Source organism: Balaenoptera physalus, assembly GCF_965194825.1.
Source record: "Balaenoptera physalus genome assembly, chromosome: 7".
Classification (NCBI taxonomy): domain Eukaryota; kingdom Metazoa; phylum Chordata; class Mammalia; order Artiodactyla; family Balaenopteridae; genus Balaenoptera; species Balaenoptera physalus.
The window spans coordinates 89,929,445-90,051,340 of NC_138886.1; the positions used below are offsets into that span (position 1 = coordinate 89,929,445).

A 121,896-nucleotide genomic window follows, 5' to 3' on the forward strand; every position below is an offset into this window, starting at 1 on the left:
GAAATATATAGTTCTGTATACAATCAATGATTGTAATAGTGTAACTCTAGATATGGGAAGATGCAACAAGAGGGAAATCTTTCCTGGACCATAACAGGCTAGTAAGACAAGTGGTCCAGAGATCTTTGACTATTGTTTGTAAGACCGAGCCCAGTAATAGCACACTGAGTGGCCTATCAGCAAAATCTTCGCCAAACCTGGGAATGAGCCTTCTTAGCACCATGGGACTAAATGGTCATGAAATGCCTCCCAAAGCATGGTCGAATTTATGAGCATGAAGGGGCCCTGTCAACTACAAATTGGCACTTGCCATCTACCTCTACAAGGATTAAATCATGTGCTGCTGCAGCTGCTGATTTTCAACACCCCCTGAAAGGAGTTCAGGGTGGAGAGCAGAAATGAGGCACTCTGTGCTCTGGGAAAAACTGGCAGAACAGGTCTTCAGATAGTTAGATATTTTCAGGAGCTGATTTTATTAACCCAGTTCTTGTATCTCCTTATATCTAGAAAAGCACTAAAATCCTTCATGGTGATGTCTGCTCCTCGTGACTAGCAGTAACCTTCACTATACTGGCAGAAACCTTCTGCAAAAAATATGTGCTGGATTGCATGTACTCCCCCTTCACCAAAATCACATAGATACTGACCTTCCCCCCTACCTCTTTGGAGCAATTTCTCAGAACTATCTGAAATGCTGTCTCCTGGGATATAGCCCTCATTTTGCACATTGTGCACTTTTTTAAGTTGACAATGCTCTGCTGTCACCATCTGTGATCTTAATACATTCACCTTTAACCTTGTGTTTTGTAAGTGAAGGCGGACATGACAATGGTTCTGATGTGGATGCCCTGCTGAGAAACCCACATACACTTCCAAGTCCACCGGCTGGGTCCTGGACACCTGCCTTATGTTTGCTACCTCACTTGTGGGGCTGCACCTGCCCAGCAAACCCAGCACTGCCTGTACTTTCCAAACACAGAGCCTTGGTCAAGGGTCTCATTTTCCTCATCTGTAATGTGAAGATGATCATTTATACCTTACCAGAGCCTAAATGGGGTCTTCAGGCCCCAGCATTGCTCCACACTGCTGGCCCGGTGTTCATGCTTGGGAACAAACCCTGCTCAAGGCCCTGAGCCGGGACAGGGACAGCCAGCCACTTCCCCGGACCCAGGCCCATGTCCTGGTTAGTGTTCTCAGCACAGGGTCTCCTGCTCCCCACCCCCAGACTCCAGGCTACAGCGAGTGCCCACATGCCTCTGTGTCCAGCCCCTCTGAAATGCAAGCCACATAAAGCCCAGCTGAAGAGACTAGGGAGCACACAGTCACTTCCAAATACCAAAAAGATGTCAGGCCAGACTGTGGCCACCTCCTTCTCCAGTGAATCAAAATACTCTCTGCTTAGTGCTTTTCCCAACAGGTAAGAGCAAATGTTAAAGCTGGCTCACACCTAGATAACACTCAAGCTGCACCTGCCTTGCACTTGGTGCTTTAAAACCGAAACTTGGGCGCCTTCCCCAAAGCCAGGGAGGCACCTGTTCTCAGGGTTGTGGAGGCTCAGAAAGGTGAAGCAGAGCACCCAGGTCACACAGCCAGGAAGCAGAGTACCAAGGCAGCTGGCCTCCCCTCTGTGCCTCAATCACTCAGCTGTGATGCCTCCTGGAAGGGAGAAAGCAAACATCCTCTCTTCAAAGTGGAGAAGTTCCAACTCTTGCAGCGAAGTTGTGTGGTCAAAGGATGGGAGTGGTCATGGTTAAGGGGTACTGAGCTCTCCACCTGCACTGTCTCATTGGAACCCCACAACCCTGCTCTTTGAGATGGGTTCCATTATTAACCCATTTGAGTTGGAGAAACTGAGGATTAAAGAGCTTAAACAACTTCCCTAGGTCACGCAGCTAAGAAATACTGTTTGTGACTTCTAGGGTTATAGTATTAACCACAAGATGAGTTCCTGAGATGGGCCCTGTGAGCAGAGGACGTTAGCTAGACATCAGCCCAGAACTGAAGTGTTAATTACAGCTGAGTGACAAGGTTAGCCTTAGTAATAAGCCTGAGATCCTGGCAGCATTTAATACCTAACCTTTCTCCCTGGTCAGGTCCTCAGCATTAGAAACCTGAAACACTTCTAATATTAATACATCAAAATAGTGTCTTTCAAAGAGATTCCTTCTGCCAAGTATAAATAAGCCCCATACCCCACACCATATGCAAAAGCTTGGGAGAACTGGGTTTTGCAAGGCTTGTCAGGCCTTTACTATGCAAATGTCTCCAATAAGGAGAATCACCAAGTAGCTGCTCCCAAAATTTTGTGACTAGTCCCTTTTACCCAGGAGCGGCTGAGGGAATGAGTGCCACATGGAACAGTTTAGGAGAGCATTTAAGACTGACATGTGTTTATACCTGTGAGTGTGGGGAGAGAGGGAGGAAAACATGCCAAGATAGATTCTGAATCTAAGAAATAACTCATACCAACCTGGAGTCGTCAAGCCCTCAGGTCTGCAGACAGTCATTTTCAGTCATCTCTGACATTCCAGACATACTCGAGGGAATGGCTCTGGGCTGTGGTTGGCTCAGCTTGGAAGGTCAGCAAGTAAAAGGTGCTTATTAACAGTTGGTTGATAAATGCAGTTGGTAAGTAATTAGACCAGGTCCCTCCTGTCTAATTCTATTTAAGTCAAACTGATCTATGCTAATGGAGGTCAATATATTGGATGAATCCAATATAGTACCTCCTGAAGAGATTTACGACAGTCAGCTATTTCTACACACAATTGTGACCTGATTCTCTCAGAATTAAACCTTTCAGTGTTTCAGGATGCATTCCTCCTATGGCCTGGGAATTGCAAATCAAAACAACAAAATACTATTTTCACATCAGATTGGCAAAACTTAAAAAGACCAATACTCCATGTTGGCAAAGATGTAGGGAAACAGCAACTTGCGTCTATTGATGATGATGAGAAATGGAATATTGCCTGCTGTATCAGTAAACAAAGAATGTCACAGTCCTCAGCGATTGCAGCCACTGCCGAAGGTGAGCGGTGAGCCCTGAGGGAACTCAGGAAGGAAAAGAACACCTGCCATCTAGCAGCCATCAGACTGCAGCCACTCCCTGTGGTGAGCCCTGAGGAAACTCAGGATAGGAAAACATAGGATGCTGGCCCCAGATAGCTGAGGTGCATATCAAAGGAACTGTTTCAGTGAGCCCAGACTCTTGCATCTTCCTATACATAGAAAAGCACGAAATTCCTTAACTTGAGATATCTGGTTTTCTTTCATTAATAATAATCTTTTGATGGTCAGACTACCTGTCCTTTGTTGCAAAATTCCTGTATATCCTGGCTCCCTCCTCGCCTCCTTGGAGCAGTTCTCTCAGGGTTACATGAGATGCTGCCTCCCGGGCTTGAAGTCTTAAAACTTTCCACTGAGTAAAACATAACTCTCAACTTTTAGGTTGTGAATATTTTTTTAGTCAACAATGGGAAACAAAGGTCTACAGGCTTTTTCTGTATCTGCTTGTGATTAGAAGACACTAAGGAGCATGTTTATGTGGCCCATTTGAAAAGTAAAAGCAAAAACTAAAATAAATTTAAGAAATAAAATATTTAGGTTTATTGTAAATTAAACTAAAAAATTTTATGAGTTGATTTTTTTTTTTTAGTTGAAAACTTTGTTTTAAACCTCAGTTTATCAACTCAGATATTCATGAGTTAAGAATCTCTGTGCTATCCTGATGGAGCTTTTTCTGTAGACCCACATCATTGTGATCTCGGGTGGCATCAGCCTGCAGCGGCTTGAAGCAGGATTTCTGGTTCCTGGCCAGAGATTGAAGTCAGGCCAAGGCAGTGAGAGCGCTGAATCCTAGCCACTAGACAGTGGCCAGTGACAAGGCCCTGGCCCATATGGCTTTGCAGAAAATGAATTTCCACAAAGAAACAGAAAGTAGTGAAACAAGTAAAGTGTTTATTAGGAGGAAAAAGGGTACGTGTGGATAGACATACGGGCAGACTCAGAGAGAGAGTCCCGCCCTTGTGGTAGTTTGAATCACTTACTTGGGATATTTATTTCTTCCAGGTTTCCTTTGGCCAAACATCTTGTTTTGCTTGGTTCTGAGTCCATATTTGGTTTATCTCAGGGTCCTCCCATGTGTGCATGTGCACCTCTTAGCCAAGATTGGATTCTAGCAAAGAGGCTTATGGGTAGGTTGACATCACTCCCTTTTTGACCTCCAAGGAGCCTTTCTGTGCGTGTGCAGTTGGGAAGGTCTCCTTGACCTTGAGAATGAGAAATATGTGGTCTCTTTCTTTTATCTGGGCAAGACTCAGCTCCTCTCTCACTCCCGCTATTTTGGAGTATCTGTCCATAGGGGACAAACTCCAGCTGCTCACACTGAGGCCCATCTATCTCCTGCCTCAGTTGGACACTTCATAGAGTCACTATGTGGTTCCTTTACTCAAAGAACCATGTGTTAGATTTGTGGGGATGAACTACAAGACAGAGCTACTAAACTATTAAAGACCTAACAGTCAAACTTTTTTATTCTTAGGTATTGTTATACTCCAACTATCTATACTATGGTGTGATAGCTTAGGAGTGAATATAATTTGAATTTATGCATGGTAAGAGGGTGTCTAAAATTCAGAATGAGGCAGATCCATCAACTCTGACCCTAAGCATGGCCCTAAAGAAAATTACTTGAAGAAATTGAATTCAAAGATTACAGGTGGGGAATTTTTACAGTATGTCCATATTCAAGTGGAGATCAAAGAAGCATTGACTGACATGACAACTATGGGCTGAGCAAAAATTCTTTTTAAAAGGGCTATCTTGAAGATTAGGATTCAACCATTGGAGGAACTACAGTGATTTACAGTGGAAGAAATCATAACATGTGAATTCCTTAAATAAAAATGTATTGACAAAAAACTCTGCATTTCAACAGTGCCAACTCTAAATCTGGACTATTCTTTACCAAAATATATGGTTCACACATACCTCTTTTAATTTTTTTCCTATGGCCCATTATTTCTTTTCTATATGTTTTTAAGAGAGCTTCCTTATTTAATGTCTTACTGACATGAGTATTGAAGTACACTATATACACTATGTGTACACTATATGTACACATAGTCTACACACATAGCATATGTATAATGTATACAGTACACCTCATACATAGTACATGAAGTAGTTTTCATATATTTAGCAACACAGGAAAACTGGGGAAAAAGACAAGAATGTTAAGTGCTGTAGATTAAAGATAATCCTATTTTTATTAGTAATGTTTGGCTTGCTTGAAATTCAATTTCTTTAAAAATATGCTGGACATCCTATCTGGTATCTAAAGGCTGCTGGAACAGAAGCCTCCATCTCAGGTGCCTGCTCTTCTCAGAAAGGAATTTATCCCCTGATCCACCTATGTATCTCCTCCAGCCTCAGTTGTGTTTGATTGTCTAGCCTTGTTGAAATGGTAGTTTAGGCCTGGGCATGTGTCCAGCTTTGGCCAGCAAAGTTTCCTTTGGGTTGCTGAGAAGTTTTCTGTGAATTTAAGAAGAGACAAAGAGGAGTTTCTCCTCAAAAGTAATGCAGAAAAATCCATGATGAGCAAAATATCCAAATCTTAAATAAAGGCAGTATACATCAGTGCTGGGATGAGGATGTGGCAGTGAGGGGAGCAGCTCAGTGGCAGTCTGTCCTCACTGCACTTCTGTGACAAGTCTTAGTGGTAAGCACAAGCAGATACTGAGTGCTTGAGTCCTTCCAGTGAAGCTCAGCTAGAGAGATTCTAGGAGTGGAGTTGATCTCAAGGACCCCTGAAACATTTGACAAACCTCAAAGGATAAGCCCAAAGAAATCCATGCCTAGACTCATAATCAATCTGCTAAACATTAAAGACAAAGAAAAAATCTTGAAAGCAGTCAGAGAAAAACAATATGTTACCTACAAAAGAACAAAGATGCAAATGATAGGATTTCTCATCAGAAATCATGGAGACCAGATGGAACTGGTGTAATATATTTAAAGTGATGAAAGAAAAGAACTTTTACCCAAGAATTCTATAACTACTAGCAGAAAATATCCTTCAGGAATGGAGATGAAATAAAGACATTCTCCCATGAAGGAAAACTAAGATAATTTATATCTAGTACACCTGCTCTAAAAGGCTTACTAAAGAAAGGTTTACAGACAGAAGGGATACGATATCAGAAAGAACCTGGGGACATCAGGGCTAAAGGAAGAGCAACAGAAATGGGTGAAAATAATAGACTATTCCTCTCCTATTGGATTCTTTAAAACATGTTTAATAACTGAAAAAAAAACATTGTCTGATGGGATTTTTCAAAATATGTAGATGTAAAATATAGGACAACTATAACATAAAGAGTAGAGGGTAAAAGGGATTGATGTGGTGGTAAAGTTTCTATTCTCCTCTTGAAGTGGTAAAATTCTGAATTTAAATAGACTGAGAAGTTAAGTGTGCATATTACAATTAGTGTTAAAATGTAACACTAAAGAGTGCTCAAATTACCCAAAAGAAAGTAGGAAAGAGGAAAAGATGAAATAAAAGCAGGTATAAGTAGAAAGCAAATAATATATAATGTATATATAATAATATAAAACTAAACTTAAATACAAACATATCAATAATTACAGAAAATGTAAATGGTATAAACACACCATTTAAAAGACACATTATCAGAATGGTTTTTTAAAATGACCCAACTATATACTGTCTACAAGAAACTCCCTTCAAGAATATGTGATTTAGGGGGGACTTCCCTGGTGGTCCAGTGGTAAAGAATCTGTCTTCCTATGCAGGGGATGCGGGTTCGATCCCTGGGTGGGGAACTAAGATCCCACATGTTGCAGGGCAACTAAGCCCGTGTGCCACAACTACTGAGCTCATGTGCCTCAAATAGAAAACCCACATGCCGCAAACTACAGAGCCCACGTGCTCTGGAGCCCGCACACCATAATTAGAGAAGAGAAAACACACATGCCACAAGTAGAGAGAAGCCCGCACACCACAACGAAGAGCCCGCATGTCCCAGTGAAAGATCCCACATGCCTCAACGAAGGTCCCACTTGCCACAATTAAGACCTGACACAACCATAAAAATAAAATAAATAAATAAAATAAACATTAAAATATGTGATTTAGGAAGACTAAAAGTAAGATTATGGAAAAAGATTTATCATATAAAGAAAAACTGGAGTAGCTATATTAATACCAGATAAAACAGACTTCAGGGAAAACAGAGTTATCAGGAAAAAGAGGGACATTACCTAATGATAAAAGTGTCATTTTATCAATACATAACAATCCTAAATGTATACACAATTAAAAATAGTGTCAAAATACAGAAGCAACATTTGACAAAATTGAAAGGAGAAATAGACAAATCCGGGATTATAGTTGGAAATTTCAGTATTTCTTATTTAGTAATAGATAGAACTAGTATCAGAAAATCAGCAAGGACAGGAAGGAGGTCAAGATGGAGGATTAAGAGAAAAAAAAGATGGAGGATTAGGAGGAAAAGGAACTCACCTCCCACCATGAACACATCAAAAATACACCTACATGTGGCACAATACTCACTGAAAACTAGCTGGAGACTGGCAGAAAGACTGTTGTACAACCAAGGCTGTAAGAAAGATCCACACAGAATTGGGTAGGAAGGGAAAATAAATGATCAGGTCAGGACTTGTGCCCCTGGGAGGAGATAAAGAAAAGGATGGGATTACACAGGTGGGGATCCTCCATTAGGGAGTGAGCAGTTGGAGCCATATAGACACCCCAGACCTGGGGTCTGACACTAGGAAGACTAGTCCCTTTAGCTGTTTAGAAAACCAGTGGGACTAAGAAGAGGGCTGTAAGAAACCTAGACTCCATTCAAGAGGAGTGCACACACACTTGCTTACTCCTGAAACAAGGTGGAGAAAGCTGACTGAAACTGCATAGGACTCTGGGTGGTTTCCTGCAACCACCCTGGCATGTACCCTAGCCAGAGCTGAGCACCAATCGAGCCCCACTTGCTCTTTGGCACAGCTCCACACTAGGGCAAGGGCTGCAGTGGCCAAGAGGTGTGCTCAATTGTGAAGGATGGAGCCAACTCTAACCCAGAACAACATCTGAATGGGGAACAGACATTTATTACTGGCACCTATGGAGGCAGTGCATCAGAAGTGACCTGAGACTCTAACTGGAGCTGAGGCTGACACAGCCCATGCCCAGATCCACACCAAGCACTCACTGCAGCACTTCTCCTATCTGCATGAGAGTGCCAGTGCTGGGAGGTGGAGGAGCACACACTTACGGAACAGAGCCAGCTTGGACCCGACCCTCAGGGCTTCTGCTCCAGCAACTTGGGACCCACCCCCACCCCCAATAGGTGATGTGGGCCACTGAGCAGAGGAAAAGCCCCTGCTCACACCTGGCTCTGGCTTTAGCCCCTCCATCTCCAGCCTCACCTCACCAAGGTGATAGCTATCAGGACACTCTGGAGAAAGACATAACTCATGCTCACATCAGATACAGCTCTCTCACACAGAAGCCACTGGTAAAGTGCAGGCTGTATAGGGATACTCTCACACAAGGATAGATAACTGTGTCACCTAATTTCATAGAGAAGAGAAAGTCAAACAAAATGAAAAAAAACCAGGAATTTGTTTGAATTGAAAGAGAAAGAGAAAACCCTTAAAAAACAACTAATGACACAGAAATAAATAATTTATCAGATAAAAAGTTCAAAGCATTAGTAATGAGAATGCAAACTGAATTAGGGAAAAGAATAGATTAACAGAGTGAGAATTTTAAGAAGGAACAAGAAAATATAAAAAAATAACCAGTCGGGGGCTTCCCTCATGGCACAGTGGTTAAGAATCCACCTGCCAATACAGGGGACACGGGTTCGAGACCTGGTCCAGGAAGTTCCCACATACCATGGAGCAAATAAGCCCGTGTGCCACAACTACTAAGCCTGCATGCCACAATTACTGAAGCCCGCGTGCCAAGAGCCCATGCTCCACAACAAGAGAAGCCACCATGATGAGAAGCCCACGCACCACAATGAAGAGTAGCCTCCGCTCGCCACAACTAGAGAAAGCCCACACATAGCAACAAAGACCCAACACAGCCAAAAATAAATAAATAAATAAATTTATTTAAAAAAAAAATAACCAGTCGGAACAGAAGAATACAATGATTGGAATGAAAAACATACTACAAGGAATTAGCAGCAAACTAGGTGATACAGAAGAATGCTTAAATGATCTGAAAGATAGAATAATGGAAATCACCTAATCAGAACAACAAAAAGAAAAACAAAATTTAAAAATGAGAACAGTTCACAGGACCTCTGAGACAACATCAAGCGCACCAACATTTGCACTGTAGGGGTCCCAGAAAGAGAAGAGAGAAAGGGGTTAAAATGTAGTTAATGAAATTATGGCTGAGAACAGCATGAACCTGAAAAAGGAAACAGATATCCAGATATAGGAAACAGGGTCCCAAACAAGATGAACCCAAACAAACCCACACCAAGACTTATAATAATTAAAATGGCAAAAATTAAAGAGATTTCTAAAGGCAGCAAGAGAAAAATAAAGCGTCATATGCGAGGGAACCCCATAAGGTTATTAGCTGATTTTTCTGCAGAAACTTTACAGGCCAGAAGAAAGTGGCATGATATATATAAAGCACTGAAAGAGAAAAATCTGCAACTTAGGATACTCTACCCAGAAAGATTATCATTTAGAATCAAAGGAGAGATAAAGAACATCCCAGACAAGCAAAAACTAAGAGTTCATCAATACTAAATTTACCTTAAAAAATGTTAAAGAGTCTTACCTAAGCAGAAAAGAAAAGGCTTTAGCACGAAGTGTCTATAAGAAGGGGAAAATCCCACTAGTAAAGGCAAACATATAGTAAAGGCTGAGACTCGAACACTTAAAAAAGCAAGTTTGAAGACTAAAGACAAAAAAAATGTAAAATCAACTGTAACTAAAATGAACAGTAAAGGGATAAATATGAAGATGTAAAATGACATCAAAAACACAAAATGTGGGGGAGGGAAGTAAAAATATGTAGATTTTTTAGCATGCATCTGAACTTAAATCACTACCAGTTTAAAACAAATGGATATAGTTATAGATCAACATACATAAACCGCATGGTAGCCATAAATCAAAAACCTACAATAAGCACACAAAAACTAGAGAGAAAGGAACACAAGCATACGACTAAAGAGAATCATCAAACCACAAGGGAAGAAACTAAAAGATGAACAGAGAAGAGTGACAAAAACAACCAGAAAATAAGTAGCAAAATGGCAATAAGTACGTACCTATCAACAATCACTTTAAATGTCAGTGGACTAAATGCTCCAATCAAAAGACATAAGGTGGCCGATTGGATAAAAAACAGGACCCACCTATATGCTGCTTACAAGAGACTTACTTCAGAGCTAAAGACACACACAGACTGAAAGTGAGGGGATGGTAAAAGATATTTCATGCAGATGAAAACAACAGAAAGCAGGGGTAGCAATATTCATATCAGACAAAATAGACTTTAAAACAAAATCTATAACAAAAGACAAAGAAGGGCATTATATAATGATAAAGGGATCAATAAAAGAAGAGGTTATAACACTCATTAACATATATGCCCCAATACAGGAGCACCTAAATATATAAGGCAAATATTAACAGACATAAAGGGAGAAATTGACAATAATACTATAACAGTAGGGGACTTTAACACTCCACTTACATCAATGGGCAGATCATCCAGGCAGAAAGTCAATAAGGAAACAATGGCCTTAAATGACATATTAGGCAAGTTGGAATTAATAAGTATGTATAAGACATTCATCCAAAAACAGCAGAAAATACATTCTTTGCAAATGCACATGGAATATTCTCCAGGACAGATCACATGCTAGGCCGAAAAACAGGTCTCAACAAATTTGAGAGGATAGAAATTGTATCAAGCATTTTTTTCCAACCACAATGGTATAAAACTAGAAATCAATTACAGGAAGAAAAATGGGAAAAACACAAACACGTGGTGACTCAACAGAATGATACTTAAAAACCAATGGGTCAATGGAGAAATCAAAGAGGAAATCAAAAAATACCTCAAAACAAATGAAAATGGAAACACGACTTTCCAAAATCTATGGGATGCAACAAAAGCAGTTCAAAGAGTTTATAACAATACAAGCCTACCTCAAAATACAAGAAAATATCAAATAAACAACCTAACCTACCATCTAAAGGAATTAGAATAAAAATAAACAAATTCTAATGTCAGCAGAAGGAAGGAAATAATAAAGATCAGAGAGGAAATCAATAAAATAGAGACACCTCCCCCCAAAAAAACAATAGAAAAAATCAGTGAAACCAAGAGCTGGTTTTTTGAAAAGATAAACAAAGTTGATAAACCTTTAGCCAGGCTTATCAAGAAAAAAAGAGAGAGGACTCAAATAAACAAAATAAGAAAAGAAAGAGGAGAAATAGCAACTGATATACCAAAAAATCATAAGATGATACTATGAACAGTTACATGCCAAAAAACTTGACAACCTAAAAGAAATGAACAAATTTTAGAAACATACAACCTTCCAAGACTGAATCAGGAAGAAATAGACATTTTTTAATAGACTGATCACTAGTAGTGAAATTGAATTAGTAATCAAAAAACTCTCAGGAAACAAAAGTCCAAGACCAGATAGCTTCACAGGGAAATTCTACCAAACACAAAAAGAAGTGCTAATACCTATCTTTCTCAAAGTATTCTAAGTAATTGTGGAGGAGGGGATACTCCCAAATTCATTCTATGAGGCCATCATTACCCTGATATAAAAACCAGACAAACACACTACAAAAAAAGAAAGTTACATACCAATATTGCTGATAAATATAGATGCAAAAATCCTTAACAAAATATTAGCAAAACAACTTCAACACTATATAAAAAGGATCATATACCATGATCAAGTGAGAATTATTCCAGGGATGCAGATTTGGATCAATATCCATAAATTAATCAGCATGATACACCACATTAACAAATTGAAGAATAAAAACCACATGATCATCAATAGACGCAAAAAAACCATTTGACAAAATTCAACATCCATTTACAATAAAAACTCTTATCAAACTTGGTATAGAGGGAACATATTTCAGTATAATAAAGGTCATTTATGACAAACCCACAGCTAACATCATACTCAATGGTGAAAAGCTAAAAGCTTTTCCTCTGAAATCAGAAACAAGAAAAGGATGCCACTCTTGCAACTTCTATTTAACATAGTATTGGAAGTCCTAGCCACAGCAATCAGACAAGAAAAAGAAGTTAAAAAAATGCAAATTGGAGGGAAAGTAAAACTGTCATTATTTACAGATGACATGATACTATATATAAACCCTAGAGTCTCCACCAAAAAACTATTAGAACTAAAATGAATCCAAACTACTGAGCCTGCGCGTCTGGAGCCTGAGCTCAGCAACAAGAGAGGCCGCGATAGTGAGAGGCCCGCGCACCGCGATGAAGAGTGGCCCCCACTTGCCGCAACTGGAGAAAGCCCTTGCACAGAAACGAAGACCCAACACAGCCAAAAATTTAAAAAATAAATAAAGAATTATTTTAAAAAATCATTAAAATGAATCCAGTAAAGTTGCAAGATACAAGATTAATATACAGAAATCTGTTGGTTTTCTGTATACTAATAGTGAACTATCAGAAAGGGAAAGCAAGAAAACAATCCTATTTAAAATTGGGGGCTTCCCTGGTGGCACAGTGGTTGAGAATCTGCCTGCCAATGCAGGCGACACGGGTTCGAGCCCTAGTCTGGGAAGATCCCACATGCCGCAGAGCGGCTAGGACCGTGCGCCACAACTACTGAGCCTGCGCGACTGGAGCCTGTGCTCCTCAACAAGAGAGGCCGCGATAGTGAGAGGCCCGTGCACCGCGATGAAGAGTGGCCCCCGCTTGCCACAACTAGAGAAAGCCCTCGCACAGAAACGAAGACCCAACACAGCCAAAAATAAATAAATAAAATTTAAAATGTTACTTACCTTAAAAAAATAAAAAAATAAAAAAATAAAATAAAATAAAATTGGGATAATTTTAAACCCCTCAAAATAAAATATCTAGGAATAAACTTAACCAAGGAGGTGAAAGACCTGTACTCTGAAAACTATAAAACATTGATGAAGGAAATTGAAGGTGATACAAAGAAACATATATGTATCCAGTATTCACGAATTAGAAGAATTAATATTGTAAAAATGTCCATACTACCCAAAACAATCTACAAATTTAATGCAATCTCTATCAAAATACCCATGATATTTTTCACAGAACTAGAACAAATAATCTTAAAATTTATATGGAACCACAAAAGACCCTAAGTTGTCAAAGGAATCTTGAGAAAAAGAACAAAGCTTGAGGTATCATGCTACCTGACTTCAGACTATACTACAAAGCTACAGTAATTAAAACAGTATGATACTGGCATGAAAAAACACACATAGATCAATGAAATAAAATAGATAGCCCAGAAATGAACCCACACTTATATGATCAATTAATCTGTGACAGAGGATGCAAGAATATACAATGGAGAAAAGACCATCTCTTCAGCAAGTGGTGTTGGGAAAGCTGGACAGCCTCATGTAAATGAATGAAATTAGAACTCTCCCTCACACCATATTTTAAAATAACTCAAGGTGGTTTAAAGACCTAAATATAAGACATGGCACCATAAAACTTCTGGAAGAAAATATAGACAGAACACTCTTTTGACATAAATCATAGCAAAATTTATTTTGGATCTGTATCCTAAGGCAAAGGAATCATAAGCAAAAAAATAAATAAATGGAAACTATTTAAACTTAAAAGCATTTGCACAGCAAAGGAAACCAGGAAAATGAAAAGACAATTAACTGAATGAGAGAAAATATTTGCAAATGATATGACCGATAAGGGGTTAATATCTATCTATCTATCTATCTATCTATCTATCTATATATATATAGATATCTATATCTCTATATATATATAAACAGCTCATACAACTCAATATCAAAACAAAACAAAACAACAACAACATTAAAAAATGAGCAGAAGATCTGAATAGACATTTTTCCGAAGAACATATACAGATGGTCAACAAGCACATGATAAGATGCTCAACATTGCTAATTATCAGAGAAATGGAAATCAAAACCACAACAAGATACCACTGTACACCTGTCAGAATGGCTACCATCAAAAAGTTTGCAAATAACAAGCATTGGAGAGTATGTGGAGAAAAGGGAACCTTTGTACACTGTTGGTGGGATTGTAAATTGGTGCAGCCACTGTGGAAAACAGTATGAAGGTTTCTCAAAAAAACTAAAAATAGAATTACCATATGATCAAGCAGTTCCACTCCTGTGTATATATCTGGGAGAATGAAAACACTAATTCAAAAAAGATACATGTTCGTTGCAGCATTATTTACAGCAGCCAAGATATAGAAACAACATAAGTGTACATCAACAGATGAATGGGTAACGAAGATATGGAGTGTATATATAAACAATGGAATATTACTCAGTCATAAAAAGGAATGAAATTCTGCCTTTTGAAACAACATGGATGGATTTGGAGAGTATTATGCTTAGTGAAATAAGTCAGACAGAGAAAGACTAATACTCTATGTTATCACTTGTACATGGAATCTAAATAATAAAACAAACCAGTGAAGATAACAAAAAAAGAAATAGATTCACAGATATAGAGAACAAACTAGTGGTTATCAGTGGGTTGAGGGTAGTGGGGAGGGGCAAGAGAGGGGTAGGGGATTAAGAGATACAAACTACAATGTATAAAATAAATAAGCAACAAGGATATATTGTACAGCACATGGAAGTAGAACCATTATTTTGCAATGACGTTAAGTGGAGTATAATCACTATAATCACTATGCTGTACACCTGAAACTAATATAATATTGTAAATCAACTATACTTCCATTAAAAAAAAAAGAAAATCAGGAAGGATATAGAGTAAATGAATGACACCATCAACCAAATAGAACTGACATTATTGAAAAATCCTCTCAACAGCTGAAAAATGTACATTCTTTTCAAGTGCATATGGAACATTCACAAAGATAAATCTTACCCTCAGTCACAAAGCAAGGATTATTTTTTTTTTTTAAATTTGAAATAACACAAAGTGTCTTCTCAGACCATATGGAATTAAGCTAGAAATCAATAAAAGAAACACAATAGGGAAATTTCCAAACACTTGAAAATTAAACTATGCACCTTTCAAATAATCCATGGGTCAAAGAAGATATTTCAAAGGGAATTAGAAATATTTTGAACTGAAAGAAAATACAAATATTGATACATCTCAAAATGTGTTGGGGGGGACCTTCCACATGGTGGAGGAGTAAGATGTGGAGATCACATTCCTCCCCGCAAATACATCAAAAATACATCTACAGGGCTTCCCTAGTGATGCAGTGGTTAAGAATCCACCTGCCAATGCAGGGGACAAGGGTTCAAGCCCTGGTCCAGGAAGATCCTACATGCCACGGAGCAACTAAGCCCATGCGCCACAACTGCTAAGCCTGCGCTCTAGAGTCCATGAGCCACAACTACTGAGCCTGTGTGCCACAACTACTGAAACCCACCTGTGCTCCACAACAAGGGACGCCACTGCAATGAGAAGTCCGTGCACCACAAGGAAGAGTAGCCTCTGCTACCTGCAACTAGAGAAAGCCCTGCACAGCAACAAAGACCCAATGCAGCCAAAAATAAATAAATAAAATAAATAAATTTATTTTAAAAAATACATCTACATGTGGAACAACTCCTACAGAACACCTACTGAAAGCTGGCAGAAGACCTCAGACTTCCCAAAAGGCAAGAAAATCCCCATGTACCTGGGTAGGGCAAAAGAAAAAAGAAAAAACAGAGACAAAAGAATAGGACAGGACCTGCACCTCTGGGAAGGAGCTGTGAAGGAGGAAAAGTTTCCACACATTAGGAAGCCCCTTCACTGGCAGAGAGGAGTGGGGGTGGGGGGGAAGCTTCAGAGCCATGGAGGAGAGTGCAGCAACAGGGGTGCAGAGGGCAAAGCGGAGAGATTCCTGCACAGAGGATCAGTGCTAACCACCACTCACCAGCCTCAGAGGCTTGCCTGCTCAACCACTGGGGCAGGGAGCTGAGGCTCAGGCTTCAGAGGTCAGATCCCAGGGAGAGGACTGGTGATGGCTGCATGAACACAGCCTCAAGGGGGCTAGTGAGCCACAGCTAGCCAGGAGAGAGTCTGGGAGAAACTCTGGACCTGCTTAAGAGGCAAGAGACTATTGTTTCAGGGTGTGTGAGGAGAGGGGATTCCTTCCCTGTCTACCCACAGAAGGCAGAGCACGGCCTAAACGAGCTCCAGAGACAGGTGTGAGCCACAGCTATCAGCACGGACACCAGAGATGGGCATGAAATCCTAAGGGTGCTGCTGCAGCCACCAAGAACCCTGTGTGCAAGCACAGGTCACTATCAACATGCCCTGGGAGCCTGTGCAGCACACCACTGCCGGGGTCCTGTGAACCAGGGACAAATTCCGCGGGAGAACACACAGTGCACCTCAGGCTGTTGCAATGTCATGCTGGTCACTGCCAATGCAGGCTTACCCCGCATTTCAATGATAACTACTGTACCCCACCCCCTGCCCTGCCCGCACCCCAAGGCATGAGTGAGCCAGAGCCCCCTAATCAGCTGCTGCTTTAACCTCATCCTGTCTGGGCAGGAACAGAAGCCTGAGGGCAACCTACAAGCAGAGGTGGGGCTAAAACCAAAGCTGAACCCCAGGAGCTGTGTGAACAAAGAAGAGAAAGGGAAATTTCTCCGTGCAGCTTCAGGTGCAGCGGATTAAATCCCCACAATCAACTTGAGGTACCCTGCATCTGCGGAATACCTGAATAGACAATGAATCAACCCAAAATTGAGGCAGTGGACGTTGGGAGCAACTGTAGACTTGGAGTTTGCTGTCTGCGACTCTCTGATTTTTATGTTTATCTTAGTATAGTTTTTAGTGCTTGGTGGATCTGTTTATTGGTTTGGTTGCTCTCTTGGTTTTTTTTTATTACTTTATTTGAATAAATTTTTATTTTTTTACTTTATTTTATTTTATATTATTTTATTTTTAATTATATTTTTCTTCCCTTTTTTTCCCTCCTTTTTCTTCTGAGCTGTGTGGCTGACAGGGTCTTGGTGCTCTGGCCTGGTGTCAGGCCTGAGTCTCTGAGGTGGGAGAGCTGAGTTCAGGACATTGGACCACTAGAGACCTCCTAGCCCCACATAATATCAATCAACGAGAGCTCTCCCAGAGATCTCCTTCTCAACGCTAAGACCCAGCTCTGCTCAACAGCCAGAAAGCTCCGGTGCTGGATGCCCCATGCCAAACAACTAACAAGACAGGAACACAACCCCACCCATTAGCAGAGAGGCTGCCTAAAATCATACTAAGCTCACAGACACCCCAAAACACACCACCAGATGCAGCCCTGTCCACCAGAAAGACAAGATCCAGCCCCACCCACCGGAACACAGGCACCAGTCCCTTCCACCAGGAAGCCTACACAACCCACTGAACCAACCTTACCCACTGGGGGCAGACACCAAAAACAACGGGAACTACGAACCTGCAACCTGCAAAAAGGAGACCCGAAACACAATAAGTTAAGCAAAATGAGAAGACAGAGAAATATGCAGGAGATAAAGGAGCAAGATAAAAACCCACCAGACCAAAAAAATGAAGAGGAAATAGGCAGTCTACTTGAAAAAGAGTTCAGAGTAATGATAGTAAAGGTGATCCAAAATCTTGCAAATAGAATGGAGAAAATACAAGAAACATTTAATGAGGACCTGCAGAACTGAAGAGCACACAAACAATGATGAACAACACAATAAATGAAATTAAAAATTCTTTAGAAGGAATCAATAGCAGAATAACTGAGGCAGAAGGACGGATAAGTGACCTGGAAGATAAAATACTGGAAATAACTACCACAGAGCAGAGAAAAGAAAAAAGAATGAAAAGAATTGAGGACAGTCTCAGAGACCTCTGGGACAACATTAAATGCACCAACATTCGAATTATAGGGGTACCAAAGAAGAGAAAAAGAAAGGGACTGAGAAAATATTTGAAGAGATTATAGTTGAAAACTTCCCTAACATGGGAAAGGAAATAGTCAATCAAGTCCAGGAAGTGCAGAGACTCCCACAAGGATAAATCCAAGGAGAAACACACAAAGATACCTATTGATAAAACTATCAAAAATTAAATACAAAGAAAAAATATTAAAAGCAGCAAGGGAAAAACAACAAATATTATACAAGGGAATCCCATAAGGTTAACAGCTGATCTTTCAGCAGAAACTCTGCAAGCCAGAAGGGAGTGGCAGGACATATTTAAAGTGATGGAAGGGAAAAACCTACAACCAAGATTACTCCACCCAAAAGGATCTCATTCAGATTTGATGGAGAAATTAAAACCTTTACAGGCAAGCAAAAGTTAAGAGAATTCAGTACCACAAAACCAGCTTTACAACAAATGCTAAAGGAACGTCTCTAGGCAGGAAATACAAGAGAAGGAAAAGACCTACAATAACAAGCCCAAAACAATTGAGAAAATGATAATAGGAACATACATATCAAGAACTACCTTAAATGTAAATGGATTAAATGCTCCAACCAAAAGACATAGACTGGCTGAATGGATACAAAAACAAGAACCATATATATGCTGTCTACAAGAGACCCACTTCAGACCTAGGGACACATACAGACTGAAAGTGAGGGGATAGAAAAAGATATTCCATGCCAATGGAAATTAAAAAAAAAGCTGGATTAGCAATTCTCATATCAGACAAAATAGACTTTTAAAAAAAGACGATTACAAGAGACAAAGAAGGACACTACATAATGATCAAGGGATCAATCCAAGAAGAAGATATAACAATTGCAAATATTTATGCACCCAACATAGGAGCATCTCAATACATAAGGCAAATGCTAACAGCCATAAAAGGGGAAATCGACAGTAACACAATCATAGTAGGGGACTTTAACACCCCACTTTCACCAATGGACAGATCATCCAAAATGAAAATAAATAAGGAAACACAAGCTTTAAATGACACATTAAAAAAGATGGACTTAATTGATATTTATAGGACTTTCCATCCAAAAACAACAGAATACACTTTCTTCTCAAGTGCTCATGGAACATTCTCCAGGATAGATCATATCTTGGGTCACAAATCAAGCCTTGGTAAATTTAGAAAATTGAAATCATATCAAGTATCTTTTCTGACACCAATGCTATGAGACTAGATATCAATTACAGAAAAAAAATCTGTAAAAAATACAAATACATGGAGGCTAAACAATACCTACTAAATAACCAAGAAATCACTGAAGAAATCAAAGAGGAAATCAAAAACACCTAGAAACAAATGACAATGAAAACATGATGACCCAAAACTTATGGGATGCAGCAAAAGCAGTTCTAAGTGGGAAGTTTATAGCAACACAATCCTACCTCAAGAAACAAGGAACATCTCAAATAAACAACCTAACCTAAAGCAATTAGAGGAAGAACAAAAAAACCCCAAAGTTAGCAGAAGGAAATAAATCATAAGGATCAGAACAGAAATAAATGAAAAAGAAATGAAGGAAACAATAGCAAAGATCAATAAAACTGAAAGCTGGTTCTTTGAAAAGATAAACAAAATTGATAAACCATTAGCCAGACTAATCAAGAAAAAAGGGAGAAGACTCAAATCAATAGAATTAGAAATGAAAAAGGAGAATTAACAACAGACACTGCAGAACTCATTCTGCGAGGCCACCATCACCCTAATACCAAAACCAGACAAAGATGTCAGAAAAAAAGAAAACTACTGGCTAATATCGCTGATGAACATAGATGCAAAAATCTTCAACAAAGTACTAGCAAACAGAATCCAACAGCACATTAAAAGGATCATAAACCAGGATCAAGTGGGGTTTATCGCAGAAATGCATGGATTCTTCAATATACACAAGTCAATCAATGTGATAAACCATATTTACAAACTGAAGGATAAAAACCATATGATCATCTCAATAGATGCCGAAAAAGCTTTTGACAAAATTCAACACCCATTTATGATAAAAAACCTTCCAGAAAGTAGACATAGAGAAAACTTATCTCAACATAATAAAGGTATATATGACAAACCCAGAGACAACATTGTTCTCAATGGTGAAAAACTGAAACCATTTCCTGTAAGATCAGGAACAAGACAAGGTTGTCCACTCTCACCACTATTATTCAACATAGTTTTGGAAGTTTTAGCCACAGCAATCAGAGAAGAAAAAGAAATAAAAGGAATTCAAATTGGAAAAGAAGAACTAAAGCTGTCACTTTTTGCAGATGACATGATACTATACAGAGAGAACCCTAAAGATGCTACCAGAAAATTACTAGAGCTAATCAATGAATTTGGAAAAGTAGCAGGATACAAAATTAATGCACAGAAATCTCTTGCATTCCTATACACTAATGATGGAAAATCTGAAAGAGGAATTAAGGAAACACTCCCATTTACCACTGCAACAAAAAGAATAAAATACCTAGGAATAAACCTACCTAGGGAGACAAAAGATCTGTATGCAGAAAAGTATAAGACACTGTTGAAAGAAATTAAAGATGATACCAAAAGACGGAGAGATATATCATGTTCTTGGATTGGAAGAATCAATATTGTGAAAATGACTATACTACCCAAAGCAATCTACAGATTCAATGCAATCCCTTTCAAACTACCAATAGCATTTTTCACAGAACTAGAACAAGAAATTTCACAATTTGTATGGAAACACAGAAGACCCTAAATAGCCAAAGCAATCTTGAGAAGGAAAACGGAGCTGGAGGAATCAGGTGCCCTGATTTCAGACTATGCTACAAAGCTACAGTAATCAAGACAGTATGGTACTGGTACAGAAATAGAAATATAGATCAATGGAACAGGATAGAAAGCCCAGAGATAAACCCAGGCACATGTGGTCACCTTATCTTTGATAAATGAGGCAAGAATATACAATGGAGAAAAGACAGCGTCTTCAATAAGTGGTGCTGGGAAAACCAGAGAGCTACATGTAAAAGAATGAAATTAGAATACTCCCTAACACCATGCACAAAAATAAACTAAAAATGGATTAAAGACCTAAATGTAAGGCCAGACACTATAAAACTCTTAGAGGAAAACATAGGCAGAACACACTGTGACATAAATCACAGCAAGATCCTTTTTGACCCACCTCCTAGAGTAATGGAAATAAAAACAAAAATAAACAAATGGGACCTAATGGAACTTCAAAGCTTTTGCACAGCAAAGGAAACCATAAACAAGATGAAAAGACAACCCTCAGAATGGGAGAAAATATTCGCAAATGAATCAACGGACAAAGGATTAATCTCCAAAATATATAAACAGCTCATGCAGCTCAATATTAAAGAAACAAACACCCCAATCCAAAAATGGGCAGAAGACCTAAATAGACATTTCTCCAAAGGAGACATACAGATGGCCAAGAAGCACATGAAAAGCTGCTCAACATCACTAATTATTAGAGAAATGCAAATCAAAACTACAATGAGGTATCACCTCACACCAGTTAGAATGGGCATCATCAGAAAATCTACAAATGACAAATGCTGGAGAGGGTGTGGAGAAAAGGGAACCCTCTTGTACTGTTGGTGGGAATGAAAATTGATACAGCCACTATGGAGAACAGTATGGAGGTTCCTTAAAAAACTAACAATAGAATTACCATATGATCCAGCAATCCCACTACTGGGCAGATACCCAGAGAAAACCATAATTCAAAAAGACACATGCACCCCAATGTTCATTGCAGCACTGTTTACAATAGCCAGGTCATGGAAGCAACCTAAATGCCCATTGACAGACAAATGGATAAAGAAGTTGTGGTACATATATACAATGTAATATTACTCAGCCATAAAAAGGAACGAAATTGGGTCATTTGTTGAGACGTGGATGGATCTAGAGACTGTCATACAGAGTGAAGTAAGTCAGAAAGAGAAAAACAAATATCGTATATCAACGCATCTATGTGGAACCTAGAAAAATGGAAAGATGAACCGGTTTGCAGGGCAGAAGTTGAGACAGATGTAGAGAACAAACGTATGGACACCAAGGGGGGAAAACCACGGTGGGGTGGGGATGGTGGTGTGCTGAATTGGGTGATTGGGATTGACATGTATACACTGATGTGTATAAAATTGATGACTAATAAGAACCTGCAGTATAAAAAGCAAACAAACAAACTAAAAAACAACTAATACTAAACTTTCTTTGGGTTATTTGTATGGAAATATGTTAATATAAATGTTTCAGACATTACATGAAATTTCTAAAAATTTTATATGTTCTGGTATAATGTTATAAGTCATAATTCTAATTATTACTTTAAAATGTATATCTCAGCAATAACTAAATTTCCTTGTCAATTGCATTATTATGAACTTTCATCAAATCTTTAACTGTGGTCATTTTTAAGTCTTTTGTCATTTACAGACAGTTCTGGGTGTACTCTGATGCTTTTGCAAAAATGTTCCTATAAAAAGGTTTCATCTTCAAGGAATTCATGGAAAAGACTGACAAGTACAGGTTTCTGGTAACTGACTATACTGCTAAACTGAATGAATAAGTATTTTCAGAATTCTAATGGAAAACTGATGAATTCATAAAAGTGCTAACAAAAGATCAAGATGAAAAAAAATTAATTACATGGGACTGAGTGAACTGATGAGGATGATAATAATTTTTGTGACTTTCTGTTTGAATAAAAAAAAAATCCCACAGGGACTCAGAGGCAAAAAATATACAAATCAATTTTCACTGCAAAGAAAAGGAGCTGTTACAGTGGAGGATTACTGGACTGAATGTCAATATTATGACATAGTATGAGTGTGTTTTGTGTTTGGTAATTGCAATCATTATTGCTTTTGTTGTGATCATCCATTTACAGTGCTTGGTGTCAGTTTATTTATCTCTTGTAAAAATAAAATACAGGGCTTCCCTGGTGGCGCAGTGGTTGAGAATCTGCCTGCTAATGCAGGGGACACGGGTTCAAGCCCTGGTCTGGGAAGATCCCACATGCCGCGGAGCAACTGGGCCCGTGAGCCATAACTACTGAGCCTGCACGTCTGGAGCCTGTGCTCCGCAACAAGAGAGGCCGCGATAGTGAGAGGCCCGCGCACCGCGATGAAGAGTGGCCCCCGCACCATGATGAAGAGTGGCCCCCGCTTGCTGCAACTAGAGAAAGCCCTCGCATGAAACAAAGACCCAACACAGCTAAAAATAAATAAATAAATAAATAAATAAATAGAGTAGCTATTAATTTTAAAAAAAATAAAAATAAAAATAAAATAAAATACAGTGTGTGTGTGAAAAAAAATAAAAATAAAGCCAAAAAAAAAAAAGAAAAAAGAAACAAAAGCCACCCAAATTGGAAAGGAAGAAGTAAAATGATCTCTGTTGATGATATGATCTTATATGTAGAAAACCCCAAAAATTAAATAAATAAATAAATTCAGAAGTTTTAAGAATCAAAACCAGGAGTGAATCAGGGCTGATCTTTTCTCTGGAATGTACAGAGTTTGAATATCCCAACCCCACTGAGTTAATCCTTTACTGCACAGGCCATCCCCTGACATTTAGCCTAGATTCTCTTATAACAAAATGATCATATTTGTCTGAGCATCTGTATCTAGTATAGCATTTACGAACCAGATAGCAATAGTCTCAATACAAATATGCCTAACATTTGGGGGAGTCAGTGTTGCGTAGGGATAGATTGAAAGAACAACTAACTCATTCTATAAAGCCATTACATACATTTTCAAATTTCTGTACTAATTTACTGACTCATTTCTCCCCTTGATCCAACACTATTTGCACCTTAAAATAATATGAAATAGACATTTAGCATAGAAATTAGCTTGTAGTTAACTAAATCCAGTTCTTCCTCAAGTCCATCATTTTTCATTGGTATTACATCTTGAGAAGGCTTTAACTCAATTTCCCAATACATTTGATCATCAATATGAGTATTATCACATGATTTATCTGAGTACGGTTGTTGAATCTTACCAACAATGCCAGTGTGACACCTTATCGCAGTGTGGATGTAGTACCATTCAGTTTCACTAAAGAACAAATAGAGTAAGAATTTCAGTGTCATTTACTAAGCCTTCTCAACAGAATAGGCCCATGCCCACATACCAGATAACATTATGGACAGGCATCATTACAATTGGCCATGACTCAATTATTTCTGGGTCCCAAATCAATGAGGATGTTGTGGGTCACTCTGCCTCAGTTGACAGACTATACTGAGACTGGTTTCCATTGTGTGCTTTTATTACTTCTTTTCTTCTTTTGAGACTAGTGTGATCTTTTTCTTCTGACTGAGGTATACCTAATTTACAATATTATTATTATTATTATTATATTATTCAGGTGTACAACAAAATGATTCACAATTTTTAAAGGTTATACTCTAAGTTTTTGTAAAATATCGGTTATATTCTCTGAGCTGTACAATATATCCTTGTAGCATATTTATTTTATACATAGTAGTTTGTATCTCTTAATTCCCTACACCTATCTTGCCCCTCCCCCTTCCTTCTCCCCACTGGTGACCACTACTTTGTTCTCTATATCTGTGCTTATTGTGGATGAAGATGGTTTTACTACTTTTTCTTTTAATCTTCCTACTATCTTTGTGCATAGATGGTTGACTACATTTTACTGTATATTTGCCTTTACCAATGAGCTTTTTCCCTTTCATAATTTTCATGTTTCTGGTTGTGGCCTTTCCTTTTTCACTTAGAGAACTCCCTTTAACATTTCTTGCAAAGCTGATTTAGTGATGTTGAATTCTTTTAGCTTTTGCTTGCCTATAAAACTTTTGATCTGGGGCTTCCCTGGTGGCGCAGTGGTTGAGAATCTGCCTGCTAATGCAGGGGACACGGGTTCGAGCCCTGGTCTGGGAAGATCCCACATGCCGCGGAGCAACTGGGCCCATGAGCCACAACTACTGAGCCTGCGCGTCTGGAGCCTGTGCTCCGCAATAAGAGAGGCTGCGATAGTGAGAGGCCCACGCACCGCGATGAAGAGTGGCCCCCGCTTGCTGCAACTAGAGAAAAGCCCTCGCGCAGAAACGAAGACCCAACACAGCCAAAAAAAATAAAATAAATTAATTAATTAATTAAATTTTAAAAAAAAACAAAAAACTTTTGATCTCTCCATCAGATCTAAACAAGAGCCTTGCCAAGTAGAGTATTCTTGATGGTAGGTTCTTCCCTTTCATCACTTTAAATATATCATGCCACTCCCTTCTGGCCTGTTGAATTTCTGCTGAAAAGTCAGCTGAGAGCTTATGGGAATTCCATTGTATGTAACTTATTGCTTTTCCCTTGCTGCTTTTAAAATTGTCTCTTTAGCTTTAATTTTTGCCATTTTAGTTACAATGTGTCTTGGTATGTTCCTCTTTGGGTTAATCCTATATGGGACTCTCTGTCCTTCCTGGACTTGGATGTCTGTTTCCTGTCCCTGGTTAGGGAAGTTTTCAGCTATTATGTCTTCAGATATGTTCTCAGCACCTTGCCCTCTCTCTTTTCATTCTGGGACCTCCATAATGTGAATATTAGTGTGCTTGATCTTGTCCCAAAAGTCTCTTAAACTGTCCTCATTTCTTTTTCTGTTCAGTGTCAGTGATTTCTACTACTCTGTCTTCCAGCTCAGTGGTCTGTTGCTCTGTATCATTTCATCTACTGTTAACTCCTTCTACTGTATTTTTTATTTCAGTTATTGTATTCTTCATCTCTGTTTGACTGTTCTTTATATTTTCTAACTCTTTGTTTAAAACTTCTAACTTCTTGCTCTGTGTATCCATTCTTCTCCTGAGTTCTTTGATTATCTTTGTGATTATTACCCTGAACTCTTTCTTGGGTAGATTGCCTATCTCCACTTCACTTCTTCTTCTGTGATTTTATCTTGCTCCTTTGTTTAGAGCATGTTCCTCTGTCACCACATTTTGCCTAACTTGCTGTTTTTATTTCTATATATCTGGAAGGATCGGTTATGTTTCCTGACCTTGGAGAAATAGCCTCTTGTAGGGGACATCCTATGCATCCCAGCAGCACACTCCCCTCTCATCACCAGAGCCATATGTTCTAGAGGTGCCCCTTATGTGGGCTGCATGGGTCCTTTTGTTGTGGTGGGCTGACTACTGTGGGCAGTTTGGTAGGCTTTTTTGGCCCTTGGTCTAGTTGGTTGCCAGGCCTTGCCTTATGTGGAGGCTGCCAGCTGCTGCTTGGCAGGGGCAGGTCACAAGGCAGCTGACTGCAGAACCTCAGGGGAGCCTGGGGCTAGTGCTGACTCACTGGTGGGTGGAGTTGGGATCCAGGAGATCCTGGTGCTGGTTCCCACCCACTGGTGGATGAAGCCAGATCCTGGAGCTAGTGCCTGCCAACTGGCAGGCAGAGCCAAGTCCTGGGATCTGGCTGCAAGGCCCAGGGGTCCCAGAGCTGGTGTCACGCTGCTGTGGGTGGGGCTGGTTTCTGACACAGCTGGTTGTGGGGTCCAGTGTGTCCTGAAGCTTGTGTTGGCCTGCTAGTGGGCAGGGCCAGGGCTCAGCCAGTCCCAGGGCTGGTGCTGGCCTGCTGGTGAGTACTCTGGGTCCATAGGTTGTGGGGCCATGTTTGTCCTGTGGCTGGTGTCTGCCTGATGGTGGGTGAGGCTGGCCCTGAGACTAGAACAGGCTTGCTTATTGGGTGGAGTCTGTGCCCAGCTGGTCCCAGAACAGTCCCAGAGCAGGATTTGGCGTGCTGGTGGGTGGGCTTGGTCCACAGGTTATAGGGCCGTGTTTATCCTGCAGTGAGTGTCTGCCCACTGATAAATGAGGCTGGTTCAGAGGCTAGAACAGGCTCATTGGTGGGGGCAGGGATCTGGAGCTGGTACCTGCCCAGCTGGGTCCTAAGGTCTCTGGCTGCAGGTCCCTGAAGGTCCCAGTTCTAATGCCTGTGCACTGGTGTGTGGGGCCAGATCCTGGGCCCTCTGGTGGCCAAGGCTGTGTCCAGGGACAGCTGTGGGCTCAGAGAGTCTTAAGTCAGCCTGTTTGCTGGTTGATGGAGCTGTGTCCCCACCCAGTTAGTTGCTTGTCCTGAGGCATCCTGGTACTGGTGCCTACAGGCTGTAGGGCAGGGGTGGGGCTGGGTCTGAGGCTGCTATGCCAGAGGGAAGATCCAAAATGGCACTTGCCAGCAGCAGTGTCCCAACAGAATAAGCTCCAAAAAATGGCTTCCACTAGTGTCTATGTCCTCAGGGTGAGCTGCAGTTGCCTCCTGCCTCTCTAAAAGACTCTCCAGATCAGCAGGTAGGTCTGGCCCAGGCTCCTTTCAAATTACTGCGTCTGCCCTGTGTCCTGGGGCATATGAGATTTTGTGTGCACCCTTTAAGTGTGGAGTCTCTATTTCCCCCAACCCTCTGGGACTCTTGAAAGTAATCTCCACTGGTCTTCAAAGCCAAACATTCTGGGGGCTCATCTTCCCAGTGCAGGACCCCCAGGCTGGCCCCTCTCACTCTTTTGGGAGAACGTTTGCAATTGTAATCATTCTCCTGTTTGTGAGTCACCCACCAAGGGGTATGGGACCTGACTATATAGCAACTCTGCCCCTCCTACTTGTCTTGTTGTGGTTCCTTCTTTATATCTTATATCTTCTTTATATATTATCTGATAAGTTTTGGTCTTTTTCATCAATGGTTTTTCTATAAATAGTTGTAATTTTGGTGTGCCCATGAGAGGAGGTAAGCTCAACATCTTTCTATTCTGCCATCTTGGCCAATCCTTCTTGTGTGTTTTTACACACCAGGGCTCTTCCCTCCTACAGGAACAAAGGTAGTATTCAGACTAGTTCTTTTCCATGCTAATTGTACTATAGCATATGTCTTATTCTGGTCTATTCCATGGTCAAGGGCAGTCATGGTGCATCAATGTAAGTTACAAGTACCCCAGTGAACTTCCTCAAGTTTGAGGGTCCAAAAGCTTCCCCTAAGTATGCCCCTGGAGCCTCAGCAGCCAGGATGGAGGGTCACTGCTCCATGGACACTTTAGCCTCCATCTGTAATAAAATAGTCAAGAGGCCATGTTGAATCCAGTTACAGCCTTTTTCCAAAGCTGGCTCCTAGCATTATCCAGTATTATTATCCAGTATTATTTGTTGACTCTGCCTAGCCCACTTCACTAAAGCCTCATCACCTTTCCAGACTGAATTCCATCACTTACCTTTCTCCCTTTTCTGTCTGTGGGCCACTGTTGGTCAATCCACCATGCATGTTTTTGCCATTGTGGACTAATAGTCTGAGTGCAATTAGGATACATGTTTTGTACCCCAAAATGTTGGGTTCCCATACTAGCATTAGATGAGCAGTGGTCACATTTATATGTAATTTATTCTGAGTATGCCACAAGGCCTCCCGCAGTCTTCCTTGTTCACAGTGTGTCTGTTCCCCAGGGAAATTTGAACCACCACGTGATCCCCACTGCTTTAATACCATCAGGAACCCATTGGTTTCTACTATTCTGTCTTGTAGCTTTTCATCCACAGAAAAAGGATGAAATGTACTTGTGCATTGAACACTGTGTTATGTCAGTATGCTGCTGCTGTATTTTGTTCATGATAACCAGGGACATTTCTAAGCATTTGATCACTAAGGTTTGTAGTTACACAGTAATTAGTCTGCTGGGAGCCATATGCCACATGGTCTGAAGGCCTTGTAGGGAGTAGTCTCCAAAAATTCCTTCCCCAATGATATCCCCTGTAGTAGATATAACCTGAAAAACAGGAGTTAAGATACTGGCATGTCACTGGAATTTCACGGGACCATCAAGAATCGGTCCTGTTCACCAACACATCATATGACTACAATGTCTCCCAGAGTGATGTCAACTAGGTTTGCAGACTGCCATGTGACCTTGTCAAGTTCCTAGAGCAAACATATGAGTTTACCTTTCTGGATGTCTGGTATAATTGTGCTAAAAGACACTATCACACTCTTGCCCTGAGATTATCTCAAGGCACCAATGTAATGTTGGATTTCCCTCATTGCATAACCTGTTTATTTATTCCTTTGAGCTCAACTACTATTTCACCTTCTCTCCATTTGACATTGGTTTTAATCCAAACTTTCCACCACTGCATTGGCCCAAATTGCAGCAGCAATATGAGTCCAGCAAGTGCCTCCCCCTCAGTCCACTCCCTTTCACCTTCATAGAGAGATGGCTTACATAGGTGCAGAACTATCAATTCTCTATTAAACCGCTGCTCTGAGGATTGTATGCAACATTACATGTCCACTTATTGAGGTGTCTCTTTGCTTAGATGGGTTGTAAAGTGAGTTCCTTGGTCTGAAAAATGTGACTTGGCAGTCAAAATGGGTACAGTATCTTCTGTTTGGTCCCTTTATGGTATTTTGAATGCTTGCATCTACCAAAAGGTAAGCAAACCCCAGTCCAGAGTCAGTGTCTATTCCTGCCTGGACCCATTTATACCCCCTGAGAATACTGGCAGGGATCTCATATAGTCTACTTACAGCTGCATGTAGGATCTCCAAATGGGCATCGACACGTTCTACTTTAATGTGCCCCTTTAGTTCCTAGAGTGGTTTCATAGGGCCATGCCCTACATTAACATCAATTTAATAGTCCAGTTTTCCATGGCCCTTCTGCCTAGTTATATGGCAAGTTTATTGGCCACTGCCCATGAATCAGTGATAAAAGCCCTTCAGTAAAAACCCATACTGAAGGGCTTTTATCATTTGTGTTTCAATTATTTCATTACAACAAGAGAAGAGCATGCAATTCAGCCCATTGAGCTGATTTGTTCTTCAACTAGAGTTTTTCCATCAGTCAATTGTAGTGCAATGACCTTCCAGCCACTATGTTGTCTGTCTACCTTGGCACTACCATTTGTAAACTAAATGACTCTTTATTAGTCAATAGAGAGCTGTGGACCCAGCAGGTCCTCAGGTGGTTCCAAAGCTGCCTTACAGGAAAGAAGGCCACCTGCCCATGAATATGATGAGTACTTCCTTCCCTTCCCCCACAGCACATTCCTGTATAAACCATTTCCATATTATTATGGAACTCTTCTGGGCACTGCCTTTCTTGTATTAGAGTGTGTCTCTAATATCACCCAACATATTATGGGTATTTCAGGTTTCAAAATTATTTTATACCTTCACTCATAGGGGTAGTGTCAATTAATAACAAATCGCAAGCTAGTAATTTTGTCTCAAACAGAATACATGGTACCACCATGTCTGGAAATTTTCCAGTCCAAAATCCCAGTGGTTACCACTGGGTGGCACTCATGGGCTTTTGCCATGAGCTCCAGTCTGTGTAAATGCTCCATGAGCAAGCAAGCCATCCTCCTTCCCCATGGGCCACACAGGGCTATTGTACAGAGAATTTTTAAGTACCAGGACTCCAACTTCTAATACGTCATTAAAGTGGTTATCTCTTTGTCCACCAGACATCCAATACTGTTTCAAATTAACAGCCTGTATGGGCTCAGGCAATTCCATATTTCTCATTAATACAGTTTTATGTCTTCTGTTTTACAATACTAGGTAGGGGAAATGACTCCCAGTCAGACATACTATCCATTGATTAATGCATTTAGGTAAAAGAGATGCAACCACGTCACATAAATTCCATTCAAACATTCCAATTTTCCTCCATATTTTCATCTATCAAACTATCAAACATTTCTTCCTCTATCCTCCCAATCTAACTGTAGCCCCCATCAGGACCTCACCACCAAGTTTTGAATCACAGTGCATAGGGGTCCCAATGTCAGGATGTCCCAGAAAAGTTTCTTCTCCAGTGCCTGGCCAATTTCCCCCCATATATCTGCATGGCCTTGAGACCCTAAGTGGGGACTGGGTCAAAAGACACTGATCAATACTGATCCAGAATAATTTGCTGGACCATCACCTCCAGTGACTCAAGATTAGATTTCTCATAGTCATCTTTGCCTTCTGGTTTTTAATTCCTTGAAAGTAGAGTAAATAGAGCATATTTGTTTATGTCTCTTCAATGTTGGAGGAGTAGCAGGGGTTCCTGTTGGTCCATCCAACCTCCATTAGTGTTTCATTAAGACTTTTGTTTCAACTCCATCAATGTCCATTTTATTCATTCTATTTCTTAACTGTTTAAATATTTCCATGCTTCTGGGAAAAGTCCCTTGACTATCCCCAAATTACTGGTTTCAATAATTTCTTTGTGTTGTCTCCCTGCCACTTGGACTACCTTCTTGGTGATCAGGAGTCTTAGAAGTGCTTGTTATTTGTTGTTCCAAAATAATTTTTCCCCTTGGTCATGTCCCTGAGGCTAGTAGCCATAGCTCAGATCAGCTGAAATACAAGCTTGACAAACAGCATCAGCTTCCCCATTCAACACTCTCCTTTACTTTCATTTTAGCTATTCAGACAATAATAACCAAGGAATTGTATAATTAACTTGTTTTTCTCATTATTTTGCATTTTCTTATGTATTTAGTAAGCCAACTTCTCAGGCATTGGGTCTATAAATTCTAAATTCCATTGGTAACTTTTACCTCTAGTAATTGATCACAGCACAGCTACTGTTTCATACCATGGGTATCAAAGTTTCATCAACACCACCCCTTCAGCCTTCCTCTTCCAAAAGGATGCTTTCATAGTGTTTCAGTAAGTCAGGATCACTACAGCCCAAATCCCACTTCTGACACCAAGTGTGTCAGGGATTCCCCAAGGCCACCCTCATGTTTGGTGATTTGCTAGATGATCTTACAGGACACAGAAAAGTTGATATACTCACAGTTATAAATTATTATAGCAAATAGATACAGATTAAAATCAGCAAAGGAATTAGGTACATAGGTGGAGTCCAGGAGAAACCAGGTGCAAGTTTCCAGTTGTCCTCTCTCAGAGGAGCTGCACAGACAGCACTTAATTATTCCTGCAATAATGAGTGACAACATGTGTGAAGTGTTACTAATCAGGGAAGTTCACCAGAGCCTTGGTGTCCAGGAATTTTATTGAATGTCTGTCATGTAAGCATGGAGCACCTTAGTCTTCAGCCCATCCAGATATCAGACTGACATAGCATAACCCAGAGCCCCAGGCAAACAAAAATAGGCATTCACTATAAACCACATTGTTAGCATAAATTATCTAGCATGGCCCAAGACCCTGGGTAAACAAAGACATTCTTATCAGACAGGATAGTCCAAGGGCTTAGAAGTTATCTGCCAAGATCCAGTCAAGGGCTACTCATTTCCTTGGAATGTGCCAAGTTTAAGCATCCCAAGACTTCTGAGTTAACCCCTTACTACACAGTCTTGAATACTTTTGGTTGGCTTCCTACTAGGTATTATATATTTTTATTTGCTAATTCTATTACTTATATTATGAAAGCTATTTGTGCATATATATTAGTATACCACACTACTTGCTGAATTCCCTTACTAGTTGTTAAATCTGGTTTTCATGGGTTTTCCAGGTACACAATTCTGTCACTTCCAAACACTTATAGTTCCAGCAAAGTATAGTTCCTGATATTTATGTTACAAATTCTTATCATAAGATTATTTTATAATCATTGATATTCTATTAATTTCTAGAATGCCAGATATCACTTTCATTCTTTAAAAGTACAGGAAAGCATTAAGACCAACACAGTTCATGAGTGTTCACTACCTTTAGCTCCTATGTGAGTAACATTTTTGCTGCTTTCAAGTTCAACCAGAGTCTGTATATTTAATGTTAGATGGATAAAAACAAGCCTTTAGAAAGGTTACCTTGAAAATAATAAAATCTAAACCTACAGAAGAACAATTAAAATACACAGATGATTTGACCATGCCATCTGCATCCTTGTCTCCTTCTCCAATGTCTTGGCTCACCCCTTTCCAGGAAATCAAATCATAGCCTTAGCTGGCCTCTATTTCTCTGGGCCTTTACATCTAAATAATACTCCTTTATGCTGTATCCTACATGTATTGCCAGAGCATCATTCTAAAACACAAGTCTGATTATGCTCCAAATTCTCTATTTCCTATGTAAAATTTAAATCTTAGCACAGTCCAGAAGAACTTTACAACATGACACTAGCTTTGTCCTATCCAGTACCTACTCTTATCATACAAACCTACTTGATATTCCCCAAACATTTCATGCATGTTGCTATGGACTGGATTGTGCCCTCCCCCATATTCATATATTGAAACCCTAACCTCCAAAGTGATGTTTTTGGAGATGGGGCCTTTGGGAGATAATTAAATTTAGATGAGGTCATAAGTGTGACCCTCACAATGGGATTAGTGCTTTTACAAGAAGAGACACCAGAGCATTCTCTCTCTCTCTTCCATGTGAGGACACAGTGAAAAGACAGCCATCTATAAGCCAGGAACAAAGGCTTCACCAGAGAGTAACCATGCTGGTATTTTGATCTTGGGCTTCTAGCCTTCAGAACTGTGAAGAAATAAATTTCTGCTGTTTAAGTCACCTAGTCTATGGTATTTTTTTATGACAGCCTAACAATTCTCTACCAATTCCAATGTGTGTGTGTGTGTGTGTGTGTGGAGGGAGAAGAGTGGTTTCACCACCAACAAGCAAATCTTGGACACCAGCTGAAAGTCCTACAGTTTAACCCAATTCTGACACTATTTACTTGGAGATAGCATCAGATTCCACAGGGTAAGAGCTCAGTCCCACATGACCGCCCTCTAGTTCAGCTGTCAATTGCAAGCCCGTGTTGTCACCTGCACTTCTGACCATCTGGCTACAGAATGGAGGTTCCCATGACTCCCTCCTAAGATTTGATTAACTTGCTAGAGTGGCTCACAGAGCTCAAAAAACCTGCTTACTCACTGGATTACCAGTCTATTACAAAGGCTATAAATCAACAGCCAAATGAAGAGATACATAATGTGAGGTCCTGAACAAGGAAGCTTCTGTCCCCGTGGAGTTTGGGATCCAGCATGGTGGCATGTGGAACCATTCTGGTTGTCCAACCCAGTTCTCCAAAGCCCCTCCTTTTGGGTTTATATGGAGTCTTCATTATATAGGCATGATTGATTAAATTGTTGGCCATTGGTTTTTTCTTATAAATCACAATATTGCACAGCTGAAGCTGACCAAGAAACATGTTTATATCCCCCAGAAGTAGTGTTTTCTGTTCCTTCTGTTTATTTCTGCCTGGAGGTCCCTACAGGACCTCCAGCATACAGGACCTGCAACTTAACTGTGGCCCAGTACAAATGAAAATTCATGACCTCTTATTCAGCAAGCAGCAAAAAAGTGCTGTGAAAGGTACCAATACAGAAAGTGCTTTTCTTTCTTCTGCTTTCTCTCGCTTGTTTTTATTTGCTACCTAATGTCATTCTAAGTAAAGAAAAAATAAATTTTAAAATTGTAGTATGAATTTTACCACTTATCTTTATATTATGTGATGCCAGTTTTAAATGCAAATATAAGAACATTCAGCTCATATGTAGAATCACTGAAATTACACAATCCATTGCTCATATGTGCATACAGATTCCATTCTTACCTGGGCAGAGGAAATGCTGCACAAATCTAGGTCAACTGTTTTTATTTCACTTCTTGATACACTCACATTCTGCCAACACTTTCATCTTTCTAGTGAGCGAGGGAAAACTAAAAGAAAAGTGTCTGTGAGCAGCCCTGTCTTCCCCTTTCCTTCCATGTCATCATTTTCAGCTAAGTGGTTGGCCAACGTGGGGGAAGTAGCACAGATAAGAAAGAATAATGATAGGTCATTGGTGTTTCCTTGAAGCCACTGTCTTCTTTCTGTGTTTGAAGCAAGTTCTGTGTTTAAAGCAAGTCCTGCTTGAAGTGGCTTTCAGGCAGTCCCCCCAAAGCCCAGTTCACCCAGCTGTAGCCATCACAGGCTTACTTCATACCTCTCCACTTGGCTCCTTTGGCTGTACACCCAAGCCCTCTCCATGCACGACTACACCAGACTTGTTCTGTTGGGCAAGAGATGTGTCTCAAACTGGGCTTCTCTGAGGGCCTGGCCCTGTCTTTCCCTTCATGTGCTAGGCACTGCGCTAGGTATGGGCAGGCAGCTGTCAGCAACATGACCAAGGCCCTGCTCTCATGGGACTTGTGTTCTATAGGGACAACCTGGAGGTCGATGAAAAGGAGAAGAGAGATAAAATAGATAAACAAAAAAGCATGGTAAGTGCAGTGCCACTGCTCCCCAAACCATGCAGGGTGAGGGGAGGACAAGGCAGCAGCAAGAGGTCCCATGAAGCTGGGACAGGAGGGCAGAGAGGAGGAGCCATCAGAAAGGTTGGGATGAACATCCTGCTGGAGGAATGCAGCACCCGTATGCCTAAGTGAGTGGCAGCTGGTGAAGTGGAGCATGCAGGAGGAGAGGGGTCCATCCAGGCCAGGCAGGACCTCTGAATAAGGATAGGACCCTCGAGCTCCTTCTCAGAGCAGTGAGGGCACTGAGGGATGTAAGACTTCAGGCCTTCCACTTGCCTTACTTTTTGTGGATCACGGTAACTCCTGGTGGGGAAAGCATGGAGAGGCAGAGCAGGAGATCTTGATGGTGAGTTGGCTGAGGAGGTGGCAGTGGAGATTAGAGAAGGGGAAGGAATCCTGTAGTCAGCACACTGTGGGCACCACAAATACTCTGAATGCATTGCAGTAAGGTCAGAGCTGTCAAGTATTTCTCTCTGGGTAGACTTTCTTTCTAAGTTGGGCAGGTTGTTATATACTCCTGTCTTCAGTCCTCCCTCAGATGCTTCTTCCTCCAAAATAGGGGTTGACAAATCACAGCCCAGGGCCAGAGCCAGCCTGCCACCTGTTTTGGTTCTACCTGTGATATAAAATGATTTTTACATTTTAAAATGGTTGAAAAAAATTAAAAGAAGAATATTTCATGAGGTGGAAATTATATGAAATTTAAATTTCAGTGCCTTTAAACAGTTTTATTGGAACACAGTCACACCCATTCATGGACGTGTTGCCTATGCCGCTTCGTGCTAAAAGGATAAGTTGAGTAGTTTGTGGTCCACAAGGCCTAAATATTTACTACCTGGCTCTTTACAGAAAGTTTGTCAATGCCGCTCTAAAACCCTGGGAGAAGGCAAATCTTTCCTTCTCACTTAGTAACGACCAGAGATGAACATAAGGAAAGAACACAGTGGTGCAGAGGACAGCATGCACTAAGGCATGGAGATAGGAATGAGGTCAGCATCCACACACAACAAGAGCCCACTCTGTAAGAAAGACCCTGTGGGGACTTCCCTGGCAGTCCAGTGGTTAAGACTCCATGTTTCCAATGCAGGGGGCACAGGTTCAATCCCTGGTCAGAAAACTAAGATCCCACACACCACAGGGCATGGCAAAAAAAAAAAAGAAAGAAAGAAAAGAAAGAAAAAAAAGATAGGCCTTGTGGAGGAGAGAATGAGAGTAGATGGGGTGAGTAGGCCATGTCTTGTCAGGAAGTGGCAGAAGAAGGCGGTGTTGTGGTACCATCTGCAACCTGAACCATGGGCTTAATGTGGAAGCCAAGCCACAGAAGGTCTCAGGAGGCCACTATGTCATTCCAGCAAGATGTGAGATCCTAAAGGGACAGATGAAAGATGTGTCCAAAAGTGGAAGCAATAAGAATTGGTTCATCTTCAAGGAATTCATGGAAAAGACTCTGACAAGTACAGGTTTCTGGTAACTGACTATACTGCTGAACTGAATGAATAAGCATTTTCAGAACTCTAATGGAAAACTGATGAATTCATAAAAGTGCTAACAAACAAAAGATCAAGATAAAAAAAATTAATTACATGGGACTGAGTGAACTGATGAGGATGAGTATAATTTTTATGACTTTCTGTTTGAATTAAAAAAAAAATCCCACAAGGACTCAGAGGCAAAAAATACACAAATCAATTTTCACTGCAAAGTAAAGGGGCTGTTACAGTGGAGGATTACTGGACTGAATGTCAATATTATGACATAGTATGAGTGTGTTTCGTGTTTGGTAATTGCAATCATTGTTGCTTTTGTTGTGGTCATCCATTTACAATGTTTGGTGTCAGTTTATTTATCTCTTGTAAAAATAAAATACAGTGTGTGTGTGTGAGTTGTGGGAAAAAATTTTAAAAAGGTTAAAAAAAAAAAAAGAATTGGTAACTGACTGCTTAAAGGGAAAGAGAAAGAATTGAGTCAAAACTGACTCCAGTTTCTAGCCAAGTTTGAACTGGGGAAAAAGGATTCACCACAGAGAGAAGAAATAAAACTGATGCTATACAATGGAGGTGAGGTAACAGCGAGACAGTTAAAAATATCCTTTAAGCAGACATGAACTAGAAGTCAGGACACAGAGTCTAGATAAAATGCTAGGCAGCCATCAATTCAGAAACAAATGCAGTCTCCAGGGCAAGAACTTGAAGCAAGGAAAGCCACAGAACAAGCCCTGGTTTCTATTAGGAGGTTAGAGGGGAAATCCATAGGAGGAAAGAGAAGAAGCAGAGACCAGAGAATCTGGATATTATTACACCACATAGGCAGAGGGAAAAGACCCTCAAGAAAGGGCCACCACTGTAGGGGCCAGAAGGCATCCTGCAAGGAAGACTTCCTGTCAACACCTTGCAGTTAAGTGTGAGAAGGAAGGTAGAGCAGACAATATGGAGGTAGATAGTCGTGACCAATGATGGCACATTGAGGAGAATAAGGGGGAAATCACCAACATGAATGCATGTGTGTGAAAAGAATATTAAAGTTAAATTACTAAGTGAAAAGTTAAAATTTTAGTCTAATATCTCACAGTAGAGGAGAAAAGCAAAACAGAGATTAGAGTTTTTGTTTTTTGTTACTAAGAAGATGATTAAAGTCACACTATAACAAATTTTAGACTTCCATAAGAAAATAACTGACAGAGATGAAGGTTGAATTGAACATTACATAATTAAGAATCCAATTTTACTGGACCTGAGATGAATAAATAAAACATATACCAGGTTTATTACTTTTTTCCCTTAAGTTTTCAAATTGAACAGGATAATCTTAAATTATATCCCACATTAAACTAAAGAATTTAGGTTTAAAAGCTGGAAAATAAATTAACAAGTGATAAGGGATAGGACAGAGGTCAAAGACAAAGAGAGAACACTGATATCACATAGACAGATGGAGAGGGATCACTCACATGGAAAGCAGAGTATCTGCATAATGCTTACTTGCTCTCAACACACATTCACTGAATGTGAACTACACACAATGTACAAAGTAAATGAGATATTGCTCTTCCTTCAATAGATTTACTGTCTAAAATGCTGCATTTATAAAATAGAACCTATTTTCTTAGTGAATCTGAGAAAGAACTCTAGTAACCTGATTTACTTTATAATCATTCAACCTAGGTTTTTGTTGACTCCATAATAGCAAATCTATTGGTTGGAACTAAGGGGGTAAAAAAAGCACGTCTAAAATGTAAATTCCATAATGACTTTAACTCTCAGCAGTGTACGAAAAAAAATCTTCATTGTGTGTCAGGAAAAGCCTAAACTCCTAAAGTTCTTACATCTGAATTGTGGAAGACAGAAGCCCTGATGTTATCCATATTCAGCAAGTGGAACATCTTGAGAGCTCCTTCCCAATTAGAAGCTTTGCTCTTCTCTCTACTTCTCAAATACAGGTAGAAAAGATAACTTGTAAAATGCAAAAACTAAGTAAGAGAGAGAGAGAGAGAGGAAGGGAAATAGGAAAGAAGGGGGAGGAGGAAGAGAAGGAGAAAAGAAAAGAGAGAACACTACTGAACATCCTAAAATGATCTGACAAGGACTTTTCCTTAGATTTATTTTTGTTTCCTTACCATTTCTGTGGTCTTCAAAAATGAGTCATAATTCAGCTGCACATATTAAAACCCCCCAAAAAGCAGTACATTTTATTTCAGCTTGAAAGTAGACATGTGGTTTGGAGTTTTAAAGTAATATAGAACCAAGTCATACTTTCTCCCTTCATGATCCACTTCAAAGCTATTTATGATGTGTCAGCTCTGGTGTGAGGTCAGCCATTTGCACATCATATGAAACAAGTTTAATTATGGGAATGTTAGAGAAATATAAGTAAATTAAAAGTGTGCATCTCAGAAAGAAGGTGCACATTCCCACAGAATTCATTTATGATTCTTTTATGGAAGTTATGTCACTGAGTCCAAGCTCGCTCTGCACGTCGCATGACAGGCCAATAAATCGGGAGATGAGGTGTTGAGGCAAGGAATACGACTTTATTCAGAAAGCCAGGAGACCGAAAAGAAGGCAGACTAGGGTCCCCCCTAAAAAATCTTATGGGGTCTGGATGCCAGTTTATTTTATAGAATCAGAGAGAGAGAGGGGGTGAAGAAGTAAAGTAAAAAGGGCCATCAGTCTTGCAAAACATCTCCTGGAATGGCCAGCCTTGGGGAGGGCATGTGTTAATTTCTTCCTTTCCGCAGCCATTCACAGGTGGGCAGGGTCAGATTGTCTCCCTGTGAGCTGAACAAAGGCACTTTAGTTTCATATTCAGGCAGAGGGGCAGGGTTCCCTGAGGTAGACCATTATGTATGATTATAATAACAAAAGCAATGAAAAGCAAAGGTTAAAGTCAAAGAAACAGATCCAACATGGGGTCGAAATTGGCTCTTCCCTGTTACAGTTAGACATTGAAAATGGGATATATTAATCTGTAGAAAGATAATTGTCCAATCTATGAATAGTCACAATTTATTTCCTATACTAAGGAATGCCAAATCCTAATTAGATGCTCCCCTCTTGCTGTTTTTAGGCATTTATACAAAAATACTAAAACTGTCAGATTTTTTAAAGTGGAACATAATTTTTAAACTGTGCTTAGCAGCTAGATCTCTGAAAACACCTTTCAAAATAGAAATAGGAAATTTTTGAAAAGTGATATAGAAATTAAAATTAGGTGTTTAAAGAATTATTTCTGCTTCTAAGATGAAGTAACAAAAACAGATGAAGTATATGAGACAATTATTTTTCTGACATTGGCTCTTAAAGGTGAAGGAAAATGACCCTGAAAGAGGGGAAGCAAATAAGGAGAGACCTAGGACTGTCCACAGTTCACTGCCTGGAGAGAGCATCCAGGGTGCAACAGGAGGAGGTGACTCCAGGGGGAACAGGTGGTCCACCTGAGTTGAGGAGAAGGAACTGAGAGTCTGGGGAGAACCAAGCCACTAAAGTTTACAGAGCAGAGTGCACAAGAGGAGAGAACTACATGGAGAAAGAGCTCTGAAGATTTCCAGAAGGTCCCCTTAGAATACTGAGTACTGAGCAGTGTGTGAGTGTGGGGATGCCACCCAAGGCTAGGGAAAGAACCACGAGTGAGGAGTGAGAGAACAATCACCAGAGATTTGCAAGGCTGGGAATAGTTCCTGCTCCACCAGTCAGAAGAGAAAACATTGCAATTCTCAGGCTATTAGATAGGGTACTCAGGAGGGTACTTCCTTGGTGGTATAGTGTAATCAGCCCTAGAACAAAGGTTGCTCTGGTTGTTACCAAATGCAATTCATGTGCCTGACTCACAGTGAGGCTAAATATACCAAAACATCAGCATTTAGAGCAGAGAAAAGTTTATTGCAAGGCCAAGCAAGAAGAATGGGTGGCTCATGCTCAAAATCCCTGAACTCTCTGATGGTTTTTAGGGAGAAGTTTTTATAGGCAAAATTTGGAGTGAGGGCTGCAGGGTATGTGACTTTCTTCTGACTGGCTGGTGGTGAGGTAACAGGGCAGTGTTCCAGGAATCTTATGTTTAGCCTGAAGTTACCATCCTCTACCTGGGTGAGGACCTTAGTTCCTACAGAAGAACTCAAAGATATTGTTATGTATATTCCTTGAGGAGGAACCAGGACACTTCCCCAAGGTTACACTATTGTTTCTTGACTGCTCCTCCTTTCTTTCTGCATTCCCTCCCTTCCTTAATTAGCAACTATTTGAATCTGCCCTTTGGAACTCAGGGAAGGTCCAGGAGGCTGAAGCCTTTTGCCTGCAAATAAGGAACGGGGGACACAGAAGGGATTTGTACCAGGGAAGGTCCCACAGGGTCTTGCTCCATTTCATGGTCTTACATAACATCTCTCAAGAGCAAACCTTGAAAGATCAAACTGTTACCAAGTGACTTAGCTGCGTCTCTAAACAATGTTCACTAATGTTCACAGGAACCCAAAATTAGCCAGCATTCAGCAAGGTAAAACTCACAGTGTCTGGCATGCAAAGAGTTAGGAAAATATGACCCATAATGAGAAGAAAAAATCAATTAATAAAAATAAGCCCAGAGATGATACAGTTATTAGGATTAGTAGATAAGGACATTGAAATAATTATCATAGCTGTATTCCATGTTCAATGTTCAAGAAAGATTGCACAGGTTATTAGGGATAGGAAAAATATGAAAAATACCCAAATCAAGCTACCTAAAATGAAAATACAATCTCTGAGATAAAAAATACTGGATGGGACTAACAGCAGATTAGACAATAAAGAAGAAAAAATGGGTAAACTTGAAGAAATAGCAGCAGAAACTATCCAAAGTGAAACACAAAGAAAAAAGATTGAAAAAAATTAATGGAGCATCAGTGAGCTGTGGGACAAATTCAGTCAGATTAATACACATATAATCGGAATGAAACAGGAAGGAAGGGGGCAGGGCACAAACTTTAAAGGAATGACATGGCCCAAGGACATGACATAAACTGATTAGAACAAAATGGGTCCAAGATGGCCGACAAGTTGACTTCCATTAGACCTTGAGCCTCAGTACATGCTCACTGTAACACATCAGCAAGCTAAATGACACACCCACAGGCGCCATGACAGTTCCAAGGCCGACCATAAGGATAAAAAAGTGGGCAGTGCCCCATTTCCTGGAAATTCCCACCCCTTCCCAAAATAGCTGGAATACTCCTCCCATTTATTAGCCTATGAAACTACCCACCCCTATAAAAACTGACAACCCCATACCCTGGTGCCTTTCTCACCTTCTGAGATGGCCCACACTCTGTCTGTGGAGTGTGTTCCTCTCTAAATAAATCCACTTCTAAACTATCACTTTGTCTCTCACTGAATTCTTTCTGAGATGAGACATCAAGAACCTGAGCTTCATTAACTCCTGAAACCAGGTGTGTGATCTCAGTTGGAAGACTGTGGGTTTTGGCCAGGTTCGAGTCCCGGCCATGTGGGTTAGAGTCCCAGTCAGGGTTTTGGCCAGGTTCGAGTCCTGGCTGCATGGGTTCAAGTCCCATTCAGGGTTCTGGCCAGGTTAGAGTCCTGGCCTCATGGGTTCAAGTCCCAATCTGAGGTGCATGGTTTCAGGAGTCCCTGTAGGAGAAAAGAGGGAAAGGGAACATTATTGAAAAAAATAACATCCCCCAAATTTCCAAATCTGATAAAAAACTCTAAACCAGTGGTGCTCAACTGGGGGTGACTTTGCCCTTGAGGACATTGGCAATGTCTGGAGTCATTTTTGGTTGTCACAGAGGAGAATAATACTGGAATCTAGTGGGTAGAAGCCAGGAATGCCAAACATCCTATAATGCATAGACAGCCTCCACCAGGCCCCATAGTGCTGAGACTGAGAAACTCGGCTCTAAATCTGCAGGTCCAAGAAGCCCAATCAGCCCCCAGCACAGAGGGGGGGGGGGAGAGAGAGAGAAGAGAACAACACGAAGGCATGTCATAATTGGATTGCCTTAATCTGTGATAGAGAAATCTTAAAAGTAGCCAGGACAAAAAGGCATATTATGTCACAAAATCAAAGATAAGAATGATAATGAACTTCTCTTCAGAAGCAATGAAAGCCAGAAGATAGTGCAGCAAGATATTTATAGGACTGGGGTCTAAGTGTGGGGCTGTAAACCTACATTTCTATAATCAGCAAAAATATTTAGAAAACTAAGGCAAAACAAAGACTTTTTCAGATATAGTGAAACTGAAAGAATTCATCTCCAGCAGATTTGTAGTATAGGACATAATTTTTAAAGTTCTTCAGGAAGAAGAAAATCATACCAGGTTGAAATCTGTGAGGAGAAATAGACAAATCACAATTGTAACAAGAGATTCCAACACCCCTCTCTGAACAACTGAAAGAATGAGTAGGCAGAAAATCAGGAAAGGCATAGAAGACTTGAACAAGACTTGAACAATATTATCAATCAGCTTGACCTAATTGACATTTATAAAATACTCCACCCAACAACAGCAGAATATGTATTTTTCCAAGTGCACATGGGATGCTTACCAAGACAGACTACATCTGGGCTATAAAACAAGTCTTGATAAATTTAAAATAATTTAAATCATACAAAGTATGTTCTCTGATCACAATAGAATTACCTTAGAAATAAATATTAGAAAGATATCTAGAAAATCACCAAATACTTGTGAAACCAAGCAGGACCCTGTGGGATTCCTGGGCACAAAAGACTTTCTGTGTCCCCCGTTTCTTGTAGGGAATAGACTCCAGCCTCCATGACATTCCCTGAGTTCCAAAGGGCAGATTCGAACAGTTGCTAATCTGGGAAGGGAGGGGATGCAAAGACAAGGGAGGAGCAGCCAAGAAACAATAGTGCAGCCTTGGGGCAGGGTCCTGGTTCTGCCTAAAGGGACACACATAACAATATCTTTGAGCTCTTTACAGAACTAAAACCCCCAACAAGTAAAAGATGTTAGCATTCTTCATTCCTGAGAAGACCACCTGAGGCCAGATTAAAGGAACCAGAGAAGTTCATCAGGAGACTACCTGAGACCAGATTAAAGGAGTGCAGGCCCTGCACACACCCTAATCCTTATCAGCAACCCTGCCCTTGAACCATTACTACAAAACTCCTCACCAAATCCTCCTGGGTTGGGACACACAGTTTTGAGAGGCATGAACCCACTGTGTCCCCCTTTTCCTGGCAAAGCAATAAAGCCATTCTTTTCTACTTCACCCAAAACTCTGTCTCTGAGATTTGATTTGGCACTGGTGCACAGATGCTGAGTTTTCAGCAGCAGTTTTAAGTCAGGGTTAACTTTTTTCCTATGGATATCTGATTGCTCTAACACCATTTGTTGGAAAGACCATTTTTCCTTCATTGAATTGCCTTTGAATCTATATTAAGAATCAGCTATCCATACTTGTGGGGTTATTTCTGGAGAATCTCTTCTGTTCCATTGACCTATGTGTTTATTCTTGCACCAGTACCACACAGTCTTGATTACCATAGCTATGTAAAAAGCCTTAAGATTGCTTCCCAATTTATTCTCCTTTTTCAAAATTTTATTAGATATTCTAGTTCCTTTGACTTTCCAAATACATTTAGAATAATATCATCTATATTGACAAAAAAATCTTGCTGGGATTTTGATAGAAATTGCCATAAATCTGTATATCACTTTAGAGGCAATTGATATCTTTATAATGTTGAGTCTTCCAAACATGAACATATTATATCTCCATTTATTTAGATGTTGTTTGATTTCTTTCTTCAGAATTTTGTAGTTTTGAGCATTGAAGTTCTGTGAATATTTTCTTATATTTACACCTAAATATTTCACCTCATCTTGAGCTATTGTAAATGCATCCTTAAGTATGATGCTGTCTGTAAGTTTTGTAGACACCTTTTTGAGGTTGAAGAAGTTCCTTTTACTCCTACATTGCTGAAAGTTTTATCATGAATCTGTATTGGGTTTTCCCAAATGTTTTATTTTTTTGCATGAATTGAGATGAACTTATGATTATATATTATTCTATTACTATGTATTACATGAATTGATTTTTAGATATTAAAATCACTTTAGAATAAATCTCACTTGGTCATGGTGTATAATCCTTTTTATGTATTGCTGAATTTGACTTGGGGATATTTTGTAAAGAAATCTTGTGACTGTGATAAGACTGGATATTGTACTAAAATTTTTTTCTTATGATGTCTTTGTCTGGCTTTGGTATCAGGGTAATAATGGCCTCATTGAAGAAGTAGGGAGTCTCCCTCCTCCTCAACTCTCTGAAGAATTTGTGATATATTATTATTATTTCTTCTTTAAATATTTGATAAAATTCATCAGTGATGCCATCTGGGCCATGCTTTTCTTTGTGGAATTTTTTTATTCCTAATTAAACTACTTGCCTTGTTATAGGTCTATTCAGATATTCTATTTGCTCTTTTTTAAAAAATATTTTTCACCTCCTTTATTTTAGCATTGGTGTTTTGACTATAGATTTTTTTCTTTTTTTAAGAATTGGGGACTTCCCTGGTGGACCATTGGTTAAGAATCTGCCTTCCAATGCAGGGGACGTGGGTGCAATACCTGGTCGAGGAACTAAGATTCCACATGCCATGGGGCAACTAAGCCCATGCACCACAACTAGAGAGCCTGCATGCCACAACTACTGAGTCCATGCACTCTGGAACCTGTGAGCCACAACTAGAGAGAAGCCCATGAGCCACAATGAAGAGCCCACATGCCACAGAGAAGAGCCTGTGTGCCACAATGAAAGATCCCGCACACCACAACTAAGACCCAATGCAGCCAAATAAATAAATAAATAATTGAAGTATAGTTGAATTACAATGTTGTGTTAATTTCTGCTGTACAGCAAAGTGATTCAGTCATATATATATATTCTTTTTCATATTCTTTTCCATTATGGTTTATCACAGGATATTGACTATAGTTCCCTGTGCTATACAGTAGGACCTTGTTGTTTATCCATCCTATATATAATGGTTTGCATCTACTAACCCCAACCTCCCCCTCCATCCCCCCAACTGCCATTGGCAACCACAGGTCTGTTCTCTATGTCTGTGAGTCTGTTTCTGTTCCGTAGGTAGGTTCATTTGTGTCATATTTTAGATTCCACATATAAGTGATATCATATGGTATTTATCTCTCTCTTTCTGACTTACTTCACTTAGTATGATAATCTCTAGTTCCATCCATGTTGCTGCAAATGGCATTATTTCATTTCTTTTTAATGGCTGAGTAGTATTGCATTGTATATATGTACACATTTTCTTTATCCATTCTTCTGTCAATGGACATTTAGGTTTTTCAGATATTCTATTTCTTCTTGACTCAATTTTGGTTATTTGCATCTTTCTAGGAATTTGTCTATTTTAACAAAGTTGTCTATTTGTTGCTATAATTAGTTCAGAATATTCTCTTATAATCATTTTGATTTCTGTAAGGTCAGTTGTGAAGTCCACGCTTTCATTTCTGGTTTTGGTAATTTATGTCTTGTCTCTAATTTTTTTGGTTAATATAGCTAAGTTTTGTCAATTTTGTTGGCCTTTTCCTAGAATCAAATTTGGTTTCATTGATTATCTCTATTAATTTTTTTCTATGTCATTGATTTCTGCTTTTAATATTTATCATCTCTTTCCTTCTATTTGCTTTATAATTGTTTGCTCATTTTTTCAAGTTTCCTATGGTGAATGCTTGAGTTGTTGGGTTGAGATACCTTTTTTCTTTTTTGACTTAAGGCAATAAATTCTCCTCTAAGCACTGCTTTCACTGAATCCCCTATATTTTGATTTGTTGTGTTTCTGTTTTGATTGAGTTAAATCTTTAAATTTTAATCTTCTGCTATCTTTTGGGGGCCATGGATTATTTAGAAGTTTAATTTCCAAATACTTGAAGTTTTCCCAGATTCTTTCAGTTATTGATCTCCATTTTAATCCCATTGTGTTCAGAGAACACACTTTGCATAATCTTTATCTTTTTCAACTTAGTGAGGCTTGTTTTGTGTCTCAACATATGACCTATGCTGGAGAATGTTCCATGAATTCTTGAAAAGAATATGTATTCAGCAGTCATTGGTGTATGTTCTGTAAATGCTACTTAAGTCAAGTTGGTTGATAATGTTGTTAAAGTCTTCTTCATCCTTTCTGATTTGCTGCCTGATTGTTCTTTCAATTACTGAGAGTAGAGTACTGAAATTTCCAACTTTTTTTTTTTTTAGATTTATTTTTTTATTGATTAATTGATTGATTGATTGATTGCTATGTTGGGTCTTCGTTTCCGTGCTAGGGCCCTCTCCAGTTGCGGCAAGCGGGGGCCACCCCCCATCACGGTGTGCGGGCCTCCCACCATCGCGGCCTCTCCCGTTGCGGAGCACAGGCTCCAGACGCGCAGGCTCAGCAACCGTGGCCCACAGGCCCAGCCGCTCTGCGGCACGTGGGATCCTCCCAGACCAGGGCCCGAACCCATGCCCCCCGCATTAGCAGGCAGACTCTCAACCACTGCGCCACCAGGGAAGCCCCCAACTATTATTTTTGAAATGTGTATTTCTTCTTTCAGTTCTGTCGAGATTTGCTTCATGTAATTGGGGACTCTGTCATTAGGTGTGTGTATTTTAAAATTTTTATATGTTCCTTGTGTATTGATAATGAATTGCCTCTCTTTGTCTCTAGTATTATTTGTTTCCTCAAAGTCTACCTTGTCTGATTTCAAGACAAACTACAATATAGCCCTTCCAGTTCTCTTGTGGTTATTATATGCCTACTATATGTTTTCCACACAAATTTGTTTGAATCTAAGATGCGTCTCTTGTAGAAAACAAAGTTATATCTTGATTCTTCATCCAGTCTCACTATCTGTGCCTTTTAAGTGGGATGTTTAACACATTCACATTTAATGTAATTATTGATATGCTTGGACTTAATCTACCAATTTGCTACCTTTTTCCTATATGTCTCATATCTCTTTTCTTCCTCCATTCCTCCTTTACTATCTTCTTTTGTTCTAAATGAAATTTTTAGAGAGCACTCTTTATTCCTCTATTGACATTTTAACTGTTTTTTTAGTTATTTTATTAATGATTGCTCTAGGGATTACAATATGCATCTTACCTTATCACAGTTTACTTTAGAATAATACTAACTGAAATTCGGCCAAATAGAGAACAGCTGCTCAAATTTATCATTTCTTTCCCTGGCCTTTATATTATTATTGTGACATCTATTGCATTTATATATATTATAAATCCAATAATATAGCTTTAATATGTTATGCATTTTAATTAAGAGAAGAAATGAGAAAAAATACATATAGAGCCTTTGATATTTACTTATGTATTCCTTCATTTCCTCCTGTGTATTTCAAGTTACTATCTGGTATCATTTTCTTTCAGTCTGAAGGACTGTTTTTGTATTTCTTGTTAGGCCAATATGCTAGCACCTCTTGATCTTTATTTGTCTGGAAAAAGCTTTTACCATCTTCATTTTTAAAGGATAGTTTTGCTGGATATAGAATTCTTGTTTGGCAATCTTTCCTTTGGCACTTTAAATATGTCATTCTACACTTTTATGTTTTCCATTGTTTTTGATAAGTCATTTTATCATTCAAGTGTATATCATTTTCCTCTTGCTTTCAAGATTTTCATTTTGTATTTGGCTTTCAACAGTTTGGCTATGAAGTGCATGGTGTGGATCTCTTTGTGTTTATCCTTCTTGGATCTGTAGGTTAATGTTTTTCGTCAAATTTTTGAAATTTGGCCCATTATATCTTCAAATATTTTTCTCTCCCTTTCCCTTTCTCCTCTCCTCTGAGACTCCCATTACAATTATGTTGGTACACTTGATGTTGTCTCACAGATGCCTGTGGCTGTCTTTAACTTTCTTCAATCTTTTTTTCTCTTTGTTTTCAGATTAGACAATTTTTATTGATCTATTATGCTTGCTATTTCTTCTTTTAGGCATCTTAATTCTGCTTTTGAGCCCCTTTAGTAAAAGTTTCATTTCAGTTATTGTAATTTTCCATTCAAGAATTTCCATTTGAGGGCTTCCCTGGTGGCGCAGTGGTTGAGAATCTGCCTGCCAATGCAGGGGACACGGGTTTGAGCCCTGGTCTGGGAAGATCCCACATGCCACGGAGCAACTGGGCCCGTGAGCCACAATTGCTGAGCCTGCGCGTCTGGAGCCTGTGCTCCCCAACAAGAGAGGCCGTGATAGTGAGAGGCCCGCGCACCGCGATGAAGAGTGGCCCCCGCTTGCCGCAACTGGAGAAAGCCCTCGCACAGAAACGAAGACCCAACACAGCCATAAATAAATAAATAAATAAAAATTAAAAAAAAAAAAAGAATTTCCATTTGGTTCTTTTGTATAACAACATCTTTATTGAGAGTCTCTATTTGTTGAGTGATTGCTGTAATGCATTGCTTTAATTATTTAAATATGGGTTCCTTTAACTGTTTGAATTTATTTACAATAGCTGTTTTGAAGGCTTTGTCTGCTATATCCAATATCTGGGGATAACCAGAGCCAATAGCTATTGACTCCCTTTTTTCTGAGTATGGGCCACACTTTGTTGTGCCTTTGCCTGTCTTATGATGTTTTATTGAAAATATAATGTATTGTAGCAACTCTGGATTCCAATTCCCTTCTCTCATGTATTATTGTTGTTGTTTTGTTTGTGTACTCTGTCTCCCCAACAGTGTATGGCTGCTGATGTATCTGCTCAGTTGTTTGCTCTTATTTTTGTGTTTAAGCCCTCTTTCCCAGGTTTTGTCCTGGTGATTGCATAGCTTAGCATTCAGGTAAAGGTTAATCAGATTGTTCTCAGAGCTAATGAGGTTTCCACCTTCTGCTGATGGGTCTGTGTGTGGGCAGGGGAGCACCTTCTAAGCTCAAGTGACTTTCAAGTCTACCCTGGCTTTCACATTCCACTGAAATCTCTTGCATCTTTGCTCCATAAAAAGGATACTGTGGTGGCTGGAGATGTGCAAATGTCTTCAGTCTGCTCTAGTCTTTCTCATACATGTGCACACACTCTGGGATATGTTGCGAATTTATCAAGTCCCCATTGCTGTCTCACCTCCTGCAGCTCCCTAGTAAATCCTCAGCTTTCCTTCTGGTCCATTGCTTGCTTAAAACGGTCCTGAACTGTTAGCAGAGCTTCAGGTCTTCCCTGATCACTTGCCAATGAGATCTACTTTAACTGAAATAACTCCAAATCAAGTGAGATCTCTCTAGCAGTGGAATCAAAGGTGATAGTTTTCTTGCCCTGCCTCCACATTTTTTTAAATAAATTTATTTATTTTATTTATTTTTGGCTACATTGGGTCTTCGTTGTTGTGCGTGGGGTTTCTCTAGTTGCGGCAAGCGGGGGCTACTCTTTGTTGCAGTGCACGGTCTTCTCATTGCAGTGGCTTCTCTTGTTGTGGAGCACGGGCTCTAGGCACGTGGGCTTCAGTAGTTGTGGCTTGTGGGCTCTAGAGCGCAGGCTCAGTAGTTGTGGCCCATGGGCTTAGTTGCTCCGTGGCATGTGGGATTTTCCCAGACCAGGGCTCAAACCCGTGTCCCCCGCATTGGCAGGTGGATTCTTAACCACTGCACCACCAGGGAAGCCCCTGCCTCCACATTTATTGAATTATGGTGATGGGAGGTGATAGCAGTTTCCCCAAGAAAGAACATCACATGCTTTTGCTGTTTGTAACTGAATTTCAGTAGTTTTCATGAATAAAATTTTCTCAGTTTGATGTGTGCACTTGGTGAATTTCCAAGCACTGAAATAGTTGTTTGACAGTTTTGATCGCTTTCTCCAGCTTTGATAAATGATTTTTGGGAAGAGGATGTGTGGACTTGCTAACATGATCATGTCAAAAATCCAAATAGCAAGCGTGCAGGCCTATCCCAGCGGTCAGGGGGCAGGCAGGGCGTGGGCGTCATGTGGCTCGTGTACCTGCTGAGCTGGCTGTTGCTCTTCATCCAGGTGGTCTTCATCCTGCTGGCCATCGTAGCCGGACTCTATTACCTGGCAGAATTGATAGAAGAATACACAGTGGCCACTAGTAGGATCATAAAATACATGACCTGATTCTCCACAGCTATATCAATTGGCCTCTACATTTTTGATTGCTTCCCCACCTGCATGATTGGCATGGGTCTCTGCACCAACCTTGTCTACTTTGGCCTCCTCCAGACCTTCCCCTTAGTCATGCTGACCTCGCTTAACTTCATCCTGTTGTGTGGGCTAGTGGTGGTGAATCATGACCTAGAGTTTCAAGTTTTTGCAGAGGAATATTATCCTTTCTCAGAGGTCCTGGCTTATTTCACTTTCTGCCTGTGGATAATCCTATTTGCATTCTTTGTGTCACTGTCGGCTGGGGAGAACGTCCTAACCTCCACCATGCAGCCAGGAGATGACGTGGTCTCCAATTACTTCACCAAAGGCAAGCGGGGCAAATGCTTAGTGATCCTGGTTGTCTTCTCCTTCATCAAAGAAGCCATTCTACACAGTCAGCAGAAGATATACTGACCCACTGGGGAGGGGATGCTGGGGCAAGATCAGGAGAGTCAGGCCCCTGGGCCTCTGCACTAGGTGGGGGCCAGTAGCTAGAAGGCACCTTCCCCCAGCCCTGGCCCTCCTTCCCTGACTCCCCCAGATGCCCCCATCCCCACCCTCCTCAGGAGGTTCAGCTTGGCTCAGATCTGATGCTGCCAGAGGCTGAGACTTCAGAGGGCACCAGGGAGGATGCTGTGCCTGCTTAGCCAAGAGGCCGTGGTCCACCTTTGTGGGGCAAAGGCTGAGCTCCTGTGGCCCTCCTGCCCCCTCCCGTGATGGGCCAGGAGTTCTGGCTCAGCCAGGGCAGGCAGGGCAGGGGCTGTGAAGCTGGAGAGCAGATGGTGATAATGGCTGTGGCAGATTGCCGTAGGGATGGGCCGTGGCTTAGCACTTGCAAGAGAAAGTTTTTGCTGCTGAACTGTGATTTCTGTCCAAGTGCTGATTGCTATTTGAATAAAGATGCTAGGTGGCACTGTTTGCCTTAATACCCTGAAAAAAAAATCCAGAGTATTTTTGTTGCAAGAATTCTCTTGCAGTGCTAGACATTGTTTATCTTTACTCACCATCCATTTCTACATTTATTCTTCTACTCCTTGTGAAGGGTGGGAAGGTTAAAAACTACATTTCCCAGAGACTTTTGCTCTTAGGGGTCTGGATTGATTGACTTGGGTTCTGCCAATGAGATGTGATTGCATGAGATATGGAAGGCAGAAGGGAGGAGGGTGCCATTCTCTTGGTAGAGATGGCACTGATGTGTAGGTTCTGGCAGATGTGAACTTTTGCAATGGCCCAAATCCATGTCCCACTCACTTTCACCCAGTTTCATGGGTGTGGCAGCTGTGACCTTGGCAATGGTTTTGTGCAGCTTCTTGATCTCTGGATTACAGCCGCTATGGCATGACTTTGAGGTCTAGTCATAGCCCCACTGACTTCAAATCTTAAAGTCCTTTCCATGATTTTGCAAGCAACTGATTCCCTGTATTAAATCCTTATCTGTTTGAAACATCTAGAGTGATTTCTATCTCCTGAACTACAACTTCATCTATACAATTATACTTTGGAGACTTTGGGATGATTAAACTCTTCTTTTAGGCAATGGTTACTGTCCCTTGAGGGGCTATTACCCAGGCCTGACTGAGAAAATCACAAATCACCCATAGTTCCTGGACTGGGATGTGGCAATCGTATGAGACTTGGATTATCTTCATTGGGCAGGATTGATATGTATTTTATGTAGGTGTGGGCATTATTTAAAGTGTGTATATGGGAAAGGGGTTGTGAGAAGAGTTGTTTGTTGGTGAAATCTCAAACATTTCAGCTCAGATGCCCAGATCCCAGCTGCATGGAGCCTGGGAGGTGAGGATCAGCCCCTTCTTTGAGCTTCAATACTGGGAGGTTGGCTTGTCTCCCATCAAAACTCACATGATGGGGGAATTCTCCCAACACAGGAAAGGGTTCTGATCCTAGGGGCCCAGAAATAACACAGATTTGTCACAGCGGTAGTTGGATGAGAGCCTGGAAAGATGGGGAGCCCACATGGGGGAGCTAGGTTTAACACAGCCTTGGAAATTCATCTGGAAATGCCATGTTGGCTGGGGATCCAGGAGGACCCAGAGGTGGAGTAAGACATGAAGAACAGTTTAGGTGGCAGTGGGGTGATGATGATGAGTGAGAGTGTAGAGTCCCCTCCCCATCTCCCAGAGCTCAGGGGTTCAAACCCATGGCCATATCATTCTCTGTTCCTCAATTTCCTCATCTGAAAAATGGGGATAATAGCTAGGCCATTAGGCTTTTGTAAGGATTAAATAAGATAAAGCAGGCACATGAGAGCAACCAATGCATTCATTTAAAACAAGAAGTTGGTCGAAGCAGGAGGTCAGAATTCATGTCCACTAGCAGGGACAGCCACCTAGAAGTCAAGTGGCACTCAGATGATAGCCATTCAGAGACAGGAAAATGACTTTTTTTTTTTTGTCTTCTCATGCTTTATGAAGATAATATCATTACAACATTAAAACACTTGAAATTTTTTATCTTAAAAATTTCAAAATAGACCCAAAAATCAAGAGCATAATGTAGCACCCACCCAGCTTCAACTACCATCAACAACTTCTGCAATTTCATTATCCTCATCTCCCCTTTTTTCTGGAGTATTTCAAAACAAATGCTAAACATCATGTTCTCCACTTGTACATACTTGCAGGTGTATTTACATCCAAACAGTCATTTTCCTACATAATCACACTTTCCTTTATCAAAAAATGTTTAAAGAAAAATAATTCCCCATACTCCCATTACTATTTAAACCACAGTGATTCCACTTCTCTTCCAGTTCTGCAGGAAGTGTGCAAGGCCCAGCTCCAAAGTTCCAAGCACAGGAACTCTCTCTTCTGTTTCTTCCCCCTCTTAACATTGTATCATGTTCAGTTCCATGTAGCCCCATTATCTTAACCAGGGGAGCTGGGTGAGTTAATATACCTTTAAAAATACCTTACAGACCATTTAGCTCTTATGAATATTGATGCAAAAATCTTCAACGAAATACTAGCCAACCAAATTCTGCTGCATATTAAAAGGATTACACCATGACCAAATGGAATTTATTCCCAGAATGCAAGGATGATTCAACATATGAAAATCAACCAATATATCACATTAACAGAATGAACAGGAAAAAAAAAACACACATGATCATTTCAATTGATGCAGAAAACCTTTTGACAAAGTCCAACACCCTTTCATGATAAAAACACTCAACAAACTAGGATAGAAGGGAACTTCCCCAACATGATAAAGGCTATATATGAAAAAATCTACAGTGGACATCATACTCAATGATGAAAGAACTAAAGCTTTCCCCCTAAGATCAGGAATAAGACAAGGATGCCTGCTTTTGCTACTTCTTTTCAACATAGTACTGGAAGTTCTGGCCAGAGCAATTAGGCAAGAAAAAGAAATAAAAGGCATCCAAACTGGAAAGGAACAAGTAAAATTATCTTTGTCCATATCTTATACACAGAAAATGCTAAAGATTCCACACCAAATAAACACACCCCAAAACCTATTAGTGCTAATAAGCAAATTCAGAAAAGTTATAGGGTATGAAATCAACACACAAAAATCAGTTGCATACACTAACAATGAACAATCTGAAAAAAATACTTAGAAATTAACTTAACCACAGGGGGTAAAAATTTGCAGACCGAAAATTATAAAACACTGCTAAAAGAAATTAAAGAAGATGTAAATATGGAAAGACATTCTGTGTTCATGGACTGGAAGACAATATTGTTAAGATGTCAATGCTACTCAAAGCATTCTACAGATTCAATGCAATCCCTATCAAAATCCCAATGATTGTTTTGCAGAAATTTTTTTTTAAATCCTAAAACTCATATGGAATCTCAAGGGACTACAAATAGCCAAAGCATTTTGAAAAAGAACAAAGTTGGAGGATTCACACTTCCCTATTTCAAAACTTACTTCAAAGCTACTGTAACCAAAACAGTGTGGTACTGGCATAAAGATAGACATACAGACCAGTGGAAAAGAAATTCCAGGGACTTCCTTGGTGGCACAGTGGTTAAGAATCTGCCTGTCAATGCAGGGGACATGGGTTTGATCCCTGGTCTGGGAAGATCCCACATGCCGCAGAGCAACTAAACTACTGAGCCTGCGCACTAGAGCCCATGTGTCACAAGTACTGAGCCCACACACCGCAACGACAGAAGCCCACACACTCTAGGGCCTGTGTGCTGCAACTACTGAAACCCACGCACCTAGAGCCCGTGCACCACGATGAAGAGTAGCCCCTGCTCGCCACAACTACAGAAAGCCCACGTGCAGCAATGAGGACCCAATGCAGCCAAAAAAAAAAAAAAAAAGGTCCACATCAAAAGAATAAAATTCAATTAAAATAAAAAAATAAAAAGAAGAGTGTAAAAAAAAAAAAGAAAAAAGAAAAGAAATTCCAGAAACAACCCCTTGCATATAAGGTTGATTGATTTTTGACATGGGTGCCAAGACCATTTAACAGAGAAAGGACAGTCTTTTCAACAAATGGCACTGGAAAAACTGGATATACAATACATGTCTGAACCCCTAAGGCCTGGCACAGTTTATCAAATGAATGACATTTGAGTCAAAGACTCATCCTACGTTACACAATATGAATACATGGGGGATGCCATGCCATTTACTCTGCTGTCAGCTGAGCTAAGTATGCCTAGGCAGGGAGTCACCTAACAGGGGATGACTTTGCTCCTTGGTCTACAATCAGATAGCCACAGGCAGAGAGGAGACAGGATTCCAGGAGGAGGAGGGGCTTTTGTGAGCATGCAGAGCTCCTGAGCAAATAGCAAAAAAGGGAACCTAATAGCAAATAGTCTTTGAGCAAATAGCTTTGGTAGCAAAAAAGGCTACCAAAGGGGCCACATCTAGGCCAGGTCCCAGCCCGGACACTTGTGCGCATGAGCATCCTGCCCCTTTGCCCTGGATGGGAGGAGTGGGGGACCTGGAGCCTTTGCTTATGAAGGTAGAGCGGGTTTCTGAGAGGATATCACTTACGTTTGCCCCCAGCCTAAGGGTCACCCAGTCATTCTTGGCGGGGGGGTGCACCATGGGCACCCAGCATCCCAGTCTGACAAAGGCCTTCATTCTCCCATGTCTTACATCCTGGCGAAGGGTATAGGGTCCAGGGAGGGGGGATAATAAGGACAGCCTGGTCTCCACTGAGTCCTGAGCCCCTGCAGGACCCTGGCTGGAGGCCCTGGTGTGTGGGTCAGGAGACTGCTGAGGCCTGGTCAAGGTCCCTGCCTCCTGGAGCTGACATTCCAGGAGGAGACAAAGGTGCAAACGTGAATAAGCACAACATGCAGGATGCCACGGAGGAAGATAAAGCCAGGAAGGGGAACAAGTCAGGAGGGCAGAAGGGCCACTTCCCAGAATGTGAAGGGTCTTGGGGGGTGGCTGCCGTAATTAGGCTTTGCCTCTGGGAGGGGGCTATGATCTGAAGTTTTGTGCCCCACCAAATTCACACATTAAATCCTAACCCCCAAGGTGATGGTGTTAGGATGGTGGGGTCTTTGTGGGTGATTCTATCATGAGGGTGGAGCCCCCCTGATAAGTGGCCTTATAAAAGAGACCCCAGAGAGCTGCCTCACCCCTCCTGCCATGTGAGGACACAGTGAGAGAAGAGGAAGCCGGTTCTCACTAGACACTGAATCTGCTGACACCATGGTCTTGGACTTCCAGCACCTTAAGAAATAAATATCTTTTGCTTATAAGCCTCCCAACCGTGGTATTGTTACAGCAGCCTGAATGTACTAAAGGAAAGAGTTTTGAGCTGAGGGGGTGTGACTTGCCTTGGGTCTAAGGATCCTACTGCTGCTGTTAGAGAAAAGATAGGGTGAGGGGGCTGGGGGAAGGCCAGTGAGAAGATGACTACAATAGTCCAGTTGGGAGGCAAATGGGTTCGAGCCAAAGAGGGGGCAGTCAGGAAGGCAGGAGGCCAAGGCTAGGTCTGGATCTGTCGTTTGCTCACAGATTGACAAATCAGATGGAGGGTGTAAGAAGCCAAAGGTGATAACTAAGGATTTTGCCCTGAGCCTGTTTTCTCATTTGTAAAACATGTAGCATAAGCCCCACATCCCGGGGTATTGGAAGGACTCGATGAGATGATGGAAGTCAAGTACCTGGCAACGTTGGAGGCCCAGTTGGAGCCCAAAAAGCAGCAGCCCTGCTTCTCTTATCTTTGCCAATCCCCTATTCCAGCAGCCTGACTGGCCACTTCCTGTGCATCTTCTGGGTCTCCATTCAGGTGTCACATCCTCAGGGAATCTCTTCCTGATGACTATTCCAACACTGTCACGCATCATGGCTCCTCCAGTGACAGGTCCTCTGTCCCCAGCACCTATAAGAGTCCTTGCCTGTCCCCTTCCACCACCACCCTGTCTCCAAGTTCTAAGCTCCGTGGTCAATGCCTGCCTGCACCAGATTCCCACAGCCTTTTCTCTTCTCCCTCCTCAGGCCAGCCTCATATGAAGGCATGGAGTTGGGTGGGGGTTTGGAGTTTGGCCAGCTTGGGTCAGAAGGGGCCACCAATTCTCAGAGCATCTTCCGCTTATGTTCCTTCTCCCTTCTTTTCCCTAGCATCTCTCCCACTTAGACTGAATGGTGAGCCTAGGCCTGAGGGTTTCCTAGGACTTGGGACTCTCAGTGCTAAGACAAGGACAGACAGGCTGATTGGGCATCTTACTCCTACTGTGATTGAATGCCCTAAAAATTATTTTTTAATTTTGCAAGTAAAATTATGACATATTCTCCTCATACAAATAAAACATTAAACCACTAAAAGGAATCAGGGCTCCTTGGAGAAATGGCTGATTCCAGGTCTGGGCCCAGAGTACAAGATGATCCTGGAACAACTTTGCTAGAATGTAAGAAAATTCTCAAAAATCGTGACATGTTGAAAGGATACAAAGCCAGCTGGTGGAGCTCCCACTGGCCAAATCTGCCACATTTGAGCATATAAGTGAATATGGAGAGAAATGGATTATAACTCATTAAGTAAAATAAGAATCTACAGATCCATACCACTAATGAATGTAATATCTTCCCTAGAGTACAAAGTTAGTAAGTGGAAAAGGAATGATGGAAATAGAAAAGAATAGTCTGATATATACATTACCAAATATAAAATAGATAGCTAGTGGGAAGCAGCTGCATAGCACAGGGAGATCAGCTTGGTGCTTTGTGTCCACCTAGAAGGCTGGGAGGGAGATGCAAGAGGGAGGAGATATGTATATGTATAGCTGATTCACTTTGTTATACAGCAGAAACTAACACACCATTGTAAAGCAATTATACTCCAATAAAGATGTTTAAAAATAATAATAATAAATAAATATATAGAAAAGAATAGTCTGGTAATAATTCCTTTAGGCAAGAAATATCAGTGAAAACTAGTGAGTTAAAAGTTTAAGGAGCTCAGCCTAAGCCGTTTTGTGATCTAATCCTGGCTACAATGCTTGCCCTTGAACAGGTCTCAGTAATCAATGATCTTAAGGGAACAAAAGAATGCAGAAACATTACCTGCTATCAGGCAAGAGAAGCAACAATAGCAAAGATAATATATCAGTTGTGAAGATTGCCAGTTATCTTTCAGTGGTAAAGGTTAGTCTGAAGCACTCAACGACCAGATCAACCAGAACCTAAGGGATGATGATGTTGACCTTTTCTGACCCTGGTGACTTCAATCAACTAAAGTTTGGATTCTGTCAACTGTCCAAGCCCCTTCAAGAATATGCATGTACCCTCAGCTTAAAACTTCCCCAATTTTACTGTTCTGGGAGATGCCGCTTTAGGAAAGATCCCCGGTGTTCTCCTTACTTGCTGCAAGTAATAAATCCTTTCTTCTCCTGATTAAAAAAAAAAAAAAAAAAAGTCTGAGAAGCTCATATAACTCAATTATCAAAAAAACAAACAACCCGATTAAAAAATGGGCTGGAAACTTGAATAGACATTTTTCCAAGGAAGACATATGGATGGCTAACAGGCACATGAAATGCTCAACATTGCTAATTAACAGAGAAATACAAATCAAAACGACAGTGAGATATCACCTCACACCTGTCAGAATGGCTAGCATCAAAAGACCACAAACAACAAATGTTGGTGAGGATGTAGAGAAAAGGGAACCCTTGTACACTGCTGGTGGGAATGTAAATTGGTGCATCCACTGTGGAAAACAGTATGGACGTTCCTCAGAAAACTAAAAGTAGAACTACTATATGATCCATTAATTCCACTTCTGGGTATATATCCGAAGAAAATGAAAACACTAATTCGAAAAGATACAATGTGCCCCAATGTTCATAGCAGCATTATTTACAATGGCCAAGATATGGAAACAACCTAAATGTCCATCAACAGATGAATGGATAATGACAATGTGGTGTATACACACACACACACACACAAATGGAATACTATTCAGTCATAAAAGTGAATGAAATTTTGCCATCTGCAACAACATGGATGGACCTAGAGGATATCATGCAAAGTGAAATGAGACAGAGAAAGACAAATACTGTATGTTACCACTTTTATGTGGAAACTAAAGAATAAAACAAACTAGTGAACATAACAAAAAAGAAACAAGACTCACAGATGTAGAGAACAATCTAATGGTTACCAGTGGGGAGAAAGAAGGGGGGAGAGGCAGGACAAGGGTAAGGGATTAAGAGGTACAAACCACTACGTATAAAATAAAGCTACAAGGATATATTGTACAGCACAGGGAATATAGTCAATATTTTATAATAACTATAAACGGAGTATAATCTTTAAAAATTGTGAATCACTACATTGTACACCTGAAACTCGATGTATTATAAATCAAGTATACCTCAATAAAAATTTTAAAAGCTTGAGTGACGGGATATTTGCAAAGTCTGAATTGTCTTCTCACAGGATAGTATCAATGATTACAAAGGAGTATCCAGCAGCATCCGGGCCATGGGTTTGCGAGTCTCCTGACAGGATTCTGTGAGAATTTAGCACCACCTTGTTGATATTCCAGCCAAAGTGCATAACCTAATGTAACCGTGGGGATACACCGGTGTGTACAACTCTGGCCTGCACGCCTCAGAAAGGTCAAGGTCATAAAGACAAAGAGGGAGAAAGTCTCCCAGATTGAGGACAGTAAGGACACCTGACTGCCATTTGAGGCGTGACCCAGGACCGGGTCCCGGACCGGAACCATGCTACGAGGGTAGGGCAGGGAAGCGATGCTGGATTCGAGGCTCCGTCAGTGTCGGCGGTCCTGAATTGGATCATCGTAGGGCGCATGGAAATGCCTAATTCTTAGGAAACAGGCACGAGGCATTTCGTATTTAGCTGGCGCGAAGGCGTCTCTTCCGCTAGCGGTTTGACCATCTCTCCCACTGGTTACGTCCTGGGCTCCGCAGGACTCGGCCGTCTGAACCGTCGGGTTATAGTCCCCACCGCCACCCGGCCCGCCGTCCCCCCGACGCTCCGAGCGCTCCACGTGGGTGGTTCAGACCGGTGGCCGGCTCTACCCAGCCCCTGCACAGCGTAGTCAGCGTCCTCCCCGTGACCCACCGCACCACCTACCCACGCCTCGCAGGCCCGGGGGCGGGCACCGGAAAACACCAGTTTCCGGCTCCGCGACGGCGGATGCCCTGGCCAATCACGGGCGGGGGTGGGCGGGCGTGTGGCACTAAGGGCCTTGTAGTCGGCGCGCTGGTGGGACTACGACCCCCACAACGCTCCGCGCGGCAGCAGCGGAGGCTACAGCATTGGAAGGGGCCTCCCGGCACGGGGCGCGGGCCAATCATGGGCGGGGGAGGACGGGCGCTGGGCACGACGGGCCTTGTAGTTGCCGCGGGCGGGACTATGGCCCCCACAGTGCCCCGCGCGGCGGCGAGCTCACGGCGGCTGCGTGGCGGCGGCGGCCGGGGCGCCGTCGGGTTCGGCGGCGGCGGCGGCGGCGGCGGCGGCGGTCGGGAACCCGGCCTGAGCCTCGGAGCGAGTGGCGTGACTCCGGCCGTGGTCACCATGTCCGCGCCGTCCGAGGAGGAGGAGTACGCGCGGCTAGTGATGGAGGCGCAGCCGGAGTGGCTGCGCGCGGAGGTGAAGCGGCTGTCGCACGAGCTGGCCGAGACCACGCGTGAGAAGATCCAGGCGGCCGAGTACGGGCTGGCAGTGCTCGAGGAGAAGCACCAACTCAAACTGCAGTTCGAGGAGCTCGAGGTGGACTACGAAGCCATCCGCGGCGAGATGGAACAGCTCAAGGAGGTAAGGAGCAAGGGCCGCCGGCGCCACGCCCTCCGCGACCCCGGCCAATCCCGACCCCGGACCCGGACTGACCTCAGCACTGACCCCAGAGCCGGCCCTTGACCCTGGCCAAGACTACCCCCGAGCGGACCCCCAACCGGCCTCCGACGCAGGCCAAACAGACCCCTGACCCCGGGCCGGGTCGACCCCCCAGCCGACCCCTGACCCCAGGCAGGCCGGACCAGCACCGGGGCGCCCAGGGTCAGTGTGCCTGGCCGGCCGGGAGGCGGCCCTGCGGTGGGTGGCGGGCCCCAAGTGTGGTGGGCGATGCGCGTTCTAGAAACTCTGGCCTCCGCGGCAAAGGCTGCGGTGGAGCCGTGTGGTCAGCCTTTCTGCTAGTGATGGCAGGTATCGGGCACGGTGGGATGGCGTCCTCTGCGGTGTTTGACTTTCCGAGTGCGGGGGATGGGGACGTGGGATGGATGCAGGTGACCGGCTGGGAAGGACCGGGCGTGTGTCTCCATCGTCTCCAGGCACATCACCTCCTTTCTCTGGGCGCAGCTGCCTTCAGAGGTTTCAGCGCCGGGAGACCAGGAAAAGGCGAAGTTGGGGGCTTGCTCTGCATGTGTTCATCACAGCTGGCGGGGGTACCCCACAGCCTCTCCCCATGTTCAGCTCGCTGACCACCGCACTAGTTACTTCTCTGTGATACAGTGCTTCTGTCCACTTCTCGTCCTGGTTGCCCTCCCAGGCCCTTCCCTGAAGTTGGGGGACAGGTCTGTGGGTGTTTGTCATGGATAAGCCTTGTGTCTCCTGTGTGATTTTTACTTCGGGGTGAGCAGGTTAGACCCCCAGGCTGCCAAAGAGTCTTGCAGCGAGAGAGCTGCGCAGTCCTGCCGTGAAGTAATTCTCTTGGGTGATTTAAGCACCATTTTCTCTCAGTCCTCCTTGCCTCCCCAGCCTTGTTGTGGGGGTGGGGAGGGAGAAGTTGCTTCCTGGGTGGAACACCCAGGTTTGGATCCAGGTCTTGCCCTTTGCTGGTGATGTGGCTATGAGCAGGGACCTTAGCTTCTCTCTCTGCAACATCCCACCCAGAAAGGGTTCGTCTGAGGCATATTTAAAAAGCCTGGACAAGTTGTTAAGTATCTAGCCTGTCAGTGCCTGAGATAGTCTGCCTCTTCCCTACTTGATTCTTACCTTGTCCAGGTAGGCTCCTGGCCCTTGTTCTCAGGATCCACCATGCTCGCTGCTTCCCGGACTGCCCACCTCCCAGCACCCCGCTCCCAGTGGCCTCAGGAAGGTGCCTGGGCTATTTCAAGCTTCCGTGTCTCACTGGGGAGACCAGTTGGGTCCCCTTCTGATAGTGCAGGGAATTAATTCATGAAGGTACTTAAATCTGTGCTTGGTGGAGCAGGTGCCCTGTAGAAGACAGATAGGGGTCCCAGGGAGGGTGGCGGTGGAGCTCATTCGACCCGAGGTCTTGTGTCTGTCAGCAAGTATTGGTGCCTACTCCAAGCCAGCCTTATCTGGCACTAGATCTACAAGAGGGGTGACATGTAACCCCTCTGGCAAGGGCCTCATCTTAGTGTGTGGGGTAGGGGAATGTGCCCAAGATGGAGGGATGCTGAGGGGGCCTTGAGAATATGGAGTGGGAGGCCTTAGGCTCACCCTCTGCAGCTCAGAGGTGAGCCTGGTCTTCCCTAGCCTCTCCCCTCAGAGTTCATAGTGAGCCCCCACTGGCAGCATGTGCTATCCCCTTCTGTGTTCACAAGGTCGAATTCACGTCCGCTGTAAGGGCAGACCAGAAGGGAAAGTTGCACAGGAATTAACCATTCCCTGCTTAGGGACCTTTCAGTTGTCAGCGTTTTACTGTCACAGACATTTGGCCAATGTAAGAATCTTGACTCAGTTTTGTGGCATGTGTCTGGAGGATGGGTCCCCAGGGGAATTGGGAAGAAGGTATATCGGTCTCCACAGGTGTTCTTCAGGTGGCTGCTTGCTTAGTTTGATGTTACCGCCTGGCTCTCACACACACTGGCCACATGGCCTTGGACACATTGTCCCACTGTCCTGAACTTCAGTTTCCCTCATTGTAGGTGGGATAAGAACAGTTCAGCTGGAAGTCTCAGCAGAACTAGAGGAAGGTGCATCAGAGCCTCAGTAGATGTTGCCAGAAAGCTCACACCAGTGTACTCAAAGCCATGTCAGCACAGGCTCTTGTCAACCTCTCGTAATTCTTGTTATTGTTATACTTGGAAATATTAACTCTTATTTTAAAAATCAAGATTTAAGGAGACCATATCTGTTGGGTCTTTTTAAAATTTTATTTGTTTTCTCCTGTAGAGCGATGAGCCATCTTCATTCTTTTAAAACTTTATTTCTTTAACTAAAGTAGGTTCAGTTACTAACAAATTATGCTACAAACAGAGGAGCCTGTATTCCTGTTGAGCATTTGTAGATAATACTGTCTTAGAGGGAGAGAAGCTGGCTGGTCTGTCCCAGGTGACTGGGTTGTGACCAGACCTGAGGGAGGGTCCTCTGTGGGGCCAGTGGCAGTGGTGCTGGCCCTGCAGCCTTCTCACTTGGTGAATGTATGTGTGTCTGTGTCCTACTGACACCATGGTGTGCGGGAGGAAGGGTACCCACTGGCCCATTCTGCCTAACCATTTTGCTAGTGATTGAGCTTGGCTTAATAAGGGCCCTGTCTGTCCCAAGTTCTGCTGTGCCCCCTTCCCCACCGTGGTGACAGATTTTGGTCAGCCATGTGATGCTTCCTGTCCTCAGTAGCCATGGAACATCTCACTCTGTGTCCTTAGCTGCAGTTTGAAAAGGACAGGTGTGCTGCCCTTTTCAAGACAGTTCCTGCCTGCGTGGCTCAGGCAGGTACCATGAGTGAGTGGTCCTTGTAGGTTGGGAATGTGAGGGCTGGAGGGCATGCCCCAGGCAAGTGGTGGGGGTCCTGGTGCAGTCTCAGCCCCACCCTCACTTGGCTCCCAGAGAGAGCAGGAAGACAAAGTCTGCATGCCCTTGCTGACTTATGTGCTACCTCAGGATCTTGTCTGTGCAGTATACTTATATCCCAGGGAAGCCGAGGGTGGAATTTGGTGAGCTGAAGCCTGTCACAGGCTGGGACTGGTGCCTGGCACACAATAAGTGCTTACGCAGTACGTGTGTGTTGGCTGGTGTCATAGCTCCTTCCTTCCCTCCACCTCACCCAGGCCTGGATCCCCTCCCTGCTGTCCCTGTAGTCACCTTGTCTCTGCTCCTTGTTCTCGCAAGGTCTGGAGTGGCCCCGCTGCGTGTCCCAGAGGGCGGCCTGAGCCTGCTGCCTGGGGCCTCTGGCCTGGCTCAGCCTGCACTGCTGTCTGCATCCTGGTTGCCTTCACTGCCCTCACCATCCCTGCCTCTTCCCAATCTTGGATCTTGGAAGCCCTGCCTGCCCTTCAAGGCCTGGACACTTTTCAGAGCCTCCTCTGGACTTGCCTGAGCCCAGCTCCCAATACCTGGGTATCCCTCCATCCTGCAGGCTCAGCGGCTGCATGAACAACTGTGGCAGAGCTGGTGGGAGCAGCTGCTCTGTCCTCTTCGCTTCCTCCTTCCCATCCCTCTTGTAATTTCCTCTCTCAGAGGATGGGGAAACCAAGGTAGGGATGGGTGTGAGTGATTGAGGAAGGTCCAATAGCTCAGACCAAGTTGGAAGTTGTTTTTGGGCACCAGGTTCCTGTCCAACTCTGTGTAGAAGTTCCGGCCATGAGCTGGCTTCACAGAGGAGAGTGGTGTGAGGGCTGCCGCTCAGGCCTCACCCCCGTTGGTGAGCTGTTCCTGCCATAACCTCCGCAGGCCCCACCGACTCCTGCAGTCCTCATGCCAGCCCTTGGGGTCACCACCCTGTTATGTCTGTTGTACTGCTGGGGAAACCGAGGCATAGAGAAGCTGAGTTTCACTCAAGGCTCTGAGCCTAGGAAGCCTGTCCCCAAGAGAGCAGGCACCTGTGGAAGAGGGAAGGGCAATTGGAGGCCTCTGTGCAAGGCCCATCCTCCTCAAGTGTTTGTTTTGAGACAGGAAAAGTCCTGATTTGGACTAAACCCTGTGAGGATTCTGCTCATCTGATACCACCCTAGAACTTGGAGCAGAGAGCCATTGGGGGTTGGGAGACTCTAGGAGACCTGTGGGCCTTTCAGGGCAAGCTGTGTGGTGGTCTGCTGTCAGCATGAAGAAGCCTGACTTGTGGTGGAAGTTGGGTTCCAGGGAATCCTGGAGGTGCTGAGATAGCCCTGCTCCCAGGGGTCTAACAGCTGGGAGAGGCAGCTACCAACATCCAAAGGCAATGACCACACGCCCCACTGTGGCTGCATTGCTGGACACTCCCCACTTTCCTGCCTGCAGAGCTTGTGTCTGGCAGGGCGTTGTGAAGCAATCTTGAGGGCTCTTCCATTTTTAAAAACTCCCAAGACTCCTGTGTCACCTGGCATTCTGTCTTCCTGCAGGGCCTGGGGGTTAAGTAGCTGTGTACCTCAGTGTTCTCAGGGTGTGGCTTTGGACGGGTGGTTGGGCACACTGTGAAGGAGCTGCTTTCCCATAGCTGGTGCAGGAGGGAGGCCAGGCCTAAGAGTGGCACTGCCTGGGCAGGTGAGGAGGTACTGCACGTGCTGTCCAGGGCTGTGGTTTCCACACTTTGGCTCCAAGGGAGCAACTGGACCCTTCCTGGGCCCTCAGGAGCTGTGTGGCCCTGGAGGAATGGCTCTGCCCTCAGGATCAGGCTGGTGTACCTGGGGCATTTGGGCAGGTAGTGGCTGAGGCTCCTTAAGTTTGAGCAGCTGCCTCAGAGAGAGCCATGGCCAGGTAGACACAGACTCCTGCTGGGCCTTCCCACCTCAGGGACCCCAACGCCTTACTGTGAGGGAGGAGAGATCAGTTTACCCTTGTCAATTTGGGGCAGCCAACCCTCAGTCAGACCTGCTTCTCCACATCCGTGCACTGGATAAAGGGCCACTACACACGCTGAAGATAAAGAAAGATTTGGTTTCTTCTTAGACAGCGAAGTGAAGGTGGCTAGCGGGCAGGGGCTGGCCAGGACCCTGCAGGCTCTGATGGATGAGACTCTCCTGGGCCCCAGACCCCATATTGTCCAGTGTTTGAAGTGTGGCCCCTCAAGCTGTCCCCCAGAGCCGGAGAGGGCCCAGTGTGACTGCCCAGCCGCTGTCCTGGGCATCAAACCTTTCTGTCTCAGCCCTGCTCTGCCATGGGAGGTGGACTGACATATGGGGCTGCAGGGGCAGGGTGCGTCTCGGGGACATGTGGTGGAACAGGCAGTCCAGGCTCAGGCAGGTGATGGCATCAAGGAGGATCGGGGCCTGGCTTCTTCTTTAGAGCTTAATATGTTTTAAAAAATTGTTCATTCACTTTAAGAACGTCAAAATGTAGAAATGAGCATGTCTCTGTAGGAATTATGGAGTATGTATGGGTAACTACCGGGTTTTTCTACTTGCCAGTTTTTTTCTTCCTGTGTATGTATGTGAGATACATATGATCTATAAAAACTAGAAAGTGCTTTGAGCATCTATAACAGTTGTTTTAAAAAAGACACAGAGTTTGGTGTTACTCTTTGAGTTGCAGAAAAGTAGGTTTCATTCAAGTGGTCGAAGACATGGAGGTTTCCATGGGTTTGGAAGGTCTATGCACTTCCAGTCTATTGTTGTATCATGTGAAATAATTGTCGTAGTTTGAGTTTTATGGGTTTGCTTTTTTAAGGCAGTTTTTCTGCACTGTTCCCCTCCTAAAGGTCTTCCATCTTTAGGGGAAGTTTTAAGCATAACCAGAGCAGAGAGATTGGCCTGCATGTTTTTGCACCCACTTTGGCAGCTCCAGCTTTGGCAGCCTCCGTTCTGTGCCTCACTTCTACTGTAAGTACATTGGTGTGTTGTGTTGAGAAATTAATCTGTGATTCTGTTTTTTTATAAAAACAGAATCACAGATTAATTTTTATACCTCACAAGATTAACAGTGACTCTTTAATGTCATCTTCTATCTGGTCAGCATCCGGATTTCCCTATTTGGCTCATAGTCGCTTTGCAGTTGTTCTGTTTGCATTGGGAGCCAAGCAGGGTCCACTTGGTGCCCCTGGCTGAGGGTGCCACTGCTTACAGGGCCTCATGTGACCATCCTGAGGCTGCCCGTCCTGCTTCCCCACTGGCAACCTGGAGTAGCTGTCCCCGCCCCTGTGCAGGCCAGGCACCTCACTCTTGTCTTGTCTTTCCTTTTTCTTTTTTAAGAAATTGGCCATAGTGCTACCTTCAGCTGATACATGGCCTTGCCCTTGCACTGCTGGGTCATTGTTGCCCATCCAGTTCATTAGCCCAGCTTTTATTGTGCCACTGAGGCTCATGGTCACCTGTCAAGTGTATTCTGACTGTGATGCTGAGAGGTGTCTAGCTCTCGCTGAACCAGGAGGGAGGAGCTCTCTTTGTCCCAGTTCCATAGGTGAGGATGCTGGGGCTCAGAGTGAGGGCTAACATCCCACACTGTGTGCTAGCAAGGCTTGACATGATCTTGAGTGGTCCTCTCCCTGGGCCTTGGTTTCTTTGTTTTAGGCCAGCACATCCCTGAAGCCCTGGCAGTGGACCAGATTCTCCCTCAGTGATGGTGTCAGGGCAGGCCTAGGACCTCACCCTTCTAGCTCCTGGGGTCCCCTGGTCATTCTCCTCCCACCTTCCCCCTCATATCCTGCCCCAAATGCTCTGCAGGGGTCCAGGCTTGTCCACCAACCTGAGAGATCCCCTGAGTGTTGTAGAACCGTGGCCCAGGATGATCAGAGGGGATGTAGGCCCCTGGAAGTTGCTGCGCCCAACAGTCATGAACCCAAGGCTGTACCTAATGTTGCCCCATTGCCGGTTTGGAGAGGCTGGGATTGCAGTGAGTGCAGCAGCAGCTGACAAGCAAGTCTGCATTCTCATCAGCACTTAGTGTTGTCGGTTTTGTCATCGTGGCCAGCATGGTGAGGGAGAAAGGGTGTCTCAGAGGGTTTGATTTTTTTCTTATGGGAGCAGTCAGTTCTGCCATAACACTGATTTTGAAAATGCAAATTTTTTCCAGAGTGATTGATATTTGAGGGAACAATATGAGCATAATGAGAGTTTATGTGTGATTTTGTCCTCAGAAAACACCAGGTGAACACAGAACCTGCACCCAGTGACCCACCCACCTGCATCTGGTGCGATTTTCCATCTCATTTCAGAAGGCCTGCTTTCCCCCTCTGGAGACATCACATCCACGGGCAAACCTCAGGGTTTTGTCAAGATAAAGTGCCATGTGTTGCAGCATTTATGTGTTTTTAAACTACCTGACACTTATAAAACTGTGCTGCCTTTTTTCATTAATTAAAAAAAATAAACTACTTTAGATCCCCTGGCTGAGGTGTTTGTTAGGCATCTCCACTTCAAGGTGCTCTTTCATCCTTTCCAAACTGCACAGCCACCACCCTAAGGAGGAGGCGGGGGCGGGAGAGGGTCATGCTCACTGCCTTGAGGGGAAGCATGAACATACATTGTTCGGAATTTTTCCCCATGGGAGACATGTCTCTTCCCAATTTATTTGTTTATTCATCCATTCATTTATATTGGTATGGACTCACGGATATTTATTTTATATTTGGGCTTTATTTTGTTGCTCAGCTTGTTACAGCTTTGGCCCCTGGCAGCTCTTTCATTTGGCTCCTGTGCCCCTTCAACATACCCATCATTGTGACTGTTTCCTTCCTTCCTTCCTTCCTTCCTTCCTTCCTTCCATCCATCCTCCCTTCCTCCCTCCCTCCCTTCCTCTCTTCCTTCCTGAGAGCCTCTTTACTTTCTGGTGCTACAGGGTTCTCCAGAGTCATCCTGTATGTTCCCTGCCCCAGTACAAGAGTAAGCATTCTCCAAGGAGTCCTGGTTCTTTTTATTGGAGAATGGTATTAGAAGCCAAGATCTGGGTGCTGGGTGTTTGTTGCTGCTGGAGTGTCCCTGCTTCTAGGCCCTCTCAGCCAACAGAGGCAGGAGATAGATGTGGCCCACATATACACACACATCTATAAACATTTCTAGATGTAGTCACATGTATTTATATTAAGCTGAACATGAGTTCCTACTGATGTCTCCAGCTCTGATCTATCACCACGTAGATCATTCCCACCACCTCCCCTTGCTTATCTGTATGTAACCTCCCTCCACCAGTGAGACACCTGGCTTCCGCATCCCCCACACAGCTACATAATTGTTCCATTCCAGCACACATCACAGTAGTGTCAGAACTGTTGACCTATACCCCTTTGTGAAATAATTTATCAACTAGAGTATAGTGCTCATGTGCCGTTCTTTTTGACTTCGGTCTTATATACTCCACTGATTTCCAAATACATTACTTAAGCAAGCACCTTATTTGCTATCCCCTTCAGTGAGGTGGTTTCATCTATCTGTAACGTAGTTAGATTGTTTTACCACATTCTGTGTTCCAGCCTAGTATCCCCATACCTCATAAATGATTTTTTTAAAAATTTTTATACATTAAGGTTCACTCTTTGTGTGGCAAAGTTATCTGGGTTTTGACAAACAAGTAGTGTCATTTATCTACCATTACAGTATCATACAGAATTGTTTCACTCTGTTAAAAAAATCCCCTGTGCTTTATTCAACACCACTCCACCCCAAAAAAAGAACCCCTGGCAACCACTGATCTTTTACTTTCTCTATAGTTTTGCCTTTTCCAGAATGTCATATAACTGGAATCATATAGTATGTAGCCTTTTCAGATTGGCTTCTTTCACTTAGCAATATGTTTTTAAGATTGATCCATGTGTTTTCATTGCTTATTAGTTCTTTTTTTTTTTTTCTTTTTTAAATCACAGAATGATATTTCATTGTTTAGATGTACCACAGTTTGTTTATCCATTCAAATTGGGCATCTTGGTTACTTCCAGCTGGGAGTGATTATTAATAAAGCTGCTATAAAATATCCATGTGCAGGTTTTGTGTGGACATAAGTTTTCAGCTCCTTTAGGTGAACAAGGAGTGTGCGACTTGCTGGATCACAGGGTAAGAGTATGTTTAGTTTTGTAAGAAACCGCCGAACTGTCTTGCAAAGTGGCTGCACCATTCTGTATTCCTACCAGAAATGAATGAGAGTTCCTGTTGCTCCACCTCCTCACCTACATTTGGCATTGTTACTAGAGTAGGTGTATAGGGGCATCTCATTGTTCTCATTTGCATTTCTCTGCTGACATATGATGTGGAACATGTTTTCATGTGTTTGTTTGCTGTCCGTATATCGTCTTTGGTGAGGTGTCTGTTCTGATCTCTTGCTCATTTTAAAATTGAATTGTTTGTCTCCTTATCGTAGAGTTTTAAGAGTCTTTTATCTATTTTAGATAAAAGTCCTACTTTGCAAATAAATAACCCAGTCTGTGGTTTGTCTTTTCATTCCCGTAATAGTGCCTTTCACAGAGCAGTTTTTAATTTTTTTAAATTTATTTATTTTTATTTTTGGCTGTGTTGGGTCTTTGTTACTGCGAGCGGGCGAGCGGGCTTCTCATCGCGGTGGCTTCTCTTGTTGCGGAGCACGGCCTGTAGGCATGCGGGCTTCAGTAGTTGTGGCTTGCAGGCTCTAGAGCGCAGGCTCAGTAGCTGTAGCTCACGGGCTTAGTTGCTCCGTGGCATGTGGGATCTTCCCGGACCAGGGCTCGAACCTGTGTCCCCTGCATTGGCAGGCGGATTCCCAACCACTGCGCCACTAGGGAAGCCCGAGAAGTTTTTAATTTTAATGCCATTTTGCTTTCATGTTAAGATTGTCCTCACCAAACCCAAGGTCATGTAGATTTTTTGCCTATGTTTTTATCTAGAGGTTTTATTAGTTTTGCATTTTATATTTAGATCTGTGGTTCATTTCAGGTTGGTTTTTGTGAGAGGTATAAGGTCTTTGTCCAGATTCATTTTTTCGCACATGGATGTACAGTTGTTCCAGCGTCATTTGTTGAAGAGACTCCTTTCTTTATGGAGTTGCTTTGCTCCTTTGTCAAAGATCAGTTGGCCATATACGTGTGGGTCTACTCCTGAGAGTTCTGTTCTGTTCCAGTCATCTGTGCAATTATCCTTTTTCCAACACACCGCCCTCTTGAATGTATGTTGCTGATTTTACTAGGTTTCTGTCTTTTTATGTGTTAATGGTGAATATTTCCCTTAAGCCCTGTGGTTTTTGTTATGTGACTCGGCACACCTGACTGGGATCTGCTGGCCTAGGTCTTCAGCCCTGGGTTGGCAGCGTTGGTCCTGGTCATCATCAATTGATAGTCCTTCTTTTTTTTTTTTTTTTTTTTTAAATCTTGAGAAAAAGTAATAGAATGCAAATTGTTAAAAACAAAAATCACTAGTACAGTTGGTTAGATTTTTGATAGAAGATGAATGTGATACTTCTCTGTGTCTTTGTGTCACTGTTTTTAAGGTGGTCCATGAGACCTTCTGTTGGAGCAGCTCAGTCAGAGTTGACTTTACTCCTGGGAAACCACCCAGAGAGCTGCTTAACTTACTAGCCTTACGCATTTGACCCAGGCAGTAGTTAGGGGAGGGGTGTGGACTCAGCCACTGCTCAGACCTGGGATTGGGTCCCACTTGGGCATTTACTAGCTGCTTGCCCCACAGGCAGAAGCTGGTGGCTAGGTCCCTCCAAAACTGTGACAGACACATCCCCATCTTGGTTTCAGGTACCTTCACTATTATTTCAGGTGCTCACCACCCTATGTGAGCCCCTTTCCAGCCTGCCAGACCTCTAGGTCTGGCCCTCTTCTCTGGTGCTAGGGTCAGACTCCACCCCAGAGATGCCCGCCCAGCCTTTCCCTATGCCAGCTCTGACTCTTTACTACCTTTGGAACAGGTCTGTAGGGACCCACAATGGATTTATGGTTGGTGTGGGTGGTGTTTACATGCCAGGCCGCCAAGTCTGCATCTCTCGCAGACTCTCATTACCAAGTACACCTCTTTTTCCTCATGCTCTCTCAGCATCAGTGTCTCACCTCCACTGTGGGATGCCCCTTTGTGCCTGTACTGGTTGAAGTCTGGAACACATCTCTGTTTTCAGGACCCACAGGAGCCTGTGAGGCTTTGGGGAGAGGGAGCGTGCCTGGGCCAAAGGCGCAGGGCGGAGGGTCAGGTCCTGACGTGGCACTTTCTTTGGCTGTGATTTGCAGTGGCTGCTGCAACTTAAAGCAATGTTGGTGCTGTTGTGATTGGGCTGAGAAATGGCCCCGGGCAGTCTATTGGAGGGTGTCCAGGATGAGTCAGGAGTGTTAGGCTTTCATGCCTGAGCTATGATGAAGTGAACCATGTGTGCGTGTGTGTACATGTGTTCACATGTGTGTGTGTCACAGACAGCACAGGAAGGATCCCTGCAGGCCTCACTCTTCTGGGTGACCTCGATGTGTGCGGGTTGGAGGGGCGAGGCTGGGAGACCAGGTACCTGGCTTCAGTACAGGGTCTCAGCCGCCCACCCTGAGCCTCAGGTTCTCACCTGTTTTCATGAGCAGTGCAGCATCCTTGGTTCCTCGGGGTGTGGGAGTCCTTCATGACAGGGACTTACCCTGCCAGGGTGACTGTGACAGAATGCCAGACATGGGGGACACTTGGCTCCTGAGACCCTTTATCTCATCATGGCTACAGCTGCTGACAGGCCCTCTGCCTTCCAGAGCCTCTTAGGGCAAATGTGAGAATTGAATCATCATTGCAGCCCATGCCCATACATAGTTCCATTGGCTCCACTCTCGTCTCTAAAGCTGCAGACCTCTGGGTTCTTGAAGGGACATGGCCTGAGTTACAGAGCCTCTGGCCACTTGCTGACTGTGAGGCTTGCTGGATGTCCCTTCCTAAATGGGGCTAATAACATGAGGACATGTGTTGAGATTAGAGATGAGGTGAGAAACCACAATCCACTCTCCTGGTGTTTCCAGCCGGGTATAGTCCCGGCTGCTCTGCCTACCAAATGTCTTCTGAGGCTTGGGATAGATGGGAGCTGGACAGCTCCCTCGACTGCAGGCCATTGAATAGAGGTTTGTGTCGGGTAGCCAGCTGCCTCGGAAGACAAGGGCTTATCCCCAGGCCTCAGGATTGACAGAGGAGCCAGGGTCTGTGGGGAGTGCCACTGGCTACAGGGCTCAGCTGGCCAGAAGCCTGTCTGCTGACACTGGGGCAATTAGAGTGTAATCTTCTCTAAATGGCACCGATTCTGGCTAAATCCCTCCTGCTCAGGAGTGGATTCCCAGTTTTCTAAAAGCAGCTTAGCGTTTGGATGCTGCCCAGGGCAGCTGGGGTTTGTGGTTGGTGATGGGATGGATGTGGGCCTGTGGGACAGACGTGGGGGTTGGGGGTGATCCCTGTGTGAGTACCACCCCTTGGGGCCAGTTCTTCTGATCCCTACAGCCAGTGTGCAGGTGCTCTGATGGGAAACTGAGACAGGAAGCCACACAGTGGGAAGGGCAGTCCAGTGGAGAACAGCTATCACACACGTGCCCCTCCTGGGCCTTTGGAGGGAGTCTGGGACAGAGTTGGGCCCTTGGCATGCTGATCTGATGGATGAGGCTTGTTTGCTTGGGCAGGGTGTATGCAGGTGTGCTTGTAGCCTCTGTTCTGCTCCAGTTCCCAGGTGGAACCCTCATCCCCAGGAGGCCCCCATCCTCTCCTGCAGGGGAGATCTGTGCAGCCTTCCTCAGCTCCTCCCTGCCCTCCTGCCAGGTGAGGCTGCTGGGAGCTCCTTGGAGCCCAGCTCCACCCTCATCCCACCCCGCCCTTCCCAGCTCTGGGAACTACTTTGCTGCAAAGAAGAAAAGTTGGTTTTGGAGTGAGAAGCCCTGTGGTGCCATTCGGGGGAATCATCTGACCTTGCTGAACCTTGGTTTGCTCACCTGTGAAATGGAAGTGATAAGTTTCTACTTTGCGTGGCTGTTGTGAAGATCAAATAAGATTCACACCCACCTCGGTCTCCTTTGGGGGGTAGCCAGGCCTTCCCAGGCTGCCTCCAAAAATGTCTAGGGGCCTGGGGCCATGCCTGCCACCACCTGTCTGTTCAGGAAACCTGTGAGCCAGGGAAGAGGGAGTGGGTCTGGGGTAGGTCCTTCTTGGAATGGAAGGTGGGAGCAGATGAGAAGAGCTGGCTGAGGGTGGTGAGCTGAGTTCTCCCGTGGAGTGCATGGGGGGTCCTTTTGTGTGGGTTTGCAGGTCTCTGAGGGCCTGCGTAGGGAATGGGTCTGTTTCTGGTTTCTCAGCTGGCTTGGGTTCCCTGGGAAGCTCATGCAGAGTCAGTGTGGTGTATTGAATTCCTGCACGCCAGGGTCACCTGGGAGCTTTCAGAAATTCCAAAACATTGGCCACACCCAGAAGGATCAAACAGTTTCAGGGTGGGACGTGGGCATCAGGAGATTTCATGTTTCTGGAAGGATCCCAGTAGGAAGATGCATTTGGGAAACCTATCACGTTACTGCAGCTTATGCTAGGGATCTGAACCCTCCCTGGCCACATGGGTGGACTCTCATTCTGTACTTCTGCACAGCTACAGGATTTATCTGCATCTCTCCACCTCAGTGCACAGTGGGGGCCCAGGAATGCCCTTGGCTGTGTCCACGTGCTGGCGGGAGGGCCTGCCCCTTTGTCTACTTCCCACGGCCAGGTCATGGGCCACTGTCTACCCTGGGCTGGCCCTGGAAAGGACCCCTCTCTGGAGGTGTGCATGAGCCACAGGCAGACCCAGGTAGAGGGGTGAGCCTAGGAGCCATTCCTGCTGCCAAGTCACTGGGGGTGTGTCTCCTGCTGGCTAGGGAGGAGCGGTAAAGAGGAGATGCCTGCAGGGCCCGCTTCCCAGCTCCCGCAAGCACCAAGCCTCACCTAGCACCCCTACCACCTGTCCATTCACTGGACCTTCTGTCCCTGTCCACCCACTTCTGGTGTGGGCCTGTCACCCGCTTGCGGTGTCCCCACATCCTCCCTATTCTCCTGTCAGTCCGCATATATTTACTGAGTGCCATTCTCTTGCCGGGAGTGGGCTTGCCCACTCCAGGCCTGTACCCCACTTAGGAGGCACAGACTCCTTAGGCACAGGCCAGGCATGGGGTGCCATAAGGTGCACCACTGCTTGCATTCCCACAGGCCAGGCCCACCTTCCTTGTGTGAGAAGCCACCTCACCCCCACTGCCCTGGCCTGCACTATGTGTCCAAGGGGTTTGAACCCTGCCTCCCCCCAGCCCAGCTCTGTATCTGTGAACTCAAATGGTAGAGCACCAGCCCTAGGATGGCTTTCTGTAGGGAAGGTGGAAGGTCCCAGGGTAGCCCCTGACACTTTTTTTGCCTGTCCCCTGCTGTCCCTGGGGCTGACTACCCTGAGTGCCCCCCCAACCCAGGCCCCCTTGACCCCTGGTGACACCCTAGGTCTGAGATATGGCCTGATGGGGACCCAGTGGAGATGTCACAGGGCTCTGTTCAGCCCTCCAGAAGGTTCTGTTCTTGTGTGTGAGCTTGGCATGTCATCCTCCCTCCCCACCTTGGTTTCTCTTCCTGGAAGCTGCTCCTGGCCAGTTCGGTCTCACCTACCTGTCGGAATTTGGGTGATTCACTGCGAGGCAAAGCTGAGCCCCTCTTCCAGTGGCAGACTGCATTGTTCAGGTACACCTCTGACAGATGCTTCTGGAGTGACAACTCTGGCTGCTGCCCAGATGATTCTATCTGTAATCAGCTCTTATTTTAAAATTGGGGCATAATTTACCTATTACAAGACACAGAGTTGTTTGTGCTCCTGTGGCTGCCCTGCCTGAGGGTCGTCCTCACATGCCTTCCAGCCCACCCCATCTGAGACAGCCCTGCCTACCTTCTGCTGCAGTGATTAGGTTCTTTTCTAGACTTGCATATTGACGGGCTGCACCCAGGTGGCCTTTTTGTCTGGTTCCTCTGAAAGGCATCAGAGCTGTGAGTGAGTGTTGGTGGTTGCTGTTCTCTCTGAGCAGCAGTGCCTGAGTCGTATGCCTGAGTTACCAACACCTCCCCTTGGAGGACATCAGGGTCACCTGTGCAAGGCTCTGTGTGGACCTGCATTCTCAGTTTCCTCGGTGATACCTGAGGAACAGAACTCACCTCCTTTTGTCCAGGACAGATACACACAGTTGGCCACCCTGGTCCCTTGGCCAAAAGGCCAGCTCCTCTGCGGGCTCTGCCCCTTTATTTAGCTAGTGCTTGAGGATGGCAGGGCTGTGCCAGGAGGGAGGTAATCTCCATAAGTCATGTGAAGTAGGACCAAGGACCAGCACGACCAGCCTCAGCCAGATCTGGGGATTAACAAGCACTGCCCCAGTAAGCTGGAACATTCCAGATTCCAGGCTTGAGACTGGCAGGGCTGACTGGCAGGTGGGCCTGTACTTGGGAAGGTACATTTCTGGCTCCTGGTGTGATTCTTAGGTGTGGGCAACTGAACAGCAGAGTTGTGGGTCCAGGTGCTGGTTCTGCCTTCCAATCTGTTACGCCTCTTTCCTGCCTTTTCTGGCAGTCCCACCTGGGAAGTCATATGGAGTTGCTTGTTCTCAGAGTTCAGTTTCTTACCTGTGAAAGGAGATCCCTCCTGTGAGAGAAGCTAATGGGCTCATGTTGACGCAGATTGTGAAGTGCACAGGCCTTGGGTTATTGCCCGCCCTCCTGGGCCTCTCCCAGCTGGTTCATCTCTTCCCTGGACTTCCATCCGAGCTGGAAGAGGGGCCCAGGAAAATGGGCCTTGGAGCCACTCTGTTTCTGGGTGCTGTGTGATTCTCAGGGTCTTTCTCAAGGACATCTGTCCTGGATGCATCCTCATTGATTGCCAGCTCTAGCCCTTTTTATGCCCCTCTCTCCCTATCCCATCCGGTCCCCCATCCAGGCTGGTACTTTGTAGCTGTTGTAACTTGTTTCTCTCCAGTTGCCAGCAAAACTGTGTTCCTGTGTGGGGCAATTGGAAGCATATGGCACAGAGTGAGCATGCAGTCCATTTTTTTGTCCCATTTCCTGGCTGGACCTTGCATTCTTATGTCAGGTTTTTGCTGAAGTGCATTTATGGAAAATTGATCTCTCATTGTCTCTCTGATACCTTCTCTTTCATTAGTAATGAGTAATTGGTCTCCCTGGGCTATATTCAGATCTGGGGTACATTTGGTTTGGGTTTTGTTAATCTTATAACTGTAACTACATACCATAAAACACACAGACTTTAAGTGCATGTGCACACCAACCCTGGGCACATTTGCATCCTGCTTCCTGTTCTTTCTCATCACCAGGAGTGGTGGTAGCTAAGGTTCTGAGCATCTCACCTCTAGCATTGTACATTTAGATAACATTGCAGATGTTGCATCCTTTTCAATGGTTTGATTCTATTTCAGTATGCAGTTTCATAAATCATTTTGTTTACTTTTTGAGATATAATTTACTTCCTATTTATTTTTAAGCCCTATTTTTGATAGTTTTGACAATGGTTAAAATTAGTTTTTATTGGAGTATAAAATACAGAAACTACACAGATCATACTTTTACAGTTTGATGTTTCCATGCAGCTCCACAGATGGAGCAAGGAGCACGTTGTCAGCATCCCAGGGACTGTTCTCTAATGCTTGTCCAGGGTTAATAATTCAGACACTGCCCCATAAATTGATCTTACCTGTTTTCGACTTACTATAGGCAGTCCTACAGACCTTGGGTTTTGTGTGTTCACTCAGCATTTTCTATCTAGAGACACCGTTGCCTGAATTTGCAGATTGTCGGCACTCATCGCTGGCAGGGTTCCATGTGGATACACCATGCTTCCTTACCCAGGTTTGTGCTGTTGGACTCTGTGCCTCTGTGAGCATGCATGTAGATAGCACCCAGGGTGGGCACTGGCATTTTCCATGTTAAATTCTGGCCTTTCTGATCTGTTTGTCCTAGTCGCCATCCTGGTGCTAGTTTGCATTTCCCCGTGGACCTTTCCTGTGTTGACTGCCTATTTGGAAACCCTCTTTTGTGAGGAGCCTGTTCAGGACCTTTACCCTTTTTTCTGTGGGGTGTCCACTCTTTTCTTCCTGATGTGTCAGAGTTCTTGATATATTCTGGACATGGATCTTCCTGCCCTCCAGCAATAGTTCTGACACTGGTGCAGCAGAAGGAGCTGGTGTGAGGGGGTAGGGATGGCCCAGAGTCCCAGCTGTGCTTCTGCCCAGGATAGCTGAGCATGATAGCTGACAGCTTGACATGGCCCCGGCCTCTTGGACCCTTAGTTTCTTCCTCCATAAAATGGGAACCAGAATTCTCCTGAGAACTTTGAGCTAGGCATCAAGTGAAATAATAGATTTAAGGAAAATTATAAGAGTGGTAGTTATTATTGTTACTAATATTAATCTTTTTTTAAATGGGAGGAGACCTTACACCTACTAGGACGGGTAAAATCAAAAGACCAACAATAACAAGTGTTGATGAGGCTGTGGAGAAATCAAAACCCACACTGGAGTGGAAAATGATATGCTGCTTTGGCAAACAGTTTGGCAGTTCCTCAAAGTGTCAGACAGAATTACCATGTATATGTACCATCGGTTCACTCCTACACATATACCCAGGGAAATGAAAATATGTGTCCACACAACAACTTGTATGTAAGTGTTCACAGCAGCATTATTCATAACAACCCCAAAGTGGAAACAACACAAATGTCCATCAACTGATGAATGGATAAATAAATGTGGTCCATCCATACAATGGGATAGTATTTGACAATAAAAAGAAGTGAAGTGCTGGTACACACTACAACATGGATGAACCTTGAAAGCATTATGCTCAATGAGAGAAGCCAGTCACAGAAGATAACATGTTGTGTGGTTCCCTTTATGTGAAATATCCTGAATAGTCTAAGACATAGAGACAGAAAGTACATTGGTGATTCTTAGGGTCTGGGGGAGGGAGCTGGGGAGTTAATGCTAATGGGGAATGAAAATGTGGGTTATGAAAATGTGAAATTAGATGGTGGTGATGGTTGCTCAACCCTGTGAATCTACTAAAAACCACTGAATTGTACATGTTAAATGGGTGAATGTTATGGTATGCGAATTATATCTTAAATTTTTTTTCATTGGAGGCAAAGGGGAGAGTCTCTTTGCTAAATCATCTGGATAAATTGCACTATTGCTCTCAAGTAATCCCAGAGGATTTGGGGCAGCTTCCTTCAGCCTTATAGCTGTGGTGTCCCAGACACATGAGCATCAAGTGATAACTCAGGCACCTTAGCCTTTTAGGTTCAGCCCTTCTTGTTAGCGTATTTATCATTTTCTTTGAATATCATTTTCTGGTTAAATTAATATTCAAGGTTAATATTTTTTGATGTTGAGATTATACATGTAATTTTTTTTAAAGTATGTTTTCCTAACCTAATTTAACTTGGGAGGATTGGAGATTTCTAAATGACCTATTTGGAGGTGTTTCTTAGCGCATTTTCTGGAGAAAATCAGACAATCAGACCTGCAGACAATATGGAATTAATATATCCTTTCTTCTGTTTCTTTCTTCCAGTCTCTGAAGTGTGGTGAGAGGTTATCTTGCCTTGTCCTTTTAAGTGGAGTGACTCTAGTGCTTGTCCATTATTTATTAACGCGTTCTGTTCCTTGTTAAGTTGGCTCTCATTTTAAATCTGTCTAGGTAGATTTACTACAGCTATAGGTGCTCTTTCTGTGAAATTAAGAAAGAAAGTTACCATATCCATTTTTCTAAAACTTCAGTTGAGGAGTGAATTGAAAGCATCTTAGTGCAGATGACATTCTTACATCCTTTCTAAACATTAGTTTGTCTGTGACAGGGATGTTGATAGTTCACCTTCTGACAGCACTATATGGTTTACTTACTGTGCTTGCTTATCCTGATCCTGGACAGGTGCCAAAGCAATATTTTTAAATTGAATTAAATTAGTGCCACTGGTTTTGTGTTCCTGGGGCAGGTGAATGATTCTCAAGGTGAACTGTTGGCTTCTGTTTGCTGAGGTCTCACCCAAGTTTTTGCATGCACAGTCAGCCCAGGTGTCTTCGGACACCCCCCAACCCCCGCCGGCTTTTGAAGGAAGGATTTGTGGAGCTCCTCTATGAGTTACAAGGTGTCCATTGAGCCTGTGATGACTGCCCCTCCCTCCCCTCCCCCCATCCTGTCTTGTGCTGTGAGTGGACATGGAAGTGGACAGAGAAGTCCCAGTTTCCAGTCCTGCAACACAGTTCAAAGTTCCAAGGAGTGGGGCGGCAGGGCGGAGGGGACTGGCTTGCAGCTCCCTGTTTTAGGGGCATGTGCTTTTCCTATGGATATAATCATCACCAGCTTGAGAAAATACACTAACTTAGTGGCTTTTGCTTTTTTTTCTTTTGTTTTGGGTTTTTGTTGTGTCACTTCCCCTTTGTGAGACCTTTGCCTCATTACTTTGTTCAGTTTCTGTTTCTTTTTATCATTAATATGTATTTTTAGTGTAACCCCTCCCGCAGCACAGTACTGCTTTGGCAGTGATCCCCAAGTTCTGATATGAGATGTTTCTATTTTTTGTTTATTTGGTTTCCTGTTATTTGTTCTGTATGCCCTCTCTGGTCCAGACATTATTTAAGAGATCAATTTCCATGTGTTTGGGTATGAACTGATTTTGTTTAATAGCTTTTATTTTCTAGAACAGTTTTAGATTTACAGAAAACTTTTTGAAATATATTTAAAATTTTTTCTTCTACAGTGATGCACACGTATATGTAGTTATCTTCCCTTTGTCAGATTACTGTGATATCACTCTGTCCCATTGTGATACCATTTCCGTAGGAAAAAGCTGGAAAGGAAGCGTGTGCCCTTCTTCCTTCTGTTGAGTCTTCTTTACGTTGATGCTAATTCTGACTCATTTGAACCCCAGTCGAGTTCTTTGCCAGTTGACACATTCTTGCATGTCTACCATTATACGGTATTTTGTACCAAGCTGTTTTGGCCAGTGAATTAAGTGTTGATAGTGTTGATAGTGTTGATTAAGGTTTAATCAACCTTTGAGAGACTTTAATCTCCTAATGCTATAAAATCTTTATCTCATAATATTATAGAGCTTGTTATCTGTGTCCAGTTCATAAGCCTGTGGCCCATTTTGAGGTTAATGAGGCTCACGTGGTTTCTTGGGGCTGACAACCTCGCACAGAGAGTGTGTAGCCCCATATCACAGGTCCCCCCATCATGTCTTCTTCCCATTTCTCAGAGTTGCCAGATCCCCCTTGACTCAAGCGAGTGGTACAGCCCTATGGTTTGTATGTACTAGTTTTGGGGTAAGGGGAAATCCATCAGCCGTCAGTATCTGCAGAACAACTTCTGCGGCAGTCTGCACTGAACTTGAGTTACTGGTTCCTCTTCCTTACCTAGCTCCCTGCATAAGGATTGGGAGGGAGGCCAGCTCCCAAGGCTGCTCCTTCCTGCCTCAGAGCAGAAGCAGACAACTACAGCTTTCTACTGATTAGTAAGTGCTCTGTGCTCCAGGTGGGGCTGAGCCTGGGCCGCCAGGTCCAGCAGGCACAAGTGTGCCAGCAGATGGTGACCATGTGGAGTGACGACTGGAGGGAGTCCTCTCTCCCTGAGCACCAGCTGCCATGTGGCCCAGCTCTGCCCCAGGCTGGTGCCCTGCACCTTGGGGTTCTCAGCACACATTTGCTCTGAGGAGGTGCTTCCCAGGGTGAGGTTCTGGTAGGGACACCACTTAGAACCAGAAAAGAAGTGAGGGACACTTTAGGGACTTCTCACTCTGTTTGGGGGATAGAGAGGCTGTGGTGCTGACTGGTTATAGTAATCAAGACCATTGGTGAGCTGAGGGTGGGCGGTGTTTCTGTCCATTCAAGTGGTTCCCCAGGATGCCAGGCTTTGGAGTCCCAGCTGGCATAGAATTGGGTCCTGAGGGCCTGACAGTGTTGGCTGTCCTGGTACCACTGGCACCCACCTGAGGCCAGACACAGTAAGCATGCTCTTGCTAAAGGCGGACTGAACACTACCTGGAAAGGTCCTTGTGAAGCTAGCCGGTGGGGTTTCCTATAAGCCTGCACAGGAAGACGATGTGGGGTGGGTACATAATGACCATCCCCAGCCCCTGGTCCCAGGAACAGGATTAAGCAGGAAACCCAACAGAGGGGCCTGGATGGGCAGCTGATAGAAGTTGGGAATTTCTGGGATGCCCACACCCTGCTTGGTAGCCCTTCAGGAAGAGGTGGGAACTGCTGTGAGTGGATGGGGCTGGATCAGCCCAGGAATTCCAAGGAAGTTGAGAATCCCAAATCCCAAGCTTCATTGTGAAAACTGCTTCCTGGAAGCACGCCTTACCTCCTGGAAATGCTTATTAGTCCGGTTCTCCTCGTTTGGCATGTATTGTGCCTGCTGTATCAGATCATCACCCGAAAAACTGGTTCACCTCTTGGTGGATATCGAGCCAAAAGACACGACCAAGCCAAAGAGCGGGAGAAGGAAGGGTTTATTACTTGGCAGCAAGTAAGGAGAGCACCAGGGATCTTTCCCAAAGCAGTGTCTCCCCGAACATCAGAATTGGGGAAGTTTTTTTTTTTTTTCTTTTCTTATTCAATATTGTTTTCACTTTATTACTCAAGAATATTTCTGAGCTGGATAGTGTGGCAGAACCCCTATCAGATTTGTCAGTGAAAAGAGACAAGAGGAAATGTAATTCTGCAGGCAATATAATAAAGATACAGTTTTAAAGAAAAAGGGCAAAGAAAATGTAAATTTGGTCTGTCTTCTTACCTATAAAGAAGGTAGGCACAGGAGTAAATTATTTTTTATGTTACATTTATTTCTAAAGGTTTATAAGATATGATTTTAAAATGGGTGTATTTTATGGTTTTTATATTAATTGATACAAACATAGCAAAATACCTATGTGTATAAATTATTTGGCCAGTATCCGCTCACTTCATACCTTTAAGAAAGAGAATATAAGGTCATTTGCAATAATAATTAACTAGTTAATAACATAAAGCAAGCTAAAATAATTTTTAAAGAATGTTGACCTGAAAAAGTGTAATGATTCTCAGTGTAGGCGTTCCTATGTGGAACAAATTAATGTTTGAATTACAATACAGTTTAAAAGTACACATGCATATAACTATCCTCTAAAGAGCCTTATAATTTTTGAAGATAAATCTACCACATTTCTGAATAATGTGTTTCAGTCCATAATAATCATCAAAAAACGATCAAGGCTGCCTTCCACATAAGGCGCCCTCTGCCGGACAATATGGGGAAATGAAGAGCTCCATCAAAATGACACTTTGCCATCTGCATTGTGAGATTATGCTGCACAGAAAAAAGTTCAGTTCCTAAGTGATGTTACACTGTATTGAACAAATATAGAGAATTCAACAATCATAAAACTCCCTCAAAAATTGGGGAAGTTTTGGGCTTCCCTGGTGGCGCAGTGGTTAAGAATCCGCCTGCCAACGCAGGGGACACAGGTTCGAGTCCTGGCACGGGAAGATTCCACATGCCGCGGAGCAGCTAAGCCCGTGCGCCACAACTACTGAACCTGCGCTCTAGAGCTCGCGAGCCACAACTACTGAGCCCATGCGCTGCATCTCCTGAAGCCTGTGCGCTCTAGAGCCTGTGCTCCGCAACAAGAGAAGCCACCGCAGTGAGAAGCCCGCTGCAAACGAAGAGTAGCCCCCGCTCGCCGCAACTAGAGAAAGCCCACGCACAGCAACGAAGACCCAACACAGCCAAAAATCATAAACAAAAATAAATAAATTTATTTTTTTTTAATTGGGGAAATTTTAAGATAAGGGTACATGCATATTCATGAAGGGGCTTGGGCAGTGTATGCATATTCATAAAGGGACCAGAGCAAAGGAGAAATCAGCGTAGAATTGGGGCAAAGGTTGACAGAGTCCAAGCATTAGTTGGAAGTCACAAGGGTCAGAAAAGGTCCATATCATCATCCCTTAGGTTCCAGTTGATCCGTTGGTTGAGCACTTCAGGGCAATCTTTACCACTGAAACAGAACTAGGAGTCTTTACAAATATATATTATCTTTGTTATTATTACTTCTCTTACTTGATAATAGGGAATAATTTGTTCCTGCATTCTTTTCTTCCTTTAAGATAACTACTGAGACCTGCTCAAGGACAAGTGCTGTGACCAGGCTTAGATTACAAAATGTCTTAGGCCAAAAATGGCTTCTCTTATGTCAAGAAAGCCATGCCTGATTCTTTCTCCAGGGACCCCCTACCCTATCTGCTAACAAGATGGCCAGGCTGGGTCGGGAAGAAAGGTCCTCCAGAGCAGCCCTGTTTGCAGCCTGGTTCCCACTGCTGCTTCTGCCCTGCTAGGGTCAGGAGCCAGGCTTGTTCTCATTCTCCTCATGCAGACTTGTTTCTGGCCCCTTGTAGGTGTGTCAGAGACTAAGGATCAACCTCTTTGAGCTAGGACTGGTAACCCGTGCTCATTGCAGAAATGCTCACATCGTTCTCTTGATGGGAAGGGGAGTGGGCAGTGAGGACACTGCAGAGCAGACGCTCACCTAGGGTCACTCTTCAAGCCCTGGCAGTCTTCATAAGTGGGCTCAATGTGGCTTATTTCACCTGGGGCTCAGGGCCCATCAGCTGGCTTGGGACTGGGCATTGTACACACAGCCCAGTTTACAGCTGGGCTCAGCGAAGGGAGGGACTTGTCCAGACTCACAGCCAGGATGGAGCAAAGGCAGCAGACACCACAGTGCTCATACCTTCTTTCCTGCCCAGTGAGTGCTAGGGTCTGCCATGGCCACGGAGGAAGGGGCCTTCTTGTTCAGGGCTCAGAGGCATGGCATAAGGACCCAGCTCTCCTCCTAGCCCACCTTGTCCTGCCCTGGGCTTTCGTCATGCCCATCCCTGCACCTGCAGCACCCCTCATCCTTCCAGGCTCTGATCCAATGCACATTTCCTCCTCTGCACCTGGCTTAGGGATGGGCCCCTTCAACATACACTTAATAGTTTTTCTATAGTGAGCCACAGAAAGTGGATGCCAGGTGATGACGAGGTGCTGGCCCAGACTAGGGGTCAGCAAACTGCTGCCTGAGGGCCATATTTGGCTTTCAGTCTGGTCTTGTAAATAACATTTTACTCATTTTTGCCTCTGTTGTCTACGGCTGCTTTCACACCACAGCAACAGAGTTGAGGGTCATTGCAACAGACCCCATGCCTGTGTGATGGTTAATTTTGTGTGTCAACTTGGCTGGACTAAGGGATGCCCAGATAGCTGGTGAAACATCATTTCTGGTTGTGTCTGTGAACATGTTTCTGGAAGAGATTAGCATTGGTTCAATAGATACCTCCCCAAGTGTGGGTGAGCATCATCCAATCCACTGGGAGTCTGATTGGAACAGAATGTGGAGGAAAGGTCAGTTCACTCTCTGCTTGAGCTAAGATCTTCTGCCCTCAGGCGTTGATGCTGCTAGTTCTCAGGGCTTTGTACTCAGACTGATTATGCCACAGGTCTACAACTTGCAAACAGTAGATTGTGTGACTTCTCAGCCTCCGTAACTGCCTAAGCCACCTCCTGTAATAAGTCTCCTCTTATGTATAGCTACATATATTCTCTTGCTTTCATTTCTCTGAGCATCCCTGACTAATACAGATTTTGGTGCTGAGAGTATGGAGCTGTTTCAGCTCTCTTCCTTTTTGACTCCCTGTTCCCTCCCTCCTGTCCTTGTCTCTGCCCTGGATGCCCCACCCAGAGAGCCTGTGTGGCAGCCAGGGCTTCTCTGGAGGGACCTTCTGTGTCCGAGGGGTCCTGAGGTCTGTGCCCTGAGCCAGGCAAGTTAGGGAGAGGCGGATGGGGCCTTTTACTTGGAAAGTCCGCAAACTCCCTGTGGACACCAGGCTCTTGGTCCCTGTCCAGTCGCTGACCCCCGTGTGGGCTGTGTGGCCCCTGTGTGGGCCATTTGGGTCACTGGCCATGTGGGCCTCACACCCATGGACTGAAGGCAGAAGCCCCAGCATCATGCTAGCCTGCTTCAGCTTTCCCATTTAGCTGTGCTCCAGTACAACTTTAGTTGTAGAATGAGGCTTGGACCAGACATGGGCCACAGTGTGCTGACCTCCATTCTTCTCATCAGGTGGAAGAGGCAGGAGGGGGGCTGTTTGTCCACTGCTGGGTCCCAGCCCTTGGTGGAAGCAGAGGTTTGGTTTGTTGCATGAATGTCCTCATGGGAGTCCCCTCCCTGCCAAGACCCCACCCTCGTAAACGGTTGGTGGTCCGCTAGTTGTCACCCTCCCTGCACTCACTCCATCCCCTCTGTGTCCTGCTCTCTGGGTGCCCTGTGCTCTGGACCATGCTGCCCTTGGCACCTCACTGCCAACACACCGAGATTGGTGGCTGCACTGGGCAGCAAGGTGGGGCCACCCAGAACCTGAACTTCGTGACAGGAACTCATCCTGTCTTGTCTCTAAGGGCTCCCACAGTGAGACTTCAGGCTTGAGGGAGGGAGGGTCAGGGTGGTACCGGTCTCGTTTACCAAAGTGTGCAAGTGCCCTAGTCTCTGAGCCCTCACCACTGTTGCCACTCCACAGAAACTAGGCAGCATGCTAAGTTACTTGGGGAAGCCCCCAGGCCTGACTCCCATCCCCACCCAACCCCTCTGCTCCCCACTTGGGTCTTCCTGCCCGGGCTGTCCCTGTGGTCTCTGAGACCCCCAACTCCTCCATTCTCAGAAAGTGGCTCCTGATACTTCCTAGAGAGCCTGGGATCTCCTGCCTGGCATGTGCTCACACTGTTCCCCGGGCTTTGGCCCCTCTTCCCACCACATTTGGCTTTGAAATCTTACCCCTGTAACCCTGCAACTCCCCTTCCTGGGCTGAAACTTGCCCTTGGCCCCCTCCCCATTTGGCACTTGCAGCCTCCCCCACCATGTCTGGTTCTGGCTGCAGGTGTCCACATGAATGTGGATGTACTTGAAGCAAGGCCCGGCGTGACCTCACAACTGAGCTCACTGGGCCTGGGAAGCTTCGGAGCAGTGGGCAGGGTATGGGCTGCAATCCTGTGTCAGGAACAGCGTCAGCCCGCTCACAGCTGGAGCAGCCCTGAGGGGACATCACAAAGGCACTGCCACCGCCGCCTCAAAGTCCAGACAGGCACGCTGTGGTCCAGGAGGTCGTTGCCTTTCTTCCCCAGAGTGGCCAGGGAATTTTGTGTACAGACCTGGGATGGAGGCCAAAGCTGGGCCCCTGAGCTGCCCAGGAACTTTTGGAGGCCCTCCAGTAGGCACCGGCATGGGAAGTGTGCAGTGAGGTCAGGACAAGCATATCCACAGCTGGACACCCCAGTCAGATGGTAAATGGTGCTGCTCTGAGCGCTTCCTGGGATAGGGAGGCAGGTTTTGAGATAGACTCAAGCCTGCACAGGATGGTGCAAGGTGGGAGGATGCTTTGGTCAGAAGAAACTCAGACAGGTGGGCTGAGTGACCAGGGGCATAGATAGTCTCCACTTCTCCCAACTTCAGCCTCCTGGCCTGTGAGCTGGGGCAGTGAGCATAAGGGTGAAGTCTCCAGGTTGATGCTTCAAAGACATCCAAGTTGTTGTCTTAGCTTTATTGAAGTATAAGTGAAATACAATAAATTGCATATATTTAAAGTATTCAGTTTGATAAGTTTCCATATAGGTGTATACTCATGAGGTCCACAGTGTGATCGAGATAATGAAGGTATTCATCATCCCCACATGTTTCCTCATCCCCATTTGTAATTTCTTTCCTCCTCATCCCCAGGCGACCATGACATATACATTTGTTTGCACTTTCTAGTTTTAAATAAATGGAATCATACAACACATACTGTTTTTTTTGGTCTGGCATAATTTTTAGATGTACCTTTGTTAATGTGCATATCAATAGCTATTCCCTTTTGATTGCTGAGTAGTATTCCATTGTGTGGCTGCTCCACACTTTTTAAAATCTATTTTCCTATTGATGGTCATTGGGTTGTTTTGAGTTTTTTGTTTTGTTTTGGCTGTTACAGATATACACATTCCTATATGGGTCTTTGTATAGACATATGCTTTCATTGCTCTTGGGTAAATACCTAAGACTGGATGGCTATGCCATATGTCAGATGTATGCTTAACTTTTTAGGAATCTGCCAGATTCTTTGCCAAAGTGGTTGCACCATTTTACACTCCCCATCAGCAGTGTAGGAGAGTTCTAATTGCTCCACCCTCATGCCAGCCTTGGTAGGGTCAGGCATTTTAATCTTCAGTGTTCTAGTAGATGTGTAGTGGTAACTCATTTTAGTTATCATTTCCATTTCCCTTTTCATTTAATATGTTGAGCACCTTTTCATGTGATTCCTTCTCATGTATATATCTTCTCAGGTGAAGTATCTGTTCAGTTCTTCTGCCCATTTTTTATTGGGTTATTTTTCTTACTGAGTTTTGAGAGTTCTTATATTCTGGATACAAATCCTTTATCAAATGTGTGATTTGCAAACATTTTTTTCCCAGTCTATGACTTGTCATTCTCTTAACTTGCCTAACAGCATAAATTCGTAGTTTTGGAGTCCAGATTACCAGTTTCTCCTTCTGTGGGTCATGTCCAAAGTCACAAACATTTTATCTTGTTTTCCCCTGGAAGTCTTATACTTTTAATGTTTAAGCTTATGATCCATTTTAAATTACTTTTCATATATGCTGTAAGGTATGGATTGTAGCTCATTTTTTTATATAAGGATATTCATTTATTCTATCATCATTTGTTAAAAGATTATCCCTTCTCCACCAAATTGCCTTTTGTACCTTTGTCAAGTCAGTTGGCCATACGTATGGGTCTATTTCTGGATTCTCTATTATGTTCAGTACCTCTGTTTGTCCATCTTTATGCCGATAGTATGCTCTCTTAATTACTATAGCTTTATAATACTGAAATCAGTTAGTGTTAGTCCTACTCCTTTGTTGTTCTTTTTCAAAGTCATTTTGATTGTTCTAGGTCCTTTGAATTTCCATATGAATTTTAGAATGAGATGTTCAATTTCTACCAAAAAAAATACTGGGATTTTGATTGGCATTGTGATGAATTAAAAGATCCATTTGTGGAGAATTGACGTCTTAACAATATTGAGTCTTTTGGCCCATGAATAGGTATATCTCTCCATTATTTAATTTCTCTCAACAATATTCTGTGGCTTTTAACGTATAGGTCTTGCACATCTTCTGTCAGATTTAAGCATAAGCATTTAATATTTTTAATGCTATTGTAAATAATATTTAATATTTTTTCACTTTCTGATTGTTCAATCCTAGCATATAGAAATAAGTTTGATTTTTGTATATTAATCTTGTGTCTTGCAGCCTAGCTGAACTCACTTATTAGTTCTAGTGGCTTGTTTGTAGATTTCTTTGGATTTTCTATACAGACTGTTGTGTGATGTGTAAATAAAGACAGTTTTACTTCCTCCTTTCCAATCTAGATGCCTTTGGTTTTTCTTGTTTCATTGCACTGTAGGCTGGGAACTCCAGTGCAAGGTTGAACAGAAGTAGGGAGACTCAGTCTTTCATCATTAAATAATATTAGCTGACAGGTGTTTGGAAGATGCCCTTTATCAGGTTGAGGATGCTCCCTTCTGTTTGCTGAGAGTGCTTATCAGGGATGAATGTTGAATTTTGTCAGGTTTTCCTGCATCTTTTGAGATGATCCCATAGATTTTCTTTTTTTGTCTTAAAATACTGAATTACATTGATTTTTTTTCTAGTGATTGCTAATCAACATTATATACAACATTATACATTCTTTGGATAAGCCCCTCTGGATCATGGTTCCTTATCCTTTTTATATATTGGTAGATTTTTGTACTGTCTTTGGTTTTGGTTACAGGGTAATGCTGGTCTCATAAAATTAGGTGGAAAGTATTCCCTGCTTTTCAGTTTTCTGGAAGAATCTGTGTACAGTTGGATTTATGTCGTTCTTAAATGTTTGGTAGAATTCACCAGTGAAGCCATCTGAGCCCAGAATGTTCTCTTTGAGGATTTTAACTACACATTCGATTGCTTTAGTAGATATAGGACTATTCAGATAATCTATTTCTTCTTGAGTGGGCTTTGGTAGTTTTTGTCTTTCAAGGAATTTGTCCATTTCATCTAAGTTGTCATGTTTGTTGGCATAAAGCTGCTCATGATATTCCCTTATTATGCTTTGTAATGTTTGTGGTGCTCCTTACCCCCACTCCAGTTATTCTGGCTAGAGATTTATCAATTTGATTAATCTTTTCAAAGCACTTACTTTTGAATTAATTTATTTTATATTTTTTCTATTTCATTCATTTCTACTCTGATCATTATTGCTTCCTTTTTTTCTTTGAATTTCATGTGCTCTTCTAATTTTTTGTTTCTGTTTTTACTTTTTATTGAGGAAAAACATATAGAGCACAAAGCATAAGTGTGAACTTCCCGATGCTGAACACACCCATATAATGAGCACCCAGATCAAGAATCAGAACATCTCCAGCCCCAGAGCCTCTTTCAAGGGCCCTCCCCCAACCCAGTGGTCACCGCTGCCCTAATACCAGCAGAGATTAGTTTTACTTATTCTTGGAACTGTATATATAAATGGAATCATACAGTATATCTCTTTTGTGTCTGGCTTCTTTCACCCAATATTATATGAGATTCGTCTCTGTTGTCTAAATAGCAGTAATTTACTCATTTTCATTTCTGTGTAGTATTTCGTCATGTGACTATATCATAATTTTTCCTTCTGTTGACAAAACTTGGGAACTTTCTGGGTTTTTTGTAAATAATGCTCCTATAAACACGCAGGGTCAGAGAACAGGTGTGTGCTTAGTGTTAGTAGATAATAGTTTTCCTAAGTGGTTGTACCAGTTACACTCCCACCACCAGAGGATTAGAGGTCATGAGGGCTTTAGGCAGGGCATGACAATATGTGTCCTAGTCCACCATCCTGCTGTCCAGTGTTTGTTGAGCAACTGAGTGAATACACAAGCACACAGCTGAAAAGAGACAGTTCTGACTGGGGCTGGCTGAACTCTCATCACATACCATGTGGGCCCAAAGGCTAGCCGTAAACAAGAAACAGCTCCTCCCCTAAGTAATACACAGTCTATAAGGAGGGTTTAAAACCATGCTCCCAGTGGGGTTTATAGGGTCTGTGTTCAGTACAGAATCTGTGTCTGGGACATGGAGGTGAGGAACATGGCAGCCACCAGGCAGGACTTGAAGGCCTTCATCCCTCGGTCTGTAGAAGGCCCAGAGAACGTTTGGGCTAAGGCCTGAAGGAGTGTTGTCTGGAGAAGACCAAGCACGGTGAGCTGGGGTGAACGTGGGGCTCTTACGAGGTGTGTGCCTGGGGCCTAGGCTCTTAGCCTTGTGAGCCTCAGTCGTCTCATCTGTTAAAAGGGCTTAACCCCACAGGGCTTTTAGCTGTACCTTGAGCTTTGTGTCCATTACCTGGTCTAGTTTTTAAGATGGAAGTGAGGTTATTGATTGGATTGGTGTTTGGTTTTTGTTTTTTTGGGTTTTTTTCCTGTAACATAGTCATTTAGTGCTATAAATATCCTCCTAAGTCCTTGCTATAGTGGCATCCCACAAATTCTCACATTCATTTCATTTTCATTTAGTTAAAAATACTTTCTAGTTTCACTTTTGATTTCTTCTTTGACCCATGTGTTGGTTAGGTGCCAAATATTTGAGGATTTTCTAGAGCGCTTTACATTATTGATTTCTCATTTAATTCCCTGTGGTTAGAGCAAATTCTCTGTATGGCCTGAATCCTTTTGGGGCATGTTTAATGGCCCAGAATATGGTTTGTCTGGGTAAATGTGTCCTTGAAAAGAATGTGTGTGCTGCTGCTGTCGGGTGGGAGATTCTACACATGCCAATTAGGTCAACCTAGTTAATAGTGTTGTTCATGTCTTCTGTGTCCTTACTGATGTTCTGTCTACTTGTCCTATGAAATCTTGAGAGAAATATGAAGAGTTGGATGTTGAACTCTCCCAACTATAATTTTGGATTTATCTATTTCTCCTTGCAGTTCTATCAGTTTTTGCTTCATAGAATTGTAAGGTTGTCTTTGTGACTTAGACTCCTTTTTTTGTTTTTTTGGCTGTGTTGGGTCTTTGTTGCTGCGCGCAGGCTTTCTCTAGTTGTGGCGAACAGGGGCTACTTTTTGTTGCGGTGCATGGGCTTCTCATTGCAGTGGCTTCTCTTGTTGCAGAGCATGGGGTCTAGGTGCGTGGGCTTCAGTAGTTGTAGCACGTGGGCTCAGTAGTTGTGGCTCACGGGTTCTAGAGAGCAGGCTCAGTAGTTTAGTTGCTCCGCAGCATGTGGGATCTTCTCGGACCAGGGATCGAACCCATGTCCCCTGCATTGGCAGGCAGATTCTTAACCACTGTGCCACCAGGGAAGTCCCTAGACTCCTTATTATTATGAAATGACCCACTTTGTCACTGGTGATATTCTTTGCTTTGAAATCTACTTTATCTGATATTAATAGAGTCATTCCATCTTTCTTTTGATGAGTGTTAGCGTGGTTTATCTTTTTTTCATTCTTTAACTTCTTTGAACAACTTTAACGGCTTTATTTATTAATATAATTCACTTACCATACAATTTACTCATGTAAAAGGTATGGTTCATTGGCTTTTATATTCAAAGTTGTGCATCTATCACCACAACCAATTTTAGCACATTTTCATTAGCCCCAAAAGATACCCCCTTAACTGTCACCCACTCCAACCTCCCAACTCCACCCCCCGCCGTGGGCAACCGTTGATATGCTTTCTATCGCTATAGATTTGCCTGTTTTGGACATTTCATATAAATGGAATCATAAAATATGTAGCCGTTTGTGACTAGCTCTTTTCACATAGCAGAATATTTTCAAGGTTCGTATATGTTGTACCGTGTATCAGTAATTCATTTCTTTTTATTACCAAATAATATGCTATTGTATGGATAGACCACATTTTATTTATCCCTTCATCAATTGCTGGACATTTGGGTTGTTTCCACTTACTGGCTGTTATGAACATTTGTGTACAAGTTTTAGTGTGGATATATATGTTCTTTTTTTTTTTGAGTCTATACCTAGAAGTGGAATTGCAGAATCATATGGTAATTCTATGTTTAACTTTCTGAGGATCTGCCAGGCTGTTTTCCAGAACAGCTGCACCATTTTATGTTCCCACTAGCAGTGTATGAGGGTTCCGGTTTTTCCATACCTTCACCAGCACTTGTTATTTTTCTTTTTTTTAATTTTATTTTTCAATTATATCCATCCTAGTGGGTGTGAGGTGCTATCTCATTGTGGGTTTGACTTGCATTTCCCTAATGTCTGCTGATGTTGAGCATCTTTTTATGAGCTGATTGGCCTTTTTTTTTAATCTTTGGAGAAATGTCTATTCAAGTCCTTTGTACACTTTTTAAATTGGGTTGTTTATCTTTTTATTGTTGAGTTATAGGAGTTCTTTATATGTTCTGGATACTAGACCCTTATCAAATACAAAATTTAAAAATATTTTCTACTGTTGTGTAGGTTGTTTTTTCACTTAATAATGTCCTTTAATACACAGATTTTTAAATTTTGATGAAGTACAATTTATCTGTTTTTTTCTTTTGTTACTCGTGCTTTTGGTGTCACATGGAAGAACCCATTGCCAACAAGGTGATGAGGATTTATCCCTATTTTCTTCTGAGAGTTGTAGTTTTAGGTCTTACATTTAGGTCTCTGATCCATTTTGAGTTAATTGTTATATATGATGTAAGGAAGAGATCCAGCTTCATTCTTTTGCATGTGGATTTCCATCTATTCTAGCACCATTTGTTGCAAAACTATTCTTTCATCACTGAATTATTTTTGCACGCTTCTCAAAAATCAATTGACCACATCTGTGAGGGATTATTTCTGGACTCTTCTGTTCTGTTGGTCTATATTGTCTATCCTTATGCCAGTACCACACTGTTTTGATCACTGTATCCTCATATTAAGTTTTGAAATCTTAAGTTTGAGAATTTCAAAACTTAATGTGAGTCCTCCCACTGTGTTTTATTTCAATATTGTTTTAGCTGTTCTGGGCCCCTTTCAGTTCTGTATAAATTTTCATTTCTGCAAAAAAAGGTCATTGGAATTTTGATAGAGATTGCATTGAATCTCTTAATTATCTTTTAAAGGGATTTACATAAGAAGAAGAACAAGTCTTTTATATTTGCTCACGTAGTCACCATTTCTGGTGCTTTTAACTCCTTGTAAATCTAGATTTCCATCTGGTATTGTTTTTCTTCTCCTGAAGGATTTTATTTAGCACTTTGTAATGCGTATCTGCTGGTGATAAATTCTTACAACTTTTGTATGTCTGGAGTCTTTATTTCACCTCTATTTTTGAACAGTTCTCACTGGGTATGGCGCTACAGTTAATAAGTTTTTTGTTTTGTTTTTTCAAGATGTTGCTCCACTGTCTCCAGGCTTGTCAGAGAAATCCTGTGTCATCCTTATGCTTCCTTCTCTATAAGTAGTGTGTCCTTTTTCCTCTGGCTGATTTTAGTATTTTTTTCCTGCATCACTGGTTTTAAACAAGTTTGTGATATGTTTAGTGCAGTTTTCTTCTTATTTCTTGTGCTTGGAGGTTGATGAGCTGCTAAGATTTGTGGATTTATAGTTTCCATCAAATTTGGAAAATTTTCAGTCATTATTTCTTGAAGTTTTTTTTTTAATCCTCTCTTCCTCTCCCGTAGGGACTCTTAACTACCCGTGTGTTGGGCTCCTTGAAGTTATCCCACAGCTCGCTCACACTGTGTTTGGTGTTTTAGTCTTTTTTTTGCCTATGTGTTTTATTTTGAGTAGTCTTATTGCTGTTTCTTCAAGTTAACTAATCTGTGTTGTGCAATTTTCCGTTAATCCCATCCAGTGCCCCTTTCCTCTCACACCTTGTAATTCCATCTTCTGTATCTTCTCTGGTTGCTGCTTGGCATGGCTCAGTGTTCCTGAGCCTATAGAAATCAGTCCTGCCCCATCTCCCGGCTCTGTCACTGTGTCACTCTGTCCTCTCCTTTCCTCATGGACTGGCTTCTCTGCCCCTTTGCAGGCCCAGTCACCAGTGATTGGGTGCCAGGTTCTGGGTTTCACTGTGTTGGGAGATGGTGCCATTATTCCTGTGTGTGTTCGTGTGCTTTATTCTGGGATATAGTTTGATCCTTTCAGGTTTTGCCTTTAAGCTTTGTTGGTCGGGACCAGAGAGCATTTCCCCAGCTCCACTTTGTCCTGACCTGCAAGGGCTCTACCTGCTGCCTGTGGGTTCGGGCTTCCCTCTTGCTGGTAGGAACAAGTGCTGCTTACAGCCTATGTAGGCAGTGGAATTGTTTCCTCTGTCCCTATGGGTGGCCGTTTCCTGGCTTCGGTGGCTTCCTCACAGGCTTGCACTGACTGTCCCCTGCGAGGACTGAGGGCCCCTCTGTTCAAAGGTCTGCTGCCTTCACTGCCTTGTCCACTCACTGTCTTCCAGTACCACCTCCTTCTCTCAGGCCTGCCAGGCCTCAGTTTCTTTCTGCACCATGGCTGAAGTTCCTTCTGGGAGGAGTGGGGGGTGTCACGGAGCTTACCTGTGCCCTGCCTCTCACTATCTGGTGTTCAGTGACTTGAAAACTATTGCTTAGTCACATAAACTTCCCAGTTGTTTTTAGTTTTCCACATGGGAGGGAGATCCAGACTCTGTGAGTGTCTTGTCTTGGCAGGAGGTGTAAGTCTCCAGCTCCATTGTCTTTGAAAAGCTGCCTGGGTGCTCATGGGCCCCAGGCTGGGAGCTGGGTGGAGGTGAAGATTCAGGCCAAGGTGTGAATGTGTGTGTGTGTGTGTGTGCGCGCACACACGTGTGTTTAGCCATCCCACCTCAGGATAGCCTCTGATGATGACATGGTGCCTCACGAGATGTCGGTGCTCCAGCTCAAGATTCAAGTGCGTGTTCTGCTCTGTTTACCCCGTTAGGCTTGTCTGGAGGTTTGGAGAGACACCCATGAGCTGGCTGATGCTTTCCAGTACACCTGCCCCATGGGTTGGGTTCTTCCTGCACTTCTGGCAAGTTCTGGTTCGCCCAGGGCTGGCGTGCAGCTGGGGGTTGGGGCTGCCACCCAGGATACGGCAGGTCCTACGTAGATACAGATTTGTGCTTTAGTCTTTCCCTGGGACCAGGATGGAGGAGGTGGAGGACAGCAGTAGAAATCATAGAGCTGAGCTGACTTGATTTAAAAAGGAGCCTGTGTCTTCACTGAGCAGGTTGTCAGTGGCTGAGAGCAGATGAACAAGACTCACTCTTGGGAGGGAGAGCAGTTACCCTGACCATACCCTACCCTACTTTATTTAGCCAGTCCCCTGCCGACAGAGAAACAAGACACTTTCTACATTTTGATTTTTTATATTACCAACAGTCCTGCTCAGTAACATCCTTATACATGGCGTTGCACGTTTTCCCAGTTGTTTTCTTGGACTAAATTCCTAGACTTCATATTAAATAATAAATGAATGAAAATGTTTCTATTTCTCTCAAGAGATAAAGGCATCATTTTCTTTGCTCTTTAGGAGCCCTCTCTCTTTTATTTTTCTTCTGTGAGCCAGGAGCCCTGTAAAGAGACAAGGTCTCCCCTCAGAGGTCTGCATGGGGTGGCCAGTGGGAAGGGGACCCCTGGGGAGGACACACACTACAGGCCTATGTGGGTCACGTCCTGGCTACTGTGATGGTGCAGGGTGGGAGGGAAAGAGAAGCAAAAGTGCTTACTAGGGGCCGTGACACCTGGGAGGACATGACACAATGGCAGGTCCGAGCCGGCCGGGACCTGGGGCATGGACTTGGGCAGGCCAGCGCCAATCCTGGTTGTACTTGCCCATGGGGGCTCCTCCCTGAGCCAGCCACATGCTCCTTTGCCTCTTACAGCCTAAAACCCTTGCTGGGTCTGGGGATGGTGGGTCCTCTCCCCTCTGGTATTTTTATCTCTGTGCTCAGGTCCTGGACAGGTGGGCAGGGTCTCCTGACTAGGACACACATGGGGACCTGTTGGCCGATTCTGAGTGGTCTGGTTCACACTCTTGTCCCCTAACTTGTGCCAGGCTTGGGCTTCCACCTTCCCAGGCCTCCCCAGGCACAGGTGTCTCCCAGGATGAGTGAATCAGGATCAGGCAGGGTAAGGGCACTTCCCTGAGTCTTGGTTTCCATATCTGGAGGGAGACCTCAGACCCACCCTGGTTCTGGGGGCTTCCCTTCCTGGCCCCGGACTGGGGCCAGTCTGCTGATGGGGACCACACTGGCAGAGATGGTGGCTGGGGCCTCCTATCCCTGCCTCGCCCCAGTTCCTCCAGCCCGTCCCTCTATCCCATCCCACCAGGGCTCCTCATTAGCCCCACTCCCAGCTCTTCTGTAACCTCACAGCCCTCGTGTAGCCCTTAGGTATCTTGCTCCTCCTGTGTCCCCCTCTTCCCCCACATGTCTGGCCACAGGGTTGCCTACAGTCTCCCTCTCAAGAGCATCTCATCTTCTGCAGGCATTTGGACAGGCCCACACGAACCATAAAAAGGTGGCTGCGGATGGCGAGAGCCGGGAGGAGAGTCTGATCCAGGAGTCAGCTTCCAAGGAGCAGTACTATGTGCGCAAGGTGCTGGAGCTGCAGACAGAGCTGAAGCAGCTGCGCAACGTGCTTGCCAACACACAGTCGGAGAACGAGCGCCTGGCCTCAGTGGCCCAGGAGCTGAAGGAGGTAAGCAGCAGAACTAGGGTGGGCTGCTTGACTGTGGGTGGGTGGGAAAACAAGCCAGTGCTTCCTGGGGGCAGGGCCACCCACAAGTTGTTCCACTCCCAGCCCAGTTTTATGTGGTTCATGGTGGTCCAGGAAGGGCTGAGGGTGGCAGGATCCCAGCTCTGCCCTTGGGCTGATGTGAATCCTGGGTTCCTCATGTGAACAACAGAATTATAGTGTCCACCTGCCAGCTCGTGACAACAAAATCAGAAGGGACCACCACAGACAGCTCCTAGGATCAGCTCGGCCCCTGACAGGGGCCTGGCCATGAGAGGCCTGGGCAGGTGGAGAGGGGAGGGCAGGCATCCAGTGCCCTCCGAGAGAGGTGGGAGGGTGGGCCACCATTCGCAAGATGGGGTGGGACAGCATCAGGGGAGCAGGCATAACCAGAAGTCTACATGAGCTGCAGTCCTGGCTGTGGCCTTGGGGGGGGTCCCTGGTTGTTAGAGCCCACAAGTTCTCATTAGGAAGGGCAAGAGGCCTTGCTCTGGGCTGTGGGAAGACCCACTCTCTGGCCTCTATTCTCCTGGGGGTGGGGGCGGGGAGCAGTGACAGGTGACCAGAACAGCAGATGTTTCTGAGCGGTGGGCAGCTCTGAGGTCGACACCTCAGATGTGAGGGTGTATGGCAGTCAAGGTCCCACAGGGCTGGGAGGGGACACTGGCAAGGTTTGGGGCAGAGCCCAGGGTCCAGCAACAGTGGGGAGTAGTCACCCACCCTGGTTTGGGATCAGAGATCACCAAGGCTTGTGGGCCTGGGAGGAACTTGGCTGGATCCAGGGGGAGTGCATGATCTCATTTCCTCCTACAGGAGCATTCTAGTCAGGGTGGGGAGAAGGGGCCATCGGAGCTGTAGATTTGACCACCCAAGTTGGAGACTAGACTCTGCTGACTAAGTACCCTTTTCCGGAAGAGCCAGTAGAGGTGCTCTGCCCAGCCCAGACTCATTCTGCTCCTTCCCTCTTCCAGAAGGGGGCTGTCAGGAGCGTGGCGGGGGACTTGCTGACTACTGACTTTGGCGTCAGGAAATGAGCTCAGCCAGTCCCACACACTGCTATTGAAGAACAGGTCTGGTTGGGCCAGGATTCCTGCTGTTCCTCTTAGTGCTTCAGGAGGAAGCCTTCTCCTCCACACCCCCATACATCCTCAGTGCATCTTTCTCCTGAGGCCCCACCTGTGCCCCTGATCACTGTAGGAGCTATGTAGGATCACTGTGGAGCCATGCCAGGTTCTTGGTTGGAGTGGAGGCTCTCCATCACTGCCTACTCAGACTAGAGCCCTGGTCAGTGTCCCCATCATTGCTGGCTCTGTCTGTACTCTGCTCCCATCCCACTCAAGTTACTCTTCTGCTGGTCCTGGCCCTGCCACTTCTGCCTGAGCTGCTCTGCTGAGCTCCTCCATGGCCGTCCCCCATCCTACAGGAGGCTTGCACCAAGGCTCGGGCCTGGCTGAGGAGCCTGGATTATGAGGACACAACACCAAGCACTGTCCCTGATAGGCACCAACCTGTACCTGTCTTGGTGTGACCCAGCCAAGGAGGCTTTGCACAGTCGCCATAGGAGATGCCCCTTCCACAGGAGGTCATTTCCCTCCCTGTGCCTGGTCCTGCTGCCGTCCATGTTCAGTGACTGATGGGCCAGCTGTGCTGTGCCCTCTGACCCCCACCCCATCCCCATCCTTCCACCCTGCGATGACTGGCTTAGGGGTTCATTCCCCCATGCCCAACTCTCCAAGAGGAACTCGTGGCCTCCATCGTGTGACACGTGTAGCAAACATGCTCAGCATGTGGGACAGTTCCAGCTACCCCATAACTTGTCCTCTCAGTGACCCTGTGGGCATCCAGTTACTTCCCTCATCTCACAAATAGGGAAACCAAGGTGCAGAAGGTTTGGCTGCATGCCTAAAGTCAGTGGGTCCTGACCTCTGCACTGTGAATGGACGGGCCCCGCCGACTTCTGTCCTGGGACATGGCCTTGGGCCCCATTTTGCAGATGGAGAAGCAGAGACCCAAGGATCTGGGCACAGCCACAGCTGGCTGGAGGCAGAGTCAGGTCCTTTGCACATGCCAAGGCCTTCCACGGATTTGCCTTGGGAATGGAGGGGTGAGGGCTTCCTGGCGAAGCAGGACTGTGAGTTGTGGAGGTGTCAGCAGCATCTGCCCGGTGGGACCCCCCCTAGGAAAAGTCTTTCTGTCCCATTGGACCCTGGCCTTGCTGTCCTGGTGGACTCTGTACATGTCAGGCCCTGCATAGGCCCAGGAGTGAGTGACAAAGATGTCCCAGCAGAAGTCATGTTGGTTGCCATCTCCCCTGTCCTGGCTAGGAACCAGGAAAAGGCTTTTTTCCTGCTATGGTGGCATCTGGGCCACCAGGAGCTTCTGGAAGAAAGCAAGGTGTTTGGCCACAAAGTGAGGTGGTGGGTATTGGGTTAGGAGCAGCAGCCCCATGCTCCAGTGTGGAGTGGACAGGCTTGGACAGAAGGACACCTGGCTCCAGAGCCAGGGCATGGGGTTGTCACATGGGCAGACAACCGAGAGGTTGCTAATCATCCAAATTCCTCGCTTACTAATTCTGCTTTCCACCCAGCCCTGGTATACAGCTCAGCCTGGTTTTCTACCACTTTACAGCAAGGACAGCCTTTCCACTGTTTCTTATTCCCTCCTAAGGCCTTACTGGGAGCACTTCTAACTAACATTCATACCTCTTCTAGTGTTATTTTGTGATGGTATATGCATTCCCTAAGGCAACTGAAGATTTCTCTGTGACTCTTCTCTGAGCCTCACCAGAGTCACCTGAAACAATTACATTTCTACCAATAGTCTCAAGGCAGTCTGGCCTTTTCCTGTCCTCCTCAAAGCTCTTTCAGCTTCTGGCCATCCCCACCTCCACGGCCACTTCCACATATTCAGGTATTTGTTACAGCAATGTCTTTTTCCTGGTATTAAACCTATATTTGTATATTTGTTTTTTCGGGCCACCATAATAGATTGCCACAAACTACTGGCTTAAAACCACAGAATTTTATTCTCTAAGATTTTCTGTATCTGAAATGAAGGTGCTGGCAGAACCATGTTCCATGTGGAGCCTCTCCAGCTTTTGGGTGCCGGCAACCCTCCGTGTTCCTTGTCTTTTGTTCACATTGCTCCGGTCTCTGCCTCTGTCTTCACCTTCTCCCTGTGCAGGCTCCACAACTCTGACTGGGCTGGGGCATCCCTCCCACCTCCACCCTGGCCTTACACGGGGCCACAGGCCTTTCCTGGGGCTTGGGCTATGGCCTCCTGGCTAAACATCTTGCCCTTTCCTCTGAGGGAAAATACTGACCAGCTTTGGAGCACTCCTGTGCCTTAGCTCCAGCTGTGCCGTGATGGGGCTTCTGCAACATGGGGTACTGGCTGCTCTGCATTCCAGACTCCCAGACCTGACTTCAGTACAACACCCCTCCTCACCTACTCGGCCTCCCTCAGCAGCAGCTGACACCAGTTGGCAATGTGTGTGCTGTGCATGGGCGACTGTACACGTGCCTCAGTGAACAAGACAGAGCCTAGAGCAGCACCTAGCACACTTGGTACTCAGTAGTGAAGGAGTGGGTGATGCCCCTCGGGGCGGTTGAGCATCACGTGCAGTGCCAGTATGGAGACAGCGCCAGTGAAAGGTTTTCTGAGCCACACAGAGAGGCCACACGTTGTCCAGGTCCGTTTCTGTGAATGTCAAGAAAAGGCAAATCCACAGACTGAAAGCAGATTGGTGGTTGCTAATTGGTGTGTGGTTTCTTTTTAGGGTGATGAAAATTTTCCGGAACAGGTAATGGTGCACAACTCTGAAGAAGCTATAACCACTGAATTGTACACTTTCAGTGGGTGAACTTCATGGTATATGAATCATATCTCAATAAAAATAACAAAGACAACTCCTGTGCAGGAAGACTGCGCAAGGGTTCAGCTCAGCAGAGGTTTCTGGTGCAGCCTGGGCACATAGGTTCTGGGGTGCAGAGGGCTTTGGCCTAGGCAATCAGGCTGGCCCGTGGTCTTATCTCTTTCTGTCTTCTTTCTGTCCACCTCAGGACCACTTGTTTTATTGAGGGGAGTTGTTAAGTTTTAAATAAAGCCCATTTACATTGTTCGTGACCAACAGCTCCCACCCGCTGCCCCTGTCTCACCATCTTACCTCCTGTGTCCTCCCATACTGAGAGTAGGCAGGTGGTCTCAGCAGGTGCATCAGGCCAGAGTGGGCTGAACCACAGCAGGTGGGGAGCAACCAGCTTGCCCTACACAAAGTGGATGCAGCAAGCATGTGTTCTTATATTGCAATCATTGTGTTAGGACTCTCCAGAGAAGCAGACCAATAGGGGTGTGTGTGTGTAGAGAGAGAGAGATTTATTGTAAGGAATTGGCTCACTCAGTTGTGGGAGCTGGCAGATCCAAAATCTCTGGGTTGTGCCAGCTGGCTGGAGACCCAGGGAAGAACTGATATTGCAGCTTGAGTCTGAAGGCTGTCTTGTTTTTTTCTCAAGGCCTTCAACTGACTGGATAAGGCCCACCCACATTATGGCGCGTGATCTGCTTTACTCAGTGGGTCTACTAATTTAAATGTTAATCTCATCTGAAAGATACCTGAATGGCGACATCTAGACTGGTGTTTGACCAAATATCTGGATGCCAGGACCTAGACAAGTTGACACTAAAATTAACCATAACAGTCAGTTGGGTGGTAAACAAGGGAAATGGCCAGAGTCGAGGTGTATGCAGAACTTTGTTAGGAAGCAAGTAAGTATATGTTTCCTCCCATTGCCACTCACATTGTTATTTTGTTTATTTTTGCCTAATAGGAGTTTTGCTTTCCGGGGGCCTTGCATTTCTCCAGTCAGTAACTTGGTGTCTGTTTTTTCTGGTGTTGACTCTTGGATACCTCCTTGGGTCATTTATTGAGAAGACTGCATTAGTCCATTTACTGGAGCTTTTGGTAGTAACCGTTTGTCAGGAGTGCTTGATACATATAATGACTCACTCCCCTCTCTGTTGCTTTCTTGAACTTTTTTTCTTATTGGTCCTATTTCATTTTGCCAATCCAACATTGCTGTTCCGTGTGTACCTATATGGAATCTTAGTGTATGCACGGATGTGATCACAAGAAACCTCAGCACCAGCAGAGAGGCCAGTGTGCTGGGTGAGGAGGACAGGGTGAGCTATGGGGCCCAGTGGGTGATGGCGCTTCTAGCCGAGGGTCCAGGTGGGGCGGTGTTGGCGTGGGGGGGTGTTAGATCTTTGCAGGCATGTGGGGGAAGCTGCTTGGAGCGTTGGGAACAGGGATGTGGGGAGAGATGGAGAGTTTGTCTAGGGGATGATTCTGCCCCCGTGGGACACTGGCCATGTCTGGAGGCAGTTTCAATGGTCACAACAGGGGTGGGGGCTGCATCCAGTAGGCAGGGCTCAGGTTGCTGCTAAACATCCTACAGTATACAAGATGGCCCCAGAATGTGGGCCAAGGGACCCAGGTCCTGGCACACGGCACATAGTAGCAGCCAGTTGAGAATTCCCAACAGTCTTGATTGCACAGTTCATGCCAGGTCTACACTCGCCTCTCTCCGTGCATGATGTTTGAATCCTCAAGGCACCTCGGAGGCAAGAACTCTTTTTTTAACAACTTTATTGAGATAATTCATATCCCTTACAACTCACCCACTTAAAGTGTACAGTCAGTGGATTTTAGTATATTTACAGATTTATGCACCATCCCAAATCAATTCTAGAATATTACATCATTCCAAGAAGAAACCCCATTAGCAGCCACTCTCCATCCCATCTTCTCCTTGCCCCCCAGCGACCACCCATCTGCTTTCTATCCCTGTGGATTTGCCTATTCTGGACATTTCATGTAAGTGGAATCATACAATACAGTACATGACCACTAATACCTCTTCTTTTATTCATGTTGTTTTCAAGATTTATTTGTGTTACAGCATGTTTATCTCATCAGTTGGTGGACATTTGAGTTGTTTCCACCTTTGCTATTGTGAATAGTGTCTGAACATTTGTGCACAAGATTTTGGTGGACGTGTGTTTTCCTTTCTCTCGAGTGCATGCCAAGGAGGGTCAGATGTTAACTCTGTGCTGAACTGTTCGAGTAGCTGCAGACTGTTTCCACAGCTCTGCATCATTGTACATGCTACCAGCAGCATGTGACAGAGGAACTACTTTGAACCCCATTTTACAGATGAAGAAACCAAGGGTCAGAGCAGGCTGAGATCCTGCATTGTTCACTGCCATACTTCACAGCCCAGGGCCCCAGCTCCTCGCCAGGTGGCCACATCAGGCACCATAGCAGGCCTGGGATTCCAAGTCCCAGCTGCATGGCCACTACAGTGGGCCTGGCTGCACTGAGCTCCTTCTGCCCCAGGGGTGGTGAGACCAGCTAGGGCAGGCTGCTCACACCTGCCTTCCTCCTGGCAGATCAACCAAAATGTAGAGATTCAGCGTGGCCGCCTGCGGGATGACATCAAGGAGTACAAGTTCCGGGAGGCCCGTCTGCTGCAGGACTACTCGGAGTTGGAGGAGGAGAACATCAGTCTGCAAAAGCAGGTGTCTGTGCTCAGGCAGAACCAGGCAAGTATCTGGGCTGGGCAGGTGGGACAGGTAGGTTGGCTCTGGGCCACGGCCCTGGCCTAACCCTCACTTTGCTATCTCCGTGGTCAGGAGGCGTTTCACCCTCCTTCCACACACTCAAGCTGAGGGCCGCATGCCACTGTGGACCAGGGGTGTGGCAGCAGGGCCCAGCCCCTCCAAGATCAGAAAAACAAGGCCTTTGGCTGTTTTGTTGGCTGGCAGTTGGGCTAGACAAGGTGTTCCAGCCAGCAAAGATGAAAAAAAAAAAAAAAAAAAATGGAGGTGATAAAGAACCCCAGAGTCTGGGTGTGCAGCTTCGTCTCCTCTCAGGTACTGACAGGAGACTAGAGATGTCCCTATGCCCTGTGGGACCCTAGAGCTGTCAGCGCACCCACTTCTCCCACTGTCTCAGGTTTGCCAGCCCCCTTTGACCCCCATGTGGTCCTGGACCTTGGGGTGAAGCCAGGTGGGCCTTGAACAGTGTGAAGATGTCCAGGTTGTCCTATCATGCCCTCGAGTAACACCGCAATGGGTGGGATGAGTAGGATCACTTCCACCTGGGACAGGACGGGGCAGGAGGGTCACCTCTACCCAGCTGTGATAGGATGGGGACAGAAGGATCATCTCCACCTATGAGAGGACAGGGGCAGGAGGGTCACCTCCACCAGTGAGAGGACAGAGACAGGAAGGTCACCTCCACTTGTGATGGGACAAGAGGGTCACTTCCATCTGTAACAGGACACCCAGGGGGTCTTGGGCACTCAGGCCCCTCAAGACCTGACCCTACCACCTAACTCTCCAAGAACCACAGCTCTACAGGGTGGAGACTGGGGGGACCTTTATTCCAGGAACCCCAAACATCAGGGACCTGAGTATTTAAATCCTGCATAGGAAAGTGTGGGCCCATGTGTTTATGCTGACAGCAGAACCTCTGTGACTGTTACAACCAGCAGGGAGTGGATCTCCTCCCAAGAACATAGGCACAGGAGCTCCTTCTCTAGCTGCATAGCAGGCCCTCTGTGATGCTGTGCTCATCTGCAGTCACACACAAGCATCCTGAGGAGGGGGAAACCAGGCCCTGGGTGGCACGTGGTAGAGTCTGGCCCCTCCCTGGGGTTCCCCTACCCCAGGCCTTGACCCACAGAGACCCTCTTGGTCCTGCCTCTGAGTGGTTTGTTCCTTGTTTCTTGCACACATATTGCAGGATAATAAAATTTGTTTTAAGTTGCCCATAGATCCTAAGTACCCACATCAAGCATTGGTTTCTGTCTGCTCTCTCCTTGTCCACCTGCAAATACTGTTTGAACAGGCATGACCTTGCATTCTGCCTCTCTCACTCCCACTCCCACTCGGGCCTCTCTCAGTCTGGGTGGTATGTGCAGCTGAGGCACATCCCACTTCAGTGGGAGTTTTAGTTCCTTCATCTTGAGATATGATTAGAAGTAGTGGTCATATTGCACATCTAGATACATGTTTTACATATCTTAAAATACTTAATCAACTCTTAGTGCTATTTAAGTAGTTTTCGAATTTAAAGTCAGTATACACTTGGCAACATTTTAAGTCACCTGACAAATTGGCAGTGTGGATGTGTTCTGATTTCCATGGCATCTCTGGTGATGAGCAAGTCTCATGCTTCTGCACTGCTCATACCACGTGCACGTGTCCCAGGCGTGGGCTGACCATTTCCTGTGTGCACCTCATGCCTGTAACCCTCTAAGCATCCATGTCTTCCCAGCTGTGTAGTCAGCACAATGGTGCTTCTTCCCCATTCCTCAGGCATAGAAGAGTGTTGATCTCTCTTTCACAGGTGGAGTTTGAGGGCCTCAAGCATGAGATCAAGCGTCTGGAGGAGGAGACCGAATATCTCAACAGCCAGCTGGAGGACGCCATTCGGCTCAAGGAGATCTCGGAGCGGCAGCTGGAGGAGGCGCTGGAGACGCTGAAGACAGAGCGGGAGCAGAAGAACAGTCTGCGCAAGGAGCTGTCGCACTACATGAGCATCAATGACTCCCTCTACACCAGCCACCTGCACGTCTCCCTGGACGGCCTTAAGCTCGGTGATGACGCCGAAGCCCTGGCCAATGGCTTCGAGCACGGTGGCCTGGCCAAGCTGCCTCTGGACAACAAGACCTCCACGCCCACCAAGGACGGCCTCGCTCCACCTTCCCCCAGCCTTGTTTCTGACCTCCTCAGTGAGCTCAACATCTCTGAGATCCAGAAGCTTAAGCAGCAGCTAATGCAGGTGAGCGGGTGGGTAGCCCCACCCAACCCGGGTCTTGTCACAGCCCCGGGCCTTGGGCCCACGTGCACCATTCCCACCTCCACTCCTGTCCCCCATGGTGTTGGCCAGACCTGCTGGTCACCAGGACAGCGCTTTCCTGACACTTTGTCAATGCTATGCACCTTCTTTTACTTACATTTCTTTTACATAGGTAATTCTGTATTGTTAACCTAAGTGGAATTGCAGCATTATAGGTGGAAGGTGCCCAGAGAATTAGGTTTCTGGTTACAAGTTTGGGCACCACCAGAGGTTTTCTTATGTCCGTCTGAGGTCCCTGCGTGTAGTTTCCCATGCTGTGTCCTGTAGACACGTCACGTCAGGGTTTCCTGCCCCGACTGAACAGAATCCCAGGGTCTGCACCACAGCCCCTTGGTTCGCTGCGTGTCTCTGAGGAGGGACTCACCCAACCCCGCAAGCATCTGGTCAGGAGGAAGAGCCATCATAGCCCCACACATGACACCTCCACCCGAATTTATCACAGAGAGGCTAGCAGGGTGATGGTCATGGCATGGATGGAGTCACTACTGGGACTGTCCAGGGGTCCTCTGAGCTCAAGTACTCCTGTGGGCTGTTGACGGGCCCTTTCTGTGCCTTCGCAGATGGAGCGGGAGAAGGTGGGCCTGCTGGCAACGCTGCAGGACACACAGAAGCAGCTGGAGCAGGCCCGAGGGGCCCTGTCGGAGCAGCAGGAGGAGGTGAGCCGCCTCACAGAGAACCTGAGTGCTCTGCGGCGCCTGCAGGCCAGCAAGGAGCGGCGGACGGCCCTGGACAGTGAGAAGGAGCGAGACAGCCATGAGGATGGTGACTACTATGAGGTGGACATCAATGGGCCTGAGATCCTGGCCTGCAAGTACCGTGTGGCCCTGGCAGAGGCTGGGGAGCTTCGGGAGCAGCTGAAGGCCCTGTGCAGTGCACACGAGGCCAGCGAGGCCCAGCACACCGAGGAGAAGGGCCGGCATGAGGCCGAAAGCCAGGCGCTCACTGAGAAGGTCTCCCTGTTGGAGAAGGCCAGCCGCCAGGACCGCGAGCTCCTGTCCCGGCTGCAGATGGAGCTGAAGAAGGTGAGCGACGTCGCAGGCGAGACACAAGGCAGCCTGAGCGTGGCCCAGGACGAGCTGGTGACCTTCAGTGAGGAGCTGGCCAACCTCTACCACCACGTGTGCATGTGCAACAACGAGACGCCCACCCGTGTGGTGCTGGACTACTACCGAGAGGGCCCGGCTGGCGCCGGCAGCTGCAGCCCTGAGGCCCGCGGGCGTCGCTCACCTGTCCTGCCCAAGGGGCCGCCTGCCGCAGAGGGTAGGGCCAGGGACAGCAGCCCCTCACCTGGCTCCTCACTGCCCTCGCCCCTGAGTGACCCACGCCGGGAGCCCATGAACATCTACAACCTGATCGCCATCATCCGTGACCAGATCAGGCACCTGCAGGCAGCCGTGGACCGCACCACAGAGCTGTCGCGGCAGCGCCTGGCCTCACAGGAGCTGGGCCCAGCTGCGGACAAGGACCGGGAGGCACTCATGGAGGAGATCCTGAAGCTGAAGTCGCTGCTCAGCACCAAGCGGGAGCAGATCACCACGCTGCGCACGGTGCTCAAGGCCAACAAGCAGGTGTGCATGGCGCTCGGGTCCAGCAGGGGTGGGCACGTGGGCGGGGGGTTTCTCACCCTCCCTGGCCTCCTGTCCCGTGCTGTTCCTGCTACTGAAGGAAGGATGTGAGAAAACCTCACCTCAATGCTGTGGGGAGGGGCTGAGGCCTTTGAGAGGCCCCAGGGCTGGCTGGGGTCTTGGTCTGTGGCACTGAGGCAGCAGACCCCTCCTGACGCCCCTCACCTGCCCGTCTTTTGCATCTCTGACCCCCCAGACGGCAGAGGTGGCCCTCGCCAACCTAAAGAGCAAGTACGAGAACGAGAAGGCCATGGTGACCGAGACCATGATGAAGCTGCGCAATGAGCTCAAGGCCCTCAAGGAGGACGCGGCCACCTTCTCCTCACTGCGTGCCATGTTTGCCACCAGGTAACGCTTACTGTTCCTTTCGCTGCTCAGCAGCCCAGGAGCCTGGCCCTGTGGGTAATTCCATTTCTGCTGTGTGAAAACCCAGGGGCCCAGTTTTGTTTCCACTTTACACCTAAGATGAGAAAGTTGGAAGCAGAAAGCTAAAAGAGTGGGTCTTATGGCCAGGCTGGAGACATGAGCTTCGAAGGAGAAACGGGCAAGTGGGCAAGCCAGTGATAACAAATGAGTTTGCCCCCAGAACTTGGTGGGAAGTTCGTGTATTTAGAAGGAAGGTTCCCCTCCCAGCAGGGGCGGGGTCCCAGTGCTGCCTCTCTGACCCTACCAGTTAGAGTTTGTGGGGGTGGCGGGCGGTGTCTTTCTTTAGGCCAGTCCTGTGGTCAGGAAGCCAGGCAGGTGCAGAGCTGGAGGCTGCTTTTGGGGCCCGCTTCTGGGTGTTTCCCTATTCAGAGAGGCATGGTGCCATCTGCTGGCCAGTGTCAGTCAGGGTTGGGAGGCTGAGGCTCTGGGTTAAACAGGGTTGAAACTGAGCTCAGGACCTACTTTGCCTTGTGCCAGGGTGCTGGGCACTCCCTGCATTTCAACGATGTGGGAGGAGGGGGCAAAGACAAAGAAAGAAGCTTCCAGGCCTCTCTGGAAGCTTTCTTTCCTCCTGAGCAAAGTGCTTGGGAAAGATCTCACAGTTAGTCCTCAGCACATAGTATGTTGACCCGTGCTTCCTCAACTTGTTTTATTTAAAAGCCTGACTTCTCAGATGGTGCCAAGATCACAAACCTCGGGGCAAGGGTTAAAACTTGCTGATGGTCCTTGGCCTTGGTGGATGGGCGTGTAGGGTGGGTGTGCCCACCATCCCCTTCACCCAGGCCGCACTCCCTCCCTCAGGGACAGACCCAGGGTGGGCATTTCTCTCCCAGCTCCTTACCTAGGTGGGGAGCATGTGTCACAGCTCAGCAGATACTAAAATAGGGCTGTTTATGACATCCACATGTGCTTTTCCCAGGCTCTGGTTAGCCATTTGTTCTAGACTTACTAAGCACCTACTGTGTGCCTGGGCTATTCCGGGAACAAGCCAATTTCTGCCCTCGGGTTTATCCCCACATCCTGAGAGCCAGGTGATATCACACCTCCAGCCCGCTGCCCCTGAGCCACCTGGAGGCCTTGAAGGGCAGCCACCACCTCCTTTAGTGAAAACTGGCTTCAGAGAGCCCCTCCCAGAGAAAGCCAAACTTCAGAGGGGCACATCCTCTTCGTTTCTAGCCCAGTGAGCAGATGGGGTCTGCTCACCTTCTGGAGCCCTCAGTATGGGAGCCGTGATCACACATGCTGCTGGCTCTCCCAGGTCCTTCAGCCACGCTCTCGCCTCTCGTGTCCCCGCAGGTGTGACGAGTACATCACACAGTTGGATGAGATGCAGCGGCAGCTGGCAGCTGCTGAGGATGAGAAGAAGACACTCAACTCGCTGCTGCGCATGGCCATCCAGCAGAAGCTGGCGCTGACCCAGCGGCTGGAGCTGCTTGAGCTGGACCATGAGCAGACCCGGCGAAGCCGTGCCAAGGCCACCCCCAAGGCCAAGCCTGGCACCCCGAGCGTAAGTCACACCTGCGCCTGCGCTAGTGACAGGGCTGAGGGTGCTGGGCTTGCTGCCCAGGTGCTCTGTGGCGAGAAATATAACGTTTACTGCGATTAGGGCCGCAAGGGTACACGCTGCAGCTAACCTGCCGCATATCACCTGTCCGCTTCACCTCAACTAACCTGGCAGCAGCGGGACCATGGTGCTAGGCTGGTCTTAACTGTGACTAATGCACAGAGGGAAGAATTTATCAGAGGCAGCCTGCTGCTCCACCTGGATACTGCAAGCTTTGTGTCTGTTTCTCACCCCTCGGGACCACCCTTCACAGCAGCTGCTCTCTTGGAGGGGTGGTCAAGGTGGGGTTGGAGCCACGTGTCCTTGCAAAAATGTGGCTTCCCAGGGCCCGGGTGCCATTGGCTTCCACTGGGAGGGGCAGAACTTGCATTGAAACTTGCATGTTCCCTGCATGTGTCTAATGCAGTTGTACTGCCCCGGCAACCAGAAACCAGTGTTAGAGGTTCCAGCCTGAATCCCAGGTGCAGCCTCGGAGGACACTCTGTGCTTGGTACAGATTACGGAGAGAATTATTTTGTAGTTTGTGCAGCATCTCGTTACAGTTTATATTTGGGACAGAATTACAGAATTCCTTCCCCTAAACCCAGAGGAAGAGCAGCCCTGTGGCCCATTTCCTCCAGCCCAGACGTACACGTGCACTGGGCACCGGTCATGCTCAAGAGGCACAGGCATACCTAGCCACACCCCAGACCAGAGCTCAGCAGCCTCAGTTTCTCTTTCTGAGATTTGTACGCTTGTCTGGTGGCCTGCAAGGTGACAAATCATCAGGCCAGGGCTTGGGTTTTTTCCAATGAGAAAAACTTCCCAAGTGCCTGGCCAGACCTCTGTCCTCACAAGAAGCCCATTCTTTTGTACTTAGAGTGTCCCCAGCTTCCAGTTAGATTTTTTCACTCTCTGCCCATTATCAGGCCTTCCTCTCAGGGAGCTTCAGACTACAAGAAACAGGGCTGTGGAAATCCCCAACCTGAGCTTGAGTTACCAGCGGGCCAGGCTGAAATGAGGGACTGGGTCCCACAGCTATTAACTGAAGCCCGGCCTGGTGTGGGAAGGGAACCTTGAATGGACCCAGGGCTAGTTTCAGGATTCACGGTAGGAGGAATATGGTTCTTGATCATCAGTGCAATTCCAGAGGTGGTGACAGGCAGGAAAGGCAGCCATAGTACTCCCCCATGCTCAGAAGCTGCACCCACACCAAGAGCTTTGGCAGCCGAACTTCTGTCAGTGTTTCTCTCCATGTCATCCATGGGGCCCACCAGCCATGAAGCTGCAGTCTCCCTGAATAGCTCTTTGCCTCCTCTCTCTGAGGCCCAGAGGGGGAATTTTCATTGTCCCTGCACACAGCTATCTACCCCCATTCCACTCTTTCCCTTAGTTCCCAAGCATGTCTCAATTCCCACCAGATGCCAGGTGCTACCCAGACCAACTTGGGTTTGGCAAACCGCGGAGTGAAAATATACAGGATGGACCATACCTGTCCCTTCTGTGTGCCTATACCCAGCTCCAGGCTGTTTTGCAGATGGGATGTCAGGTCTTGGATTCCCCTCCCACTTGAGAAGATGTCAGGCCATCTCCCCTCTGCAAGCAGGACTTCCAGGGGCATGGCTGCCTGCTGGCGCCGCATACTGCTTCTGCCTCCTTGCCAAGCCTGGCACACAGCTTCTCTCCATACTTGTCAAATAAAGGGTCTTCATGAGGTACTCGGGGCCAGCGGCGCCCCCTAACATGTGCAGGTCTTCTCTGCTGCCAACTAACACACCCATGCCCTCACAGCTCGGTGAGAGCTTTAGTTGTCTGGCGGGTGACCGGTTCTAACGTTTTCTTGTTTTCTCCCATTTTCAGCTGTAGAGTAGCTGCTGGGAGGACTCGGCCGCCGGCCCTGTCACACTGCAGCCCCCTCCCCTCCTCTCCCATGGGCCCACGCAGAGGAAGGAAGGGCAGCCTAAAAGTCCACTTAGAAACGTTTTTGGATATGCTACTGCAATTCTTTTCAAAATAGCATTCCCCAAGTTTTTAATGGCAGAGGAAATAAAAGCTTTAATGTTGAGAATGCCACCAGCTGCTGCTTGGAAAGGCCTTTGTACAGGCGCTGAAGAACCTGCTTGGACAGCGACCACCAGGCTTGCTTAGGAACCCTCTAGAAACACTCACCACTGGGGTCTCCCTATTACAGATACTCCTTTTTTACCCAATCCACCTGTGCACTTTTGATATTTTGATATTATATTTGCTTCCTTCATCCCTGGCGTAGAGACCGTCTCAGATGCCGTAGTCTGTCTCGTGGTCCTGTAGCTCCCAACGGTGTGTTGATCTGATATCAGCACATGGCACAGATGTGTCCTCCTAGCGTGTAGCTCTAGACTGTTTAGGTGAAGGCTTCAACTTGGTAAGGAGCCCGGCTAAATGTATCCATGCTGTGGTTCAGCAGCCTTTTAATTATACGGCATTGTGGTTCATGTTTGAAATTACAGATTTTAAATGCCATGTTCATTAAGAAATCCAGGGTATTCGGATTCTGGGGTTTTTCATATTGTATTATTATTATTCTTAGGAATAGTTCAATGTAACAAGAAGAAAACTTGACCTTTGCTCTGGTTAAACAGTAAAAGGCACTTGAAAACAAAAAGATAAATTATTGAATGAGTAGTATTACCTACAAATTCCAGAGTTTTCTGGGTTTTAGGACATTGTGAAGCATGACTGATTAACAGAATTTTATACAACTGTACCAGTGAAATTCCAAATTGGAATTGTTTTGTTACTCTGGTTGTTGTGCCAAATTGTGGTACACTTAGAAAATTCTACAGTCGTCGATTTTTAGGGTGTTATATTTCAACGCCTTTTTGTTAGCAATCATTGCCAGTAGTGCCTTCATCAGTTTAGGGAGGTGTCCCAGCATAGTTTATTCTCTAAAATGGACAGTGAAGAGCTAGTTGGGAATGTTGAAGGCCAGTGTGGACCAATCAGTGTGAACAGGTGCACACCTTCTAACCTGACCCTGGGCATCTTCATTGAGGGAAAGAAAACAGCAATTGTGCAAAATTCTGTTAGTCAGTGATTCTTTACTGTGCAGATCCTTGCAAATTCAGGGGCTGAGAAAATGAAAGTGAACACAAACCTTGAGTGTGCTTTGGGAACCAAATGGACTTTATGGGACAAGCTAAGCAAGCTATGTGAACAACACGCCACGTTTGTGAAGAGTGGGGCGGGTGGCAGGGGAACCGGCACCGTCGGCCTCGTGCATTGGGGTGAGGGCTAGCCGTAGTATTCTTTGCAAATGTGAGAGAGAGACATTATATATTCTCTTGCTTGGTGTAACTAATCACTGTTAATTTCAGGAAACAGAAGTCACTAAAGCTCCTTAGCAAACCAGATCTGTGTCCTGTCCTGATTTGCTGAGTGAGGTTGTGCAAGTGGTCAAATTGGTACTTGAGGAGGAGGAAGAAGAAAAAGTGTCCTTTCTCCTCCAAAATACAGGACAAATTATAATAATATAAGTAGCAAGAATAGAAGAATTCTGTTTCCTGGAATAAGCATTTTTATTCCTAGTTGTAGGGACCCCTATTTTTACCTTCTCTTACAGTGTTGATTCATAAGAAATAATGTTACATTTACAAAAACTTCATCTGTACGGGGTATTTATTTGCAATGATGTCTGTGTACTGTATTTTTTCTGTGCATTACCTTAGTGTCAGAATGTTGTCTTTATTTTAAGATCATATGCATGTTCTCCTGCCAAGGAACCTTTACACAGACCCAAACAAACGAAAATGCCTTCAGATTCTGAGAAAATGAGGCACAGCATGGAAAAGGAATAGGAAGGAGAAATCAGTCACAACTTGGGACACAGAAATATGGCGCAAATGTCTGTAAAGCCAGTGCACATAGGAACAGTGGGCCTGGGTAAAGGGTCACGTTGGTAGGACCAGTAAATAAAGAATAATAAAAAGACAAAGCACAAGACTTGTTCTCTGTGGCTGCACTGACCCCCTGCTCCAGATGACTGTGGGTCCAGCAATGCACTATAATTCCAGCACCTAAAACAAGAAAACCAGCCTATCATTAACCCTGGTGGTGGAAACTGGAAGCAACCTGGGGCCCATCTCAGGAGGCATGGGGGGAAGGGGAGACAGGGGGTGCCTCCCGTGACGGGCGTCAGGTGTCATGAGCACCCAGCAGCGTGGCAGTGAGAGCACATTGCCTTTGCATTGTACTGACCAGGAAACAAAGAGATTTGCATGACGAGGGATCCTTTGCCCTCCAAACTCTTGCTCTTTGTACCCACGAATGAGTAGGTGCAGAGGCAACAAGAGTTACTTGTTTGTCAACACAAAACCATGTTCACCTGTAGGAATGTGTTCAAGGCACGCTGAGCCCGTCCCAGTGATTGCTTGTGAGTGTGAGCATAGGGTACAAATCATGTCTGAGGGAATAGGAAGTCTTAGGGACAGTTTGCCACCTCTCCTTCTGATGGTCTCAGTCAGGCCTGAGTGATTTCACCCAAATCTCAGGGCTTCCCTTGGGGAGGCTGTCTGAGGTCAGGATCCTGCCACCCTGGCATCTCCCCAGGACCCCTCCCTCCACCTGGAGTCTCCCTTGGCTTCATGGTCACTGAGAGGCCCCTCCTTCTGACGATCCCCACCCATCGCACTTTAGTAGCGTGGACCCATGTTGTTTGAAACTTTCTTTCCAAAGAGAATTGTTTTTCTAACTCAGGAGCTAGAAGGAGTCTTCTTTCCCTACTGGCCTGTCATCCCAACAGACCCCTGGAAGAGGTTGGGAAGAGAGCCTGCGACAGATCTGGAGGAGACCCCCAGGAGGAGGGGGCATTGGCAGTGAGCTGAGCAGGGCAGGCTTTTTTTCAGGTGGGGATACCACCCGGCCCTTGGCCCAGTCCTGCTTTTTGGGTTGTTTGATTTGCACAAGCACATATGCTGAGGCCTTCCCTACTCCTCAGTGTGCTTCAGGTCCTTGAACATGTGCTTCTTCAGGAGCGGCAGGCTCCTGAGTGAGTGGGGTCCTGGGGAGCCTGTGGGAGGGGGCAGTTGGAGCTGAAAGGCTTTCCACTCAGTCTTCCTTTCCGAGAGGGAATGTCCCCATTCCTGCCACCTCCTCCATCTCCCTGCAGTGGTTTTCACCCCCACACACCCAAGAAGGTTACCAGAGCTGGAAGCAACAGCGCCAGCTTGGAGACACTGCCTTCTGCCTTTGGGAGCTTCCTGGGAAAACAGATATGCCTTCGGTCTGACATCACCTGGTGTGGAATTTTGGCAGGGATCAGATGCCATCAGGTTTGCCTCTGTGTTCACCATTCATTTGTGCCCAAACAGAGCTGGAAGAGTGATGTGTTATCATTTTGTCAAATTTCTTGTGGGAAAGCACACTGGGTCTTGTGAGTTCACCTCAGTCATCCATGAACTTGCCTTGGTAAGCCTAGGTCCCTGGAGCGGAGGCTCCCTCCTCCCCGCCACCCACCCCCCCCACACACACAGAGCTCCTCCTAAGCAAATGGCAATGCCACAGTACCTTACCCACAGAAAAGGCCTCCCCACCTGGATAGTATGAGCACACCCCCTCGTGGGCCTCCATGAGAACAATAGGAATCAGTGGTCACACACACACACCAGGATCCATTTTGTTCTTCTCTTAAGCAATCAAGATTTGTTTTATTTACCCTAAAGTGTTTGTGAAGTATAGCACACATACATAGGAGTGCAAGCAAGTGTCCACTGGCTGTATATTTGCAAAATGGACACACTCTGCAGCCACCATCCAGATGAGAAAGCAAATGAAGGCAGGCAGCCCCCCAAAGCCCTCGTGCTTTCTGCACCCACTCCCTTTCAGGGATAACTCCCTGAGTCTGTCAGTTCAGGCCACTTGTGCCTTTTTCTGTACTTTATATAAATGGAAGCATACAGTAGAGACCCAGACCTATAATAGATTTGCTTACCAAACTGCATTGATTTCTCACACCATCATCGAACTATGGGTGTCTCACTTTTGGTTCAAAGACATAAATCAATTGAATGTAAAATAACGGGAAAAGATATTCCATGCAAACAGTATCCAAAAGAGAACAGGAGTGACTCTACTAATATTAGACAAAATAGACTAATTAAGACAAAAATTGTTACAAGAGACAAAGAGGAACATTATATAATGATACAGTCAATTCACCAATAAGATATAACAATTATCAACATATGCAACAGACAACCGAGCCCCCAAATACAGTGATAATACAAATCACTGAATATAAAAGAATAGACAAATAGATCAATGGAACAGATTAAAAAATGGTACTGGAACACCTGGACATCCACATGCAAAAAATTAATCTAGACTCAGACCTTAAACCCTTCACAAAAATTAACTAAAATGGATTGTAGACTTATACGTAAAACTCAAAATTGTAAAACTTCTAGAAGATAACATAGGAGAAAATCTAGATGACCTTGGGTTTGGCTTTTTAGATACAACACAAAAGGCATGATCCATGAAAGAAATAATTGATAAGCTAGGCTTCATTGCAATTAAAAACTCCTCTGCAAAAGACATTGTCAAGAGAATGAGAAGACGGCTTCTTCTGGAAAGAAACTATTTGCAAAAAACATAAACGTTTTATTTTGGATAAAATAAAAGGGAATATTCTTACACTGTTGATGAGAATGTAAATTGCTGCAGCCACTATAGAAAACAGTTTGGAGGTTCCTTTAAAAACTAAATATAGAGTTACCATCTGAACCAGCAATCCCACTCCTGGGCATATATCTGGAAAAGACAAAACTCTAATTTGAAAAGATACATGCATCCCAGTGTTCATAGAAGGACTACAGTAGCCAAGACATGGAAGCAGCCTAAGTGTTCATCAACAGATGAATGGATAAAGAAGATGTGATGTATATATATACAATGGACTGTTACTCACTATAAAAAAGAATGAAATAATGCCATTTGCAGCAACATGGATGGACCTAGAGATTATCATACTAAGTAAAGTAAGTCAGATAGAGAAAGACAAATATTATATCACTTATATGTGGAATCTAAAAATTAGTATAAGTAAACTTATTTACAAAACAGAAACAGACAGACATAGAAAACAAGCTTATGGTTACCAAAGGGATAGAGGAGTGTGTGTGTGTTTGTGTTTGTGTGTGTGTATTCTAATCACTTTGCTGTAAACCTGAAACTAACATGATACTGTAGGTCAGCTATACTTCAATAAAAATAAATAAATTCAAAAAAATTTCAGAATACCTTAATACTGTAATGGTAGTGTATAAATCACTTAACTCTAGTATAAAAGCTAAAAGACAAAATTTAGCCACAGTAATTTGTTAATGGTACACAATATAAAAATATGTAAATTGTGATATCAAAAACATAAAATGGGTGTAAAGCAGTACAGTTTTTGTATGTGATCAAAGTTAAATTGTTATCAATTAAAAATAACTATGGTTTATGTAAGTCTCATGGAAACCACAAAGCAAAAACCTATAGTAGATACACAAAAGATAAAGAGGAATCAAAGCACAACATTACAGACATTATCAAATCACAAATGAAAATAGGAAGAAAGGAACACAGGAATTACAAAACAATCAGAAAACATTTAGCAACATGGAAATAGTAAGTCCTTACCTATTAATAATTACTAAGTGTAAATGGATTAAGTTTTTTAATCAAAAGATACAGAGAGGATGACTGGGTTAAAATTGAAGGAAAAAAAAAAAGACCCAACACCCTACAAGATCCTGCCTATAATCAGTCCAGCTTTAATGACAGTTGTAGGCTGAAAGCAAAGGTATGGAAAAAGATATTCTACGCAAATGGAAACCAAAAGAGAGCAGGGGTAGATATACTTCTAGCGGACAATATAGACTTTAAGTTAAAAAATGTGACAAGAGACAAGGTCATTAAATAATGAAATAATGATAAAGGGGTCATTAAGAAGATATAACAATTGTAAATATGTATGCACCCAACATTGCAGCATCTAAATATATAAAGCAAATATTAACATGTGAAGGGAGAAATTGATAGCAATGCAATAATAATAGGAGACCTTAATATCCCACTTTCAACTATAGAGCATCCAGACAGGAAATCAATAAGGAACCATTGGACTTGAACTGCACTTTAGACCAAATGGACTTAACAAATATATATGAAACATTCCATCCAACAACAGAAGATATACGTTCTTCTTGAACACACATGGAACATTCTCCAGAATATGTCATACATTTGGTTACAAAACATATCTTAACAAATTTAGGAAAACTGAAATCATAACAAGTATCACTTCTGACTCTAATGGTATGAAACTGGAAATGATTGACAGGAAATTTCACACACACAAAAAGGGAAATTAACACACACCTGAACAACCAATGGGTCAAAGAAGAAATCAGAAGGAACATCAAAAAGTGTCTTGAAACAAATGGGGAAAAAAGTACCAAACTTATGGGATGCAGAAAAAGCAGTTCTGAGTAGGAAGTTTGTAGTGATAAGTGTGTACATTAAATAAACAACCTAGGACTTCCATGGTGGTCCAGTGGGTCAGACTCCGTGCTCCCAGTGCAGGGGGCCCGGGTTGGATCCCTGGTTGGGGAACTAGATCCTGCATGCATGCTGCAACTAAGAAGTCTACATGCTGCAACTAAAACCCAGTGTGGCCTAAATAAATAAATACTAAAAAAAAAAACAAAAACAATCTAACCTTACATGTCAAGGAACTAGAAAAAGAAGAATAAAGCCCAGCATTAACAGAAGGAAGGAAATAGCAATTATAAGAGTAAAAATAAATGAAATGGAGATTAGAAAACAATAGAAAAGGTGAATAAAACCAAGAGCTGTTTTCTGAAAAAATAAAATTGACAAACCTTTATCACTTTAGCAAAACTTACTGTAAAAAGAGAGAAGATGCAAACAAAGTCAGGAATGAAAGAGGAGGCATTACAACTGATACCACAGAAATACAAGAATCATAAAATACTACTATGAACAATTATATGCCAACAAATTGGATAACCTAGAAGACAGATATAAATTTCTAGAAACACAACCTACCAAGACTGAATTGTGAAGAAATATAAAATCTGAACAAACCAGTAACAAATAAGGAGATTGAATCATAATGAAAAACACCCCAACAAAGAAAGGTTCTGTACCTGAGGTTTCACTGGTGAATTCTATCAAACCTGTCAAGAATTAATACCAATCTGTCTCGAGCTCTTTCAAAAAATTGAAGAGAAGGGAACACTCCCTAACTCATTCTATAAAGCCAGCATTACACTGATACCAAAGCCCAACAGGGACACTATAAAAGAAAATTACAAGCAAATACGTCTGATGAACATAGATGCAAAAATCCTCAACAAAATCCTAGCAAACCAAATTCAACAGCACATTAAAAGTTCATCAAGTTGAAATGGGATTTATCCCTGGGATGCAAGAACAGCTCAACTTACATAATCAATAAATGTAATATACCACATTAACAGAATGAAGGAAAACACATGATCATCTCAATTGAGGCAGAAAAAGGGACTTCCCTGGCAGTCCAGTGGTTAAGACTCTGCGCTTCCACTGCAGGGGACGTGGGTTCAATCCCTGGTTGGGGAGCTAAGATCCCACATGCTGCACAGCATGGCCAAAAAATAAATAAATAAATAAATAAAGATAGAGGCAGAAAAGGCATTTGACAAAATTCAGTATCCTTTCACAATAAAAATAACCAACTAGGAACAGGAGGAAACTACCTCACCATAATAAAAGCCACATATGAAAAAACTACAGCAAATATCATACTCAGTGGTGTAAGACTTGAAAGATTTTCCTCTAAGAGCAGGAACTAGGCAAGGATGCCCACTTTCACCACTTCTATTCAACAGAATTGGAAGTTCTAGCCAGAGTAATTAGGCAAGAAAAAAATAAAACATAAAAGTCATCCAAATTGGAAAGGATGGATTAAAATGTTTTCTGTTTGCAGCTGATATAATCTCATATGTAAAAAAACTGAAACGTTTGCACAGAAAATACTGTTATAATTAATAAATGAATTCAGCAAAGTAGAAGAATACAAAGTCAATACACAAAAATCAGTTTTATTTCTATACACTAACAATGAATAATCTGAAAAGGAAATTGAGAAAGCAATCCCATTTACAATAGCATCAAAAATAATAAATACTTAGGAATAAATTTAACCAAGGAGGTGAAAGACCTGTACACTGAAAATTATAAATCACTGATGAAAGAACTTGAAGAAGGCACAAACAAATGGAAGGAAAATCCTGTGTTTATGACTGCAGTAATTATTATTCTTAAAGTATCCCTACTACCCAAAGCAACCTATAGATTCAGTGAAATCTCTTACAAAAATTCTAATCCATTTTTCACTGAAAAAAAAATCCTAAAATTTGTATTGAACCACAATAGACCTTGTGTACCCAAAGCATTTTTGAGAAAGAAGAACAAAGCTGGAGGACTAACACTTCCTAATTACAAAGATATAATAAAATAATATCATACTGGGACTTCCCTGGCAGTTCAGTGGTTGAGACTCCACGCTTCCACTGTGGTGGGGCACAGGTTCAATCCCTGGTCAGGGAACTAAGATCCCGCATGCCACATGGTGCAGCCAAAAAGAAAAAGAAAAAGAAAACAATATGATACTGTCATAAAAAGACACACTGACCAGAGGAACTCTGTTCTATTAGAAAGTCCATAAACCCACACATATATCGTCAACTAACCTTCAACAAGGGCGCCACGAACACACAATGGGGAAACGATAGTCTCTTCAATAAATGGTGTTGGGGAAACTGGATACTCACTACAAAAGAATGAAACAGGACACATATCTTTCATTATTTGAAAAAATCAACTTGAGAGGGATTAAAGACTTAAATGTAAGTAAGTCCTGAAATCATAAAACCATAAAAAAAGCTCCTTGACATTCATCTTGGCAGTCATTTGTTGGATATGACACCAAAAGAACAGACAACAAAAACAAGTGGGATTACATTAAACTAAAAAGCTTCTTCACAGCAAAGGAAACGGTCAACAAAATAAAAAGGCAACCTACATAATGGGAGAAAATATTTGCAAACTATATATCTGATAAGGAGTAATATTCAAAATATGTAAGGAATTCAATGGGGAAAAAAAGTAACCTGATTAAAAAATGGGCAAAGGACCTGAATAGACACTTTTCCAAGGAAGACATACGTATGCCATTAGGTACATGAAAAGTTGCTCAACATCACTAGTCATTAGGGAAATTCAAATCA

At 44.5% G+C, this 121,896-nt stretch overlaps 1 protein-coding gene and 1 pseudogene across 3 annotated transcripts; both read left to right on the forward strand.

Moving 5' to 3' along the window:
- Nucleotides 1-47,468: 47,468 nt before the first annotated feature.
- On the forward strand, nt 47,469-59,457 carry LOC309664456 (protein TEX261 pseudogene; annotated as a pseudogene). Its single transcript has one exon. The product of its transcript is annotated as a protein TEX261 pseudogene (transcript).
- A 1,455-nt stretch (nt 59,458-60,912) lies between these two features.
- Nucleotides 60,913-119,315, forward strand: BICD2 (BICD cargo adaptor 2). 2 transcript variants are annotated; one of them, XM_082469614.1, is made up of 8 exons: nt 60,915-61,303; nt 97,813-98,025; nt 104,509-104,661; nt 106,472-106,906; nt 107,545-108,552; nt 108,806-108,957; nt 110,332-110,542; nt 112,439-119,315. In XM_082469614.1, exons 1-8 carry the CDS (start codon nt 61,064-61,066, stop codon nt 112,442-112,444), a joined length of 2,418 nt encoding a protein of 805 aa, XP_082325740.1. In that variant the 5' UTR covers nt 60,915-61,063; the 3' UTR covers nt 112,445-119,315. The 2 variants fall into 2 exon arrangements, with proteins under 2 accessions (XP_082325739.1, XP_082325740.1); XM_082469613.1 differs by having other exon boundaries at nt 60,913-61,303; nt 110,332-119,315.
- The last annotated feature ends 2,581 nt before the right edge of the window (nt 119,316-121,896 follow it).

Excerpts from the sequence above, each read along its gene's own strand:
- BICD2 (XM_082469613.1), top strand. The coding sequence starts at position 61,064 with ATGTCCGCGCCGTCCGAGGAGGAGGAGTACGCGCGGCTAGTGATGGAG. Across the intron at positions 98,026-104,508 it reads TGGCCCAGGAGCTGAAGGAG|ATCAACCAAAATGTAGAGAT; the intron begins GTAAGCAGCAGA and ends TCCTCCTGGCAG. Across the intron at positions 108,958-110,331 it reads CGTGCCATGTTTGCCACCAG|GTGTGACGAGTACATCACAC; the intron begins GTAACGCTTACT and ends GTGTCCCCGCAG.